The sequence below is a fragment of the Rissa tridactyla genome, chromosome 1 (assembly GCF_028500815.1).
Source record: "Rissa tridactyla isolate bRisTri1 chromosome 1, bRisTri1.patW.cur.20221130, whole genome shotgun sequence".
Classification (NCBI taxonomy): Eukaryota; Metazoa; Chordata; class Aves; order Charadriiformes; family Laridae; genus Rissa; species Rissa tridactyla.
This window is the reverse complement of record NC_071466.1, coordinates 121,609,544-121,731,439: the sequence shown is the minus strand read 5'-3', so window position 1 is coordinate 121,731,439 and position 121,896 is coordinate 121,609,544. Positions and strand designations below refer to the sequence as shown.

Below are 121,896 nucleotides of genomic sequence, written 5' to 3'. Positions count from 1 at the left end.
AAAGAGTCCTTCCCCATCTTCCCTGTAGGCCCTCTTTAGGTACTGGAAGGCCGCTGTAAACTCTCAGCGGAGCCTTCTCTTCTCCAGGCTGAACAACCCCAACTCCCTCAGCCTGCCTTCACAGGAGAGGAGCTCGTTAAGCGTGTTTATTGACAAAGCTTTGCCTTCGCCTTCACAGACAAGCATTCGGCATTTTAATTACTCCGACCAACGCCAGCGTCCAGCCCCTCGCCCTCCTCCCTCCGCCACGGGCAACGGCGCATGCGCGTGCCCCGCCACGGGCCAGCGCCACTTCACGCGCACCCGCGCATGCGCCTGGCCCCGACGCCGCAGGTGGCGCCTGCGCAGTGAGGCGCCTGCCCGCCGTGAGCGGCGGCTATGGCGGCGGTGGCGCGGTCGCTGCGGGGGTTGGTACGAGGCGGTGGTGGCTGCCGTCGTGCCTCGTCCATGGCGATGTTGCTGTCGCCGCTGAGGGCGGTCCCGGGGCTCCCGGGTAAGGGCAGGGCTCCGGGGCACCTCTGCTGGCGCTCCGCCGCCGTTCCTCCTCCTCCGCCGGCCTGGGATCCCGGGGGAGAAGGAGGTGTCAGTCAGTCAGAGGGGAGAGGATGCGTGTTTGTGGCGGGTGTATTGCCGCGTGTGATGGTCGTGGGGAAGGGTGTTTGCTGTCGGGGCGGGCGGCAGGAGGCGGCAGCCGCTCCTCCCCTTCAGCGCCCCGTTTCGGTCGGGAGCGGCCAGGGCCCCCGGGGGAGGTGGGGATGTTAAACTCCGCTCTTCTCCGAGCGGCTGGGTTTCCGACAGGCTTTTTTTTTCTCCTGCCGAGGCTGCGGGGGGTGGTTGGGTGTCCGTGGGCAGGGGAGGGCAGGTGTGCGTGTCTGCAGAGCAGCTGCTTTCCCAGGCGTGGAAATCGGAGCAACTGCGCCTGCTCGCTTGCTTGGATGTGAAACAGGCCTGCGTCTGAGCAGCTGAAAAGCTCCCTTTTGAGCGAGATGATCCTCAGCCCAAACACATAGTGCCCCTTCTTGCTGTTCTAGACTCTGCTTGTCTGGCTTGTTGAGGTTATTCATTGCCTTAAATTTGACAGGCGCCTGCTCTTCTTGATGAGGTATTGAACCTCATCTGAGGTTGCTCGATGTAGAAGTGAGTAACACTTACTTGCCGTTAAGGGTGCGTGTTTTGAATCTGCATAAAACGTGAATGCAGTGGGCTTTTTGTTGATGGTTTTTCTTTCCGCGTGTTTAAAGTGGTAGTGTGGTCAGAGTAGATGGCTATTGAGTGTGCCATTAGGTGCTCTGAGACTGGGCTAAGCAGCAGTTGCTGCTGGCAGAACTGGTGGCCTTCTTACTCCTGTAGCATAGCCAATTGCATGCAATGAGGTATGGAGAACGTTGAGTCCACTATCTACCAGAGCTGCGTTAATTTGCTGCTGCTGTTGGCAGTGGGTAGGTCACAGTGCTGGAGTGTTCCCAGGGTTGTTCAGAGGATTTCTTTGGCTTTGACGTGTAGGTGCTGGTCTCAGTCACAGTTTCTGTTGGTCATAATGCAATTAAAATTGCGCAGTGATTCTGATATGAAGAGAGTTCCATAGCATCAGGCAAGGGTCCTGTGGTCTTCCTGTAGCTAGCTCCTGCTGTCTGTAACTCGCTTTTATAAATACTAAGTACCTCCTTGCACCCTTCAGCAGTGCTTCCCTGCTCTTGCCAAGGCCTTTCACTGAAATTGGGATGAAAAATTACTGTGTAGTGGCTCAGTTATCGATGTTTTTGTGTGTCTAAAGGGAAGTCTGAGAGCATGACTCCAGTGAGCCTTGCTTTTGGATTGGCTAGGGTGGTTGCCTTAGAGTTATTCTGCATTATTCAGGTTGGGATTGCTGCTGGTGCCCTTGAAGGGTCAAAACAGTTTGAGGACACTTCCAGAGTGCTGCAGGATGGAAAAACAGTGACTTCAGAGGTGGTTATCGGGGCTTATGGGGGAGAAAAATACTCCTAATTCTTTTCCTATGAAGTTTAGCACTTCCTGGTGTATCTCCTCTGTTGCTGGCAGGTGAACAAATGACTGGCATACTGATAGACACACACACAACTTTACTGTGGCATTTATTCCCCTTTATGGTAAACAATGCATGAATAGGATAAAGAACTGTCCCATTGTTTCAGGAAAGATTTAATGGTTTTACTTACAGTTCAAATGGTATAATTTCTGTTAGACTGTAGGAAAGTGCTGGATACTAGCTGCATCCTGTGTCTGTTATGCATCCACATTGACCCACACACATGCAAATTTAAAACCAAACAAAACCCAAACCTCTCTGATAGTAAGAAAACATAACTCAAAGCTGCAAAACAGTTAAGTGGTGTGATACTGTCGCAGTCTTTTTTTTGCAGTATTTATCCCGTTATTATACCAATAGGAAGCTCTGATGTATTGTTTGGGGTTGCATAGTTTTTGTACCCTGCTATTGATTTATGGTATTGAAGAACCAGTCGTCTTCTAGTCTAAGAATTAAGAGTATCAAAGTCTTAGAAGTCTCGACCAAGGTTTCAGTTTAACAAATTATCTTGCCGAGTGGGATAGTAGAATGGATTAAGTGTCCATAACACCTCTCTACAAGTCACTGGTCCTCACCCACAGTAGAGGTACAAATAACTGCTAAACATAGATTAAATACTGTAGCAGCTGTTGAGATTCAGTAGTTATTAATTAGATAGCATTTCCTTTGTTAATCATTTTTCCTTGTTTGAAACCAACTCGGGTTTTTTTCATGGTTATTAATGTAAATAACAGAGTCCAACTTAGTGTTCGCTTTCCAAATGTGTCTGGTTTGTTATTTTGAACTAAAACAAAATAATTTTAACTTTATGCTTATAGGAAAACTTCTTTCTCATGTAATACGTTGCAGATCGCTTTGACAGAAGTTCTAAATGATCTTTCATTTTTTAAGTAGTGGCAAAATATTTAGGTTTACAAAGTGTTATTTCATTCTGTTTAAACAGAACAGTCTGAGTACTAGACTAATGTAACCTCTCCAGCAAGAATATACTAAAACATGTAATGAGATATTTGTCCCTCTTTTGGAGGTGCGTAAGAAAACCATACTTTTACAATTCTGTTTCTTCTTATGTGTTTAATGTATTGCTGTGTATTTACAGAAGATGTAGCTTTATTTTGTTTTTTACCTTCTGTGCTTCATATCTCAGGAAAAGACTGATGTTAAGATGGCATAGTGAGCCTTTTCTTCCAGTGTTCCTGGCAATAATCTGTAATTTAAGCAGAAATAGCTGTTGATTATATGGTGAAAAAGGATAGATGTCACTTACTTCATTCGGTTTTAAACAAAGCTAATGTTGTTTTATGTTCGTCATGTTGTTTTATGTTCGTCATGTTGAAAAAGTTAGAAGATTCTTTCCCAATTCCTGCTTTTGAACTTACCCATTTCTACATCTCCATAGGTCTTGTGGATCTGTAGTTTTGATGCAGATGCAATTTTGTCCTCCCGTTTTCATTTTAATCAAAAATTTATCACCTCATGTACTTGTGAACTTACCATTGCACAGAGTACTTTAGTCCCAAAATTATATTTTTTGAAATTCAGTCTGGAAAAAACAAAAATTTAAACTACACAGATGAAAAATCTTACCATTTCATGTGAAATGGGTAGCATATTCAAGATGGTATAAAACATGAGTAGAAATGAAGTATAGGAAATCTTAGCATTTGTCTTCAGTTGACCACTTTGCTAATTGCTGAGTGAACTCCTTACATGGTTGACATTTAATGATTTGAGAATGAATCACAATCAGCTTTCCCTTTCAGGTTGATCAATACTAGTTAGTCATTAAAGAACATAGGAGATTTTTTTTTTTTTTCTCGTGAGCCAAAGTATCTTATTTTCACATAATATACCTATAGTTCCCCAATCCTATTTTTATAAAACATTAGTATTTCTGCCAAGGTTATCATGATGATTGTACTAAATAGCTCTTTTTATTAGTTTGCAGGCTGAAATCGTCAGTCAGCTTTCTTACTCGACCAGATCGACCAAATCTTGCTTATCATAAACTAAAAGGCAGGAATCCAGGGGTTATTTTCCTTCCAGGCTTTAATTCAAATATGAATGGTCGGAAAGCAGCTGCCCTCGAAGATTTCTGCAACTCTCTAGGTCATGCCTTCATCAGGTACATTCCAAGCGTTGTTCTTGAGAAAATGAAACTAATATCATGGGGTAGGCGAAAGGGTAGACTTTGGCATTTGGATTGGAATGCATGCTGTGCTGTACACAAGCTAAGAAGTATCTTCCTTCCATTTCAAATGTAGGAATTCTATCTGTAGCGAGACTGAGGTAAATCAGGAGAATATATCCTGAAAGTAATTCAGAAAATTATCTAACAAATTTCTGTAGTCTAGCTAGTGCCATGCGTTACATGAAGGCTATAGGCACAAAAATGAAAAAGATAGGACCTGGAGTTCTAACTACTTAAGTTACCACTCTAAGCATGCTTCTTAACTGCCAGTTCTTGTTAAGTTACCCAGTGCCTTCTGTGGTTTTAGAAGAATATGCATATGCTTGGTGATACTCTCCTTTGATAGACTAGGTTGAATACCGAGTTTCCTAAGTCTTCGAATTTGGGTATAGCATTTGAAAGAGAGCTTCTACTTTTAAAAAATACTTTTAAAATTGAAGTATTTGGGGGTTTTTGTCTGTAAGGGAAATTCTTTGTCTGGGAGATATCCTGTTAAATTTGGATATTGTTATACCAAATGATAAGAGAATGCTGCATTGCTTAGTTGCATGTATTGTGTTTAAACCTCTTTTCATCTGATTTCTGGTGCTAGTGATATACAGCACCAAGTAAGAAAATATTCAATGTGGTATCTTGTCCCCATTTAATTTGATTAAGCGGTACTGTTTACTTAGTTTCTGTGTTGCTGTAGACAGTACTGTGACTTTCATTTTGATGTTTACTTTTTCAGATTTGATTATACAGGATGTGGAAGTTCAGGTGGTAAATTTGAGGAGTGTACAATTGGGAAGTGGAGAAAAGATGTTCTGTCCATACTGGATGAACTTACAGATGGACCACAGGTTGTATGTTATTTTTAAACATAGAATGCTTTTTATCTTCAAGGTAGAACATTAATCAAAAATATGCCATAATAGCTCTGGTCAACAGTAGCTTCTGTTTAACAACTGACACCTGCTCACTTTCAAGCTGAATCATTTGAGAGGTCATATTTGTAAGACCTCTTTTGCAAGCAGGTACATCACAAAATCATGGAAACAAGGGTGGCAGGACCTCCTGGAGGTCGTTTATTAGAGCCTCCTGCTCAGAGCAGGGCTGTCATCCCAGGGAGTCTGAGAAAGCCTCGTGGTGGAGCTTCCACCTGACGGGGTTCCAGTGCAGCGCAGCCCTCTTCATGAAAAAGTGTTTCACTGTCCCGTGCTGATACATTAATTAAAGGATATGCAGGGATGTTACAAGTTAAAATACTCTATGTGATAAAATAGCTTTAAAAAAAACCCAAACTAGTAGAAGCAGCATTTGACTTCTTCAGTTACTTTAAAAATGACTGTGAGAAACCTGAAATCTTGTGCAATCTGGGAATGCCTAGTTGTGTTTAAAACAGTTTTATATTATGAATTGCTTTTGACCTCTTTCACTGCACTGAGCCTTTACCATGTGCGTTTATTTTAAGAAGGAAACATAAAGTATGTATGTGATACTGAATTGTTTCAACTCTGATTTCGTTTACAGTGTTTCAGTCTCAGACAGCAATAACCAGCCATGCCAAACAAAAAGAATAATAAAATACCAGATCCTGTGGTGCTTACTCAGGCAAAATTTCCACCGGAAGTGACAGCAGTTCTGCCTGGGTAAGGACAGCAGGATTATGCCCAAGGTTTAAGTAGTTAAACAAAATGAAAACTGATATTTTGTAGAAAAATAAAAAAATTGTTAGCAGCTTCCTGTAAAATGATCGTGTATTTTCTCTTTTTTTTCAGATTCTGGTGGGCTCCAGCATGGGTGGATGGCTGATGCTTCATGCTGCAATAGCACGCCCGGATAAAGTAGCTGCTCTAGTTGGAGTAGCTGTAGCAGCAGACCATTTTGTAACAGCTTTTAAGAAGCTTCCCATTGAGGTAAATGTTAATGATTGGCCTTTGTGCAATCTGAAAATCTATCAGGCGTTTAAGAAATTCTGTTGTTCAAGGTGTATTTTTCCTGCAAGTCTTTCAGTAAGTTTTCTCCGTGGTGGAGGTAAGCTGAAAGTTTGCATTGATCTAGAAGTCTGAAAAGTGTTGTGCTTCCAGTATGAAGTTAGTGGGAGCACTACCTAGAATGTGTTATATTACTGTGGCATATAGGACATGAAGTTGGGTCCCTGCTGTTCAGCAGTCCATTAGATTTCAGTGTTGGATATCTTATATTTGCATTCAAATTGGATTCTTGTGCTTTCAGGGATGGAGAAGTAGCTGCTAAAGTAATTGAGAAGAGATTGGATGAGATCAGTCTGACACAGGTTATGTGTGTAGAAAGGGAATTCTTCAGACTAGTGTTTGTAAAGACTAAGATTTAGGTGGTGGGAAGTCTCTTTCTGAGTTGCTTCCTTGATGGTGATAATGTCCAGTCTTCAGGAAAGTAAATCTGATGTTCTCATGTGACAAATAAATATGGCAATAAATAACTTCAGAATAATATTTTCCTGATATTTTTTGGTTTTTTCTAAGACATTTCATAGTGTCAGTATTGCAATTTAAGATTAAGGTAAGATTCTGGAAATACAGTATTTTAGATGCAGCTATTGTGGCAAAGACTGAAAAGAGTGATCATTGGAAAATTCTCTTTTCCTACGATTCTCCTTATTTGAGGGTCAGTGAAGTGATTGAAACCAAAGAAGCTCACTGTTCATGGCTGCTATACCTCTTTTTCTCTCTGATAGATTCTGGCTAAGAAACTTAATTTCATTGGTGAATCCTAACTAGATTAATTTGCATGAGAGACATGCAGAGTAGCTTTTGTGACATGGTAGGGGCTATGTCTTCTCATTCGCTGGAAGGCGAACAAGAATATGCTTTCTCTGCTAAAAAAATGAACAAAGTGAAATTTTATACCTGTGGAAGTTTTACTGCATTTAGAACAGAAATAAGTTCAGGCACTCTAAAGAACATGTAACGTATGTCTTGTCTATTCTTTGCTCTCTTTTTTTATAGGCACAAAAAGAAATAGAAGAAAAAGGTGAATGGAAGTTTCCAACAAAGCATAATGAGGAAGGATATTACTCTGTGACATATGACTTTATCAGAGAAGCAGAAAATCACTGTGTGCTAAATAGTCCTATTCCTATAACGTGTCCCATACGACTTATTCATGGCATGAACGATGATGATGTCTCTTGGCAGATCTCTATGCAAGTTGCTGATCGTGTTTTGAGCAAAGATGTGGATGTTATCCTCCGCAAAACCGGCCAACATCGGATGAGTGAGAAGGAAGATACAAAACTTCTTGTGAATACAGTTGATGATTTAATTGACAAGCTGGCAACAGTAGCATAAGCTGCAGAGTAGCATAAGTGCATGAACTCTACACATGAGTCTTTTCCATGAGTAGCCAAAACCCTGTTCTTAACAAGATGATGCCAGGCCTGTGACTATCACAGTAGGAACCGAGCTTTTCTGCTGTTTCCTTACCTCCGTTTCATAAATACAGGTATTTTATTAATGCTGCATTTGCACAGAGAGTCCAAAATGCGAAGGAGCGCTGCTGTTGTGTTCAGAACCTCTCCTTTACCACTTAAACCTTTTTTCACAAGCTTCCTACACTTTTGTACTGAAATGTTGATTCATTTTTGTTACTATTGGCATGTACAGGAAAACCTTAATTTCCCGTGTCTTTGACACCTTTTTCACTATTGTCCTTTTGCTGTAACATTCTTGTATCTTATATCTGAAGCCATTTGTGCAAGGCAAAATACAGCTTGAGTGGTTACTGAAGTTCTTGTTATTAGAAATAGTGAATAACATGAAGCATAATAAACATATTTTAGATAAATTATTATATTGGTCTCAAGTACTGTTAAAATTGACAAGTGGAAGGCACACCCTGATGGTGTGCCTGGGGTACTACAGAAGTAAGAAGTTAACCTCTAGGAATGCAGAGCCTCAGAGTGCAGATAGAGCTCTTTTATCTATGCTTATGAGGAGGGTTTATGTCCTCTTCTCCAGGCTGTCTTTTCTTTGGGTCTACTATTAAGGGAACAATATATAATCTTGGTGTAAACTGAAACTGGATCAATACAGCGACTCTTTTGTAGTAACTTCTTTAAAGTGGGGAGTACAGCACCATAGGGCATGACTGCCTCTTTTCGGTGACTTGAGAACTGTAGATTACTAGGAACAGTGTCTTCCAGAGTTAGGAAATTGAGGTACATGAGTGCAAGCCTGAGAACTTGTAAATGAAACCTGATAGTTGGATAATTCTTGTAACGTAAATCCATAGAATTTAATAGTAAATTGATTTAATTGCAAATATGACTATTACCTGGTTTTTGTCCAAAAGTACAGTGCCATTCATAAACTTGAGAGATAGGAACTGAGGTGAGAGGCTGGAAATAGTTCAGACTGGCCTTAATATGAAACATCAGTCAAAGGTATGCAGTCATTTCTGGCTTTATTATTTTAAGTAGTAAATGGTATCACTATTGCTGCCTTAAAAGACTAAAGCTCCTGGGGGTAAGACATTTTTAGAGAGTTTGTTGTTTTCAGTGTTAGCATTGTCAGCAGAAGTACATTGTATAGAGCTTTGCTGAGGTGGTAGTTTTTAATTAAAAAAAACAAAACAAAAAAACAACAAAACAAAACAACCCTAGATTTCAGATGAGTTCCTGTGAAGTACAGTTTTATTTAGGCTTCAATACTGCAAAAATAAGAAACTGTGATGTAAAAAATTTGAATTCCCTTATGAGAGTAAAAAAGATGGCTCTAGTTTAGATGTAAACCTTCTAATTCAAGTGTACAAATTCCCTAGCTGAATTCTCAATTACTCTAGCTCAGCATACTTGTTTGAGGAATTATAACATTCCATAAAGTCTTGTTTCCAAGTACTTCTGTTTCTCAAGTAGACTTTTTTCTGTCTGTATGAGTATGCAATTCAATACTTTCTTAAGCTTTAAAACCTCTTGAATGTGCATTTTACTTTTGAGAAAAATTAGTTCACATGATCAGCCATTTCCATTACTGAAGGTTGAGCTGCATTCGTGTTTATGTATTGTTAAACACTTGTCGTCTTTATGTGCATTCATGTGTCTTGCATCTGATAAAACCTGAAAAATAAATTTTGTGAGTTTTAGTCAAATCAAAATTAAGTTACTTCAAAACTTTCTGCTCTTAGTTTACTTATGGCAATTTTTTAATCCACTTCCATCACATTTCTTAGACTGCTTTGTCTGGAAGAAGTTGAAAAAAGCGGACTGTTGTAATTCCAAAGTGATTAATTCTAATTAAGGACCAAAGTCACCAATTGTCATAGGTATACTTTTTCTTTACGCATAGTAAAGTTATTTCAGTAGCTGAAAAATTTTGAGCTATTTTTTTTAATTTAACCTGCAAACATTCAACTTAGCTATAACGCTTAAGACAGGGGAGAAGTCTTTATATGTCTGCATAAACTGTAGCTGTGTATTTCTGTTGAAAGAATTGCATTGTATTCATTCAAAGCTTCACCTTAGCCTTTATTGAATAATTGATATTTTTATGAGTAAGGTCTTTTTGTTATGATGCCTTAGAGCAAGATAACTGAAAACAAATGTGAATGGGGAGCAGCTGTGTGAGTAGTTTTCAGGGGTTTTTTTTCTTGTTTGATGGTGGTTTTTGGTGTTCGGTGTGGATTTCTCCCCCACCCATTATTGTGCTGCAATAACATTAGGTGGGAGAAGGCAGCATGACAGGGTTGACACAGTTGTTGGGGATACAAAACTGCAGCATCAATTGCTCAAACCACAGCATGACTAAAACTTAGTCCTAGGGAGGTTTTTTTGTGTGACACTTGTTTTGTAGTTATATCGGTTTTCCTTCTCTGCTTGCTAAATGGAGATCAGTGGTAGAATTTACATTACAGGTATGCCCAAAATTTGCTACATACAATGTAAATGCAAAGTGAGAGATGATACTTTCTTCATAGAGACAGTATTCCAGATAGGATTTTGAGATGCAATGAATGCTAGTGCCCGTCTCTCTGTGTTCATTTGCCATTTTATTTTGCGTTTTTTGCTTTGAGGTAGACCTTATGTAGACATACTTTTTCCTCTAATTTTGCCACAGTAGTTTCATTGGTATTTCTCCTTGCAAGCATAGTGTTTTCCTTGTGTTCATGCTGGAAATTACCTGCATTTTGATTACTGTCAACTTGGCATGCTCAAATGCATGAGAGAAGGGATAGATGATAAACAGGGAGATTTACATCCTACCCTTGACTAGCTCTTGACATATCAGTAAGTTTTGACAATCTTGAATAATGTAATAGTCACATGTTACGGTGTCATTCTGATTTTATGCAGTACCATGTTTTGTCCCCTGAGTTAATGCCTCTGGTATCTTTTTCATTTTTCCCAGTAGACGCCTAGATAGTGAATTATTTTCAATATTAGTCATGTTTAAAAACAAGCATTTCTTTCCTATGTAGAAATACTGTATTAAACTAGGGTACTATATATTTGGAAAGCTCTGCATGGTGCACATTTTTAAAATCCTTTGTAATGAATTCTTATGTTCTGTTCTTTTTCTTTTTTACGGACTTCTAATTTGCTGCCAGATACAAAGTATGTTTTGTGAATATATAACATACGTTTCTTCAACAATAAGCTTGATTCACACAAAACGATCAGTGTCTTATGCTTTCAAATTTAACAGCTCTGTCTTGTGCTGCCTTGGGGGGGGGTTGGTTTTCTCTGAACACCTTAATCTACACTTAGTTATTTTCAGTAGCACTCTTAGCTTAAGTTGTTAGCATTCTCATTGTCTTTCACTTTTGGCAGGTCTGAAAATGACTTCTAGGCTTATCTGTCACGGAGTGTAGTACAGACGTGTTGAGGCTGTTGCAGTACAAGGAAGCTCTGGACACTAACTGAGCAACTCAGCTGCTTGTGTTGTTGATTTTGATCAAACAATACTAGTTGAATAAGCACCTTGAGGTATTTATCTTCCTAAAGATATGCTTAAACTACATAACATTAACTCCTGCTAAGGAGTTACAGTCATTCAAGTTTCACGAGTAAATAACAAAAAGCTTTTATAGCTAGGCAGGAAGCTTGATTAGCATATAATACCAAAGAAGCATAGTTTTCATTAAAAAGAAATGAAAGCATTACCATCTGAGCTCAACTGTCCCTAGTCCTTGCCAACGTTTTTGTTTCAGATTTGTTGCAAAAATCAAACTACTTGAGACTTAACTTATGAAACAAACAAAAATTCGTTCTGAAAAGGAAGAAAATCGTGAGGCATGCTTTCCTGTGTTTGGGATTAAACTCTGCAATGGACCAGTATGTGTTGAAATAGTCTCTAAAGCTTATTCAATTTGTTTCCTAATAAACAAGTGCTCTTATTCTGTGTATATTGAGATGTACTAATGCAGTTTTATATACATGTATTTTTATCTTGTCAAGTATTCTACTTGTTCTGTCTCTTCAGTTGTTTGGCTTTGTGTTACACACTTTTTTTTCCTTTTTTCTTTTTTTGAGGTAAATGGTATTAAGTGTTTCATGTAGTTTCAATTTAGCTAACTTACTTTTTCTTGCATCAATGCTAAATACAAACAAAGCACTGTTCACAAAAGAACCTAGCTGGATAGGCCTTAGAATAACTGCCTCCTGCTGTTTCATTTTTATGCTAATTTTGATTATGTGCTCTCTTGGACATGCAGTTATTCAATGGGGCTAAGAGATTTATGGTGCCATACTTTTCATATCAAATTAAAACGTGCTTGGAGAGAAATTCTCAGCCAGCTATGTGACTGCAGCTGCTCAAATGTTTTCAATGCTCTAGTTGTACTGCAATACAGAGTTACAACATTTTCTGAACCAGTGCCTTGGTCATTAGGTACATTAGGTCTGTGCTTGTCATTTTACCTTGGTCCATAGCCCCTCCTTTGGGGGGGGGGCGGGAGTGGGTGGGAAAATCGTGTGCTAGGGAATTGTGAGATTTTAGTTTCCTTGATTTTTACGTTACTTGGCTGTGCTGTTATAGAGAGGCCTACCTTACCCTTTCAGATTTTTTTTTTCTTTTAAAGTGCTAAAAAATAATGTTAAAGGCTTCCCTGGAAATACAAGAGGGTTACGTGTTTCACCTGTCTCTTACGATCAGCAGTCTCTGCTTTGGGCTGATGGACAAATTCAGTCAGATGTGTGGGAATGCAGCATTTCACTAAAGCTTGGTGAAAATTCAACCACTGTGTAAGGAATGCATACAGAAATACCAAAAATCAGTGCACGCTCTTGCTCTTCCACCCTTGTTCTCAAGCCCAGCGGGAACAGGAATGGCAGAGGGAGCTCAGCTATTCTGTATAATAGCAGGCAGCTTGCTACATACATGGTTTTACTGTCACTGTGCATGTTGCTTTTCTCCTGGCAGGTGCTTTCTAGGGGAAGAGATTACTGTAACGGTTGGGAAGAAGAGACAGAGATGAAGGGCAAGAAAACTTGCTGCTCACAGATTTACTGCTCATAGGTCAGTTTATATAGCGCAGATTTACTTTGTGACTGTAGGACCTCATCTCTCTCCAATATATATTTGCCTAGAACAGAAGAACTTTAGTTACAGCCTTGGCTATGTTATGCATAAATCTAAATTGCAGGACCTATTGCAGTCTAGTTGCAGGCTTGACCTTGTATTTCTCTTTCAAGTCCTGCATATGTATGTTAAAGGGTCCAATGCTTCCATTCCATTAAAGAGAAACAGGCATCCTCCATATGACACAGTAATTGTAGTTTGTGATTTGCTCACGGGTGAGGAATAGACGGGTTCTCAGCCTGCTACAGTGTCTTGTTTTGTGTTTGGCAAGGAGTTTCAGCTAGCTCTGCATTTGTATTTGGAATGAAAAGCAAATGACAGCTGCTAAAACTTCCAGTCACTTGGTTCTGAAACTAAAATACAAATTTAAAATGTTTTTAGGCTAGCACGTGGAAGGTTGTGTTCTTTTTGAGCCTTCTGACCTGCACCGTGTTGTCTGCTTACTTCCCACGTGGCAACATGAGAAGGTCACTGCTGCCTGTCAGGGTGGAAGCAGGTGCTCCTGACTGTGGCAAAGGTATGCTGAACAGTAGCACGCTTAAAGGTTAGACTGATGTAAATGGCCTTCCCAGAGTTTGGTCCTGGAAAAGCAATCCTTGAAGGACACGGGCTGCCTGGGATCAGGTCTGGACCTTATGAGAATCCTCTCCTTTGCTTCTGTACTGAATGTGGTTGCTGGCAGAAGGTGTGCCAGAGTGTGCTAGTCCTTAGGACAGTAACTCTTGAAAAAGTCCCTGACAGCAAAGCTAAATCCCTAATCATAAGAAGCAGCGTTTATTCAGTTAGGGGATTTAATCTTGTTTGCTTGTAAATCTTGCTGTCTGTTTTGACCTATGTTTCAGTGACATAAAGATGATGCTACTTTTCCGTTCTTCTTGTAAATGTGTATTGCAATGCATCAATTTCAAACCAAGATGGTTCTCAGAAGGTACTGTTTTTGTTGGGAACAAATAAAAAATTGGTATGATGAAATGTGTTGGGTTTATTTTAAGGAGTCTGTCAATCCAGCAGAAGACTAAAAGATCCTGAGAATTAAAATGGACAATTTACCTCCAGGGTCATCTTGAATATTGGGAATGCTGGCCATTATATCCACAGGAGCTGGTTTCCAGTGGTAACTGGTAGCTGTTTCTGTTGACAAGCTGCCTGGACCTTCCAGGTGGTCAATGACTTATGAAAACACTTCTGGCCATGGCAGCCTTAGGAGCTGCCTTGTTCCGCAGATCGGAATGTCAGTGTGTTCTGTTCTGTCCCACAAATGGTCCTTCCTTCCTGAATTACTTTGCTTTTAATCCCAAATTTGAGGTGTTCAAGCTGCACTTGCTTGGGGCTTAACATCTTCAGAGCTGGGAAAGAAACCCTTTTGCAGGTCAAAGAGAAGATGCTTAAGCCAGCACGTTTTGTCTTTGAGGTTGTCTAGATTTTAGGTTTCAAGTTAATGGGGAAGTTAGAATTTCTAAAATGAGTGTTGTCCCCGGGTTCTGATAGCTCTGCCAGTCAGTTAGCACAATTAAAAAGATTGCAATATTCCAATAGCTTCTTCCCCCCCTGCCCCAGCCCAGTCTGACTAGTTCTCTTGTGCAGAACATCTCCAGGTATCTTATGACAAAGCAGGGCTGTGAATAAAAGCAAGGATCTGCAGAGCACTTACTGGCCTTGCAGCTCCCTGAAAAAGGCCCTATACTTGCACTGAGCTTGTATTGAACTTCAGCATCCTCTCTGCAACTCTAGAAAGTGTGACATCATGACACAGGCGTATATGCAGGGAGCATCTTTCAGCAGCCCTTCAGAAGTTTCCCTGTGAAGGGAGGTGCTGTAAATTGTTCTATAGCTTTGGAAAATTTCATTACTTTTTTTTTTTTTTTACCTTTGTTATGAAAGGTCCATTATGGCACAGTGGCAGACCTGGGAAATGAAACCTGGACTTCCCAGGTATTCTAATTGCTGAATAGCTTTATCTGTTGGGAACTGACCCAGCATACCTTGATAGACAGTGCTTTAGGATGGCTGAAATACCAGGCTCTTTCTAAGGAAGGACTTGCCAAACAGCCGATCTAACGAAGGTTAAGGGTTGCTCTGTAGCAGTATAAGTTGTGCTTTTCCCTCTGTGTTCCTGTTGGAAGGCATTGAAAGCTATCGAGTTACCCTGCATCTAAACATGAGTAGTGGGCTAATTAATGTCAGTTTTGTTGTTGTTGGCAGTGTTCCTGCCCATGGCAGGGGGCTTGGAACTAGATGATCTGTAAGGTCTCTTCCAGCTCGAACCGTTCTATGATTCACAGATTTTTAAACTTATAGGATAATATTGTGATTATCTGAAAGCATAAGATGAGCCATAGTGCTTACAGGCATGAAATCCTACTTCAAGTATTCAAGCTTCATCTCTGTTTTTAGTCATAAGTTCCAATGTTGTGTTACCAAGAAAAATAAGAGGACAAAATCAATCAGAAGCAGTAGGTGAAGTGTTCTAATGGTAGTACTTTTGCTGCTGAAAACCTACCCCTTTCTTCCACATCACATTTCTAGCCATCAGGCTTAAATATGCCTGTGTCCAACAGAAGGAACTCGAGTTCCTTCAGTTCTTCATTGCTTTGTAGCCAAAGGTGCTGCCATTTCTTAACTTCTGGTTTTGGTGAGCTAAACGGATAATCCTTCTGAGGTGATTACTGTAAAGGCTCTAATTTTCAGTCCTCTGGTTACTGGAGAGACTACTTTAATTTGCTTACTTCTTTCACCACTCTTTCCTGGAGAGTGATTGTCAGAACTGGGTATGATATTCCCATTGCTGTTGTACCTCCCGCATTTTATTCAGCCAAGCTCTTCGGTTGCAGCGTTTTACTCGGTGTCTGTGCCCACCTGCGTACCTTCTATCACCCTCTACTGTTTTTTTTTAACATCTGCTTTTTCATAGGACAGAGTGCTACGTTCTGAAAAGCACTTTTCCTGACGATGGCTGCAATGAGACATGTTTTTACCTGCTTCCAGGTAGACTGTTTTCAAGGAGTTTTCTTTATCTTTGTTTACTTAATACAGCTTGCATGAGCTCAGATCTTCTTAGGAGTCTGGGCTTTTTTTGGTGACTTCTAATAACATATTAAATAGCTCAGGCCTGGGAACACATTCTGTACAAACTGAATAAAAATCTATAATAATGAACGATTTTTCAGTTACGGTCATGTTATAGGACCTACTAGTTAGCCAGCTTTAATCTCTTTAATGTGTCATGTTGTTCTGGAGTCAGTTTAGTTCCCTAATCAACGTACCGTGCAGGTAGCCAACGCAAATGTATTGCAGAGCTTTTAGTAAATTGCATCAACACTATTGCTTAAAAAAAAATAATTCATTCCATTGTTTTTCCGAGGATTGATGGTACAGAGGCAGGCTTATGATTTGATTAATCGTACTTTGGAAATATATTTGGGGGGGGGGGGGGGGGGGGGGAGGCTGGCATTTTTCCAATCCTCTGCAGCTTTGCTGGTTTTTAAATCCTTATTAAAAATTGATATTGATGGACAAGCTTGCTTTTCAGCTTTCACGGTAAGGAATGGTCCCTCGAGAACAGGTTGCGTAGCCAACATCTGTGAAGGGGGAGACCTCTGCTCTGCAGCTTAGCAGAGTTAAATTACCCATCCCTGCCCCTGAAATGAGGTCAGAGACTGATGCAAAGGTAGGTGGCTTTCATGAAATCTCATTGCTAGCGAGTACCGAAAACCCTGCTGTGACCAGAAACAGCCAAGTGACCTAGGTAGCTCCCTTCTAAACAGAAGAACGCAAACAAATATGAAAGTACAAAAAAAAGCTTCGTATTCTTTGTGGGTCTGGCCAAACGACTGTAAGGCCTGGCCCATAACAGTTGCTTGAATGGAAAGGACGTCAAATTCATGTCCTGCCTTCTGCTGTTGCAGCTGCGGTTTACTCCTCCTCTGATCACCAGGCTTGGTTTACGGTCTTGGTTCCTGCGCATTTGCTATGCCTTCAACAGTGTGTTCGCTGGGACGGAAAGTGCTCAAGTGGTGGCCCTGTCACGTAGCATGCTCTGAGTTATGTAATCACATATTTCATAGGGTTTTAAAACTACCAGTGCAGCGAAGAGAAAGGACTAAATGAAATGCCTGTGGAGGACAACAATGAATTGGGTCATCTATTAAATTTTTCATCTCCTGAGTCTGCTCAAGCCCAGCAGCATCCGAAGCTGTATAAATCTGAGAGTTCATGGTCTTGAAATGAGAAAGTAATGGATGAAGAAGCCATTATGAGGTAGACAGATATACAACGAGCTGTATTCCTTCCCCCCCCCCCTTTTTTTTTCTTTATAAATGCAGCAGGAGGACTTTTGTTGGCAAAGCTGATTGTGTATCCACCTCAGGTTAATCAGCCTCCTTTCATATGAATCATTTGCCAAAAGGGAAGTATTTCGTAGCAGGTTAGGTAATGCAGCATGGATGAAAGATATTTGACAAAGTCTGATGCAACTCAGAGAGGAGCAAAATTATTTAATAAAGGATAAATCTGTACAAATGAGACTGGAAGAAAAGTCTCTGATCTTAAGGCTCCTTCACCTCTCATCTCCCACCACTGCAGTGGTATAATAAAAATTTAAACTACCGTACATGGGCATAGCTCCCTTGCTATCACTGGAAGTATGCTGACTCATACCAGCAGAAAATACGATCCTTGTGTTTTATGCTAGGTTTGCTAGTTTTCAGTGATTTCTCCTTGTTTTTAGTGGTTCACATTGTTTTCTTGGGACACTATTGCCCTATTTGATAGCCTAATATATACTAATGATAGGGTAATAATAATATTCTACCACCTGCCTTACCTTCCTTGACTTTTCATCCTGTTGTCCTCTTGTTGAAACTTTTTATCAACACTTGAACAAGGAAGAAGGGAAATTATTTTTCATACGGTAAGCCTGTTAGCATTGTGATGCAGAAGGGAGAAAAAGGTTTTACTTCTGCTTTGTGATTTAAAATAAACAAGATGTGTAGTAATTTCTGTTACCTTCATTTAACAGAGTGAAGTCTGGTGAAGTCCCTCTGTTTGTATTTCCAACTGTCTGGCACTGGGATGCTTGGTGCAGCTTGGGCTGATGCAGACTAGGTGGAGTAGAACGGAGCCTGTAGGGTGAACAGCGCAGGGCTGAGGAAGCGTGCATGAAAACAGACTGCAGATGGGCGAGATAAACAGGATCCCCAGGCTGTGACTGAGTAGGCAGGCCTCTTTAATGGCTCTTAGCAACGCCCCTGCTTTGACCCTCCTCATATGTGAGGAAAATCAAATCAATACACACTGTTCTTCAAACCACGATGCTGCAGCAGCAGCAGGGCATTGTGGCAGCCTTCGTCTCTTGAATTCATCAACGCTTTTCTATTTGCTGATCTCTGGATATCCATCCCTGCATCTCTGCCGAGGAAGACTCTGACTGCATCTTTAGTCGGATTGCTTGAGCTCCCATGTACAGCCTTCTTCTTGTTAGCAAGTATTAGGTAGGCAATTTTAAAGTGTTTCTGGATTTACAGGCAGCTTTAACATTGATCTGAGAACTCTATTGTATTCTCTGTAAACATAGCAGAAGCCTCTCTTTAAAACCTACTCTGTTTTAAATCTTGCTTTTCTTCTGTTTTTGTGGTTGGGCAGGGGGGACTGCTGTTTTTTTCTTCTTTAAAAAAAAAAAATGCTGTAGCTGATTTGAGCTTTTGGAAAAGGATATTCCCTCGTTGATCCCTCCCCTGTTCTGCAGAACAGCTATAACTGGTGCCATACAGTTACTTTCAGTGTTGATGAACATCTGTTCAACTGTCTAACGTATAGGGCAGGCTGCTCACTCTTTTATTCTTTAATTTTCCGGTGCCTACTTCAAAGCTGCAGATCAGGACTCTACCCACTAAGTAAGTTCTGCTTCGGTTCCAGAGATGGCTAACAGAGGACCAAGCTATGGCTTAAGCCGAGAAGTTCAGGAAAAGATTGAACAGAAATATGACCCGGAATTAGAGTCTAGGCTGGTAAACTGGATTATTGTACAGTGTGGAGAACAGATAGAACACCCTCCGCCTGGAAGGCAACATTTTCAGACCTGGCTGATGGATGGAACGGTGAGTATTTTATCCAATTGCATACTTGCATGTGTTTATATGCACAGTGTCCTTATTTTCTGTCCTCATCTAGCTAAATTGGTCAGAGCTCACGGCCAGTGCAGAAATCTATGCGTTAGTATTTGATTTATTTCCTTTTGACCAGGAATCTTAATCTTGGAAGATAATTATTCTACCAGTGTACTGGGATTAGTACAGTTCTTATGATTCTTATGAATCATGCATGTTATATATGAGCATGACTCATTCCTTCAGCACCTTTTCTCATACATTTAAATGAGATCTGTTCTAAAATCAGATGTATACTTTTGTCTTTAAGGAATAATCGGTGTTGTCGGGGAAAGGTTAAGAGATATAGAAAATTTGAAGGACTGGATTATGTCATAACTGTTTTCTTCTTGGGAATAATTCTGTAGCTAAAACATTGTATTCCATTGGTTTATTGAACAACAGGCAGATGCTGCTGTTTGCAGTGGGCTGTAAGAATACGCTAATTGTTGAATCTCTGCCAAAGTGACTTTAACAATATTTCAATTGACATTGCTTATTTTTTTGGCTCGGGCATGTGGTTTCTTCTCTGTCAGTTGTTATATAACCTTTACCAGTCATTGCTTTGTTGTTTCTAGCAGATTAGGATTTATATGCTCAGGCTATTGCCATCAGTTAATGAAAGCTTTAAAGCATTTCTAATATACTTTGATTATTAAACAAACTCACTTCTTTGTTTTTAATTGAAGGAATTATGTCCCTGACAGAAACTGGCCAGGTCAAAAGCATTTTGCAGCATCATTTCATGTGCAGAAATTGCCTTCCAGTTTGGTGACTGCTTTCTAATTTTGTGTCTGTATTTATCTCTCAGCTGTTATGCAAGTTAATAAACAGTTTACATCCAAAGGGAAATGAGCCCATTGCAAAGATCTCTGAATCGAAAATGGCTTTCAAGCAGATGGAACAAATTTCTCAGTTCTTAAAAGCTGCTGAAATCTACGGAGTAAGGACAACAGATATTTTCCAGACAGTGGATTTATGGGAAGGTAAAAATAATAAACTGGAAGTCAGCTTACAGTCTTCATTTTACTTTGCTTTGATGTGTTGTAATGGTGTGTTTTGTCTAAGGCATATTCTCTAATGTAATTATCTTTTGTTTCTGTTTGCCTTACCTCATTACCATGTTCTTCCGGTGGTGCATTATCTCCTCTGGGGGATTTATACTGCCCTGAGGACAAAACGGAGCCTTTCCAAGCTCATCTGTTATCCAAAAGCCCATCATTCTGATAGAAATCCTCAGACCTCATAAAACAAATGTTCTCTATGCTAATTATTTCCAAGTAAATAGCTTCTAATAGCAAATATGGAGACCCCTTATTTTCAGATGACAAGATTTTTATTGCAGTTTTCAAATTATAAGCAAAGCTTAAATTAGAGCTATAAAAGGCATTCCCAGGAGCATATATGCCTCTGTGAAGCTTATGAGGGCTCATTTATGACTAGCGAGAAGCAAAACTCACTGCTATCACCATGTTAGCTGAGCATCTCTCTCTAAGGATACAGTCTTTTAAGAGAGGTCACTATGGCAACAGCAAAAAAGAAATCAGAGTGCCCCTGTGGTTTTGCAGTAGCGCGGGTGAAGGCTACCTCCATCCCATGCTCGAAGGGGAAACTGCCTGTTCTAGTTCCTGAGGAGCTGAGTCATTTGTGCGTTCATATGGCTGGTTTTGCCCACTTCTGTGGTGGTGCATCTCGTCCTGGCGCTCTAACCAAATACACTCTGTATCCCGCACCTCTCCAGACAAGGTGATGCAAAACGCTTTGTGTGAGGGCTCAAAACACGGACAGCGGTAGGGTAGTGAAAGGGTCAAAAATCTGCCGTGAGAATGAAACCGTGGAAAGAGGAAAACAATCCATTGAGAAAGCTGGTCATATAGTTTGTGTAGGAACACACATGGAGTGAAAAAAGTGGCGTCTGTTTTCACAGGCTGTCAGGATACGTGGAAGAGAGCACTTCCCTGAAGGACAGCTCGAGGAAGGAAAGACTAGGGGACTCTGCAGATGGGTTAGAAGGGAAGGATATACTGACAGCTGGAGTTACTGGGATCTGTAATGTTCTCAGGGTGCCAGATTTGCCTGACAAATCCTACCTTTGGGCACAAGGGCACGCTTGTTTCTTCCAGTTCAGTCTTTAGTGTTTCATCCAAGCTACTGTTAAATGAAGGGATTTTCACTTCCCTGAACACCCTCCCCCCCCCCAGCCTAGCAGGCTACTGAAAGAGAAGCTCCATCTATCTTGTGAGGGATGATAATAGCTCATTTCAGATGCTGTTCTTTGCAGTCTTTTGCATCTCATAATGGCTTCACACCATGCAAATCAAAGTAAGGTCGATGAAAACGACTTGCTTTGGAGACAAGAAGCTCCTAATGATGGTGGCTCTCTTCTCGTTTCTCTTCCTTTCACTCATCACCTTTTCTCAACAGATGTAAGGAAAAAAGCTAGTAACTTCCAGAGAACAGGAAGTCAAAACACAACTCAGAACCTAGGAGGGAGGCATGTGAGACTTTTCTCCACTATTATTTTAGGACTTCACAAAACTCGTCTGTGTCTCCTCACTTTCCCACTCTCTTTTTCATCTCTCCTGCTGCTCATTTCAGTGCTGAAATGAAACAGTGTGTCTCCCCAGCAGTGAGTCACCACAGGCTTTTTGTGTCTACCGTAACTCTGACCTCTAGCATCTGTATTGCTTCAGGGCTACACTGTCTGAACCTGCATGCATTAGCTGGACGGAAAGGACAGTCTCTTTTTCACTATTTCATAGTGACAGCACTCCTACACTTCAGGCCATAACCTCTTTAGAAAGAGAGGAGATGTCAGTGTATGTTTATAGGGAAAGAAAAGTATGTGTGACTGACAAACAGCTTTTCTCTGGCACTAATTGTTTTCTGAAAGCTTTTGCTTTGAAATTCTTAGTAATGATTAATGAAAATGTTTTCGGATGCAATCTGCTGTTGGCTGTTTCAAACTCACTTAGTCCATCTGGTGCATTTTTCTTCACCTCTGCAAATTCTCGGGCCGAGAGAAGTATCACCTCTTTTTCAATCCTTTCTTACTTAATGTACTGTGCTGAGCAGCTTTCCCTAATCCATGCCCAAGATATTATGTTCGTTGTTTTTTACAGATACCTCCCCGGTATATTTCCGGGCAGACAAGAGGCAGCTGTACCTCTGGGTACTTGTTCAGCCTTTACAAAACAGCATTTCAGGAATACTGTGCAGAGCGCTTCTCTGCCTTTGGGTTTGAACCTTCCTCTTTCTGGACCTGGAGGAGACGGCCCTCCGGCCAGGTTTCCCCAGAGAGAGAAAGGCTTACTATGAGAAGTGACTACAGGCCCCTTTCTCCTTGTACAGGCAGTGCCGAGGTCCTCTACAAGGCCATGCTATTCAAAGCACGCTGCAGAGGACACTGAAGATGCAGAAGAAATGCCGTCGGCGTAGGTCCCTGCGGCATGATTCAGGGAGGTTGGGGGTCGGGCAGGCGGCCCACGTGGCTGCCAGTGAGCGAGTGCTGGAGCTGAGGGAAAGCACTGCCTGCGATTTTCTGCAGTGCCAGAGTCAAGCCTGGCTTCAGAGGATGCGGATTATCCCTTCTGTCAGGTAGCTGCAGTGTTAGCTGACTTTCTCAGTGGAAATTTTAAAATTTTCACCATCCTTTTTATGCTGACCACCGAGCCCCTTGTATCCTTTGCTGGAAGAGGGCAAATGTCACAAGACCACATGGATTTGGGGTCTTTCCCTGACACACAGAACCCCTCATACGCACCAAGGAGGCTCTGTAAAGCAGAGCCGTGGCTGTGGCTTTGTTTTGTCACGTGGCACTCGGCTCCCACTCGGTCTGTTGTTCCCCTGCAGCATCTCCCACTCGCCACTGACAAATAAAGCAGCGCTGAGTGCGGAGCGTGGGGGGGCTGCCAGATGGCTCTGCCAGGCTGATCGTCATATTTTGCTACCTGTCTTTTGTTTCTTTTTCTTTTTTTTTTCTTTTTCTGCGCTTGCCGTCATTATGCAGCTCATTCACTTTTAAATCCTTCTTGTCATCCCTCTTCATCCCAGTCAGTCACCGCGCTCCTCGTTGTACGGGAGGCATCCCAAGGACGTTGTATGTGGCATCTGTTACAGCATATGGTACATCTGCTGCTTCGGGGAGCTCTGAGTGTCTCTGCCTCGCGCTCTTCTGTGCGCCTGTGTGAGATGTCGGTTCTTCAGCTGCCCTCTTAAGCGAGGACCCCGTCTGATGCAGTTTGCGTTAACAAACACAGTAAAACAAGGGTTCTGGATGGCTGACAATTTATTTTCTGAGCAAACAGTCCCCTGCAGATAGAGATTGCTGTAAACTTTAGTAGGCTGTATGACAGCCGCAGTTGGAAGCTGCGAGATGTTTTCAGCTTTGGGGTGGCTTCGTCACCTCAGCCAGCGCGTTACGCATTTAGGTTTGCATGAACCGAAGCCCTGAACTGCATCTGCCTTTAATCAGGGTGATGTGCGGCATAAACACAGAATGTGCAACGCTCACTTCCCGCTGCACTCCAGCTGGTTTATAGCGATTTTCATTAATATTGGTCTACTGGAGGTATTTCCGAAGTCTGTTACCGTAATTATGTCTCTAGTATCTCATGGACTTATTTTCCCATGTGAAGAACTCACGGTCAAAATTAGATCTGTTAACTAGATAAATTATTTTAAGAAAGAGGAAGAACCGGAACAGAAAGAAAGGGAGGGGAGTCGCAGAAACACTTATGGAAGGATTTCAGAGCAAAGGAGAGGCAAAAGGCAGATTTTCAACAGCTGACCACCTCACACAATTGGAAATACGTGCTGCAACTCATTTTTGATAGCAAGTTTTTCACAAGTTATCGTGTCTGGATTGGGTAATGAGTTAGAGTCTATCCGACTCTGATGTCTTTATGTTCCCTGCCCTTTTCACTTCAAGTGACAAAGTGCAAGGGAAGAACTGAAAAAAAAAAAAAAAAAAGGAGTAATATTTATTTTTTAAAAATGTCTGGTGTCCTTTTTTTTTCTAATTCACTGGAGGAATCAACAAAAGATGTTGATTAGAAAGGAAAATGTATTTATTGTCTTAATTTTGGAAGGAGAGACAGGAGGAGGGGATACCGTTTTTTAAATGCAAACCCCTATTGAAAATGAGCCTAATATTTCAAAGGTGTAAGGTGCCCTCTTGGAAACCTGGTGAGTTTTCAGCTAGGTGGAAGGTGTGCCTATCATGCAAGTGACAGGCAAGTTCACTCCTCCCAAAACAGATAGAATAAATTATCCACTGAGAAGCTTTTCTCTCTCTGTTTTTTATGGAGAGAACCTAAAAAACTAGTGATGACCAGATACGTAACTTTTGCTCGGCTAAAGATGAGATGAGCCCTGAGTTTCTGAAATGAGGAATGATGTGAGGTAATATGGGGAGGGAGAAAGTGGAAGAATAGTGAACTGGCTGGCAGGAACTGGAGGTATGAAACTGCAGAGCATCAATTTTTGGCAGCCTGAGAAAAGAAACCTGTAGGAAGGATTTGGGAGGTGATCTGATGGTCAAATTGGGAAGGACTAATGCGAGTCGAGTCATCTGCTCAGGAGCTCCTCAGGACTGCCGTGAGCTCTGTTAGCGCAGGGACAGATTGTAAATAAATACCAGGGGTTAAACGGCGGGATCAGTCTTAACCAGTTTACAGGTGAAGAAACTGAGACACAGCACAGTTATTTACCACATTGTTCTCCTTCAGCCACGTTTTACTGAGTATATTACCGTTCTTTGTACACCAAAATGATCTCTTCTTAGGAGAAAATTTTGTCAAAAGGATTGTCTAGAAGGACTTAAATAGTATGGTGGAAGGCATTGAAATAGCCAGAGGCCTGGAAACCTGGAAATGTCTGAATTGTTAAGTTTTGCTTTAACACTGCCCCTTTGATGACTTTTAATAAGCTCTTGCATGTAGTACCTTCATTCAGAACTGTAAAGTAGCATTTATAATGCTGTTAATGCATTTTTTCAGGGGAGCTGAGGGAATTAGTTAATACATTGGATAAAAGTGTTTATCAGTGTGTCAAGCTATTTGTAGTGCAAGGATTTCTTACAGTAATTTCACTCTCTGGCTTTCTAGGGAAGGACATGGCAGCAGTGCAGAGAACCTTAATGGCTCTAGGCAGTTTGGCAGTCACTAAGGACGACGGCTGCTACAAAGGGGATCCTTCCTGGTTTCACAGGTAAAATACAAAGCACAGCTTCCCAGAGCTGTCTTCCCAGGGAAACTGGTAATATGGTGTGTAAGGAAATTTAAGGGGAAAAGGAAAGGAAGGTAAGAATCTTTCCAAAATTTCCTTGTAATGGAGAGATTTTCTCTCTGGAATCTGGAGGAGGGAAGCAAAGACCCAACCAGGCAGCAACATTTTCTAACCTTCACCGGTTTCCAACTTTGTCAGCATCACTGCAAAGTCCACAGCTTACCATAACTTGTCAGCCCAAAGTTAGACCACAGTTGCTGGTGAGGAGCTCTGTGGGAGCTGTGTAGCAGGGCTATGCTGCTGCCTTTTCTTATGTAGCCCCACCTCACCACACCTTACGTGTCCCTTCTGCCCCAGAGCTGGAAAAGCACTGCTGGTACAGGGATTAAGGAGCACATCACCCATGGCTCCAGCTCTGGTTTCCTCCTGGAGGCACGCACACATTTCCAACAAGGCTGGTACAGGCTGTGTTGGCGTGGACGTGTGTGTGCATGTGTGGGGACCCTACTGGAGCGCTGGCTTTTGGTGGTGCACACGGGTAGGAGTGCAGCATCCTGCTCTAGGCGCCTTTGTAGCATATCCCTCTTGCTGCATGAGGGGCCCATTCTGATCACTGAAGAAGACACGTAATTTTCTTGTCCGCTGATGTTATCCCTGATTTTTATTCCTCGGAAGGATACTTAGGACACTCAGGCACCAGTGTTGATGACATTCATCTATTTAGCAGCTTCAGCTAATCCTCTATATCCATTCATGAAGAAAAGGGAAGAAAAATGGGAACAGCCGTGCACATGTGTGTGTCATAAGAGTATCTGGTAGGAAAGGTGCACTTTTACCTTGCATCAGATAATGGACAGAAAGAGTCATGAAGACAAGGCTGTCACAGATGTCAGCAAACCCCCATAAAGTGACCCCTTTACTGAGCAAAAGAGAAGGCAGGAAGCCCATTTCCATTTTTCATCAAACCAAAAATTATTTCATTTCCTAGTCATCTTTTTTCTTGGGGAGTACCACTTATCTGTAAAGAGTTCTCTGCCTTGGCAAAGCTGTTTATTTGCTCTAAAATTCCGCTTGTTTTGGCTAGGGAGGCTGTGAAGAGGGGACAGGAGGAAAAGGAAATCCTCCCACAGTTATCCCTCCTGCCCCACAGGCATATTATTGACACGAGATTCCACCATCCAAGAGTATGTCTTGTGCCGAAATGTCTGAGACATGTTAGCAAAAAGAGTGCTGGCTGCTTGTCTTTGGTCTTCTTGATTTTTCCAATGTTTAGGTGATGCTCAGCAAAAGCAACACAAACTTCACTTGCTTTGCCTTAAACCCTGAGGTGATTTAACTGAGGCTAAGAGAGACTTGAATTTTAGGTGAATGAGTGCAAACTCCTATGCATCCTTTGTATGAAATTAGTTTAAATTAACTTAATACAGTCTACAAAGAGATTTGTATTTATTTAATATAATTGGGTTTCAAATTCAAATCCAGTTACAGGCTTTAATATAAACCAGACATGAAATCACTATGACCCAGACAGGCTTATTTGTTTTTTGTAACTAAAACAAAGTCCTACATGGAAAAATTAATTTTCATCTGGACTCTTAATTGTAGGTGGGAACAGTTTTCATTGGCATAAATGAAGATGTGATCACCTCCCTTCTCCCCTAGCTGTCTGTCCTCCTGCTTGGATAGCCAGTCCATATCTCTTGCAGCCCCTAAAATAGCATATTATAGCCACTGCCTTAAGGAAAACTGATTTTATTTCTCTAAGGAAATAACATATGGCAGATGAGAAGCTGTTTTCTGAGTAGCTTACCCATCCCTTCAGGCAGATCAAGCCCCCTCACTGCCACCCAGTGTTAGTCGTGATTCAGGGCTTTCAGGCTGATTCTTAATCGCCTTAAATTAAATTGAAAGAAGTCTCGATTAAATGGAATGAGAGTATCCATGCAGGGATCTACAGTGATTAAGATGATACCCACACACAAGCTAAGCCGTTTAACTTTCCGTTGCCAGTGTCTCACATACCCAGTCCCACCAAGCCTCCCTTGCGTGCCCGAGCAGGTTCATGGACCCGTGGCTGTTTGTTATCATGCAGTTTGGCAGCCACCAGCGCTGGTGCAAAGTTGGCAGGAGAAGTTAACAGATCTGCCTGGTGGGCTCAGATTGCAGTAAGGGTGATACCAGCTGACGGCAGACAGGCCAAACAGAACTTGAAATAGGGTGAGACACTGACGGTAATAGACTTACCCTCACCAATTTTCCTACAGTCTCAGTTAAGGCCATTTCCACCAACCTAAGAGCAAATCGTAAGTACGTGTTGTTATCTGTAAGACCATCACATACTAAATGCAGTGCTTATGGTGGTAACATAACACTGTATGATCCAAACTATTTATGTAATCAACTTTTATTAGCATATCCAGACTTCCCTTTGGTCTCTCTTTTTATTTCCTGTCTACAGTTCACATTTTTTTCCTGTTCAGAGTTAACTTTTCAACTTGCTGTGGAATTGCTCCACAACACAGCTGAAAATTCTAGGAGGAAGGAGAGAAAAATAATAGAATGTGTTCCTGGGATTTTAATTAAAATAACGGCAGACACAGTGAACCTGAGATTCAATTAAGTAATAGGAGTAGTTCTAAAAACATCCTCTCTTGGAGATCCTGGCAGTAGTTCGGTGCCTGTGTAAGGATTCTGGAAAAAAGATTAAGCAGCAGTGAGAGGGGGTTATTTTCTGAGGCGCCCCAAGTGCTGTGTGCCTCCCTCCAAAACAGCACGCTTTTCTGGCAAGAGCTGTGTGATCTGAGAGCCTTCTATAAGCCCTCTTGTTAGTCTGTACATTGGCACTGGAGACCAACGCTGAAAAATGACAAGTCGGTACTGGTTTTCTCTGGACCTTTCTGGTTTGCTGGGCTTTCATGCAGACGTGGGTTCCTCTGCAATGTCCTGAACACCCTGAGCCTAGCAAAGCCTTCAAGGGCTTTTTTGGACTCGAGCCAGGGCGCTCAGCACAATGCAGGATCAGACCCTCGCAGAGAGGATCATGTTGATGGTTTTCAATCACAGCAGGCACCTAATCTAGCATTCTCATCTAGTGATGGGGTGGGGAGAAAAGGGGAATTGAAACTCGATGCGATATTGCAGAGTAACCTGATCCCAGGACAGACAGACACCACAGGGAGAAGGATTGTACCTGAGTGGGAGTCGAGTCTGGTTGATTGAAAGCCTCCCTCAGTCTGGGGCTCTGCCGATTCTTACGGCTTATTTGGCAGCAACAGACTGGTCCTTCTCCCTTGTTAATGACTTGTTTTCCCCACCTTGTATAAATTAAAGATTAATCTAAGATGAACAGTTTCTCTCAAGGCAGCAGAGCACAAAGTTTTATGCTGCTTCTTAACCGCCACTTTTGCCCTCGGTGCTATTTTCAGGGGAAGGAGTCTCCTTTTAAACTCCAACAAAGGTTCATTGATCCAAAGGACTTTTGAGACCAGGGACAGCGATCAAAAGTGGTCAGTATGTTTTGACAGAAGATAAAGGACAGTCATACAGTTAAGACACAGGTGCAAAGGGCAAAGTCTGTTGCTTAGAGGAGAGAGATCTGTAAATGGCAAGAGAGCAATTGCTCTGTCCTGCAGGCACCCATCATCCACTCTGCGAAAATGAGCAAGTCACTTCTCCCATTGTTTCTCCGGGTACATTCAGCTCTTATTTACTCCACTGAGTTAAATGGTACCGATTTGTACCGTTGCTCTAGATGGGTATCGACTTGTGTTACAGCTCAGGTAAGTGTCTCTGATCAGATCCCATGGACTACAGCTTTTAAGGGCTATAGGGCTTAAGACAGATTAATCCTATCATGAGTGTTATATACAGCACTACATAAGCATTTTACCTGTCGTAGCTGCTAGGGAAGTCCCCTGGGGCTCTGGAATAAGCGCTACAGTGAAAGTCTTAAGTGCTGTAGGCTTGACCGGAGCATTACTTCTAACTGCAGGAAAACCATTAGCCCAGCCAGTACTGCCCAGCCCATGGGATGGGGCAAATGAAATATTGCATTACAGGGGACACATCTGTTAACATGAGCCAGTTTCATGTTGCTTTTCGTGATCCTCTGGGCATATGCAGACTGACAGTATGTGTATATTTGTTGCTTTTTTGTGTGCATCTGGACAGGAAAGCACAGCAAAATCGACGAGGATTTTCAGAAGAGCAACTTCGTCAGGGACAGAACGTAATAGGCCTTCAGATGGGCAGCAACAAAGGAGCATCACAGTCGGGTATGACAGGCTACGGGATGCCAAGGCAGATTATCTAAGAGCATCTCTGTCTGTAGAGAAAACACTCCTTCTGCAGCATGGTCTGTTTAAAAAAAAAAAGAAAAAAAAAAAGCTCATTAGTTCCCTTTCTGCCTGGTTTTTAATAGTTAATGCTCTCTACGGTTTTGGATATTTTTGGTTTGATTTGTTTTATTTGCAGCTGCAAGAGTTCATCTAGGAACTTGGGTTTTTGTGGTGGTGTGTGTCAGTTCACAGCACGTGCGCACTGCTGCCTCCTACTTTTCACTTCTGAACTATGCAACGACAATGATTCTGTATTAATTTATTTGCAAAGTGTTATCTTCCATATTTGTCTCACACTGCACTTGTATTTCAACCAGTAACCTCGTTCTTCAATTCAGTGATGATATTGTTTGACCTAAGAATAAAGGCAAAATAAAGACACCTCTTAGACTGGTTATTTAAAGGAGGTAAAAGCAAATTAAATTAAAACCAACAACCGCTTGGTACAGTTCTGAGGAGCTAAATGTTTTGCATGGTCGATCTGTCTCATCTCTAACCCAGAGTCCTCTCTGAGTGACTCCTTGCTGTAGCGTTTACAGTCTCTCTCACATGTTCCATTTAGTGTTTGTCTAAAGGCCCACCCAATGTATTTTCCTAAAAAGAAGACATATTATCCACTGAGTCTGCTTCGTGTAGTCCCACCCAATTTAGCTCAGATTTCCCTTGACCTAGTGTGCTGAGTCGACTGCAGCTGGCAAACTTGTGGATTGAGATAAAACCAGTTGAATAGGGAAGGCAAAAGCTGTATCTGAAAACAAAGCAAAATAAGGAATTAATTCACTACTTCCCATCGGCAGGCAGACATTTAGCCACTTCCTGGGAAGCAGGGCCTCAGCACGAGCAGTTGTTGCTGATCATGATGCCTTATGTATGGGATATCCCTTTGGTCAGTTGGGGTCACCTGTCCCAACTGTGCCCCCTCCCAGTTTCTTGCCTAGCCCTAGCTGTGGGGGCAGAATGAGAAAGGGAGAAGACCTTGACACTGTGCGGGCACTGTTTAGCAATAGCCACCACACCGGTGTGTTATCAACACTGCCTTGGTCACAGATGCAAAGCACCGCACCCTACGGGCTGCTGGGGAGAAAGCTGAACTCCATCCCAGCCAAACCCAGTACTCTCAGCAGCAGGTGAGTCTTCAGACTCGGGGAATTCTTCACCATGAAAGGACAATCTGTCAGACAGAGGTGAGGACAGGCTATAGCTTGTGGTAGTTGATACTACAGCAGACAAAATGCTGCAAAACAAGGTGTGTTTTAAATGCAAAGGAAGAAATGTAAGAAAGGTGCCAGAATGCTTCTGACTTGGAAAACGCCCACAGGTCAAATTCAAATAATCTGTTCTGCTCACCTGTGATGGGCTGTAAATGCAGCTAGTAGTTCATTTTGGGACAGTTGGCTGGGGAGGCCATAGAAGAACTGCTTGCTGGCATAATCATCTGGACACAGAAGCTTACCAGAGCAGGTTCACCAGCTAGACAGCGTGGGTTGACTCCTGGCTGTGTGGCACATATACACTTGGCGGATACACGCTATTTTCTCTGCAGGGTTTTCTTCCCATTAACTGTCTCCGCAGTCTTCACTCGCAAACCCCAATCACTTCTTCCCGTCAGGCAAGTAGGAAGGGAAACGTGATAACTGAACTCTCTAGGCTTTTTTTTTAAATTCATGACAGACTTCTTAAAAGGCCTGAAAATGTAATATCAGGGCGGGTAACAAAATGAAGGGTAATCTGTTCTGACAGCTGTCTGAATGCCTACATACATAGGTAGGGGTGACTTCTGTCTGAGTCTGAACCTAGCGACACATGGTGGCAGCTAGTTGTCCACTAAGTAGCCCTGGAGCCAGCGATTGATGTGGCTTCAGAAGTTTCTACCATGAGGTAAACTGAAGGGAGGATTCCCCCAGCTCAGGTGAATCTCTGTCCTCCCTGCCAGGAGAAGGATGGGAGTAACACTTCCCCACGTCAGTCAAGCTTTGCTGAAGCACTGTGGAGCACAGCAGGCGAGAAGTGATGTGAAGGTCAGGTTATGTGGTTGGAGCTGAGGGAATCTCCAGCAGCTGCCACTGAAAAGGTCCTGCCCCCACTTGTAACTCCTCTTACATCTGACAGTGCATCTCTGCTCCGCCACTGTTCTCTTGTCAAGCACTTTTTTTTTCATGTTTCCTACCTGTTTAGGGCTATTTTTCTGTTACTTACATGAATTAGCTCAGTACAGGATCAGATGACCACCCCAGATGGTGCATCTCGGGCAGGAGATCACCTTTCAGCTGTGGTGGGGCATTAGCTCAGTGCAAAGCATAACACGTACCTTCTCCCTGGATATTACATTAGGTGTGATGTGAAGAGAATAGCAGTTTTTCTTACTAAAAAAAAATTAATCTAAGATAAAAAGCCAAAATCCCTGAACTTCTCTGGGCTTGAGGAATGACAAACGACTGCCGCCAGAAATTTCACCTTCGTGAATGTGAACAGCAACCATCTTCCCACAACAGAGACTAGAAAGTCACAGCCACAGCAGACAAAACATCTGCATGAGGGGAGCTGGAAGAACTGCCTTGCAGGCAGGAGGGCTGAGAGGTCACAGCCTGAGCCCTCTGCCCCACACGGGGGACACAGCCTGCAGGGCCCAGACCTGAGCTTGGTCACCTGGGTCTACCCGCTCCGTCTGGCTGCAGAATTGCCATTCTGCGTGTCCTTCTCTCGGGAAACACCAGTTTTAAGTGTCATGTGCCAATTGCATTCCTAGGGTATCTTCCTCGCTTTCTGTACCCCTGATCCCACCTGCCCCCCTTCTCTGCCAAATTTTCTCCCTGACCTTGCAGCCAGCAGAGGGGACCTGGGCAAGTTCAGGTCCTAGCCATTGGCGTGGCTGACTCAGAAGAGCAGACAGCCCTGCTGGTCAGAGCCATGGTCCATCCAGCCCAGTGCTCTGCCTCTGGCAGCAGCAAAAGAAGAGGCTTCTCGGAGAGAGCACTTAAGCCCGGCCGCTTTCTGTGGTCCCTGCCCTTCCTTTTCCATCAGCATTGCCATTGTTGCAGTAGGGCACATGCCAGCAGAAGAAAGGCCATCCCCCAGTTAAATGTTCTTTCATCAAAGCTGTGTTCCCTAATTAAACGTGCTTTCATTAGGTTTGGCATTCCAACAGCCTCATTGAAGTTACAGAAAACATTGTGTGCTTGAACAACTGAAAAAAACCCCAACAAACCCAGCGTGATAATTTTAACAAACTCTGTTAGCAACAACAGCTGAGTGCTCCAGGGAAGAAAATCTGTACCTGTGGCTGCAGACACAGGACCTGGTTGGTGTGGGGGCAACAACAACTGAAAAGGTTAATCCCCAGGATCTTACCTTTGGTAACCCCTCCCCAGGCACACAATGCATTCTTTCCTTTCCTTAAACCATCAAATTAGCTGTTAATAGCCGGCAGAAGGTGCTGTGAAGTATTCTGTGGGCTAACCTTAGCCTTCTGTATTCCCCTTTGATGGAGATAGAAATATTAATGTTATTATTAATTAAATATTAACACACTCTGGCCTACTAATGTCCTTCTATTAAAACATCCTTACTACCAAGTTTACAAACTTCTTAAGCTAAGAAGTAAATTAACATAGTACCAGGCTAGTTTAGTAACGAAGTTAGCAGGGAACATCATCACTTTTTCTTTTATTAACAATAAACCATTGTAAGTTTGCTTCTACTACGTCAAAAGCACTTAGGCAGGTCTCCCAGAAGCCTAATTAATTTCTATGACAACCTTCTGCAATTTTACTACTAAAAGCCTTGATATACATTAGAATAGAGAGAGGAGGAGCTTTGAACGCATACTGAAGGGTATGGCATAAGCCTGTGCTTGGGAGGGGGTGGGCGTGTGGTCCCTCTCCTTGCTAAGGGGCTCTCTAGTGCTTAGGGGAGAGCTGGTTCCCTCTGCAGATGGCGAACAACAGCCCCCTTCAGGCTGTGGGCCCAGTTTGACAGGCAGTATGAGCTAAGATAAGACCCCCCCACACGCCGCTTATAATCCTTTTTTGAAGCCTGGCTGTAGCTTGGTCAGCTATCCCCCCCCTTAAAAACCAAATAAAATATTTTTATGAGAAAGTGTTTTAAATATCCTCTCCCTCAACAGCTGTACCAGAGGAAGCCCCATTATAGCAGGCTGGACCGGGAACACCTCAAACATTGCCTCCCTTGTGTTTGCCATACTTGCAAACATTTATAAGGAGAACAAAACGAAAATACACTGAGCAGAAAGTCAATACTAAGTTCAGCCAGTTCAATTGAGCTGGAGCTTGAGGACTATTAGGCTAACATAACAGGACGTGTTTTATACAAAAGTTAATGGAGGTGAACGGCATGAACCGGCTTCGCTCTTCAGTAGATTTGTCTGTAGCACCACTTTGCAGATGCCTCTTCTGACAGCGTCCCCCCGGGCTCCGCAGGGGGGCGAGGAGAAGGGGCTGCTGCGTCAATGGGCACCGGCCGGCCCTTCCCCAAAACCTGCGCGCTGCCCCCATGGGCTGGTCATGCTCCAGCCACAGCGTGCTCAGACCAAGCTGCTGCCTTTGACTAACTGCTTGGGCCAAAGCAGGGCCCCCAGGGAGGAAGGGTGAGGACTTGGGATGTCAGAAGTTCATTGCTATGGCTGTAATCGATTGCGTGTGGCTCCGGCTGCACTGTTTGGATTTGTTTCTCTTTCACGAAAGCAGGGCTGATACTCATTTTATAGTGACAGCTTGAACAGCTCAGGCATTAATAGGATCAGTAATATGGTAATGTCTCCTAACTAGAAATAAGCTTTAAATATGTTGAGAAGGGACGTGCGCACCTTCAGGTGAAACAAATTCAGCCACCTACTCCAAGCCCCTTCTGTGGCTGCCACGGCAGTTCCTGAGCTGGGGAGCAGGGGGGCCACCAAGGCAGCATGTGAGCATGTGTTCACAGACACACCCCCAGCTATTTTGTCTTCCGTAAACTTAAAAAGAAACATAAAAGCTGATTTTGTAACGCACGCGTAAGCTACTAAGGCAAACAATCTGTGACACCGTAAATTTGAGGCGATCCCCAAACAGACAGGCAGAGGGACAGGCATTTTTGTCAGCACGTGTTTCACGCGCGGTGTGCTCATGACTGGAAACACGTGTTTTCCCTCTCTCTGGGAAACCGTCCTGCAGAAAAGGCAAGTGACACGGGCACGAAGACGGCACAAGCGATTGCTAGGAAAACACGAGCAGGCAGCCACCTCTCCCCGCTCTAACGAACAGATTTACCTGTTTAAACTTCACGGAGGTTGTTCTTCCCACCTGAATCTCCCAAATACAAACACCACAGTTCTGTGACTAAGCTCAAGCAATAGAAAACCACGAGGTAAAATGGGAGGCGGGGGTGATAAAAAGAAAAAGGTATTAACTATTACTATAGGGGGAAAATCACAGCCTTGGGCGGAAGGAAATTTTTCTACTCTCATCTTGCAGTGTTCATGTGACAGCACAGTGCACGATGCTGTGACATTCAAATAAAGTTATAATGCCATTTCTCAGATGCAGAAATGCATTTGTCGGTAGTCCTATTGGATTTATAGAGGAAATTAGGGAGGCGACCTTTCTCCCTAATGAAATTTCTGTTAAGTGTCTCGCTTTGGTAGAAATGTTACTCTGCTATTGAGCGGGAGTAAATCCTGTGCTCTCGTGAGCCAGTGCTGTGCAGACCACGTGGCGGGGTTAATGCTTACGTCTAGCTTGAGAAGAAGCGATGTCCAGAAAGGCAGGAGCGGGCTCTGGTCTCTGGTCCAAGGATCTGCATGGCCAGGCTGGCCGGGCCAGGGGGGAGGCAGCGCCGGAGGGAAGGAGCAGGCGCCCCCAGGCACGTGCCCTGTGGGGGCTCGAAGAGACAGACCGATGACTGCTGCGTATTTCCAAACTGGATTTGCAGAAACGATACGCATTGTCATCATGACAGTAAAGATGGGAGGTGGATGAAAGCTTTTGTGTTTGCACAAAAATCAGCTAAACGCTCTGTTTCATTTCTTGTTGAGGCACAGAAAAAAGAGAAGGGCTCAAATGAGCGGAGGTTGTTTTTTAGGAGAAGCTTTTGCATTAGTGTCATCGTGAGTCAACAATTCATACTAAGTTTCTTTGTATTAGCTCCCACACATAATGTCGATGGGAGGGTAGCTCTGCTGCTTCCAGCTCTTTCCAACACGCAACCCAAGAGATGTTGCAATCACCAGCCTCTTAAAGATGCTGGAGTGCCCCCCCCATGGATGCGCCTTTACACCCCCTGAGCTGCTGGGCACCTGACCTGGGTTTGGCCCTTGGTGAAAGGGGGACAAAAACACTTCCCCATCTCATAGGAAAACAGTCACATAAATGCAGGTCTGGCTTTAAAGTGCTTAGGTACCATGGCAACATTGGTTTTCCAAGTGAAGAGAAAAGCTTTTCACACAGGGAGGAAAAATCAATACTTCAGGTAGTGGTTTGGAAGGACTGAGGGGGATATCGGGGGAATCTGTGCCTGTGCCAGGAGCGATCATCACCTCCTGGCATCCTCTGGAGAGATCATTTTCCCTGATCTACCACAACAGCTCGGAGGAATCAAACACCATGCCACAATTCTGATGGTGGAGTTAAATCAAAGCAGCATTTCTTGGATCCCCCCTGCCTTAGAAGGGTATTTGGGAAGATGGGCCACAGCTGGGTCCCCACACAACGAGCAGCTGGAGAAGGTTTTGCTACTGGAAAGCAAAAGTTTGAGCTGTAGCCAGGTGGATTTGGTTGCTAGATTGCATTAAGGGACCGCAGTGGAAGGTTTAGGCCTTGCCTGAGGAAAGATAAGGTGGAGTAAACAAAACCCGGACTCATGTTCATAAGCTGAAGTGTACTTTGCTTCCCTGTTGTGGGAGCTTTCACTCTGAGGCAGCGTCCCTGAAGTGGCTCAGCTTTGGCAGGAGCTGCTGGAACCGTAGCAAAGCAGCTATTAATCCTTCTCGGCTGTTTGTTATTAAGTGCGTTTTATTGCTGGATGTTGATGGAGCCGTTATTAAGCAGGGGCAGGGTGGCCCACAGCTGAAAGCGAGCTGTGTAGGAGTGCGGCTGTGTAGTGGCATTTGTCTCCTGAGCACACGTGGCCCGTGCGGGAGCTGCTGGGGGCAGAGGACAGCTGGCTCCCTTGGGAAAGGCTCGCAGATAAGACGTACGGACTGCCACCGTGAAGGTCAATGTAGTGAGTTTTAAGAAATGGACCAGCAGTTCCTAAGTCCTGGGAATTATTTTTCAGACTCCTGAAAACTGCGTTCAGTTTCGTTCTCTACCATTTGTACTGGAGATCTACTCTTTGGGATTTCTTAGTGTGATTAAAAAGCATTTCTGCTGGGATCTCAAAAAGAGACCTGCTGAAATCACAGCATGTATTTTTTAAGAAATTTGCTTAGCCCCAGAGGTCTTGCTTACAAACACAAGTTATTTTATTTTTCTGATAGGAAACGCTTAATTATGTGAATCCTTCCCCCAGGAGCCTTTCCATAATCCAAGCTAGTTTATGAGGTGCCAAATACAATGGCTGGAACAGAGATGAGGGTTTTTTGTATGTGTTAATAAGTCAAGCTATTGCCATAAACTTTCAAGAGAGAAAAGAGAAGTATTATGTGAATGTGACTGCTGTGGAAGGTTTCTGTGTCTTCTGGATGTGAAACAGCTGTAACCAGTTGAGTCAAAGTAAGTTTAAAAAAAAAAAAGTAGTCATTTGTAGTCATTGGCTATTTTTCTTTTTTCCTATTGCTTCTCTGTCTTTTTCTCTTTCTTTTTATACGTTTGGTGTAGGATGAGGATCAAAAGCAAAATTACTGTTTACAGCCAGATTCAGCAGTCTCTGTATTCTGTAAAATGAATCCATGAATGATTAAACAGTTTTTGCGCTGTTTGCTTTTTAAGTGGGAGTGGTGAAAGAAAAGCAAGCCGTAGTACTGTCAAGTCACTGAAGCAGGCTGCGTGAGCGACCCTCGCTTTGGCAGAATACGTTCTGTATTTTAAATGTCTGTCTCCGTGTAATATGATGAGTCCCTTAAGAACTACCTTCTGCAGTTGCTCTGTGAATTGCACTCCCACTAGACTCGAGTACATCCAGGCAAATTGGATTATTAGCTGGAGATAAATGGGCCCAGGGAGCACTTAACTGAAGGAGCGATGATGCTCATGCCCTTCAACTAAGCATAAATGCTGTCTCCTACAAAAGCAGGAGCTATGGAGGAAGGAGGTTTCAGTTCTGAACATTGTCTTCTTTCTTTAAGAGGCTGCGTACTACCCATAATGGGATGAATCATAAATCTTAGCATTCCTCTAGAATGAATCTTTAGTTTTGAAGACAATGAATTTCAGAAGATGTTATCTTTGTAATAATTTTGAAATAAAAGGAGTGATTTAGCTTTGTGTTTAGGATAATCTTCTTAAAGTGACATTGTTAGATTAATCTGTACTGTAGGTATAACAAGCGTGATTAAGGTTAGCTGAGAACAGTTAGTGCGCTTTCAACTTCAAAACCTTTCCTTGCAGTGATATTTTTAGAGTAATGGAATCGGGAAATGGAGGATGGGAACAGCTGGATTTCCTTGTTCGCTTGCAGTGTCACGGTGGTGAGATGCGAGCCCCAAACAGCGGCAGAGTCCGCAAGGGACTGGACTGCAGTGGTCATGACTGGTGTAAGAGGGGGATGGTGCATGCAGCGCCTCACAACGGGCAGGGAAAACAAAGGTTTGGGTTTGTTGGTTTTTTTTTTTTTTTTGATTCCTGGACTCCTTATTTAAATCTGAAAGGAGGGATGGGGTGAAATACGGTCTAAAAACTAAAAGCAAACGTTGCCTACCTGCTACTGACTTTGTGTTTTATACACGTGGTGGGCCTTTAGGAAAAAATGCAGATTAGAGAGTAAATGAATTGGAAGAATAGCTAGATGAACAGCTTGAAATAACCCATGAAATAAAGGGCAAGATGGACAGAATAAAAGGTGCTTTCAGGAAAAAAAAAAAAAAAAAAAAAAGACTAGAGTGGAAGGGATCCCTAGGAGAGGGGGACCAGCTGCTCTCTTAGAAAAAGGAAGATTCCCCTCATTTGGGAGGAGAAGGAGACGAATGACCTCTACAAATGGAAACATAACCCAGTGAGACTTAATGTCATCAATATTGCTCCTTCTGTCACCACAGGTCACCAAGGGTCTCGAATTTTAGTTGTCCCTTTGGTCAACGTTTGTATATTCTCAGTTAATATTTCTAATTTAAAACCTATATATAGCAAGTGAAGGTGGAAGTTCTGTCATCTTGGCTGGGAAGAAGGGAAGGCGGATCTTTATTCGCATTAGTGGGAAGTTGTTCATAGCGGAGACCGGTAATGTACATTGCTTAAAGAGAAGTGGCATTTGCTTGTTTACTTGGCTGTCTAAAAATAAGACTGAACGCACAGCAAAACGCACACGCTCTCTTCAGGACCTCACCTCTGCGCCGGCAAAGCTGCTGCACTGGGATAAGCTGTTCCTGCGTCCTGATCTGAAGAAATGAAAGACGGTGTTCCTGCTGAAGTCTCTTTACTCTGAGACAGATGAGTGTCTATCCATCAAAAGGAAACTGGCACCTCCAAAAGAAAAGGATTTTACTTTTTTTTTTATTATTATTTATTTTTTTGAACTGTTTTGCTCCTTGGAGCGAGAAAAATTAACTCCAAAAATAGCTCTTTATGGAACATTACTTATGGGCGCTTGTAGCTACACTTTGAGATAAAGGCTGTGGTTATCGCCATTTGCTTGGCGTTTTACAGGATGAATCATGTTTCCTCCCTTGAGATTCATTACAAATGCAAAGCACTTCTGAGACTTATCACAGTGTCTGGGAGTCCTTTAAAATCCTCAGGAGGAGGGCTGCGCAGAAAACGCAATGTATTCTGAAGAACCGTTGAAAAATAACACTTCTGTAACCAATTTAAACAATAGGAATCACGTTCTACGTACAGAGTCTCCCTGCCCACCCCTCCCCTCCTCTCCCTGAAATACAGCGAAATTAGAGTCTAAATCTTCTATTCTTAAAAATGTCACTAGAGAAAAGTTTGAGAAATGATCAGCCTGAGACAAGTCCAGAAATTTGGTCTCTGGAACCGGATCCCAACAATGTGATGGGTTCAGCGTGGGGGTGTAAGGGTAGCAGGGCCCTTACGGCTGCCTCCCGGCAATGCTGCTGCAGGAGAAATATTGACAGCCCTGCACGGCACTCGCAGGATTGAGTTGAGGCTGCACAAAATCCTAAACTAGGTGAGGAGGGGTTCAGGCTGTCCATGTGAAAATGTAGGCAGTTTTGGTCTTTTTTGTATGGTTATGCGGCCACGGCAGTAAAAGCTCTTAGGAGGGTGGCTCTGCCAGCATCTCAGATGATCCTAAATTAGCTCTCCCCTCCTTTTGACTTAGCAAAACACCACAAGGAATCCATCTCGCCTGTTAAAATAATCCCACTACAAGTCTGGACAGGCAAAAGGTAGGAAGATGACTGGCTAACACAGAAGTGGATATAGGGAGTTCCCTGTGTCTGAAGGTCGAGGCACACAGACGTTCAGCTCTGCTCTGTTACACGGAAGAAGCGCAGAGTCTTGGCAGGTTCCGATGTTACTGTACACAAAAGATTTAGTGTGGGGATCTTAGCCTGTGCTTTCCAGACAACAAAGGATACCGATATTTTGCTGTAGTAGGCAAGTGCAGCTTATGTGACCAGCTATCTTTACTAGGCACCGAACTCACAGGCGTGTGATCAGCTTCTGTTTCCCATGATAACTTCCTGATCCTCAAGTTCTGGTCCTTAAACAAATCTCAGCTGGCTTCCCCAGTTTGGCAAACTGCTGGTCAGACTGATTTCCTCAATGGTCTTGATTAACTTCATTTTATCTTTCATGAGGTGATCAGCTCTAACATTGAGAGGCTTGAGCCTGCTGACATAGGACTGTTTATCGGAACAAATATGGGGTGGGGCCTGCTTGTGGAAAAATACAGTATTTAAATCCCAGATGAAGCTTTTGTCCACAGAGCTGGCTCAAGGGGCGTTGCTGTGAGATGTTGTGTGATGGAACCAGCTAACGTGACAGTGCTGGAGGTGGGTTCACAAGCTCTTTGAGTTGAGTCTGTATGGAAACCCAAGGACTGGGAAGGGTGCTTCTTTCTGCTGAACTTCCACGTAGCAGACACAAAAGGTAAAGCCTCTCAGAAACCCCTCAGCTGTAGCTCAAACTACGGTAACACTTTTTTAGTCAGGCCCTTGTGATGACATTGCAAATGGAGCAGACAGGGCTGTAGCTCTCTCCTGTTAATAGCTCTGTAGTTCTTGCAATTCCGTTGTGTGTCAGTGAATGCGTACGGGCACTGCCATATGCAGATCATGACCACATCCAGCTCCTTGAAGTCCTGCTGCTCTAACCAACATGCAAACAGCAATGCCTGTCGTGCAGAACCTAGAAACAGGTGGGAGAAACAAATGCAGCTGATGTGAATCACAGTAACAAGCGTTATATTTAGACTTTCATTTTTGTTTCCACCAGTCCAGATCCTCTTGACTTCTGCCTGTTATTTCACTGCACTCAGCCCAAGGGCAGGAGCAGATATTCAAGCTGGTGATCAGCATCTAATGAAGATTAGTGTTCCTGCAGCTGAGATCGAGCTGTTGCCTGCAAGTACTCAAAGTTGTCAAGGTCAGAGGAGACTGTGATGACCTAGCTAGAACGTCAGGAGCATCTCTGAAAAGACATTTGAACAGGGGACCATGCAATTTGGTGAACGAGGGTCAGTGCAATCCTTGGTTGGTTGTATTCATGGTTAACAGACTTCACTAGTGGTTCATCTTGACTGGTTTGTCTGTGCTTGTGTGTGGTTTTTATTCTGAACACCAGATTTCCTTTGTAAGTTATCTGGTTGCACTGCCCTGCCTCTGCTGGCACTTACAATTTTTTTGTCTTGGTGAGGAGCCTGCCAAGAACAGAGCTATGTAATTCAAACACTAAAAATACTTTTGTTTAAACATTTCCTTGTTGAATTAACTGGACTAACTTCCTGGTGTCCCTCCCTATCAAGTATAGTTTTTTTCAGTCCTTGAATTAACCTCTGTAGGCCTTTTGGGTTCTCTACTTATTAACACTTTTGGTGGGTGAGGGATGACACCAGCAGTGTCAGTTGCTTCTAGGGTGTGGAATCCTGACCTGCCCCATAACCCCTGAACAAAGAAATTGAAGCCCCAAATTCACCAGACTGAGTGAAACACCTTGCTTAACACTCAGAAGTGCAAATAATCTAACTGTTTGATAGTAGGTTAATTCAAGTTCCTTGCTTTAAAAACAAAAATTTTAAAAAAACCCACATTTAATTCCTTAACGGTTTAAAGTTGTATGCGCTTGCTGTAGTCTATTGCTGCCTGGATGGCAACATTACAGGACTCTGAGACCTGATAGAGCAGGGATAAAACAGGCACAGGTGGCCTGAACGCCCCACTGAAATCTTTCAGGTGGAAGTAATGAAGCCAAAAAAACTCCAGTTTTGTTTGTTTTTTCTAGGCTTTTTTTGTTCTGTCCTCCTACTTAGAAGATAATAAGAGAAATAGAAATTAGATGAAAGGTGAAGACTGAAAGGAAGGGGCATGGGTAAGTTTTTGAAAGACGGGAGGGAAGGCAAGGAGTTAAACTTCCAGTGCTGGTTTTCTTCCAGGGTATCAAAGATATTATCTGCTTGATTGCAAGGAAAATGCAACTGTGGAAAGGGCAGGACATTAGCATTTTATAGGGAAATTTATTTGCGGCAAACTGGGGCTAGGCTGGCACGAGGCTTGTGGAGGCCTTGGGCACAGTGACCTGTGGGAGACACTGCAGCCCTGCGTACGTGAGTGAGCGAGCTTCGGTTCACTTGCACTAAACAGTAGTAGTCTCATTTCGGCTGCGCATCTGTTATGGCAGCTGATTGCTATGAAATTGTGGGAAGGGAGATGTTTTCCTGTTTGCCTACCAGGTGGTCCATAGAGTTTGATGATAGAGAATGGGGTGTCCATTAATCATAACAGCTTCTGGGTGGCCTTAGCCTCGTGGACCAATGCTCTTGGACAGCACTGCTTATAAGCTGAAGCCTTAAGGAACTTACAAATTTCATCTTTGTTCACGTTCAACAGGACCAGGTCACCAAGTGACGCGTGATTCGCAGGGAGGAGCACAGACACATTCACCAGTAAGTGCTTTGATTTGGCTTCTCAAAGTCTGTTCAGGCCTGACCTATCCAAGCACACGTGGCTGAGCACTCTGGCAGAGGGGAGTTTGCACATCAGCATGTCTCATCACCTGAAAAGCCACAAACGTCGTTTTTGCTTGGCTGAAGTGCTGCCATGACTTAACTTCTGTAGGGGGTGTTATCGTTGACTTCAGCGCTAGCTCAACTGGGACAACCCCATTATTGTAGAAACTCTATCTTTTTCGTATATTGTTTACTTCATTTGAAATGCAGCGGATTTCCTAGCGTTGTGATTCTCCTAACAAGTTATATTCAATCTAGTAGTATGATTCACGTACGCTGTGTCAATATTACTTGCCTTGCTGCCTGCCATACATAGCTGTCCAATTTCATGTAAGCAAGAAAGAAATTGAGAGTAAAATTAGCTAGTGGCCCCAATAAGAGGCGAGTGGAGTGAGACCATTAGCTGATGGAATAGCAGGGCTTGTCTGTCCTTAAAATGCCACAGACTGATAAATGGATGCTGTGCCCAAAAGACGTGCTCACTTAGCCTTTTTGTTTCAATTTAAATTGACGGGGATACAAATAACTAAGCTGTTCTCAGTCCACGCAGGCGAGGCAAAATAGCTCTATTAGCACTCAGGGAGGCTGCTTTGCAAGGTGGTCAGCCGCTTCGTTTCAGATGATGTGCTCTGTCAGTGGCAGTTATGCGTCACGTCTGGATCTTTGAAGACAGCTCAATTGCCTGTAATTTTCCAAGACGATTTTGTCTGTTGGAAATGATTTTGTTGCATCGGAGGCCCCTAGTGCATAGTGCATAGCATTGTCAGGAATCAGAAATTAAGAGTTTAAGGAGAAGGAAAAAAAAAGAAAAAGCTGCATGTCCAGATGACAAAGATCTTGAAGGCAAGCAGCGTGGTATTCATTCAGTGGGAGAGGAGAAAGAGATTCAAAGTTGATACTGAAACATAAGTTGGCAGTCCATTATTAGTGAGTTAGTATTTAGTAGTCAATTGCTACCCACTTCCATACTTTTATAAAAGCCTCATTTCAACTTGCTCGCAAGTTTGACTTAAAAATAAAATTAAAGAAACAGCTATTCTGTGCTGGTTTCGTCTCCTGTGATGGAAGAGATGTGTTCAAAATGTTAATGACTTGCCTGTGTGCATGCAGATCTCCGCAGGCTGTTAATACCATACCAGTTATTGTTAGTACGTGCTTATCAAAGGTACTTGGCCTTCTCTAGGTTCAAACTAAAGCTGAATTACAAATTCAGCTCTGTTATTAGGAAGGACAGCCAAAACTTTTTCTTCTCCTTTTGGAAGTAATCTTGGCTGTAATTTGAAAAACTATTCAAGGGACAAGATGTGCAATTGTACAGTGTTAGTGTCAGCTCTGATGAAAATTGATTGACTTTAGAGGCCTTATGAATGCCTTCTCAAATGTTATCGTAAGTCATTGTTTAAACCCTCATTTAGCTTTCACAGACATGTTAAGACCTTAGTGCTTTGCCTGAGTTTTGATTAAAGAAAAACTGATACAAGCAATATGCGAGAGAATTCTTATAGATACCAAAACCAGGTTTTAGTAGAATTAACTGTGCGTTGTGTATGTACTCTTCTTCCTCCCACATTTTTGTGCAGCTTGTTAGACATTGCTGCTTGGCAAAGGGAGATCCTGAAATACAAGCAAACTGTCACTTTCGATGTTCAGTTTAGGAAAAAATGACATGCTGAGGTTAGTAGTTCTCTAGAGCACCCTGATATGTTAGTGGGCTTACGTTGGGAAGCTGGTTCTAGGCTCCAATCGGTTAAAGAAGCAAGAAAGATTGCATCCAAACTGACATGAAGGCAGCTTTGGTCAGAGGGGAAAGACTTGTATTATACAGAGATTTTTGTAGATGATAGGTTTATTCAAGTCTAAGATAAATGCTTTTTTTCTATCTCTACTCAGTGGTGAAAATGTGATTCATCTTCTCTGTCTTGAATGCTTCTCCGTCACCATTGAGTCTAGACTGAGCCCAGAAAACAAACCTGGATTTATATACCTAACTTCTAGACAGCCTGAGACAGGTGAGATGAACGCTACCTCTCTCCTACCTTAGCACTAGGTTTGTGCGGTGCAAGACAAGCTTTTTCTCTTAGAGAGCTGAATTGTTCGTTTGTTATCTGTGGCTATCAGCCAAGCTCCCACCCTGCCATTCCATCCCTCCCTCTCCTCCTCCACAGGATGGGGGGAGAAAACAGGAAGGACAAAAAATTAATGGGTTGAGATAAAGACAGAGAGATTACTTGCCAATTACTGTCACAGGCGAAACAGACTCAACTTGGGGAAAATTGACTTAGTTTATTGCCAATTAAAATAAAAATGTGACTACTAACTTGGGTAATGGGAAACAAAAAGGTAAACATTGAAAGAACACTGTTCGTCCCCCCTTTCCCAGGCTCAACTTCATTTCTTCACTCCCGACTCCTCTGCTTGCCCACCCCCCTCCACCGCCCAAACCCCGAGTAGCGCAGTGGGGATGGGGGGTTATGGTCACTATACAATGATTTCTCTCTGCTGCTCCTTCTTTCTTACTTTTCCTGTGCTCCAGCATGGTCTTTCCATGGGCCACAGTCCTTCAGGAATATACATCTGCTCCAGCGTGGTCTCCTCCATGACCTGCAGCCATGGATCTCTACTCTGGCACCTGGACGATCTCCTCCTCCTTCTCCACCACTTTATTTTTTGCTGATTTATTTCATAGAAGTGGCCCATATACACCTTAGATAAGTGAAAGGTGCGTAATGATGTTATTTACCTCATTGAAGGGATGGAAATAACTTCCACCTCAGCTTTTCTGTGTAATCTAGAGAAAATGGCATATAATTTTCTTACTCGGTTTAAAGCACGCATTTAATACTATACCTTGTGATTGACTCTTGTTGCTATTTCAGTAACAAACACCATGGTTATTTTTATCATCTCAGGAGAAAATATGTGAAGTTAAATGGCTGAAGAAAAGTGAAATCTGGAGATGATGACTGTGCTTCCTCAGAGTATAAAGGACTTATTGAATAAACATGCAAAATGCTTTGATACTGACAGAGGGAAAGTATTTTTATGTATAGTGCTCTTTTAATCTCTGGACCAGCTTCTGAGGTACCATTTATATCATAGTAAATCCCCACGCACAGAATAGTAGAAGGCTTTTGGGAGTTACATGAACACATTAAGAGACCACAGCAGTCCCCCCAAAATTAAGTGTAATTAAAAAAAAAAAAAAAAGTGGGAGTTGGAAGCAATTCTATATAGTAATGCAGAATAAATGAATATATTTTCCTATGCTATTAAAGCATTAATAAGGCCCAGAGCTTAACGTATCTCTTCATATGGTTAAAATATATTGCAGTTCTAGAACAAATAATAATGACTGAGAACATAAATATTGTGCTTCAGGGCAGAAGCCAAAGACTAACACGCAGACGAGAAATAGTTTAGATTACAAGTATATTATCTAAGTGTAGGAATTTTTTACCTTGTAGTTTAAGTAAGTCAGTCATCTATTGTTGGTTACAGCAATGGAGTGTAGATCACGCCTGGAGCTTGCCTGTTGTCGGGTCTGGCTACATCTTTTTTATTGTATACCTCTACACTACTATGTTGCTAAGGTTAGTCAAGGTTTTATATCTTCAAAGATAAATGAATAGAATGTGTATTTCTTATAATAAAAAGTTGGCATTTCGCCAGTGCTGAATTTGACCCAAGGAAGGCATTGAGATTGTTAACCACTTAAAAGTAAAGACAGCTCTATAGTTAGCATCCATTGAGGAAAGTGCTGTTTTACATCCTCTATAAATATTTAATTATCAAAGAAAATACGATGGCGCTGTTATGGTACAAGTGACTTCCTGCATCTGATTACAAAAAGGATTCTCAGTGTGTAGCCTGATCTATTTTAACAATACAAAATATGTTGCCTGGAGCCGCTTATTTCTGGGTTACAATAAAATAACCAAATTTGAGTGTTCAAGAGACGTGTTACAAAATTCTAGAAAAGAGTCAAAATGCCCTTCTTGGTTTGCAATTGTTATCTGCTATTTGCCGCACTCTTACTCAAGGTGCTTAAATTTATTTACCTTCTTTTAGTTGCGTGATGTTGCGCTCATATTTACATTGTACTTGCTACTTTTCTTCTTTATGGCAAGTAATTTTGTGAGGTTTCAATGATACATAGATTTTGTCACTGTGATTTTTTTTTTAACAAGTTGGAGTCCATTTCAGCTTAAAAAGACTATCAAAAGTCTGTTTATTCTCTCCGACTTTCATGTCTAAAGTTACTTGATAGTATCCTTATAATATTCACAAAAGTGCAACAGGGCAGATGAGATTACAACTGGAAACTCATCAAAGTAAATTGATGCCTCTCTTGGTCCTGGACACTGCTGTGAGCTGTCTTCAGCTTCAGAAGCAGAAGTGGTGCCTGAGAAAAGGTGCAAGGTTCTTTTTCAGCTGGGACGAGCAATAAAATTAACTCTGCTGGAATGGATGAAAAAAATGATCCCCCAGCAGCTAAACCTGAAGAAGAGCTAAGTGTAAGTAGGTGACTTAAGCATTCTTGATTTCATACCCTTCTTGACGCTATTAGATCTCTCATGATCTAATTCTCAAATATTAAACTTAACATACCAGTTAATTTGTTATAAGTTTCTGGTTTATAACTCAATCTGAAAATGCCAACATATGTTTGTATATACCTTCAGTTTGCTAGTAACATGTATTTTCAGGCAAGTGAAATAATGGGAATGTCAGTGTGACAATAGGAAAAGCTTATATTGGTGTCATGGCAGCACATTTTTCGAAAAAGAAATCAATTTCTAGGCAAGAAAGGCAACATTAAAGTAGGTAACATGTTTTGCTTTTCCCTGAGAAGATACAGAAGGGGATTATTGCATGAGCATTAACTCATGACAAAGAAGCAATTAAATAATTCAGTGTACGGTGATAGTCAAATTGCAGTTTTAGCTGGGAACAAGTTCTAGAGCAGAAGAACTACATTGCAGTAGAGAGGAAAGCTGAATTAAGAATTGTGATCCTTATTGAGAGAAGGGGACAGCTTAACTTTGCCTTTTTTTTTTCCTTACTATAAAGTGTTTATGATAAACTAATATAATCTAGGGAAATATTTAAAATGTAGAACATAGCTTTCAATATTCCTATGAATCCTGTGTAATAGAGAACTTTCCATGCAAGCCTTGATACATGAAGGGCATTTTTAAAAATAAGATTAGAGTTGCGGTAGATGCAAAGGAGGCATTAGCTGCTTCAAGTGCATACTTAAAGTCCAGTGATGTCAATCTTGAGCAGTCTTTAAAGTTCCTTGACAGGAACTTTGTATACAATTTTTAAGAATAAATCTGTATGGTTAAGTCTACAGTTACAAAAATGAATGACATTTGAAAATTTAAATATAAAATATTCTTGGGAAAACCTTGATGAAAGAGCCCCAGATTTCAGATGTCAGACCTGAACATTCATTCAGCCGTCTCAAGCTGTCCTGTTGAACACCTGAGTGTATAAGGGAACTTTACATGACAGAGCAGAGCTTTACACAAACAAATTTATACTTAACAAGGTTTTAAAAAAATACAGAAGATGAGCAAATCGAATCCTTCTTGAGAACATGCAAACCGAGTGCAGTTAATTACCTTAGGTAGCAGATAGAAGTCTGAAATCTTCCAGTTCAGTGTGTTTGCATTTTGTTTAAGGAGTTGTAAAGTGTACTACTGGGTCTTATTACTCTACTTGTTATTACTCGTATTACTTATTACTCATTTTTCTTCTCATCTTTGAATATCTTCAACTCTGAGGTGAAAGATTGCTAGCTAGATTGTATTTGGCTATGAGAACGGCAGGGTGTTTGTGATGATGTTGCTTATGCTGTCTCTGTGAGGGTACACAAAGCGCTCTCATTGAAAGGGCACAATACTGAGTACATAATACTCAGTACATAATACTCTCATACTTTGGGCTTAGCATCAGAGAATCATAGAAAAATTTACCTTTGTGGGGACTTCTTAGGGTGATCTACCAACCGTTTTTAAAAGTCAGGGCTAATATCAAGCTCTCGGCTTTTTGCTCGACACCACATCCTCCAGCCCCTTGCCTCCTGTGGCCTTCCCCTGGAATCACTCCGGTTTATCAACATGTCTGTTCTACTGATGGGCCCAAAACTGGACACAGTACTTCAGATGTGGCTTTACTAGTGTTGGGCAGAAGGAAACAACCCCTTACTGTAGATTATTTCACAGTATTGCTTTTGCAAATGTCTAGTAGTTATGCTTGGCATTCCCTGGGTGTCAAGCTCCACCAGCACGTAGTTTTTGTAGTCACTGTATTAAGCTTAGCATCCCACATTGATAACTTGGGAGTGCAGTTCTTAACTGATACTTCTTGTCATAGTCTTCCGCCTCGTCAAACGAAATAGAGTTAGTAGGAATGAAAAATGTGTCTTGTGCCCACATATTTTATTCGGCAACAGGCCACACTCTTGCAGTGTACCTTCTGAGAGGCTTCAAAGGAATGAAATGATGGCAAATAGCCTGGAAGCTTGTGGCAGTCTTTCTCCTCACTGTCTATACTTTCTAGCTCTGCAGAAACTAAGAAGGGTCTATTGAGCATAGGGAACAGCCAGATATGCCCAAGTCAGGCTCTGTGCTGTTGTATGTGCATCTGTTCTAGAGTGATTGTGAATTCCTCGGTGTTTTTCTGTGTGGGCACAGAAGGGGATAGGTGATGGGACAGGGGTTTGTCCCTCAGCAGAGAGAGGCTATCTGCACCTTGCGCAAATCATAGACCAGTCATCGTCGGTCTTTGTCAGAGATTCTTGATTTACATTACTGAGAGATGGTGTACCTCTGTGCACATCCTAGCCCCCAAGTGACATAAAATCAGTGGTGAGGCAGGGGAGACCTGCTTTGCAAGTGTCCTTAAACCTACAACTTCTTAAGGCAGCCTCTTGAGAGCCTTCCCTCTCACTATTATCACCATGTTTTTGGAATATTTTTCCTGAGTGTTCCTTATTGTTGTGGCAATATTGTGTAACTTATGTTTTAGTTGTGATATAAGGAGGAAATACAAGGCTTGTTATAGTTCTATTTCTGGTGCAGCTGTGTATCACAGCTATGCCTGTGTTCATCATACCCAGTGCACTTGGTCATTAATGCCCTGAGTGGCCCAGGAACTTGCCAGATGTCCTCTGGCATAGATGAGACAATGAATTGACTTGAGAAAAGGTGATTGAACCTCTTGCTGATCTCACAACAAAGTGTTTGACTGTCACGGGAGCACTCCAAGTGGGAATTTTATGAAGTCCCAGAGATTCCCCCAGGCAGCTCTTGCTATGCTTACAGCAACTGACAGACATTATTTGTATGCTTAAATGCATGCCTGGGGGACTGTCTGGTACAAACAGATTTTCCAGAACAGACCAAACTGTACATAGGTAAGATATGTATAGAGAGCAGAAACTATTCCTGCAAGAAACGGTCACGTAGGAGTTTTTTTGTACCTAGATAAGATGGTCAGGCGCTATTTTGAATCTAGGTTTAGAAAATGCGGGACTGAAGTTCAAAATAAACCATAAAGGGGCTGGGTATCCAGGTGACAACCTTGTCCAGGTCCCATCCCAGTAAGACCTGTGCTACGTCCTCCTGTTCACTGGAGGAAACTTTTCAGAGGGAGCTGGACATGCAGGGGGAGGATGTCTGTACCCACTGGTCCTCATCCTAAAAGGAAGTAGAGACTCTTTTTCTGAGGAATGAATGGGTTGAGCCCGCTTGTATTGGGATAGATCTAGTCTGAGAAGAAAATGGGGCTTTTTTTCGAACAGCAGTGACATTCTGACAATGGGTTGGGGGGAAGCAACGATAGCGTGCGTATGACGGCCTCTTGGTTCTTTAGCAGGGAAAGGACAAGCTATAGTATTGAAAAAAGGATTGACTATTTGAATATCATGCTAACTGCTCCCTCCTACTTTGTACAAAAGGCATGATATTGACTGAACATGTGTCTACTTCTGCACCAAACTTGCATAAACATAGCAACTACTCGGGTCATGGGACACCTTGCTAGGTTATGTTACCGAGCTGCTGGTGAAAAGCTGCTTGATGTGCAGCACGTGTCTGCGTATGCATCTCAGGTGCAGATAGTGCAAGGTAATTCAGTGCTGTCTACCCTTTGGACTAAAGAGGGCTAATTTACACTAATGAGGGATGCATAAGGATATTAGCATTCATCCAGATGGTTAATGCTGGGTAGCTGTTGCATGGTGAGCTGTTATCCTAGGGTACATTGGGGTTTTACGTCCTTACACAATAGGGACTGACTTTGTGGTTATATCAGCAAGTGTCTGGAAGAAAAGGACCTTACTTTCTGACTGGAGTTTTAAACAGCTACTAAGTTAATTATAGTTGTGCATATGCAGTAACAGATCAATAAGGGTGTGAATCTGGCTTAGTTGTCAGTCAGTCAATCGCTGTTAGAAATGTTCCACATTTTTTGTTGTCTTTCACCTTATTTTAGGTAGCCAACATCTCAGTCCAAATGGTAACTGCAGAAGATAAATTGGCAAAGAGGATTCTGGCAAGGAAGAAACATGGCAAACCGAAGAAAAAAGATAAGTTGCTGTGGAATTTTCACAACAAAATAATTCTCTTTACCCTCATTCTATTCATATTAGGAGTTGTAACCTGGACGTTACTGTGGCTCTTCATTGGTGAGTTGCTGAACACTCATGCCAATTTCACACATCACTGTCCCCAATAGCACTTTCAGTTGGGTTTAGGATTTCCTGAAGGCTGTTTCTAAAATAAACATGAAACTTATTTAAATGGGGCCTGAAAGACTTTTGGGCTTCTTTGTTAAGACTTCAGAGAGTTGAATTAACAAGCAATTATAAGAGCAGGCATAGCCGCTGGCTTTAGGAAGTGTGACTTTTTATTTTAAGTGTTATGCAAAATATATATTTTTTTTTCACACATGCTAGATAATTGTGCAAACCTGACAGTCCCTATGAACTTGATTCCTCAAATTTTGACTTCCACTGTGTTTCTTGGCCTGCTGAAGGCCAGTTAAGTTCTTTGTTTCTCATGCAGAATAGATTTAAATAAATTAAAGGGAAATAAAATATAGAAGGCAAATATTTATTTTAAGCTCTGTAAAAACACTGGACAGGTCAAGAAATTATCACTTCTGTGGAGTGTTCCCTTCTTTCTTGACATGTCTAAAAGGGCAGTAAAAGCTACGTTCTCCTATTTAAGCCCCTAATGCTAATATTGCCTAAGATTCCTTAGGGATGCTCCAGAATCTGGATGTTGATACTGCCTTTGTTATGCTGGTTCATTTGTATGGTGGTATCTTATCTTGTGTGTAGGGAACAGGTGCTCAATTAACCTTCATATTGTGGTGCTCATCTAGAACAGTCTGGTTGTGAAAATGTAGTGTTCATTTGGTAGTCCTTTCCACTGTAAGGCTGAATAGATTGATTTGGTTTAGAATTTAATCAGAAAAAAAATCTCATTATTATTAAAAAAACCCCTCAATATTGGAGGCTAACTGTCGTCTTTGTTTCTTGCAGTTCAGGCAGAAAACAAAGATGCATTATATTTTGTTGGATTGTTTCGTGTTGCCAACATAGAGTTTCTCCCAGAATATAGGCAGAAGGAGTCGAAAGAATTCCTCTCCGTGGCACAGAATGTGCAGCATGTGGTAAGACGAGTGGGCTGCTTGGCTAGCAAAAAGATGAGAGCTGTGAACAAGAGGTGCAACTTTCAGGTGCCGTTGGGTCTGCTGCCGTGTTCTGCTTCCCCTCCCCCAGAAGACTGTGTACAAAGGGTGGCTATCTGGAGGCAGAAAGGAACTGAGTGCTTTCAGCCTATTAATCACAAACTGAGTTTTGAAAAGGTCTGTTTGACTTTTACATTTACATTTGACATTTTTTTTACATTTAAATTTTACCTATCTCCCCCTACAAACCAGTCTATTCATAGAACTCTACATAAGCCCTACAAAACTTAATCGCCGCTTTTGTGACTTTACGCCGATAAAGTCTTTTGCATTTAAATTGGTATCTGCTGCCAGTCTTCTGCCTTAGAGCATCTATAATTACCTTAGAGCTCTCAAACATATTTACATTTACATTTCCTTCTGATGCCAGGTATTCTAAAGACCATTATTCTTCCCAAACACCTTGCATCAGTCAAAGCAGAAATAGCACTCTGTTGTAGGCAGTTAAGGTTGCTCTAGAGTGGGAAGAGAAGCGTGGGAATCTCGGTTAAGAGCAAATTTGACTTTAAAGACATTTGATGTGGGGAGTAAAAAGACATTAATGCCAGGAAATGCAGCGCTGTCCATGTAAGGATTCAAGCAATAGTAAGAAAACTGCTAAACAAACAACAACAAAAATTACGTCAGATAGAAGCAAGGGGTTTTTTAATAATTGCTAATTTTTTTTCATCTTATAATACAAACTTATGTTCCTGTTTCCCAGCTCTATCTTTCCCCCCCCTTCTAAGAGCTGGATCACAAGAGACTTGAAAGCAGATAGTTTAGTTTTCCTAGTCCTGCACCTTAATGACTGGAGTGCTTTCAGGCAGGGGTGACAGACGACGAGCACAAGAAGTGTCCTTTCCCCACTCTCCATGGAGCAGATCTAACCTGCTGTGAGCCCCGTGCCTTGCTCTTGTGCCGGAGTATCCTGCTGTTGTGACGTGCAGTGGAGAGAGGTGACAGACAGCAAGTTGTGAACTGCCAGTGTCACCACCTCCTACTTGAACGTAACTTCGAAATCATTTTTTTGTCTGTAAACTGTCTGAACTCACTGATGGATTTTACATTACTGAAACTGCAGTTCTTGTTGACATGACTTGACTAAAATTGCTAGTAGGGATGTGGGGGATTTGGGGTTTTGTTTGTTTTCCTCCTTAAAACCCTTTTGTTCATAGCTCCTGGCCCAGAGACGCCCAGAGTGGTAGTGGAGGAACCTCTCAAGATAGGCTTCTTTCTCCTTTCATAGTAACAGTCATATACAAAATCCCTTGTAGCCTAATCTGGAGAAAGATTGAGCTCCACCCATTTTATTTAGGCTCTTAAAATAATTGTTCAAACTTCCTGTGTTAAACACTAAAAGTTAGGGACTAATATTAATGTGATTTTTTACAGCCTTTTCTTCAAAATAATCCATGTTACAGTCCCTTGGCCATTAATTTTAACCATTAAGCAGCGGGATGAGGTCTGAACAGCTTGAGGTACATGCCACCTTGTGGCTTTAGAAGTGTGCCACTTGGAACAAGAGGAATGAAGGTTATCGTCACACTGGTATCATCACACACATACAAAGAACTGCTGGAACTGAGAGCTTGCTTTCCCCAAAGACAGCCCCGCAGCATGAAATCAGCAGATTTTTTCTTTCTCCACATTATTACACTGTGTATTGGAAAGAAGTATGTTAATACTAAGCTGTTAGTGAAGAAAATAGACACAAACTGAATTGAAATGCAATAAAATTCCACATAAACATCAGAAAAAACTGTTTAACCATGAAGGTGATCAAACACTGGAGCAGGTTGTCCAGAGAGGTTGTGCAGTCTCCATTCTTGGAGATATTCAACTGGATGTGGCCATGAGCAACCTGGTGTAGTTGATCCTGCTTTGGGCAGGTGGCTTGGACCAGAGGCTCTCCAGAGGCCCCTTCCAATCTTAGTATTTCTGTGATTCTGTGGGGAAAAAGCTCTGTTATGAGTTAACTACACCTTAGTACCAGCACAGAAAATGTTATGAGTACGTGCTTATTTCCTGAAGACTGGCCCTAAGATTCAGCATCAGGATAGGGAAGCCCTCTGTGTTTGGGGCTTGCTGGGCAAAGAATGCGCACTCTTTCCAAAACTCATTTATTTGGAAAAAGCATTGCTGTATGCATCAGCTGGCTATGGGCAGAAGATTTAATGTTTCCTGGGAATATTAGACTTGTTATGGGTGCATTGCAGAGCTGGTCTGTTCTTGTCTACTGCTCTGCCATGGCTTCACTGCTGTATGTCTGGAAATGTGTGCAGATTGCATATTCTTGGTGGAAAAGAGGATGTTCCTAGGAAAGCCTAGGCATATAACATCTCTAGGTATGGCTGATTTTCAGAAATGCTCATTCTTCATCTTCTCTTTCAGATGAACTTGGTCTACACAACCTCCTCTTTCTCCAAATTTTATAAGCAGTCCACAGTTTCAGAAGTCAGGTAAAACTGTGGTTAATGTAATTGTATTTCTGCTGGGTAGTATATAACGTAATGAGTCCACAAGAGAAACCTCTTGTCAGTGGTTATGATTTAATCTGTTTGCTATGCACTTGTACCGATACAAAAATACATTTATAACGTCTACCAATTCATTTCACAAAAGTAAGGGTGAACTAAAGTCATATAAGCAGTTCCTTGTCTGCCAGGAGTATAATCTAAGGTAAACAGAAATAATGTCCCTTAAGAGGTTCAGTGATGCTTTGGCTGATAGCGACACAGAAGTTTAACCACTCAAACATGCTGTTAGAGCACAACTCTGTATTATTGACCAAGTTTCACATATTTTATTGTTATAAAACTATTTTCTACTGACAGAAGAAGGGGAAAATCCCTATCCTGCAATAAAATACGTTTACTCTACTATTATGTATGCCATTAATGCTAGAGGATTGGTCATTCCAATCCAATGATCTTTAGGAGATAAACCAGCTCTAATTCAAGTAGATATGATGATTTCCATAGATCTCAAAAGTCAGGAGCCCTCAGGAAATCTGCCTAGTGAAGATCACCAACCAAGTGTGAGGAGTGCGTTTTTGGTTTGGTTTTTTTTTTTTTTTACATTTATTTTTTTAGGAGAGAAAATACATTCAGTATGTCAAAGCAGCAAGGCAAGACAGAAATAAGCCATACTCTTCTAAAATTGTACTTCAGAAGCTTGTGTCGAGAGTCTAGTTTTCAGAAAACTTTCAACATGATGGTAAACTGTAGGACCTTTTTATTTCAGTAACAACAACAAGGGAGGCCTCCTCATTCACTTCTGGATCGTATTTGTGGTACCACAGGCGAAAGGCCAAGTGCTGTGTGAGGATTGCGTGGCTGCCATTTTAAAGGATTCCATTCAGACAAGTATCGTTAACCGGACCTCGGTGGGAAGTCTTCAGGGCCTTGCGGTTGACATGGACTCCATTGTACTAAGTGGTTAGTATTAGCACATACCCATGCCCTTGAGGAAATACTTTGTTAAGCAAACATTTTTATCTTGGAGTAGAAAATTCTATAAATAAACCAAAATCTTTATCCAGCTTCTTTAGCTTCTAATACTAAAATTATTGGGGGAGGGGGGTGAAGGGGTGAGGAAAAGGAAAATTAAAATGAGATTTGAGGTCAAATCAAGGTACAAAGTGAACACCGACTGCAAAACTTTCTTTTCTTGGAGTGCTTATGTTCAAATTCAGGAGATGAACCTGACACCTTGTAGCCAGCTCAGACTTGGGTTAGTCTATGACTTTAAAAGTATAAAAAGGTGAAGGGTTAAGATTTCAATCAAACTTTAGCCCTTCCATTGAAAATGAGATTCTTGTCACCCCTTTATTAAAGATTAAGAAATGGATTATAAAGCTGCCTAATCATTAAACAATTCCTGTGCCATTCCTGTCTGGGGAAGAAGTTCGTAATGTAGAATTCGACTATCTGTTTAATCTAAGTAGCTACAAAATATATGATTTTCATGTCTATGAACAAATGTCAGAACAAGCTTCATTCAACAAGTCTGTCCAACTGAAAACTGGAAGAGACTGTGGCCAAGGGTGAGAAAATGACCTCCTGGGTACCTCTGTCTCAGTTCTTCAATTAAATTTGATTGCTTAATTGACATGCAGTCTCTTCTTGCGTTGTGCACTAAGATGTCTGGGGACATGATACCTCCAAAGCTGCTTGCAGAATTTGCAGAAATGAAGTGGCCTCGGGCAGCCTCCCTTGCTGAGATAACTGTTTTGTTCTGTGTGTTTAGTGTTATGATTAAAGTAGTGCAATTAAATTAAACCCTGAATTCTGTATTTTGAGCAAATGAAAAGACTCACACAACTCTCTTTCCACACAGCAGGTCTTCGATCAGATTATTGGTCAACCACGGGAACAGGTAATTCACCATTTTGGCAGCTTCCTGGCAGAGGAGAGGTAGAGAACAAAGCTTTTAGTTCATGTCTTAGACTCAAAGATACTGTTCAGTGTTAATTTAAGAGGGTTAAATTCAGCCTTGGCATTTATGTCCTGAGCTGCTCTAAGAGTGGCCAGGAGTCTTGCATATGACAAATACAGAAACTACCTGTCTTTAGTCTGACTGGTGTATGTACCTGGTGGCATGATAGGAAATAAAATCAGTCAGTCAGTTGTTTGCTATTCACTGTGTTGAAGAGAAGATTAAGGTTTTCCAAACTGGGCAGTACTGAATTTGTTTATTGGCTTTTGAGATAAACAATAGCAATGCTTTTGTTCATCCTTTATAATCCATTACTCCCTTTTCTCCAAGGTTAATGATGAGTTTTTTCTTTTGAATGAATTCCCTAACAGAAATTAGTTTAAGCAGTTCAGTTTTGCCAGGTTTATGGGAGACACTACTTATGTAACTGCTTGGTTTCATGTTGTAAACCTCCCAGCAGGGTTCTCTGGCAGTGTGCAGAGACTTTACAAGCAGTTTGAAAGTACATTATAGCTATGTTCACTAGTCTGTGGAGTCGGTACCTAGAAAAAATGTGCTACTAGGCTAAGCAATGGTATGCTGATCGCCTTTGATGCAGACACCTGATGAGTCTGTTGGGCCAGCAGCTGTCAGTCAGGTAGGGATGCGTTGGCCTCCCTTATTCCTTGACACAGGCTTACTTGCACCCTTTCGGTTTTTTAAGGGCTTTATACCTTTCCATGTCTGTATTTGTCTTTTCTGAGACATTAACTGGTACTATTTCAACAATTACATTTCTATCTGTGACTTCCGCTTCTGTTATCTTGCAAGGTTTTAGCTTGCATACTTTCTCAGAAGTCAACAATGACCTTTGTCAGTGCAGCCAACTCAAGGTCTCCAAGTACTGCTGCCACAGGTGGACTTTGGGTCACAGACCCTGGGCCGTGGTTTGCAACGCTTACATTGATATCGGCCCATAATTTCTCAAAATTCAGGTCAAGTTTGCTGAAGCATTCATTTGCTCAAAAGCTTTCCTGACTTAAAACTGCAAAGCATAGCAATATTGGTCTTTGTCACACCTCCTTATGTCACACCTTCTTACATGCATTTTAATTATATAGAAGAATTTTGTGTATTGGTGCTTACTTGCATAGCAATTGCATCTCCCAGTTCAGTGTTGCAGGGCAGAAGAATAAGTACAGTCAGATCTTGTGTTTCAATTTGTTCCGGAGTGCAGTCCCTAAAAGGGAAGAAAATAAGGAGAAAAGTGCAGCACAAATATTGATGTTAAGGCTTTTTTAGGACTTAGATAGTACCTTTCACACAAAGGGAGAAGGATGACCTTCCATATTGTCGACATCTTTCAGAGACTTACAGTGTAGTCAACCACAGGTGGCAACTGGTATTTATGAGAAGCGCAGTGCTGGCATGCAAGTTGCAGGGGAACAACAACATGGTTTGCCACAGGAGCTGAGGAAAGTCTTATACTGGCGCCATTTCATTTGTTGCGGTACCTTGAGCGTGTCTGCTTAGGACTGTAGACTATGGTGGAGAGGTGAAAGTGTTAATGCAGCAGCATACAAGGAAGGTGCATCGCCTCATTACGTTTTGAGAACAATGGAGTTAACTTTGGCATGAAGCTACACCTAGTTGTTATTTCAGGCACAGCACTGGAGTACAGATTTCTTGAAGAATGTGTTGGAAAAGGGACTTGTAGAGATTCAGCTGATGTGAGTGACTTGCATTGCCATGGTACCTGGCTATGCAGGGTCTGTTTGGGTAAAGACTGTATCCAGCTTTGGTTTCGAGCTGCTGTGCTTGCATTACTTCTAGTTCCAGAGCCAACTCTGGATCCTCTGCACTGCGCTCCACACCAGCAGTGAGCCAGTCACATTATTATTTACTTAGTAGAAATAAGGGTAATCACATAATTCTAAAGATTATGATCAAAGCTGGCTTTGTTAAGGGTGCAGAAATAAGCTCAAATAACTATTATAAAACAAATGCTATTGGGAAGAGATAAGAACAAGAAGGAAGAACAATGGCTCAAGCAAAGCTTTAAATAGTTTTAACTGTAATTCAGTTGAACAGTATGTGACCCCTACGGATTGTTCATGAACATTCATAGCATTAGTTTCAAGATTGTAAATTAGAAGTGGAAGTCAGACAAAGCCTGCCACTTCCTGTCTGGATTAACTGCTAGTTAAAAGGCCAACATTTAATTTGAGTGAACATTCACAATGCTCTAATTGGTGTTCCACAACAGTAACTATTTCAGAGACTTGTCTTTTTAATAGGCAGAAATTAATGCAAATATTTACTTTGGATCTTATTCTCCCTTATTTGCATTTTCCTCCTTCTCACCTTTCAAAAAGCTATGTTAAGAGTTTTAGATATGACCAAACAAAAAAATCCCTAAGTTTTTTGCTGAATGGGAGCTGCGATATTGAATTGAAATAAAGACCTCACTCAATATGTTTGACTTGAAAGCAACAATTTTTTGAGCTTAATTGGAAAATTGGATGTAAGTGGGGTAATTTTCAGGTGATTCTTACCTAAATTATGACACAGCCCTTCTGCCCCTGCCTGTTTGTTTTGTTTTTTTTTAAATGCAAGTGTTTTGTTGTCTAGGCTGTATCATTTATATTTCACGGTACTTACTTCCATTTCTAACAGTGATTTCTAATGCTGCAAATGTTTTCAACGCTTGGCAGGACAGAATCCTGGTCTGAATTAATTTTGACCCTGCTTTGAGCAGGATGTTGAACAAAAAGGGTCCTAGCATCCTTTCCAACCTGAATGAAGTGGTGAATCTGAATTTAGTGGTAGAACTTACAGCTCAATTCACAATAAAACATTGAAAAGCCTGATGTTTGGACAATAATCTAAAAAAATCAGAGTAATAAAAAAAATGTAGTTTGATTTTTATTTGGTTTTTATTTTATTTATTATAAATATCCCAATATGCGTTGATTTCTGCTTTGATGAACATTTCCTACTGAATAATTATTTGATCCTCTGGGAGATCCACAGATCTTTGTTAACTGCAAATACCTGTTGTACAAAATGTTGGTGCTTTTGTGCAAATACTCTACAAGGACTTACTTACAGCACTGTTTGCCAAGATTTATGGTTTTATGAATAGACTTTTCTTTTACCACAAACTTGTAACTAAGATGCAAATGAAGAGTGGCATAGACTATTTTGTTTTCATATTTAGCTATGCTTTCTTATGTTGCTTTAGTTTAAAATTGGTTTTAGGATTATTATTTTTTAAAGTGCATGAGGATATAACCATTTTGTAACGAGTGTCCAGTGTTGAAAATGTGACATTTCCACAGGAACAAATTGTATGTATGATCTGTATGCTGATCACCTACATGAGCACTTTCCTCTGGATATCCATGCTACCTCAGGAGGAACAATCTGCTATTTTAAGCTGACTGCATCAGTGGGCCATCTTATTCGCCTTTCAATAGTATCCCTTCAGATCGAAGCAGATAACTGCATCACTGACTCGCTAACCATTTATGACTCTCTGATGCCAATCAAACATAAGATACTGTACCGGTGAGTATAAATTTTCATTGAGAATTCATTGACAATCATTCGTGGGGTTTTTTTTTTCCCTGTAGATTTGTCAACTGCATTTTTGGTGGGTTTTTTGTTTTGTTAAAAATACTCTGATCTCCATGCGTTATGCACAAACACCTGGCAAAGTGGAGAAGTTTGTTTTTCTAATAAAAGAAACACTTAAATACTCTTTAAATTCTTTTTTATTCTTCAGCTGGAGTGCACCTTCACCTAGCTGCAGAACCTTGAGAAGTTCACACATTACTGGGTGGAATTTTCTGTTTCTTGTCAGGAAACAGATGCTAACTAAAATAATATGTCATCATTTCCTCCCCTAAGAAAACTCTTCTTCCATATGAAGCTTAGTGCTCTTCATACGAAGACTGAAATTCTAAAACTAAATCTTGTGATTCTTTGGATACTTACTGCCCCTGACCACTTCAGCACTTTTTTTAGCTGCTCTGTTTGAGTAGTTCAGAGCGGTATTGAAATCTAGAGTTGAAGCTCCCGTGCACTGAGATATGCAGACTATTATTTAAAAAAAAAAAAAAATTTCTGTTTTTTTTTTTTTGGTGTCTTTAATGATCCAGTAGGCTTCTTTGGGGACTTCTTTGTTTGAAATTCCTAGTAACTAATTCCATAGAGGTCTGTCATACCAAAAGGTGAAGGCAGCACCTCCACCAAGTAGACGAAGAACTCAGTGTTTTGACCCATGAAATCCTTTTCTCTGTCCTGTCAGTGTGTGTATCAGCCTCAAAGAAGAGCACTGGCTTTTCAGTCCTCTTCGGGAGCTGTCTTCTAGTAATCTGAATCACTCACTGGCTTGTCTATAAAACAGCCGTTGGTGTTCACTCACTTGTTAGTATCTGTAGAGGTCTGAGGGTATCTGCTAGGTAATGCATATGGAAAGCAACATATATATATGTTTGGGTTTTTTTTTATGAGACTAGTTGATTGGCTCAGATTCTTAATTTCTGACTTGAAGAATAACTTCTTGCCTTTCCCACTCCCCAAACTCAAGCTAAATCTGTTGGTCTAATAAAATAGTTGGTCTCTTTCTACAGGCCCTTCTTTACTATTGGCTTCCTTCATTTTTCTTGGAGTGAAGGCTGAAAGTCAGTATTATCTCTTATGGCTAACCATTCCATCTTCCTTTTCATGTTTGCAATTTCTTTTTTGCCAGAAGTGGCTTTCCAATGCTGAGTTTCTAACCAGCCTTGAGGTAATTTTGTGTTTAAGAGCATGGAGTTTTTACTAGGTTTGAAGTAGGTAAGCTCTGCCCCAGTGGAAAACTTATGCACAGAATGAGAGCATTGTGTTTGGGTTTTGTTTTGGGTTTTGTTTTTTTGTTTTTCACTGATTGTTTACACACGTACTCTCCTTTCTTCCTCCTCAGAGCTTGTGAACCAGTCAATTCATTGGTGTCACTTGTGTCCACAAATAATCTCATGCTGGTAATGTTTAAGGCAGCACAAATAAAGGAACAGAAGGAATTCCATGGCTATTTTGAGGTCATTACACAAGAAAGTACGTTTGTTTTGTGTTTGGATATGTGTTCATTGTATCGTTTCTCTCTAAAAGCTCAAAGTGGCTGTATGGATAAATGACTCCTGAATTTCAGTTTCTTTTTTTCTACACGCCTGTCTCTCTCCTTCATCTCCTCTGCATTACTGAGTGTCTGCCTTCCTCTTGATTAATTTAATCCGTGTAGATTAGCTGTTCTTAAATGAAATATAAAGGGAGAAGTCTGAAACCAGCACTCACTGTATTCAGTTGGTCAGGACTGCAATGTGCCAGTAGATGGAGTTGTTATTCCAGGTGTAGCCTCGCTCTGGCCTCTCTCCTGGTTTGGGACTCAGTGATGTTAAAGGTGGAAGGAGTTCAGCACTAAAAACTACTTCCAGAAAATAAAACTTCCCTTGCTTTGTCTGCTTTTTCTATCGGTCTCTGCCTCCTCATTAACACAAAGGAGTCAGTTATGTTTGTGTGTCAAGTCTATAATCTGGTTTTTCTTGCTTTAAGCTTTAAGAAGTGGTTAGATAATAATCACGAATAGCAGAAGGAACATCTCGCTCGCAGCACAAGGAGAAATATCTAACACAATCCAGAGCAAGGAAATTCAAGCTTCTCAAAAAAGATGCTGTGTAGTTTCCATGTTGAGCATTAAAATACTATTGTAAAAGCATGTGATAAATTCTCCATCATAAGTAACTTTCAGTTCAGGGCAGTTATTTTTGTATGTTTCGTTAGTTTAAATTCAGGGCTGGGATTTCTTTGTCGGGGTGGGGGTGGACGTCGTTGATTTTAACGAATTCTCTAAATCCATTGAGCAGTCATAAAAGGAAATTTTGACTTCCAGGAGGCTGATTAGATTAGCACATTGTCCATTTCTCTTCTAACTGGCTGCATTTTAAGACTAGAGATCCTCAGGTATTCCACTACTGTGGATGTATTGATGTGCAACACTGTTCACGGAGACTTGTTTGCAGAGCTGCCTTCAGTGAAACAACCAATATAAAACCTCACAATGTTTTATCCTGGTCCTGCAGAGCCCAGAGAGTACTCCTAGATTTTTACATCCCTTGTCTGTCTGCCTGCATCTTTTACAGCTTGAACCCAGATAAATATAATTCCTAAACTGCCCTGTTTTACAGCAGAAGAATTCTGATAAATTTGGATGCTTAGCCCACTGAATCGCTTTGCTGGAAATATATTAAGGTTTAACAACTTTTGCTTCCTTTTTTTCCCTAGGGTGTGGAAAAGCAATAGTGACAAAAGAGAAAATTGGCTATGAAGGGAAAATCACAAGTCCCTATTACCCAAGCTATTATCCTCCAAAATGTCTTTGTGTATGGAACTTCCAGGTAACATGGATTTCTTTCTCTCTTAGGCACTGTTACAGGTTCTGTGTGCCCAAAACGCAGAAGCATAGCAAAAACAATTGTGTAGGGAGTAACCGGCATCCTTAAAGATGTGGCAGTTTATAGAAATGACATACCTGGCTGTGCTCGGGTTTTTTGTGTTAGGTTTTTTCTTTTTTGTTTCTTATTCTTTTTTTCTGTGCACTTATTCTTAATGAAGAGAACATAGCTCCTAAGCTGTCCTATTACAAAGGTAAGGAGCTGAGATAAGTTTTGATGTTTACCCTGCAGAGTTGCTTCACAACAGAGAATGTAAGACTTTACTGGTTTTAATTCCCCTCTTCCCACCTCGAAAAATTTGGAAAAAAGTATGTACAAAACAGTCCTCTAACCTAATTAGTACTGCTGCTTCTCTGATATCTCTTCTCAGTCTGTTTAGTTATGCTTAATAAGTTGAATTTTTGTCTTCTAAGATGTTCTGTCCTATCAGCACAATCCCACAGGCTGTTTTTATTTGGTATCCTTTTTCCGAATCTTTCTCAGGTACTTTCTTGAAAGCAAATGACCAAAAGTTTACCTCTTTTTTAAAACAGTTTTGTCATGCCTTGTCTGATGACATTAGTATTTCCCTATTGATGCTGCTAAAATAAGATCTTTGACTTATGGTTTGCCTTAGTGTTTTCCTCTCTAAAGGATCTGGCAATGGATACAGTACAGTCCACTGGTTACCCATCTTTCTGCTTATGCTACTCATGTCTGGTTAAGTTAGTGGTTGCCCACATTGAATCACACTGATCTGAATGGAGTCCAGCTAGCCATGACCTCAGCTTCTTCCTCTTCTAGATAAGGCGATTGCTTTCTTGTTAAACTTCAGGTCTTCAATTCATCCTGGAGTTCTGAGGGAAAAGTTTCTGGACATTTAACATGGGCAACGCACAAGACTTTTTTCTCAAAACAGTTTAATTTCCCAGTACATCAATGCTGAAACTTCCCTTGTGTCCCAAATCATGTTTTATGTGAGAGAAGGAGAAATATCTCCATTTCTGGATTCTTGTCCTGAACCAGCCCTTTTTTCTAAAGGAACATTGCCTTGTCTTGCAAAAAGGTTCTGTTCCTCTTAATAAAGGAAATTCTAATTAATTTTGAATCCTCACAATACTTCCGGGCTTAAAAATCATTTGTAAAATGCTAAGGAATGCTTGGCTGAACAGGTGCTAGCAGAAGAGTACAATATTGTGGTAGAAATAACTCCTAGCATTGCAGAGGTGACACAGGTATTCAGTACAGTATCTTAGCTAATAACCCACTGGGGCTGTTTGTCCCTACACAAGTAAATTTGGATGTTTGAGTGCTTTGATCTTGATACAAAAGCTGTTTTCTATGTGTGGCCAGCGGCCTTTTGAAGATGAAAGGCTGTTGGCTAGAGGGGGAGAAAGCCTGCAGCTGTGGTGGCACTCTGCCAGCATTTGCTTTCACTCGGGACTGAAGAGCTGGCAGGCGTCTCAAGTGCTGGCTGTTGAGCTGGCGAAGCCAGCACACCTCCCAGAGTGTGGCATTGCCAAGCACCGTAACTGCTGAAATAAGTCTAAAGACTTTCCTGTACTATGTACGCAAAAGGAAAAAGAAGACTGCTGGCACTGTCTTTCTTGCTCACAACAGACTCCGCAGAAGAGCCTCGGTGTAGCTCTGAAGTTTCATAACTATACCATCAGTGAGAAGAATATTAAAGGCTGTGAGAGAGGATGGTGGAAAATTAATGAACACATGTAAGTACTTCTGCATGGGTTATTAAACTAGCATTACCAAAATAAACCTTCCCATCACTACTGCAGCTCAATCGGAGAGCTTCCACAAAGACAGAGGTACTTCACTGGTGTCTCTTACCATTTTTCTTTCACTTTGGCTGATGATGTAACTGAATCTTCGTAAAACACACACGCGTATTACATATAGGTATGTTATATTTTATATATACAAATTCTATTGGAAAATACCAGATGGATGAAAATAAAGTCCCTTGGTACTCTTTGAAGAGAAAGAAATGGAAAGAGTGGATGAAGGTGGATGTCCTGTGAACCCTGAAATAATTCTGGGTTTTCTGGGACTGCTGAACGAAGTCTGTTTAAAAAAAAAAAAAAAAAAAAAAAAAAAAACCAAAAAAAAAACCAAAAAAAACCAAAAAACCCCAACCTTTTAAGTGTAACTTAATTCTATGATTGCTCACGAAGACACCAAACCTAATTAACTTCTCAGTGAAAGCTATTGCAATGAGATTATTGGGAATAGAAGAGTAATTGCTTCTGTATTCCAGTCACTGGCTCTTGAAAGAGAAACCGCACAGAGTGGCTGCCAAGGTACACTGTATTTCTGAAGTGGTTTTTATTAAAATATTGCTGTGTTTTTTTTATTAAAGAACTGCAGCTTTACCATACATATTGGCCACCCATTTTTTCCTCAGTTCTTTCAGTCTTTGGGTGATGAGGCAAGGTTAGATTTAGGATGTCGGAATCTTTTTTTTTTAAACTCTGTTCAAATAGAAACCTTGGTAAAATCAGAATAGAAATTGAATTTCTAAACTCACTACTGAAACTAAGTGAAGTCAGTCAGGCCTTTAATAGCGTAACTGAAAGAATTACAGAGGGGAGAAAAAACTTCTTATATTCTTTGCTACCATGTTGTACTTATATAGAGAAAATTCTCTATAAAAATTTTGTCTGAACCTCCTAAGATTGTTCCTTGATGGGAATTGTTTGCTGGACTAGATGGGCACATGAAAACACCACCCAAAACAGACATTTGGTGTGTTTGTAGGGTTTCTTTGGTGTTCTTCTTATGATGCCATTGGAAAGATTTGAGATATTAGGGATGTCTGAGATATGAATCAAATAAAGGCAAAATCTGGAAAAAAATGATGATGGGTTCATATTGTAAGAATTCTCTATATGAAAGAGCAGCTTTTAAATAAGCATACCAATTACACTTCCACAGAATCAAATGTCAGTGTATGACCCTTAGAAATGCCGTCAAGGTTACTTTTGAAGTACCACACAAGAACACATGCTCCTGATTTCTGTTGCAAGTTGTGGATGATGTATGTAGACCAAGACAAGCTTTCCTTTAAAAGTGTCTTTTTCACTGAATATAAGGCTTTTGAACCTCTGTGATCTCATGTTCTATGTCTACTTTCCATGGGGGAAAAAATACAATTTAAAGCATGAAAAATTTTGATATTTGATTATTCCCTCCCCCCGCCCCCCAAATTTCAATGGTTAATGAAATGGGCGAGGTATACATCCCACCTTTTCAGCTTCCTGCATTTACAGTTTACAGCACGTGTATTTTGCTATCTTAGGTAAAAAGGGTTAAGAAGCTTCAGGAGAATGACCTTGGTAAATAAAGACTGCTATCATGAAGATGGTGTAGATAAGGTTCCTTCATACCTCTAGGGACAATTTTATCTAACCGGAGACACTGAATGCAACCATGCAGTTCTTCCTCATCTTTCTTTCAGTGGACATGCAAATGTTCCTCTGACTAGTCAGATGATTTACAGCTGATGAACTGCTTTTGCTGAAATTCTCATAGGCAGAAATATCAACAAGTCTCTGTGAGCAGACCGTTAGAGGTTTATGTGAACAAAGAGGTTATCAGTGTTTTATTTTTCTTAAATTCATTGGTCCAACATCCCATTGTCTCTGCTACAGGATGCTTGTAGCTACTCATCCCCTGAAAAGTCACCCCACTCCCTGCTTCAACATATGGAACAGGATCCCTTTATTTAGTTTCTCTCTGTAGCAATGGCAGAGAGTTCATAGATGGTGCCTTGCAACCTCCATTCACCTTGGACCTGGAGAAATGTCTAGGCTAGAACTGAAAGGCTCCCAAGGATCTGTATGTAGCTCTGTCTTGCAAATCCAACAAGCTATGGCATTTCTCACTGTGTACAGGAGAGAACTTCCTTGATGTAGCTGTCGCAGCTCTTCCACAGATGGGCAGGAGCTTCCTCTACTTCTGGTGAGATGAGGTTGCTTTACGTGGCTGAGAAGTGGTCAGTGAAGCCTGCATTTTTATTTCTTTTAAATGGTGCTAAGGTTTGTTGGAGGGAAGTTGTCTAAGTCATTGACAGAAGGAGAAATGTAGAAAATGTCTGTGGGCTAATTGAGAGGAATCAGATGGTTAGGTGGCATTTTGCTATGCACTTTGGTAGGACATTTTAGGTTGGGAACATTGACAGAGACACTAAAATGAGTGAGAATAAGACTTCCTGTAGCAGGAAGTCTTCACTCTTAGCCCTTATATATTTTTTTGGTGGTGGTTGTTTTTTTTGTTTGGGGTTTTTTTTTGGGGGGGGGGGGGGGTGTTTCTTTTTTTTTTCCCTGATTAACTTTTCTGTAGTAGAAAGCTGTTAAATTAACTCTCTTCTTTGCAACTGTTTTCAGGATGTAGAAGAGAAGTCTATTTTTTTAATTGTTTTGTTCATTTATTTTTCACATTGCTATGATAAAACCTCCAAAAATTGTTAAAAGTATGTTTCATTTTCATAAGGTGAAACAAAGCACATACGCAAACATATGAATGAGCATGAGCATTCCTCAGTGGTGTGCACAGGACACCAGGCAACATCTATCCACATGGAAATCACTGCCCAATTTCCCTGCATTCATTGACATGAAGAGCAGTCCTGGTGCAATGCCTGGTGTTGTCAAAATAAACAAGAGAAATATTTACCTCTGGATAATAGTTCGTTAGTCCATTTAACAATACAATAATCCATTTTCATGTTCTTCAAGTTCGTTCTAATTGCACTGTCTGACTTCACACTCTTATCAAGTGAGTGTGTGCCAAGTGTGCTAAGAATCAATACAGATGCTTCTGCTTTTCAATCTATTTAGACTGATAACTACTTTTCTTGACAGGGGTCTTAAAGACAGATGTTTTATGTCATAGGTGCTGCATTTTTGGGGCGCTTCAGTGGAACAGAGGAGAGGGTCCTTATTTCTACTTCTAGTACAACCTGTGCTGTCAGTGTTCACTGTTTTACTACCTTTAAAACTGTCTCCAATTTTTAAAGCACCATCCAGCAACCTTTCCCTGTTAAAGAGTTGAGTGAATGTTTTTTTTTTGGGGGGTGGGGTCGTTTGTTTTTTATTTGTTTGTTTGTTTCTTTTTTTTTTTTCCCCAGCTAGAGTAACATCTAGATGCCAGTTACAACATCTTTGGCATCTTTGATGAAAGGGGCAATACAAATGCATTAGCAATGGATGCAATAAATGTTTCCTGGCATCAGGGAGCATTTAGGTTTCTCTCAGTTAAGTGGTATCGAGGCAAAAGTCCAAGGAAGCTCTTTGCCAAAATGGCAGTTTAAAGTAGATGCACACCCAAGGGATTTTTTTTCCATCTGGACTAATTATTTGAAGACATGACTTTAAAAGCTAAAATTCCAGAATGTTGGTGGCAGATGAAGGCTGGGTGACCACTTAGAAATATTTTCAGTTTCCCTAAATCTATTCCACTCTACCCCCAAAGTACTTGGACCAATTTTATCCTAATACCTTGTGCCCTCTTCTTAGGGGCAATCCTCAAAATCTGAGCAGTTAAATTTGCTGACTTTTCCCCTCCCACTAAACTTGCTTAAGTCTTCGCAAAAAATCCAAATCTTTTGAAAACAGATATTGGAAGTGGTGACAAAAGTACCCATGTTTGTCTTGATAAATTTCTTCATTAAATCTCTGTTCCTCTAGACTTTCTGGCAAAACATTCTGCTTGCATGTTTGTAGTCATGAAGGATTACGACCAGCATTTTGGGGAATTTGGGTACTGGTTCAGATTGGTTCTTAATTGAAGTATGGCAGCTGACTGCATTGCTGAATTTCAACGGTGTTGGCATTTAAATAGTATGCAAGGCAATTTTGTTGTGAAGGCTGCTCTAGATGCTCTAGAACTCCACTGAACATTTTTAGGTACTGCGGTTACTATGTTGATCACCAAACGGTCTTCCACGTTGCAAGTTCTGCTGTCAACATCGAGCTTCAGTGCAGTTCGAAGGTATCAGAGAAGCCACTTCTGGTGGAGTATGGCAGCTATAACATCAGCGAGCGTAAGATGGATTTTATCTTTTTCAACCCATCTTTGCATTTCAGATGTGTGAAGCAGCATTTTTCATGTCCAGTAGGACTTAATTATGTTTATGCAGGAAATTCTCTGTTGGGTTTTTGTTTCTTCTATTTTCTTGTCTTACTAAAAGTCAGGTGACTAGTAAACTAAAAGCCTTTTCTCGCTCATCAAGGCTATGCAGCTTATGTTTGCGGGCACGCGCAGCATGCTCTGGTTTCCTGTACGCACACAGACTGCTGTCTTCTGCACAGTCCTTAAAGCTTGCTGCGTGGCTATGGCCATGGTGCCGTCAATTAAAGTCTGCTGTTCCTCTTCATTTTCATCCTCAGGGTTTTGTTTGCAATGCTTCTGGTACTACAAAGCCTTCCAGATAATGAACAGAGAGTACCAAATAACTAACTGCTTATTCCAGTGTTTCCATCAATTTAAATACTTTGTGTGCAAGTAGAAATCTGAGCTGAAAAACATCTCAAAAAGTTGATGTCTACCGATTGTGAGTTTTTTCAAGCCCTGAAACAGACAACTGTTTACTGATACTTTCCCCCCCGTGTTAATCTTATACATTCATGTTGTTAAGGTAGCAGAGAAGCAATGGTTTCTCATCACATTAGAGCAATTTTATTCAATGCATATATATGGAGTATGTAAAAAGATGGCAACTTCATGATTTTATTTTAAAAGGCAAATGTTTATGTAATTCTTAAGTCACCTCAATACAGGTTACTAACTGAAGTTGCAAAGTGCTTGCAAATTTTGGTTATTGGAAGTGAGACTGTCATTTAAAAGAAGATGGTATTCTGTCTTGTGTTGTACCATAAAACACCGGCTAATTTGGCCCAGTCCTAGTGTAGAGCCTGCAGCCCACATTGCAGTAACAGATGAATTGAAACTTTAGAGATGTTTTTTATTCTCTTTTAAATCCCATTTTTCAACATCTGAACTCAGTTTAAGTGCCGGCAATGTATACAGAGTATTAAATTTAGATCAACTTTATCATTGATAAAGTCTAGTGGGAGGCGTCCCTGCCCGTGGCAAGGGGGTTGGAACTAAATGATCTTTAAGGTCCCTTCCAACATAAACCATTCTGTGATTCTATGATCATTCCTTAGAACAGCTTTGTGACTGTAAATTGAAATGAGCTAGCAATATTTGGGAAAAGGAAATTTTTAAGTTGTTTCTTTTTTACCTCCAGCATGTCCGCCTGGACATTTCAAGTGTTCTACTGGCTTATGTATTCAGCAGATGGAGCGCTGTGATGGGATAAACAACTGCTTCGATGAAAGCGATGAACTCTCTTGTGGTTTGTATTCGCTTACTAGAGATCTTGACTGGAAAATTCAATGAATGCACTCTCTAGTCTTAGAAGGCAGCTGAAACAAGGTAATACTTTTCTGGGGGGGGAAGACATTTCCAGCTTCCTTTGCATCTCCAGGTACAGACTATCAGTCAGTCTCCTGAGTGCTTAATTCATAGTTAATTAGCAAGGGACAAAACTAAGAATGAAGAAGGTACGGTACTGGAAAGCACAAGGAAGAAGGTTAGATATGCAAAAATAGCTGTAATAGTCTATATTTCAGATTTTCCTCATGTGATAAATGCTGGTAATTACAAAGTTGTGTTCTTATTTGAGATGAGTTTTATTTTATTCTCATGTCATTTTCACAATGACAAATTGTGGTGCATAGAGCAGATGAGAGTGACAAAAATTGTCTATGGTGAAACAGGGCTTGAGTTTGGGCCGCTCCACTTGGGGCAATGCATGAACTGGGATAGATCACTGAACTCTTGTGCTTTATTTTCTCCATGCATAAAGAGGCATTCGTACTTATCCTTGTACCATGCAATGAAGCTACGAAAGTGGTACCTGGGCATAGTCAGAAGGGTAGTGTTAGCATTACAAGCAGGCTTCTGCAGCTAATTTGGTTTATGTTTTTAAAGTTGTCCCTGAGTGGAACTGTAGCTCCAGCTTCGCCATCCAGGATAACCTGCTTGCCTGCAACGGAGTAAGTGACTGTGAGAATGGGAAAGATGAGCAGAACTGCACCCACAGTAAGGCTACTCTCTTGATTAATTTTTTTTTTTCCTCTCTTCCATCATCTATCCAATTCTGACTTGAATACTGGATGTGTATTCAGAGAGTTAAGAGGCACTATCAAATTTAACTCAGGCTATATAATTCTGTTCAGTTTTTTGATACACTTATAAATAAGCCATTATTGATTTTAAACTGTTTCTTTTTAATGAGCTCATGAACATCTGTTTCAGCAAAATACTGGCAGAAGAATTAAGTACTCTGGGTGCAGGATGGGTATCTAGGGATTTAAAGCTTGAATCCCAGATTTTATCCCTTTAAAGCATAATCTGTGCAAATTATTTCCTGGATCTGTTTTACCATCTGCAACATAACTATAAAAATGATTGTTTCTCTGGAGCGGTTTTCAGGGTTATAAGGTTAACGTGTTTAAAATGCTATGGAAGCTATAAATTTAGCATTAGGCATGTGAAAGTTCTGGGTCAACCATTTCCTTAACTTCAAATAAATGGACACCATGACATATGCAAGGGAGCACAACTGGGAAGTGGTGGAAGTTACTTTTTTAAAGTTAATTTTTTAATGTTTAATGTTTTTTTTAACCTGCTTGACTAGATAGTCTCTGTAAATGGTTACATGATACTTCTGTGTGTTGACAAGAAAAATATTTGGTTTGAGGGGCCTCGTTTATTGCAAGACACATGGAAATAGGAAAATGCCAAGGTTGGGGTTGCAGTTTAACTGAATACAAATAGTAAGACTGCTTCACTATGATCTTTCATTTCATGTTTAATACTGAAATATAAAGGGGGGCTTCTTTCCAGAGTACTGGATGTTTTCTCTTTTGAGCCTAACACTTGCTCTACAGCTAATATTTTGCTGCTATATCCATGTTCATTAGTGTTATGGGAAAGGATGAGAGGAAATTCTTGCTCAGACTCAGACAACGTGATGCAAGCCTTAGTATAGATGCAGTTATACATGAATAGTTTATTCTACTTAGAGATTTGTTTAAACCATCCCAGCCAAAGTGCTCTTATTGCTGTGTTTCCTCCTATCTCTTAATACATGTATGAATCTTTTATCTGTGCAGACGTGTCTTCGCATGTTAAGCAGAGCCAATAGTCTTTTTTTTTTTTTTCTTTTTTCCCCCCTCAACTATTTCAGGTATTCCTTGCACCAAACACACATTTAAGTGCAGGAATAACATTTGCATTAGGAAACAAAATGCAAAGTGTGATGGGACTGTGGACTGTATAGATGGAAGTGATGAAAGCAGCTGCAGTAAGTCCCTCTCAAATGCTCATCTTTTTGAACTTTGAACCTTTTACACAATAAAGCCCTTTATTTCTTCCTGTTTTGGAGTGGGTACAACTCATGCAGCAGGTATTGAGTTTTTATTGCATACTCTCAGTGATAGCAGGGTAATGATCAGCTATCAGTTTACTTCAGGTCTGGTTGCAGAATTTCCTAAGTTCTTGTGGGATAATGAGTTACTGTTATGGGGAGTCTTAGTCAGCTGTACTGCTTATTGTAGCTATATTAAGGAGCAGGGAAGCAGGGTTAATTGCAGACTGAACTTGGCAAGCTGGTAAGGCAGCATTTTTGTTGCCTGCAACAGTGTCAAGTACTTCTGTTGGAGTCAAAACTGTATTTGGACTTCAGGAGTGACATAGCTTTGATGAGATAAAAACCACAAACTTTTCACTTCTCTGTCTCTTCAGGATGGTGAAGATGACAATACTTCATAGTATTAAGGCAGATTCTAGTCTTAAATCTTCCTAAAGTAACCTCTGTACAAGCTTTTCAGTTTGTTTTGCTGTAAAGTGAACAGATGATTGCTCCTGAAATAGCAATAGAAGTGGGGTTAGGATTAGTTGCTTAAAGTGAATATTTTCAGGTATTTTGTCTGGCCTTCAGCTGTTTCTGGCATGCTACCTGTATGTCAAATCTGCCAGCACCTGCCTTGGATCCAGTAGGACATCTTAAAAGACTAGCTGTATGCTTATTTGTGTTTGGAAACGTTAATGCTGCTATTGACTCTTTGGATGAGTTCTGCAAAGTGCCCAGAAGTATTAGCACATGTGTGTGGGAGCGTGGGACTGAAACTCCTGAGCAGATGCCTTAAGTGCACGAGGCCCCACAGAGGGGTCTTTCTCCATTGATCTTCAAATTACAGTGTGCTCTAATTTTTGTGCTGAGACATGACTTCTTCACTTGTGAGTAATACACAACATTTTCAGTCCTTAGTTGTTTCCATGCAAATTAATGATTGGACCACTTCGTTTCTGAAATAATAAATGACCAAATTCCACATATGTGGCTGCTACTAGAAGCATTTTTCTTGTATCGTTCCCATTGTTTTGGCAAGAAATAAGCATCCTGATGATGCTGAACTTCCTTCCTAATAGAATCCTTTCAGTTCAGGGCTGAGAGTATGAAAAAGAGATGAGGGATTGTCTGTTTTTTTTATATTTATTTTGATGCTTATTAAATCAATGGATCCTTTGACATTTCTGACAAAAGAAATATTTGGAGGTCAATTTCTGCATCAGAGCTAGAAAAGAAACTTAAATTTCCCAAGCTGGTGCCATTTTTAATGGAGTCACCTCTGGTTTCAGGAATAGAGTAGCCAAATAGAGAAGTTTTCTGATTGGAGCAGGGCAAGGAAGTAGATTTCAAAACATTCCAAAGTGCAAGATTCTTTCATGCCTTGTGTGGGACGAACTCTCATTAAAGGAAAGCACTGGATATGGAGATTATAATCTGGAATATCCTTTGCAGGTTGTGGCAGCAGCAAGAACAGCAATCTCATCTCTCGGATTGTAGGTGGTATGAACACTGAGGAAGGTGAATGGCCCTGGCAGGTCAGCCTCCATTTTGTGGGAGCTGCTTACTGCGGGGCATCGGTGATATCAAAAGAATGGCTTGTGTCTGCAGCTCACTGCTTTCAAGGGAGCAAGTAAGCAGTCTTCCCCCCGACTCTGTCCCAAACATCACCTGAGTCCCCAAACACCTTTAACTTCCAGAGTTTGAATGACACCGAGGTGGGATGTACCCTCATCTTTCACCTGCCCTCCTGTCAGGGAGTGTTTGGGGTACTTTTTTAAGAGATGGCTTGTTTCTTTGCTCCCAACCAGGCTGGCTGATCCCAGAGCATGGCGTGCTCACCTGGGGATGCAAACACAAGGCCGTGCAAAGTTTGTATCCACAGTGAGACGGATCATCGTCCACGAATACTACAACAGCAGGAACTACGACTACGACATTGCTCTGCTGCAGCTGAGCAAGCCGTGGCCGGACACGATGAGCCATGTCATCCAGCCCATCTGCGTGCCTCCCTTCTCGCACAAAGTCCGCGGTGGCGACAAGTGCTGGATAACAGGTTGGGGCCAAAAGCAGGAGGCAGGTGAGTTTTATAGCTGCAGGTGAGCAAATTTTGTTCCCAGGTGAACAGCAGCCTTCGCAGCTGTGGGTGTGTGCACGGGACACCTCCTTGTGTTGCATGGCTGAGTTGTGCACAGAATCATGCTGGTTTGAGTTTACTGTCCTATGCAAGTAGTTCCTGCTGCACATACCTTCATATGCTCAGGAAAATTGGCTGCTGTTCCTGCGGATCTGAAAGTCCAATGTACTCCTGTTGTTTGGGGAGCTATGCTTACTCTGAAATAACATGGTATTGTGTTTCCCCTCTGTTACTCTTGGAAGCGTGGTAGCACACCTCAATGGACCCTTTGCTGCTTGCTGCAGGAGGATGAAACTGCTAAGTGTCCCTCCTCCCTCCTTCAGCATCTGCAGGCTGAACAGCCTTGTAGCGCAGACCCCAGCTGCGAGCTGCCAGCTCCGTCTTCAGAGTGAGGTTTGACAAAATGGCCACCCCACTGACAAAATGGCCACCCTTGTAATGGCAGGCTGCCCCATTGGTGGGGGTAGGCCTGGCCCTCCCACCACCTAGTCCTGAGCTGCCTCTTCCCTGGTGCGAATGCTGGTAACTTCTGCCCCTCTTTCCTAAAGCCCTTCCAGTGTAACTGTAGGTGCCATGGCTTCCCTCAGCACAAATAGCATAACTGTCACCGCACCAAACCCTGTGTCTGCCGTCACAGGCCTGGCCCGGCCTCACCTGCCCTCTCAGGGCTGCTGGTCTGGCCACCCCTCCGCTCTCGGTGGAAAGTAGGAGAGGCAAATGCGTGGCCTGATGCAGGAGCAGGTATTTAACCTCCAGCATTTTGACTCGATTCTCAGAATTACCGCCTGCCACATTGCATTCAGCTTCTCTATAAACAGCTGTGAGAGAATATGTGGTTGTGAACTGAGTGCAACCACCTTTCCAGGAAAGGACGGTGGTATGGGGTGGTGTGTTGTCCCTCCTTGTCCTACTGGTTAGTCATCTGTGAAATTTAAAAGCTGGCTATTAGAAGAAGAAGAAGGTTTTCTTTTCCTTCTTCCCCTTTTTGCCAAATCAGTCTTTTAGGCATTTTTTTAAGTATACTTTATTACATACCATCTTTATCAAATCCTGAAACAAAGATTCATGATGTAAACCAGTACTTGCATATTTGAATATGTTGGTGAAGTTTCTTTGGCTATATCCAGACTTTGAGACGATTACCTGGTGATATTATTGGGGGTGTTGTGTTGTAAGGAGGGGACAATTCAGTTTAATCCTGTTTTTCTGGAAGTAAGTATCTTACAGAAAAGAGAAAAGTTTTGGTAAAATTTTAAGCCAAAAGACCAAATTTTGAGATATGTCTGAGTTCTTTATGCTGCCAAAAGAGCTATTTGCATTCTGTAACTCTGACTTATAATTTTAATTTGGGATTCAGCACCTTCAGAGACACCACCCTAATTGCAAATCTGTCTTGTGATGATCGGAGTACCTTTGTAAAACCCTGTTTCTTTTAAAAATAAAAAGAGAACAAATTAAGAAATCTTGAGACATTTTGCAAAAGGCATTAGAAAAAGCTTTTTGGCTGACTCTGGTGATTATGCCATTGTATTTGGTGCAGCCAAAGGACCACAATCACATTACGCAAATGCCCGATGCTTAGAAGAGGCTTTCTGTAATGTTGCAGTTGTTTGGAATCTGGAATAACTTGGAGGTCAAAAGTATTTATCTGTGGATATTTTCTGAAGACTTCTTGTTTTGTATTTCAATAGGTGAACGAAATGCTAAGCTCTTTTGAATCACCCTTCTTTCAATTTGTTTTCCAGATGATGAAGGTTCAGTAATTCTTCAGAAAGCAGAGGTAGAAATTATTGACCAAACATTATGTCACTCCACATATGGGATTATCACAGCTAGGATGTTTTGTGCTGGACTAATGTCTGGGAAAAGAGATGGATGCAAAGTATGTATCTTAGCACACTTCACATAGAGTTTATCTTGTCTTTCATTATTGCACGATGAGGTGTAAGAACTGACTGCCAGACCACTTTGTGGTCCATACACTTCAGTTCAGAAAACCAGCAATGTAACAGTTCTCTATCAGCAAATCCATCATCTAAGTGTTTTCAGAGTTTTGATGCTTTGTGTGCATGACTTAGTGTCATTAAGTTTCAGTTGCAGGCCAAGGGCCAGAGAATTTGCAAGTCCCAATAGTGAGCTGAAATCAGGCAATTTTTGGCATAAGAGTGTCCCAGTAGAAAAACAAAAACAAAACCAACACAAAACCCCCCTGAGAAACTAGCTTGTCTCTTTTCCGGATCCCCCCTTTCCAGCCCCTCCAGGGCTATCCGATGAGACGCAGTCTACTAGGCATTAATTTTCAAATGTATAATATTCTGATCTCGCAATGCTGAAAGACAATAAACATGAAGTTCTGAACTTACTTCTAGTGAATAGCAGTAAAACTATATACACACACACACACTATATATATATTTATATAACATATCAAATTTTATGTATGTCATATAACATATACTATATCATATTATCTAGAACTTATATAAACCATATATATTTTTACTAGTCAAGTGGTAGTAAATTTACTGCTAAAATAGTAGTAAAACTTCAATTTTCTTATGATGGAGATCTGGAATCTTCAAGATTATCTAGCTTTCACTGACCTACATAAAAGAGAGAGAGACCACAATGGCTCTCAGGGCAAGCAATGCCTGAGGGCTTTCTGAGGGAGTATAACGCACCAGCTGCTTTTTAGAGATTAGCAAAACCATTGACATTAAGCATAATTTTCACCAACTGAAGAATTTTTTTCTGCAGTTATCTGTCTGGCCACTCAAGATATAGCCAAGGGAAAGAATAATTTACAGGTCTTTTGGCTGCTCTTCTGTAAGGGCAAATGATGCGTGACTCTGTCTGGCAGTTGTTAGAGCTGATCGAAATGTGAGATTTTGGTATTGTGAAAAATGCTGCTGTTATACCTTTCTTTTGTCCTAGAAAATAAAGAAAAAAGTTGAGAATTGGAATCCAAATGCAAAATCTTAATTGTAAAGGATGGAAAAAAAGATTTTCTTTTTTTTAAGTTAAATCTAACAATTTTGTGAGGCAATTCAAGATAATCCTGCTTTGAGCAGCAGATGGCTTTACTAGATCATCACCTGACATCCCTTCCAACCTGCATGTCCTAAGATTCTATAAAGTTAAAGCAAAATATATGTCTAGAAGGAGGGCACTTCTCTTGCAAAACATTGAAATTTTAGCAACTCACCTTTTGCTTTTGGAAATCCTGGGTTTCATCCAAAGTTTTGGTAAAGTTTAATTTGCTAATAGCTGTCTGTTTTAGAGAGATTATGTCTACAGCAGAGGTAATACAATACAGCAAGAAAATACAATTTTCGTCCAAGAGACTTTCCTCAAATGGTGTCACTTTTTTTTTTTTTTCCCCTGAACATCTGCCAATATATTTCTACAAGAATACCATATAAAGGAAGAGTACTATTTGCATTGTCCTGCATTATGGAATTATGCCATGCTGTATAAAACTTTGAAGTCTATAACAGACTTCATTTTAATGTCCTAATTACAAAGACATTGAGTGCCCCTAAACATTACCTGCTGGCTTGTATCTGCTAGAGGACAACACCTAGTTTTTTTTTCCTTCTTAATAAAAAAACTCGAATCAATTGAGGGATCCAATCTGTTTCCATTCACTTTTAATTTGAAAGAAGTTATATCATTATTAAAAACTAATTGTATTTTCTTTTTTAATTTCTTTAAAAATCTTACTATCTTTTTAACTTATGTGTGTAACCTGTAAATCAACATGCATATTAAGTAGCAGATTTGGGGGTTAACTGTAAGTTTGAGGCTAGAAAACCAGCTATGAATTTTAAACCTATATAATATCTTTATTAGTGTCTTTAAAGAGTAAGAGCTAGCATTCTCTTTTATGAAACTTTGGTACAACTGTGCAATCCCATCTACTTCTAGAAAAAAATTGTCTGTCTGATGGTTCGAACTATGTGAATGGGAAAATATAATCACTTAGAATTACTAAGGCAAAATATCTTCTGTGAAATTTTGTCCCAGTTTTAATAATTTGTACTGTAAACACATACAACTCAATATATCCTTTTTAGGGTGATTCTGGTGGACCATTGTCATGTCAAAGCAACAGAGATGGAAAATGGTTTTTGACTGGCATTGTTAGCTGGGGTTATGGATGTGGAAGACCAAATTTCCCTGGCGTCTACACAAGAGTGTCAAATTTTGCACCATGGATTCACAAATACGTGCCTTCAGTCTTGTAACTTGAAAACTGAATTGCTGGGAAAAAAAAATAAATGTCCTGTATATCTTCATTAAAAAAATCATATTTGATAAAACTGTTCAGTGGTGGAATTTCTTTGCACGTCGCCTGGCTTGCACAATATTTGATTCTGGAGTACAAATATGGAAGTAACAAATACCCTTTGTTCAAACCTTGGTGAAAGAGGAAGAGACCGACCTTGTGGTGGTGGTTGTATGCAGACAGCTGGAGACACAAAAGGATGTGCAATAATAAACTTCTGCGACTTTGTGTTTGTTTTCCAGGCACAAATTAAGTGTATGTGCAACCATCTGTCGGGAAGCTGAAGATACAATTGACCACCTAGAGACAGAGCACAAGTCTTACTCAGCCATTTCCTCTGAGGTGTGCATGGCCCAATACAGTAGTAACTATGAAGCAGCAATCAACAGTTAGCACTCTTGCTAATCCTACTTTTCCTACTTCCTCCAGCAAAAAACAGCTGACAGAGAGAGAGGGAGAGGAGGGATTGTGAACTCAGTCTTCTCAAATCTGTAGGGCTCTCCTTTCTGGAGATCAGAAGTTCTGCAGTTAAGCATGGAAGAGAGCATTAGTCTTATTCCTTCTCCAACTTCCATTTTAATTAACTGCATGGGTTGGACATACTAACTCTTTCATTTCTTGCCTTAATTTCCCCATATTTGAGATCATTCACAGTTTATCCACTTGAGAATTTGAATTCTTTTACCTGCAGGCAACCTTAACAAAATCAGTAAATATCGTGATGTGTATTGTTCCAATGATCCTGTCCTTGCACAAATAAAACCAATGCTTCTACCATCTGAGAGGTATTTTAAACTGTGATGGAATTAGGTTCTCTGACTGTATATAGTTTTAAAAAAATCTTGATGTAATTTTTAGAGATGAAGAAAAAGAGGTTTTATTTCCTCTAGGCTTTTTCTGTGGGTTTCTCTTCCATGAAGGAGGGGGATAAAGTATCAGTCAACCAGCAGGTTGTGTGTGTAGCGGAGATAGGCTGTTGAAAAAAAGAGGACTAGAACAAAGCAGCCTGTCTACAGTTGTAGTTTGCGTCCTGAGCTGTGAGGATTGCCTTCCAATTAATCCCTTTTGTAGTCTCCCTGTGATCAGTGTTGGGGGTTTTTTTTGTTCTCTTTCTGTTTTCTGGAGCTGAGGTTTCTTGGGCCTGTTTTGTTTTTCCGTGTTTTGTTCTTTGTGCACATGCATATTCTCTTTCTCTCCCTTCCCATGTATAAAATATGTTATTTCCCCACACACATCCTTGGTTTTCTTATTTTACAAGCAGAACTTGTTGGCTTGATGACTTAAAAGTGCTTTAATTCTGAACAGGAAATGTGAAAGTGAATTGCTTTGCAATTATGTTTATTTTGTGGTACCGGTTTGAGGCTGGAAAATTCAGGTGGTCTGTAGAATTGTGCATTTCTTCTCTCTAACAAATGTTTCTGTGGATTCCAGCAGGTATTCATTAGAAGTTGCTTCATTTGCCTTGCTCTGGGACGTTTTACCTGCAAACTGTTTGCATGTCCTTTGCTTGGTGTCATAAATTATCTCCTATTCATGTATTTCTGAAAGAAGAGGGTAACTGATCTGTTTTCAAATGATGGGATCCATATCCTACTTAGCCAGTTAGGGAAACAAAGAGTTACAGTGACGGTAACTTTTCCTGCCCACCTTCTTTGATTGCAGATCAGCTGGCTCCAGCTTCAAGCAGCATGGCAAAAGCGAAATGAGAGAAGCCTGGTGTGCGTGGCGGGGAGAGCAGTAGGCTATTCTGGGTTGTGTTTTAGAAACGAGGTTCATTTAGGACTTTGTTATTAGGATTGTCAGAAGGCATTTGTCAAGGCATCATGATACGGGCTTTCCCCTCCAGCCGGGTTTCCGTGTACACCATACCAGCTCCATATGACTCTGAGCAGGCTGCAAGGCAGGTAAGAGACACCAGCTAAGCTTCACAGCAGGAACACAGTAAATGATCTCTCTGCCCACCATGCTGTGTATTGACCTCTGTTCTTCCTATGCAAACTGTTCCTAACCAAAGCGATAGCAATCGTTCCCCCCACTTGCATAGCTTGAAGTGCGTCGGAAATATTTGGGTTTCATATGTGACATAGCTGACATCACCTGTCTTTCATAGCATGAAAGATATTATCTCAATTGAAACCTCCTCAAAAATTAACAGGGTAAATATACTAAAATATGGTACAATAGCTCTTCTTGTGCTGTCTTACTAATTGATGCCTTCCCGTGTCTTTCTCTAGGAAAGTCCGCATATTCGCTACTGCCCATCCTACCGAGAAGGCTTGTGTCAGAAGTGCTGTTTCTTCAAATGGATGAGGCTGTGTTTCTGGAGGAGATGGCTTCTAGGAACATTACCTATAGTTTCTTTAATAGTTACAGTAATCGTGCTAGTCCTGCACTATTCATTCTGTAAGTGTAACTCTCCAGCGTGGTCTGGATGGGATGGGGTTTTTTTCCCACTGTGGGAATGATTAACCTGAAAAGTTCTGCACTAAGCAGCTAAGCATGTAATGTGTGTATAAACTACTGACTTTCCCTTCTCCTTAATGTCTTTGCTAAAGAAACAAAGTGCACAATAGTTTGCAGTTGGTAGTTGCACAAGAATAATGAAGGTATGTATTTTATCTCTAAATTTTTTGTCTCTGCTCATGAATGCCATCGTTACTATAATTGTCATCTTTCCCAAGAACCTATAGGAATTAACTGTGTATCTTCTATTCACTTTTTCAAAACAGAATGGCTACCTAACTTAGGTACACTCCTTCCCAGACCTCAACACATAGCCATTAAAACATTATCTCTTCAAGAGTATAATGCTGCAAAAAATTGAAGTTTAACAATTAAGCTTTCTAGTAGCAATGCTTGCCTGAACATGTACTTCATTCCCCTTCTGTCCTCCTAGGCATTATTTTGTCAATGGGATTGACTCAGTGCTCTGACTATTACTGCATGTTTCTCTTAAGAACTAATACCTACAGATACCAAGGACAAATATGTGCCTCTGCAAACCTCTTGTTCTGGAAGCTTTTCTGTAATGTTATTAGGTGTGCTAATTTGTTTAACCCTTTTTTCTCAGCTCCAGCTTTCTCCTTTATTTATATTGGTGGAAGTGTAGAAATTCCTAATTTGACTTACACAAATGACTTAAATGATCCAAAGTCACAGAAGTTCCTCCTGCAAGCAGAAGCAATCCAAAATTATGTAAGTTCCCACATAACTATAGCAATATATATTTATTACACAATGAGACTGGGAATGAGGAGAAAACTCCAGTTAGTCACAATTTTTTTTCTTTCAAAGTAGTAAGTTTAAACCTAGCAAGTGGCTTGGCGGTGTACATCTTTAGGCATGTAGCTAGGTAACCGGGGCTGTGTGTCTCTCAGTAAAGCCAATGTTTTCTAGGTAACAAAACCTGTGGGTTTCAATGTTATGGGTAAATTTTTCTTCTTAAAGGAATTTGGAGCGTGTTTTTTTGTTTTATTTTGTTTTACTTTACTCAAACGCTCTTCCTTGTTACATTTTTCTCATTGATTTTCTTTTAGTTATAGCTCCAATTCAATGCTTAACGTTTTGTTTTGGTTTCCCCTATCCCCCACAACAATGCTTGCTTTCTTGCACTTCTTATTTGAGTTCCTATTTGTGAGATCAATACTGTTTCCTGGGCACATGTGAACAGCAATCTTAAACACAAAGCAGTTCTCTGTTATCCTGTATTTCCCAGAAGAGCTAATCTAGTGTCTCAAAGCTGCTTTGTGCACAGCCAATACAAGTTGCTCATGTCGAGATTGTATGCCAGCAATTTAAAAACTGACACAAAAATATAAATGTATTCATAAAGTTTTCTTTTTTTGTGGCTAATTAAGAGCTATCTTAATGGTCTTGAAATGTGATGTGACTTAAAAGTAATTTCATTTTTTTTGAGTGGAAATGAATGCACATGTATGATCCTTATTTGATATGTTTTGTGGAAATGATGGATAGTGCTTCTAATATGGGAGGGGGAGGAAGAGGAAAGGAAGAAAAAGACAAATACTTTCTAGCATAAGAGAATGACATTAAAGAGATATTGACACTAAAATGTAATGCTTTACATTTTCTTTTGCCATGGTTTAACTGTCAGTTTGCAGAAACATATGAGTCTTCCTCCTTGGGAAAGTATTACTTGAAGTCTGTAGTGGTTGCTTTCAGGTAGGTACCATCCCAGATATTGTTGTGTTTGTCTTTCTTACCTTTTTTCATACATTTTAATTTAGTTGTATGGGAGAATATGCAGATGTCTATAACAGGGAATTAAAAATGCAGAAATGCACTTAGGTATTTGAGCTCAGAGCTAATCTAATCGTGTAATTTCTGTCATGCCCTGTAGAATTGTTGAGAAAAATTAAGTTTGATTAATTGTGGCTTGGTTTACAGATTGCTCTGTAGTCTATTCACCTACTTTTGATTTTTGAAATTGCAGTTCAGCAGGGTTTTTTCTCTGCCACTTGCAGAATCTTAATTTGGTTTGCCAGTTTGAATGGAGTTCCTTTCTAACTTCTCAAGACAAAACTTAAAGGTATAATTTTGGGCAAAGCTCCTGTAAATACATTGAGCAGATGGCTACTACTATCCTGATAGGCTTTCAAAAGTTCTGGATGGTCAGTCCATAGGCCATTTTGAAAGGAAGAGTGTGATTGATTGACTGTCTCTTTAAATCACTTAAGTAATACTTTATGTATGCACACATATGCGATATTTATTTTAACAAGAATTGTGTGAAATGTTGTATCAAGGTATGGGCATAAAATTATATTGTCATATGGTGTGAGACTCAATTAAAAATGTTGAGGAAAATGTGTCTAGAAATGTAATATGGTCTTAAAAGTGTATAATTATGCAGCAGGGATGGAAACATCCAGTTCTGTAAGAATGATTGCAAGGATTTTCTGTGTGGTGAAGTTTTCAGCCTCCGTGTGTTACTGTTTAAGCAGCGTATTTTTGAAGTATTTCTATGGTATAGAAAAAGCAATTGTTAAACAAGAGAGCTTTTTGCCTTGTATTCAGCTTCAACTTTTTGCATAGCAATTCAACTGTCTATGGAACTGTGAAAGCCAAAAATGCAGACCAGTGGAAAGCATGTCCAAAATAATAATTAGATTGCACTTATGAGGCATTTTTTTCCCTCCACAGTGAAGGAGAGTCTGGACTTCGAGCTTACTACTGGAATACATTCTGGGCACCACAAGATATGGTTGCTTCTCTTAAAAAATTAACCCCAGTGGAACAAAAAAAAATCAGTAGTAAACAAGCAGCTCAGCTGTTCAATTCTTCTGGGGAGGAAGATTTTGATCTCATTACAATGGAGCTTTTTGGTAACAATGTACCTGTCATTTAATACTTATTCTGCCTTATTTTCTTTCTCAAGTTTGTTTCTTTGGCTTGTGTAGCTGATAGTTATTAAATTTCAGTTTCAGATTCCACAGAATATGATGTGATGCTAAAATCAGGTAATTATTCTTCAAGCCTAATTAATATCACTATGGGGGAAAAAAAATCCTGTAACATAAAAATGACAGTTTCCCAGTTATTCTTTTATCTGTAGGGCCTATGAACTAAACCAGACTGGGAACCTCTGTGGCCTGTGCTTCAAATAAAGGCTGAGATTAAAATGTCTCACAGCTTTTATTCTGGTGTTCTGACTAGAACGGTTGAAATTCAATAGATCCCACTGAACTGCAATGAGCTGTGGCTCCTTTTCTTGGCATCTTTTAAAAAGCTAATATATAAAATTAGACATCATTAATTTGTCTTGTGACGAGATCATTTTGGTTCTTCATAGTTTGTGATCAGCCAAATACTGTAGACCTTTAATTCTCTTTGCCTCGTTTCTCCCTATCAAGCACACGTCAAGATTGGTGTCATATTCTTAGTGTTCTCATTGCATGGAGAGGGGCGAAGAGAAAATGGCAAAGGAAGCAGTAGGTTTCAAGCAGAGATGGTAGTAGCTGCAGCCAAGTCCCCTCCTGCTTGCTGAGTGTATGATGAGCTGATGGTGGTGAGGTGCTGCGCTTTCTCGGCTAGAGCAAGAGGAGAATATGATGCAGCCTGGCAGGGAAAAGGGAACAAAGTTGTAAAAGTAAGGGAAGAGGAGATCAGAATAGTCAAGAAGTGCGGGTAGGCGATTATTGCCACCTCTTCTGAAATTTTATCCAATAACTTAATTTATCTTTCAACTTAACAGTTTTTCAGCCATTGATCTAGCTTCTTTTGTATTAGCAGTATCCTTTGACCTGTATGCCAAGCCAGGCAACAACAGGACTCTAACTCTGATGAATCCCAAAAAGTCTTTTTATCAATGGAGGCTGCGAGTTCCTTCTAACTATGTGGTGAGACTGGTAGTTATCACTTTGCATGGTGTCACTCCAGAGAGCTGTGCATCACACCACTTATCAGCATATGATTTCCTTCTTCCTCTGCAGAACAAGATCATTACAAGGTATGATAGTACAGAACAAAGATGTTTTATTGAGCTGTACAGAAACTCTCAAGCTGTCACAATATCAAAATGATATCAAAACGGCTTCCAAAATGTAAGATTATAAATACAACTTAATTAAAAATCTTGTGTAAGGCTATAAAAAGTTCTTCCATATTATTCTCCCCCCTCAATGAATTATAAATTCTTGTGGGTTTTGTTCTACATTATGACTAATTTCTACCGGTTTCGATTTCATGCATTTACTGTCACAACTCAAAAAGATACAGACTTTAACTTTTTTAGAGTATTGTATTCTATTACTTTTAGAAAACACATGTTTTATAACAGTCCAGTCACAAAAAAATCCCTGTTCATAACAGGGGTTTGTGTGTATGGAAGGCTCCAGCCCCGGAGTCACTGTGTAGTCCATTTGCATAAATGAGAACAGATGATCTCGTAACCTTCAGTGGCCACACTGCTCCCACTTTCCAGAGCCAAATTTCATGTGTGGACATGTTATCCACCATGAACTTGTTTTATTAACAAAATAAACAAACAAGAATCTGTGGATGGATGGTTTCAACGGGGGAATTATTTTTTTTTTTAAAGAACTTTTAGGAAGAGACTAGCTGAGCATGCAGATTCAGTTGGCAGTGTCTGAAACACATCTATTTAATAGTGATTTTACTACTTGAAATGAGTAGGTGGTCCTCTTCATCTCTGTTAACATACTTCTCTTCCTTATGCAACAAGCCAGAGGAGCTTGCCATTATTGGCAGACTGTCGGAAGGCCAGGAGTGGAGTGAACACAGTGTTTTTGTAAGGAGTTAGACTCAGATTGTAGCATAACATGGAGAATCCCATTCCTGATGCTGGACTACATCTGCTCTGCTGCTGATTATGGGTTATTGCCAGGACTGTTAGTCCATTGTGCATTATTAGCGATGGTTCAGCTTTTTAAGAACCAGAAATGTAGAGTCAGCAACATGCATGAAAGAAACAGGAAGCTAGCAAAACCAACAAACACATGTGTAAGATATAACATGTTCAGAGAACATCAATGCATTAAGTTAAGACCAAGTTCAAGAATGTGCATTGATGTCCGGCTATCAAAGAACTGGAACAGTTTGGTGACTGAAATGATCATAAAAGCCCTATGGTGCCTCTAGAAAGTTGACTTTTTTTGGTTACTTTTATTGCCAGCCTAGCAAATGTGTCTTTTCGCATGTGTCTATCAGTTTTCTACTTAAGCTAAAAGCAGCTAGTCTCATACTTAGGACAGATGCATGATATCCATGACAGCCAGGAATTGTATTATAGCCATTATTCCCTGACGTCCAGGTCTAGGATCACACATGGTGATTAAAATGATTCTCACGAGTTTCTGTAAACCGCAGTAATACAGCTGTTCAGAGACAAATACTAGAGTGAGTGAGCTGAGATTGCGAGGTGTACTGTAAAAGTAGGCATGTCGTGAACAACTCTTCTCATATGTGCTTGCCTTGCCTTTCTGATGATACTGTGACAAAAAGTACAGCTAGAAGATAAGCCAGACTGTTGACAGGGTAGAATATCAAGAAGATTAAGATGCTGAAAGATTTCCACGTGGCAGTGTGAAGGGGACTCAAATTTTTCATTATATAAAGGATTTGACAGATATTATGATAAAGAAGATTTAATAATGTCTACAGAAGAGAAGCAAACCACAGATCCATTGAAATGGGAGCAGGAAATAGCCTGCTAAAAGCAGAAGAGGACTACTTTCAGTTTAAGGTTTAAAAATTTGATTTTAATGCTCTTACTCTGGATCTCAGTGACAAGTCAAAGAACTTGATGCAGGGGTATGATGGAAATACTCTCTTACTGTGAGGTCTGATCTTAATTGTTTTCATTTGCTGTGCATAGAAAAAGAGAAAGGTGTTAGAAATTTTTCACACAAAGTTGTGAATTAATGAAAAGAAATCCAAAATATGCTGCGTATTTCAAAATGGGATAAATATAAGAGCAAATTTACAGATGCAAGAAATAGCGTCTCAAATTACAAGCAATAGTAAGTATTCAAGCTTCAAGATATAAATTAACTCCTCATTATTTAAACAAACGAAAGACAATAATAAGAAACAGTTGCCATGCATGGCACTCCACATCTTGTGTGACAGCTTTTGTGACGTGAAACGAAGCCGAATGTTAATAGATTGGAAAAGCTTTGGGTTTGTTTTCTGTTGTGTTGGTGCTGCACAACACTGCTGCACTGGCACTTGTTGCCTTTTCAGTGCTACCCTCTACTACTCAGTACCACTATCACTACTGAAGTAACATAACCTGGTACTGCCTTCCTGATGCTTCTACAGGTCTGAAAACTCCAGGGCACCTGTTAGGCAAGAATATCTGTGATCTTCACCCTGAGTGACTCAGCCTCAGTGCTAGGAAACTCGAGCATCTTGTGTAGTGTCAGCTGGGTGGAAGAATAAAAGGGAAGTGGTAGCCAGGGGAATATTTCTGAAACACAGATGACCAGATCAGTGTTATTTCTGCCCAGTTTCTCAGCAAAGATGACTGGAATGCAGGAAATGTTTTTTTAATGTAATCTTTGCCGTATTTCAGATGGTGTGGACCTGGGGCCTGGACTCCTGTTGTACGTTTAACTTCGTCAAGTAATGTAATGTTGCTTACCTTCTCGCTGGACCGAAGAGGAGAAAGCAACATATTAAAAGCTCACTTTCAAGCCATTCCTAAAATCAGTAAGTAATTACTAGAAACAGCCATCTGACGTAAGCACACCTATTCCTCTTGTTGCCTCTAAAAAAAGTTGATACTGCCTGAATGTATCTAGGGGGAGGTGATGTTGGCATATGAGTCAGGGAATTGTCATTCTGATCCACTTAAAAGAAAATGGCTGAGAACTGAGCAAAGAATAGAGAAAATCCTTTGGTCTGGGAGATTTTTTGTCTTCCTGATTACTACCCAAGTCATCTTTCCCAGAGATTACTCTTACTACGCAGGTAGCACTGTTATTCATGAGCAATGGTAGCAGAGCAGCCAGCCAGATAGCACTACAGGCACTCTATGTCTAGCCAAAGCTAGATAGCCCCAGTAGCAGAGCAGCACTTTTATCATTTTTGGCAATCTATCCCAGCTCTGGGAATGCATGTTTAATGAAAATGGAAAACAAGAGCAAACACTTAGTTCTAATATGTCTTTGATCCTTTTCTGAAAGCACTGTTCCATGTAGTTAACTGTATAAGAACAGTGTGTTCAAGACCCATGAAGTATATTCCAAACCTATGCAATACTATGAATTTTGCATGAGTTCTGGATGATTAGTGAAATATTTTGAATAATGATAAACCATAGTATTTTACAGGAGATATAGGGGTTTTGCAAGTGAAAGCTTAGCCACAGTTATTTGGTAAGGTCTAAGTGAAAGAATTTTGAAAATTAAGCATAGGACTATTTTTTTAACTTGTGGAATAAATCATAGAGCTTGTGATAAACTTCTCCAAAGCTTGCGCATTTCAGCTTTTGTTTCTGTGGATGCTGCTTAAGCAAATACTCTCATCCCATGAACATTATAAATTAGAATCACTTCATTGTTCTGAAGATGGGCACTCCAAATTACGCCTAGCCCAGGTTTTGCCACAAAATTTTGCTATTTTCAAAATTGTCTTGATTTCTGTTATAATCATATTTGCATTCACTGTGTTACCTAAAGGAATCCAAAAGCACTAAGGACTGGATATCTAGGAGAGTCCTTGGTAGAAAATAAAACCTCATAGATATTGTTCAAATGTGACATGAATTCTCAGACTGAGAACTGGCACACAAACTTCCCGGTTTACATTAAATTAATCAGAGGTTTCACTTCGTTGGGCTGATTGCTTTTTAATTTTTGAAAATGTCTACAGAAAGTTCAGAAGTAAATTGGAAGGGAGAAGTCTGTTTTGTCCGCATTTAATTGCTTCTTCTGCTTAACCATCAAAGAACATTTTAAAAAAAAAAAAATACGGTCAGAGGTGTTTTGTGCCTGTCCTTTAATTGCGATTTGATCCAAAAATAAGAGAAATTCAGAGAGATGGGGAGGTGGAAGTTACATGATTTTCTGTTAATATAGGCAAAACCTGAGTTTAATATGGCCACAACTCATTCTTCTAACTCTGTACGTAGGAAAGAGTCCTTGCAAATGAAGTAGGCTCTGAACTTTAGCCCAGCTGAGATAACTGTGTTCCTTGCTGATATATTTCTCTCCCAGTGTGTGGTGGTCATTATATTTCCTGGAACGGGACACTGAGTTCCCCTTATTACCCAAGTTACTACCCACCAAACATTGACTGCAGCTGGATCATCAGAGTAAGTGTTGGAAACTCTTCTGAGTAGCGATGACTTCGCTTTATGTGATTTAGACATAAAATTGGGAGAAATGGCTTTCAATGTGGGTGAAATTAAGGGAAAACCAGACTGATAGCACTGCACCTAACTTCTTCTCAGGCACCCTTTTCTTTCCTGATCTATGTAAAAGTGTCAGCTGTGGGAAGGAAACATTGCCAGCTTCCAAAAGGTTATTAATCATGACAGAAACAAGGTGGTGGATAAGATGACAAATCCTAACAGACAGAGCAAATTGCTAATAATCAGGGCTTTGCTTCTATGCCAGAAAGAAAAAATGGTTATGTAAATCGTGCCTCATATGATGGATTTCCCTGTATTTCCCTGAATTCTGCAAACAGGACCTTCTCTGGCTCAGAAATTCAGCTCTGGAATTCCAGCAAGCCCTTTGGCAGGACTTAGAATCTGCTCATGATTCCCACCAACTTCCTGGTGTGTTTAGCTGTTGCTCCATTAAGCATTTCACTACTTTTTTGGCTTTCCCTGGAAAAGGAGGTTCTTCATGTCTTTTAGTTCGTAACAGTCACTACCTTTCACCTGCTCAGTGAAAATTATTAGCAGCTTGTAGCATAAAACTCTAATCTATGTGCAAGAAAGGGAAGAAAAAGGCTTTCTAAAACAGATGCATAACTAATGCAGTTGAGTGCCTACTGGCTACCACAGATGTCTTAAACTAACATAACCTACTGGAACGTGTGGCAGTACAAATATAGCATGAACCTCGGATACATTGCTTTGTGCTGGCTGCAGGAAGGCTTACACTACTTTATCTGGCACAGTATGGCCAAAGTTGGGCCTAAAAACTTTTCTATACATGTTTAAAATAGCGTTTTCTTTGGTTCTTCAAAGGTGCTGTTTTGCATGATAAAAAGTACAGTATTTTGCAGTATACTATCTGATAATAAGTATAACAAGATTTACCATCTTAAAAGCACAGGCCCTTTCATTTTGTGGATGTATCTGTCAGGATATTTATCCTTTTATTTTTAGGCACCATTGCCTGGCTACAAGCTCTCATTAAAAATCCTCGTAATACAAATTCAAGAGAAGTCTCCAGGGTCCAGTAAATGTGATAAAGACTGGTTAGAAATCGATGGGGTTAGGTGAGTAAATACACTATTTTCTGACATTAATTTGCACTTTGATGTTCTGCGTAACATACTGTGCTTAAGAAAAAAGCATCTTGCCACTTCCAGTGCAGAAAGATACTTTTCAACAAGAATTGGCATGCTTCCACTGAATTTCGACAGACTGGTGTTCTTAATACTGCCCTAATACCGAACACTTGTCATTACGTTAATTTCAGCATCCTGCTTTTTCTACAGAGTTAGGCTTTTACTTACTCTGTTATTCCCCTTAAGAGCAATGATATAGAAAACTGCAGGATTTTATGCAGTTGCAGTTGAACTGTAAATTCCTAGCAATCACTTTGACATGGGTGAAGAGCTTATGTCATCTGAAGTTTCATTTTCTATATCACTTACTCTTCAGTGATTGTAATTGTTTTCCGTAAATAACACAAATTGCAATAGGTGTGCTTAAAAACCCAAAACATTATTCAAAGTGATCTGTCTCTTGGAAGGAGTGGATTTAAACTGGCAGCAGCTGTTGGGTTTGCCTGTGTGATCCCGTTACTGGATTTGTAGCCTTTTGAGTTTGCAAACCTAAATGGGAAATCTGAAATCAAGCATGCTTAGAAGTGGTTTGTATTATAAGGTATAATTCTGACATTGATTATCTTGCTGTATTTTGTTTCAAAGTCTGCTAGTCCCAGAAAAGTTGTGGAGTGGAACGCATTAGTAAATAGTGTTTCTAATACTTCTGTTGGGCTGTTTTAACACTAAAAAAATATATGATCTTTATTGTGTTGTTTTAAAGCTTTTTGGCATTGGTACCCTTCAGTAAAAGGAGAGGTAGCTGGATGGAAGTGGTCAGTTTGGTTAGAAATTAATTATTCTCACTTTTGCCTTGCTAGATACTGTAAAGCTCTTTCAGAAAACAACAGAAACAGAGAATATGGCTATTCTGTCACAATCAACTTCCATTCCGATGAACTGGTCACCCACAGAGGGTTTTATATTGAATACAAAGCCTTCAGTCACACAGACCGTAAGTGAATAAGCACATACTTTAATTTTTAAGGAGAAACCTTTGAGAAACCATGCTTGACAGACCAGCAACATACAAGTTGAACTTCCTTTTTCTTAACCTAATTGCAAGAGATGAATGTTTAATGTATTATGTATTTAATTGAACATATAGATGTATAAAAGTAGATAAAAGATGCTTTTAGAAGCTAGCACTTATTTTCTTAATAACACTTCTGTAAAATGGGAAGTAGAAGTAAAATTTCCCAATTTCTGTAGATCTAATTATTTGGCACTTTGCTAACATCTTAAAATACCCAAGCAGTAACATGAAAATAATATAACAGAGAGCCTGTAAGCATGACTATTCTGCCAACAGGAGTTGTCTCGACCGAGCGTGGTTCTGTAAGACTTAGAGTATTTATGTATTAAGATCTCTGCTATAGATTCTTGCTTTGTGCCTTTCATTAGAAATAAGTGTTGGATTTTGTGGTCAGTCATTCTATAGAACTCAGGGATTTATTTTTCCACCGATGTGTGTCTCTTTCTACTGGAAAAAGTTACAAACTATAATGTGTGCTACAGTTACTCAAAAATGGTTCAGAGACAAGTCAAAGCCTCAGAATACTTTTTTTCTACAGAGAAAATCCCCAGTCTTTATTGCGTGTACAAGTCTTTACTTTCTGTGTGCTCTGCTCAGTTTCTAGCCAGCAGGTGGCTCAAAGTCATTCAATCAATCCTTAGTCACAATCTTAAGGATCTGTATTAAGACTCACCAGGAGGGGTAGCTTAGGTGTGATGTGTCAGTATCAAGTTGATAAAGTAAAGACATTTGTGGAGGGCTATCTGAGGGAGCAGAATGTATTGAGAGCACTGGTTTTCCACGACAGCCTTGCCTGTAGCAATAGTGAGAGGGGGTGAGGGGTGGGGAATATTCATTATGTCCCACATCTTTAGTACCTGCAGCCACCCGCCTCAGATTAGCTTCTTCCCATTGCTGGGAGCCTACCAAAGCAAGGTTATTGAAAGTCTCAGACACTGCTCTGAGTTGACCTGGAAAGCCAATGCCGGCCATCAGCTGAACAACTTCAGGGAATGGTGAAGTGAACACAGAGAGACTCCCGATTTGAGCTAGTGCTAGATGCATAGTGTATGCTTTCCTCCCACCAGCATCATATGCAAGGCAGTGAAGAGGACTAAATAACTCCAGATTGGAATTGATAAAATAATGTTGGGCAAATGTGTTTGGTCCTTCAGTCTGATTTAGCTGTTAGTTTGCCTGTGGTGCTAGAGGGGGAAAAAAGTGTTTGCCTGTGGTGCTGGAGGGGGAAAAAAGTTTAAGTTGACTCAACCTGGGGAGAAAGGGGAGATTTTCATATCATCCTTTTTTTTCATATAATCTTTTTTTTTTTCCTTTTTTTTTTTTTTGCTGGCACATCTGAAAAAGTGGAAGAGAACACATATTTTTGACATAGTGCAAAGAAAACCCTTAGCATCAATACTAGTTGTTAGTTTAAGTGAAAGAACTCCTTGGTGAAAGGCTGTTCATAATGAAATTGCTAGATAAAGCACTTATTCATATCAGACGTGAAGTTGGAGTGGCGTAGCACAGAGATGAATTTCTACAACATTTTAATGTCAGGGAATTTGTATTTCTAGTACTAAGGAGAATGCTCCTGTGTAAAAAATGCATTGCCTTAACAAAGAGGTGTTTGCTATCAGTAGTAATTATGCATCTGCGCTGAATCACTTTCAACCCTCAGATTGAGGCAGTGAATATGAATTTAATTTTCAAAGTCCATTTAGGTGAACACTGATTGCTTGACAAAAATATTTGGCAGATTATGCCAAGTAAGATAGCATTTCCTTTTTTAACATTCAATTTAGTTTATAAATGGCACTAGCTTTCATTTTTAATAGCCATTTTAATATTTCTTCATGGTACAGTCCTGTGTTAATGCTAGACTGTAACAGCATTTCTAGTGCCATTCATTTCTTATTTTTCTAGCTTGTCCTTAGATGTACAGAAGGAACATGCGTTCCTTCAAGCAATCAGCCTGAAGGCTGGAAAGGCTGCTCAGATGGTAGCGATGAAATTAGATTGTGGTAGGGGAATTATTTCTTGTTTCTGTTCTACTGTAAACAATTTTCTCCAGGTATTTTAGAGACTAGCTGAAATGATTTTTAAAATATTGGTGGCTGTCTAAGATCACATGAAGGATGTGAGTGAAGATCTAAAAGTCTGGAGAAGAGGCTGTGTAATGCACCTTTTTAAAGAGCGGGAGAACAGAAAAAAAAAAACAAGAAGGGAATTTTGCACCAATGTTTACAAGTTAAGCTTCAAAAAAAAAAATTAAACAATAAATAGTCAAAGTAAACTATTTGTAAACAGTGAAAAAGATATTAAAAACCAGCATGGAGTTGTTTATTTTGTTTTAGTTCTCTCCTGTGAGAGAATAAATAGAGGAGAAGTTGTACTTTGACACTTTCTTGTGTGACAAACATAGCAGTAAGTAAAGGAAACACAGCAAGAAAAAAATACAGAAAACTGTTCCCAGAGAATGGCTGCCAATGTCTCATTACCAAAACGGAAGGATATTTTTGTTGTCATTCTGCCAGTATCTGTTATGGGACATCTCATTATTTTTGTAAGTAAGTGATCTAAATGATGGATTAGAGGAGATGCTTATGAAATAGGAAAAGTGCCACACAATAGAGAGAGGAATGTATTAAAGAGGGATGTACTTATAAATGATCCTGACAAGCTGGAGAACGAAATGGAGAAACGTATATTCCATTCAATAAAGACAATATCTGAACTTAGGTAATCAAATACACATGTGGATTGCCTAAGTTGCTTTTCTACTGAAAAATGTCTGGGGGGGTGATAGTGACTCAAAAGCTGACTTGAGAGTCACAAAGTCATACAATTTTCTCTGTGTGTTTAGTGTTTGTCAGTTGTTTTGTTGTTTGTTTGTTTGTTTTTTTAAAGTGTCAGGCTAGGATGTAAAACAGGAGTTTGAAAAGGTCTTCCCAGTCACCAGTGGGAAGGCTTCAGCTAGAGTATTGTATCCAGATTGGGCACTGCACATCAAAGATAGGAACAATGAAGAGATGCCAGAAACAGTGATCAGAAGGTAATCCAAGGGCAGAGAGCACAGCACAAGTTAAGACAATGCAACAAGGAGGCTGGCTGTCACTGGAGGCTACCAAAACCAAGCTAGATGAATGTCTGGCAGAGAGATGGCACAGTAACATCAAGGTGATCTCTGGTAGGGAGTGTAGCACATGGCGGCTAGCCATCTATTTGGATTATAAAGCATTTACAGATCTTCCTTCTTCAGGTTGTAATCCAGAACGGTTGAACTGTGTCGATGGGAACTGTAAGCATCAGTATAAGAATTGTAAAGATGATGACAGCTGTGGGGAGGACAGTGATGAAAACAACTGCTGTAAGTATATATTTTTAGCCATTTCCCAAAAGATGGTGGAAGGCAGAAGCAGGAATATGCTTATTTTAATGGATAAATGTAGTATTTCTATATATTTTTTCATAGTACAAAGCACAAGTTTCATAACAGTGAAAACAAAACATGCAGAGTCTAACTAGTTCTTCTAAGAGTCTAGACAAGACATTAACGAAGGATAACCCAAGATAACAGTGATTTTAGTTAGATGACCTAACCACAACTTGCTGGTGATCCTGTTAGAACAGCACTTTTTCCCCAACTGATGCCACATCAGTACCAAATAATGTAAGGGAGAGAGACATAATAGCTTTGGGACTTTTGCCCTTTGCCACCTGCACGGTCTCTTTACTGTAGATCCACCATGGTTATGGACATTGCTGGTGCTACTAATGTCTCCCTAGTGACTTGCTGCATTTTGCCTTTATAATTTTTACCTTGCTTTGACTTTTAGGTCCTTGAGGTAGCGAGGAGTATGTCCTTGTTTGTTGACATAAAATCCCTACCACTGTTTAGAGGTCGCTGTAAACAACTGTTAATAAGAATGATACTAATGGAAGCCTATTGCTGAGCTGTGTGGATTCTGTCAGGATTCTGACACAGTAAACTGTGATAGTCCTTAGCCAAATATTTACTGGAAGGAGGTATAAAGCTCTTCCACAATTTTCTCAACTTTCATTTAAAAACAAAAAGGTTGACTTCTAGATGATATCTGCTGTGAAGATTTATAATTTGTGATGTCAGTAGTGCTGGTGAAAGTAAAACAACAGATCTGACAAGCCTAGCTTGCTCAGTTTAGAGTTAAGTAAAATGCGAGTGAGGACAGTTGGGGGCTCTTCTGTCTTTTTCCTCATGGACAGTGGAGATCATTACAGTGTGATCATTAATCGGAGTGGAACGTTGCCCCTCTGCATAGAGGGACCAGTTAACACCATTACAGACTATGACTCCAAGCAGACTGGAATGTGTAGCTTTGAACAACTTTTACCACTGATTAGGTTGAACATGCAAGTTGGTTTAATAATTTGACCCCAAATATGTGACATTATCGTCTCTCTCTTATTTCAGCCCACAAAAGTTGCTCCCCTTTTGCATACAAATGTCTCAATGGAAAATGCTTGCTGAAACCAAATCCTGAGTGTGATGGGAAAAGAGACTGTGCAGATGGATCTGATGAAATGAACTGTGGTGTGGTAACATTTATTTAAAAATTAGTTAATGACTTTATGTTAATGACTAATAACTGAGTCAGGAGTTTGTGCTATGGTCAAGCATTATTGTATTAAGAATTGATCACATCAGCTGTGAATTTTAAAAAAAAGAAATCTTGTGGTAATATTTGTATGAAAATGTCTGTCTTGAATTTCATACTGCTTCATTTTAAATCCACTGATCCATTCTGTCTACGATGACTTATTTCAAGCAATGCACAATTCCAGGATAAGCTGGTAGGTCTTAGTGCTTGTTTGAGCTGAACGAAGTGCAGTCAAGGAGCTGTGTATATAAGGCGGGAAAAGATATGAGATTTTATTCAAGTGAACTTTTGGAAACAACCCAGCTTAGAATTGTGATTAAATGTCTTTTTTGAGTTACTAACCTCTTTAGAAAGCTATAAGGGAGGATGGACAATGATTGGTTTATTCCTGATCTACCCATTGTGTGAAAATGGGCAAGTATCCTTACCTTTTTACCAATTGCACAGTAAGAAAATACTTTTTTTCCAACTGCTTTGAGGCATATGGCTAAAAGTTTATGTATTAAGCATAGCAAAGTGGAATGACCTTGTGGTTTTTGTTACTATTTTATTCAATTATTTCTATTAGCTTGTGGAAGATACCAGCTTAAGAAAACCAGAATTGTTGGAGGTGAAGATGCAAGATCTGGAAAGTGGCCTTGGCAAGCAAGTTTACAGATGGGAGTGCTTGGCCATGTATGTGGCGCAACTGTTATTTCCAATCGGTGGCTCATATCTGCTGCCCATTGCTTCCTGGATTCTGATTCTGTGAGGTATGAAGAAGTTATACTGTCATAGAATATTTGCAGTTTAATAACCTTACAGTGTTGCTTTCAAAAGTCTGCAGTAGCTAGTCCTTGTCTAGACAAGTAACTCTGTGACATAAACCCTCAATATTGTTTTCTGATGGCTTCAAAAGTCATAAGTATCTGAAGTAATTATTTCATCTCCATTGCCAGTGAATCCTGCATGATAAAACACACTGTTTTGTTAGATTTAGTGTAAACACTGCTTTTTTTTAAGAAGGCATGGATTTGCTGAGTAGAAGATATGCCCCTTTCTCCCAATAAAAGGGCTATTTATTGATAAGTGGAATGTAAAACTCACCAGTGTTCAGTTTAGGTAGTGTAAATTGAAAAGATATACCTCCTGCATGTGGCAAAGAGCAAACAGTTTAATAATACATTTTTCTGACTTCAAAAGCATGGTACATTGCAAGGAATTGGTCTTACAGCTTCAGGAAATTATTATTGTTAAAAATGGTAAGTAAACCCATTATTTAATATTTTAGGAGGCACAGACCATGACTATAGTGCGTCTCTCATCCTAAGTGATATTCTACTCCATTCACTTTGGGTTTGATGAATTTCATCAAATACTGACAAATAGATAAAATAGAGTGAACTGTCACTGCATTACTTTCCAATGGGACGTTCTAAAAACATTCTCTTTACAGATACTCCGTTCCTTCGGGATGGAGAGCATATATGGGCTTACATACTATTAATGAAAAGAGCAATCGTGTAGCTATGAGATCAATCAAAAGGATTATTGTCCACCCACAGTATGACCAATCAGTCTCAGACTATGACATTGCCCTGTTGGAAATGGAGACGCCTGTATTCTTCAGTGAGCTGGTACAGCCCATTTGTTTACCCAGCACCTCTAGAGTATTTGTTTATGGAACTGTCTGCTATGTAACTGGCTGGGGAGCCATAAAAGAAAATAGTATGTTCATTTCCTGGATATGCTTCTTGCAAGTTTGGCTTAATCTTAAACTTTAACAATAAAATATTTATAGTCGTAAGAGAAAATGCTTTGCTTTATTTAGTAGGTCTATAAAAACTAGAAAATGTCTCCTTAGCTACAGTCTGTGAATTCTGAATATTTGCTAGGATGGCAGGTGATAAGTGCCAATACACATACTTAGGAGTCACAGACCATTGAAAAACAAATTATCACAGATTTACAAAAATGTGCCCCTTTTCATGTTCATGGCTCATTTTATCTGGTGAAAGGTCATAAGCAATCTTACAGGTAGCAAAAACAGCAATTATTGCAGAGAAAGAAAGTGTCTCTACCACTGTGTTTGACAATATGAAGCCATGAACAGCAATAATTGCAAAAATATTGTGGAGGTTTTTTCGGTTTGTCTGTCTTAACCAGAGGCAATTTAATGTGTGCCCCATGAAGAGTTCTGCTTGCACGGCTTGGAGTAGCAGGCTGCAGTGGGGAGGTGGGAAGAAAGCAGAGTTGGAGAGGGGTCGCGGGGGGAGCCCAAGGGATCTTGGCCCTGTCTCAGCACTAAAGAGGAGCCAGCTTTGAAACTCGGGCTTTGTCTGCTCCTCAGCATTTGCAGCGGTCCCCACAATTGCCCTGAGACATAATCCCTCATGTTTGATCAAAAGCCATATGCTATGATAATTCTGTCTTTCTTAATATGCTTTTTAAAAAAAAAGGTTTAAATCTAGATTATAACGTAATAGCCTAATGAATGTAATGGCTTTACAATTGATACCTTCTTACAAAGTCTTACTTTGTAACAAAATTATGTAGGTAATATTTAACAATCAATATAATGGCATGTGAAAAAAAACAAATGTATTTTTTTATCTTACCTGTTTCACTCCCAACACACCCTCAGAGTCAAATGAGCAAACCAAATCCCAGTAGTACTTCCTCTTATCATCCAGGTACTGAAAAGGTTATGTTCACTGTTGGGTCAAAACATGACTGAGGATATTTAGTTCATAATGACACATTATGCCAATGCTGTGGTACTACAGTACAGAATTAAACTCTTAACAGCATCGCTTGTGACTTACAGGCTTGATTTTTTTCATTTCCAACCCCCATCCCCACCCCCTCTCCTCCCCCTCCCCCCGCTTCATTCCTCATCTCCTTCCCTAGAAGTGAGAGGATGGACGAGAGTGTAGAAATTTCATTTAATAGGATTTGGACAACATTTGGAGCACAAACATAGTGTAAATAACAACAAAAAGCTTTGGGCATAATTTGAAATGGCATTCAAAGTTAGTCCCAGTGTGTGGAGCCTGTATTATACTGATAATTTACATTGCTTTTTTATTACTTTCTGGCAGAACAAGCTCAAAAGGATAAAGACTAAGGAAATGGAAAGGTGGTGCATAGGGACCTGTATGTCTAGAGAGTAGCGTAGACAACAGCTTTCGAAGTTGGCAGCAGGCAGCAATTGAGGGGAGGGGAATTACGCTCCTGCCATCAAATGGGTAGATTTTGAGTTCAGAGCAAATCTCTTTTGTTTTGACAAGTGGTATTTCTATACCACCATAAACTCTGCAATACCATTTGTATTTTTTTCTAGGTCATCTTGCCAAAACACTGCAGGAAGCTCAAGTGAGAATAATTAACCAAAGTGTTTGCAACAAGCTGTATGATGATCTTATCACATCGCGTATGCTGTGTGCTGGGAATCTTAATGGTGGCGTTGATTCGTGCCAGGTAATCTGGAACTTGTAGAGAAAATACAAAGGAATATTTGTTTATATTGGAAAATTGTTCCAATTTGTTGGGGTTTTTTCCTCAGTAATAGAGTGAAATGACTTGAGCAAATGGTTAATTTAACATGGTAATTAAAGGCTCTCCAGAATAAGGAAGGAAATTTGGCATAGATAATCTCTGAATCTCTTGAGAAATGTTATTTTGCAAAGACAAGGGATAAACTGCGTCAAAAAGAATTATTTTTCATCTTCAACAGTTAAGTTTCCTATAAAAGAACAGAGATGTAAGGATAAAGGGAATAAAGTAAGGGCCACCTGTGATTTTTGCTATTCTAATTGATTTTTTTTTTCCTTTTTTGATGTCTGAGTGTGAGATTAATGAAATACTCTAAGAGTATGATGAGTAATGTATTGTTACTGTTACAAAGAAATACAAAAGGCAAAGGTAAGCTAGGTTTGATAAATGCAGTCGCAATTCATTTCAATTAGTTTCAATAGTTTCAAATGTTCATTCATGTGTATAGTTACAAGTTGTGATTACATCATGGTATGACAAATTATATGACCTAGTTTATTTGCACGCACAATCAGAAACTGCTCTTTGGACGTACTTCAGCTGTCTTGACTCTGCCTTTTTTCTCCTCAGTTATTAGACTGGTTGTGTACTTTATCAGTATTTAAACTTATTATGACGAATATCCACTTTCAAAATTACAGATATGGTTATTATACCAGTTACTGTGTAAAGGGAGAGAAATGTGTTACTGATTTTAGACTGTGGTAATTTGATAGAATTTTTGTGTAATATTTTACTATTTTAATGTAATAGGATAATTTTTTGCAAGATTATAGCTTGTAATGGGTCAAACTTCTTTATACAGGATAGACTGTTTGCAGGATCTTCCTGCAGTCTCTAAACTCTAATTCAATTAATTATTATTTTTGTTAACTTTACGTGCGGTTTGTGTATGACCTTAGACCTTGGAACTGTTTTGCAAAACATGTTGTTTTAGAGGCTTGATGTTCCTCAAAAAAATGTGATGCTTAAGAAATGCCCTTGAACTTGATGGACATTTTAACTGATTCAGCTGTATACCATACTGGCCAATCCAGTTTCCAACATGGTGTGCTGTGTTTGAGTCCTACTGTGCTGGCCCTCTGGGCCTTTAAGTTCTTTATCCGTTCTTTGCTTTTTTTCTGTCTTTTCTGTCTCTAATATATTTCCTCTGCAGTGCTAGAAAGGAATGTTGTTGGCAGTTCAGAAAACTGCCACAGCACCTGAAACCATTTTACTACAGTTCCAGCCTCCTTCATTTGTTTTCATTTCTTCATGGACACGTAAGCTGTGCCTGTACTGCACAGGTTACATGAAGCTTCCAAACACTTTTCATCTTTAGATGATGTGATATACTTAAGTGAGAAATAAAGTGTTTACTCTTTCAGACTTTATTTTCTTATCACACTAGGATGTCCTTTGGTCTTGGTTCCTCTTTTTAGGATCCTTCCTCTCTCCACTGGCATACAGCCCCTTTGGTCTTTCAGAACTGGCTTCGGTCTTTCAGAATAGACCAGACTATATAGCCTCCTTTCTCAAGTCCCTGAGATCAGCCTCTTGGATTATCAAAATTGTCAGTACGACAGCAGCACGAGAGAGAGGAAGAACTGTTCTGGCTTCTTATCACTAGATAATTTTGTTTGGTTGGATGATGGAAGCTTTCTATTGTTACTCTTTTCTCAGTACATGGCTTTCTTCTGACCTCTTCCGTGTTTTAGCTCCAACTGGGGGCAGCAAACAAAGTTCAGGGTCAATTTGGAGGCTGCTCACTGCCTTCTATGCGGAAGGAACAGCTGCGAAGATGAGCTGAATTCATAACTGCTCGGAGTTCTGTGAACTGGTCTGTTCACAGAAGGCGTACAAGATTAAAACAATGAAGGACACAAAGCATTTGTGAGCCCAAATGCATTTTAATCCTGTGAACTGAACTAAGTGGGAGATTTTACTTTTCAAAGTTGGTGTACAGATCTGCATGTTCCCTTTGAGAAGCCAGTTCTTATTTACATATTCCTTAGCCTTTGTTCCTTCCTCTCCCTCTGTGAATGCAGACACAGTCTTGATGATGAAACTGCTGATGACACTTAATGATGACTGCTTTGTTTTTTGGTTTTGCATTTGTTTTTTCTTTTTTTGGTTGGGGTGTGTGGTATCATTCTGTTCCTATTTAGTACACAGTATAAGAGTTCTGCCTTCCACCTGTGAAAAATTTATGGTCAAATGGTAGCAGAATTCCCACTTTCCATCCCTGTCTTCTCCTCTCCCTATTCAGCCTGTGATTGGTTGCTTTATGAATCCTGTAATGGGACATTAGCAATGAGTAATTTTTTTAAACTTCTTCTTGCCATTGCTTTATATTGATTAGTGTGCTACTTCCGTAAGTTAAAATAAATTGAATAAATTTGACATCTAGCTGGGCACATTCTATTCAGAATTAAGATTCTAATATTAAATTGTAATTTGAGAAAGAGAGGGGCAGGTATTTACTGTCCTTAAATAACCTAACTTTTGTTACAGTGCTCTCTGTGTGTATGTGTGTGCGTGTGCGTGCACTAATGGCTGAACTCCCTTCATTTCAGGGAGATTCTGGAGGTCCCCTGGCCTGCACAGGAAAGGGAAATAGGTGGTACATTGCTGGCATTGTGAGCTGGGGTGAAGGATGTGCTCGGCGCAATCGTCCTGGTGTATACACTAAGGTGACAGCACTTTATGACTGGATTCGTCAGAATATAAACTGATGTGCCAAGCAGAAAATGCAGATCATCTCCCTTATGAGAGCTGCTTCCTACCGTGGTCGGTCATGTCCATCCCTGATGATATAACATGAAAATGCCATTGACTGTTTCTTTGTGAAAGAATGCACTTTCTTAATGAAGAAACTATAATTTGCTGCTCACCTAGCAGTAACTGTTCAGATCCAGAGATACTTCAGATTCCTTATGGATTCATCTTCATTATCCCCAGTAGAAGGAACAGTACTGCCTTAAAAACAAAATAAAATGGATTAGAACTTGCAATAAAAATGGACCCAAATCTCTCTTTTGCAAATCTTCTCTCCTCCTTCCATCTCCCTCGCTATCTATATATATGTTTCCACATACGCATATCTGGATGTTCATGGCCACATCCTGTATATACTCAACTCATGTCTATTACCTTAGTGATGTTACAGGATTCTAAACATAATTATTTTATGTTTCTTGAAAATACAAATACTGTAATCAGTATAGTCTACAAAGTTGAGATTAATTCATTCTCTAGTTAAGCTGCCACTACACGACTGTTCCTTTCTGGGCTAGCTTTTGGGCTGTATCCTGTGTTTTCCTAAAAACATCAGATATATAGCTCACAAATGTTAGGATGCAAGAAATTTGCATTGAAGAACTGGAAGAGTATCATTTAGATTCTTTGAGATGATGTTTAAATAAGAGGAAAGAAACACTCAGTTTTAATTACTTAAACAAAAAGAAACTTTCATATTTTCTTATATTATTTTTATAATTTCAGTTGTAAGGTCTGATGTTTGCAATGTGTTACAAGCGTATTTCCCCAGCTCTGGCTGTGGGATGCTTTGTGAATTTTAGTGTGCTTCTGCTGGGTTCACGCTGCTTTTCCTGTTGTCCTTGGTCTGCAGCAAGTAGAGTTTCAGGGTCAGGATTTTTGGTTTCTATCTCACCTTGGGCTATGGCCACATGACATTGAAAGGGACATAAAAAGAAAAGGGATTTATGTGGTAGGATGCATCCTTGTACTCAAAGAAAGTAGAAGAGGAAATGACAGCCACATTCATTTAACCCTAGCAGTAAATTTAGCTTTGGTAATTATAATCTCCTGATGAGCTGATCAGTCCAAATCTAGCTGATTTAAGGTTTCCAAAGCAGTTTATGGGACTTAAGAATGCTGGTATTCAGTTTCATAAAATACTTTTTTGGATGGTCTTTCTAGATGGTTTTTAAATTGTGCTCAGTGTTTGGAAGTGTGTAGCTTTCACCTTTAATGTATTAAAAAAAATAAAAAATGAAGCTGGCAGTTTGAATACCAGTCATTGCTGTCCACACAGCACACTTGTATTCTACTATACATAAATATGTGGTCCATTTTAGTTTTGGAAACACCTTTGCAGCATGTGGGGAAAACAGAGGAATTTTCACGCAGTGAGATTCCTGCATCTAACACTGATAGGGGTTTTCCTTCCTTTCTTTCTTGTGCTAGTGCTGGACTTTCCACCTCCTCAACGCCTGTGTAAAACTTACTATATAAGCTATATTTGAAACCTATATTTTAGGGGGTTTATTATCTTTAAAGGCTAGTCTTTCATTCACATCTTCCTTTTTAATAAACACGTGCTAAAAATGCAAGTGGCTATGCTTTATTCATTTGATTGTGCCTCTGAAACTCTAGCGCCCAGGTGCAATCAGAACTACATTTATACCTTGGAGTTTCCTCTTTTTGTAAGGCTGAGCCTAACTTTCCCATTTTACTAAAGCATATATTTAAGGGCATACGTTTCTTTTCCCTATATTGAAACCAGAGACGTCTTCACTACGGAAGAAAGCAGTTTTCCCACTGTTCTGTTTTAGATAAAAGCCTGGGCCAGAAAATTCAGATCTGTTCTTGACTTCCCATTTTCCTTAAGAGTTTCTCACACCACGCGTCAGAAGGGTTGGTTACTTCACACGCAAGACAGGCACCAAGTGTGGAAGTCGGATCAACCAGACTAAAGAAACTCAAGCATTTGTAAGGAGCTCTTTCCTCAGGTGTAAATGAAAGGACTTTGTCCCTTTCCAGGGCGAGATCCATAATCATTAACTCATTTGACTTAGAAAATCTGTTTTATTTTCAGACAATTCAGTAGGAAGGTAAGGTCTCTTGCTGTGAGTGAAAATGAAATAAATGAAGCTCATCTCCAGCAGGAGCACTGAGACCATCAGGAAAAGGGTTTTTCTAGTGAAGATGTCCTAGGTGAAATCTTGTGGATCCAGACACAAGTTTTGTTCTTGATGACCGCTCAGCTTCATCCTCCGGAGTTTTAAGGATTCTCCAGAACCAAAAGGTGGGTTATGCAATTTGTGTGTCTTTTTATTAGTTGAATGAAACCAAGCCGTGTGCTCGGCTTGATAGACCACTTTTGCCTGGAGGGCTGTGACATGACATCAGGAATCTGAATCCCCAGGAGTGCTCCAGGCATCCATACCCAGATGAATTTCACAATGAGAAAAGCTGGGGAGAGGAAAACCATCCTCAGCATTTGGCAGGAAAAAGGAGCAGTGCTGTGAGTGGATGCTCAGCCAGCAAGGGAGGGAGTTGGAGAAAGAGGCTTTGCTTTCCTCTTAACCCACCGTCCTCTCTGTGTTGGGACAAGGGAATGAGCAAGAGTGCAGTTGCTGGCTGCCTGCCCAATCCTTTTGATCCAGAGGGGAGAGAGGTGCTCTGCGGGGAAGAAAGGCAAACACAATGATGGAGTCAGAGCAGGAGAAATGAGAGGAGGTAGGATGAAAGGACACTGGAAGGGTGGGGGCAGGGATCAGCCCCTGGAGGCAATAAGTTGGCATGAGTGACTCTAAGAAGCACGGGAGAGTTCATGCGGGAAGCTAGTGCCGACCAGATCCCAACTCACACCATGATTTGCTTCATAAAAGCATGCCCTGCAGAGAAAAGGCTGAAATTGAATGCCATCTTCCTCTTCAGATTTGTCCTTTTGTGTTTTTTTACACGGAAGCAGCTTCTCAGGTTTAGGTCGGATAGTATGTGAATAGACATAAATGGTTCTTTAACACCAGACGTGATTTTAGGGTGCGTAACACCTAGAGAGAAGACAATTCATGGTACCAAGGTCAGTAGCGTTCATTTATTGACTACAGAGGGAGATTAAAATTAGAAGTGTTGATGGATGTTGTACGTTCCCTTCACAGCCTAACTGAACACCAACCTCTGTGTCCCTTCACTCAGTTTGTGCTGTTCAGAACCACACGCGTTTGTTTCGCTGCGCGGATAACAGCAATAGTATTTTACTGTTCCATCTGACAGCAGCAGCGACAGCAATCCGGCTGCTTTCAGAATTGCCTCAGCAAATGACAACGTCGCTGAAGGTTTAGTCACCTGCTTGTCAAGGGCTGGTACAGTAAAGGTAGACAAACTGGAAAACCTAGTATTGCACAGCTGAGGGCTGCAGTTCTCATAACTAGGCAAATCGATACTTCCTCCGCCTCCCGTTTCCCTCTAGCCAGTGCAGATGACGACATTATTCATCCTTCCAAGGAATTCCCCTTCTTTATCAGCGTTTTGAGGTCACTCCTGTGAAAACTATCCCAACTCTCCCTGTTACCGTCTCCAGCCTTGTACCAGAACTACTACTGGCCATAACTGCAGCCGAAACCAGAAGGAAATGAGTTGCCTCCGTGCTTGCTTCAGAGTCAGAGGTCCTCGCGCAGAGACAGCAGCTATGAAAAGGCAAAGCTCTGGTCAGGAGCACGAGATCATTGAATTACAAGAAGATAACGTGGAGGAAAGTGAGGCTGATCATGGCAAGCCTCTAGATGCTCAGACGAGAAAGGTAGGAATTTCACATGCTCATTTGATACTTGCTGTCGGTGAAAACACCACACAGCAAGTGAAACGACACTTTGCAGGAACATCTTGTAGAGGTGGTTTAATTTGTTGTTTGAGGGAGAGGGAAAGGTTAGTCACTTGAAAGAAAGGGCTGAAAACCTGTTAAACATTTATTTTCCTCTTCTCAAGAAGTGTTCTAATATTGGAGAGGGATTTTAAGCTTTCTTTTTCATTTTTTGTGCTTGGCTGTCTGTGAAGTTTAACTTGGAAAACGAAGTTGTAATTGGTGCTCTGAGTTTTGCTTTCTCTTTTTGTGTGCTCTCAGTGGGATTAGGCTCAAAAACAGAAAGGAGAAAAGTTGAAACCCGTAATAAAAGCAGGCTTTCTTTCAGAACAAATTAATCAGAAAACAGCACTGCCAAAACAAGAATAGAATGTCCTGCAGCCGACCTTGCTGGATTCTCTCTTGTTTTGAGTAATTTGCAGTTGCTAACAATTATGAATTTGTACAAATAGAGTGCCCCAAAGCCTCAGTTAAGACCAGCGTGTGAGTCCTGAGGGAGTTCGCTCCCAACGTTTAGCTTGAAGCTGTGGAAGGGACTAACGCTGGCAGCGGAGCTGCATATACTCACAGGTCGCTTTTTGTACAGTGATCTTTCATTACTTACTCAAGAGTGGAGGGAACATCAGTGGTGGAGCGAAGATGTGTCCCCCTTTTCTGTAGGGATGGCTGAGCCCTCCCGAGAGCTGGGCTGTATTCGTCACGCCACCCCTCCCTTCCCGCTCCTGGCTGAGCAGCACTGAACTGCTTCCTTGTGTGAGCCCCTCAGCTCTGTCGGCTGATTCATTCCACCGGCTAGGCAAAAAACCCCACCGTTTGCTCTGCTATATCTGATTACTTCTCTTCTGGTCTGGTAAGCTGAAACAGCTTGCTGCAGGGTCAGACAAATTCTAGGGAGGCGCAAAGAGGAACAGGAGAGGGTGGAGGAGAGGCAGGGGTGAGCCAGATCCGCTCAGCTGTCTTGAGAAACTTTATCCTTAAGTTTCAGTTTAGACTTCCCCTTCCCAGAACTGAGTTTTCATTTGGGCTGCGTTTCTGCTGATTCTGGCAACTGGCTTCCTATCCTATAGGGACCGCTGGAAAATCATCAGGCTCTGCTTCCCGGTCAGGTGGCAGGTTAATCGGAAGAGCTGCCCTGCCCACTGGGGAGAGATTTTCTCTGCTGCTGCTCCCTTCCAGGAGTCTTGTGATGATGTATATGGGCAATGTCCAGAGGGTGTTGGCCCAGCTGGTAGGCGATAGTTGTAGAGCTGAATGCTTGCTTGAGATCGAGCGGGTTTGCTATGCGTGATTAAGAATTACCCTTTTGTGATGGTCTAAATATGTGGCTCTATCGAAACTTGGGCTTGGTAACTGTCTGTCTCAACTGATATTACTATGCCTGATTTCATAGTTGTACTACAGGCAGTAGTTAACTGGCTTTTTTTTTCTCTTCTCACAAAACGATATGCTAGTGTCAAGTATTAAATTGAAGCTTCATTCTCATAATACATTTGAAAAATCGAATAAAAAATATATATGTGAACACGATCACACCTGAAAGCACGTTGTAAGTGAAACCGTATTCAGCTTTTGCCCTTCGTTCTCCACCAAAGTGAAGTTCTACATGCAGGGGTGTCTGCAGAGAGCGCTGTTATCTGCCCCCGCTCCTGGAGAAATGACTCTTGTAAGGTCTTTCTGCGGGTATCTGTTTTCTCTCCCTGTTCGTCTGCCACCCCCAAAGAGGCTTTAAGCCAGCTGGTGGATGTCAGCTGAATTCAGTGAAAGGCTTTCTATTATGCTGGTTTCTTAGAAAGTTCAAAAGGTAAAGGAAGGTAACCTGGGTTAATGCCTCCAGCTAGCAGCTGGTTTCTGCCAGCCTGCACGTGTGTGGCCCAGACAATCTACAGCATGTGCTTTGCCTTGCCTGCTACTGATGTCAAAAAGGACGTGGAGTTTACCACTGGATTTATGGCGGATGAGGAGGAGGAGAAGGAATTAAAAAGGCAGGATGGTCTGCTTATGAATTCATGCCCTTCCTTCAGTCTCCGACCTGTGGAATAAAACAATTTGAGTTTTTCATTTGTTTTGTGTGTCACCTAAGCTTTATTTATTTTATTTTATTTTTTACTACTACTAGGGTAACTAATTAAAAGACTAATTTCTGCCATGGTCTTAAATCTTATTAACAATTAAGTGAAAGGCCACTATTGTCCTTTCTTTCCTGTATGAACATACATGTATGCACAATTGTTTTGAAGAGAGTTTCCTTGTGATCTCCTAGAACAGATGAGATTTTTAATGAACTTTCTGTTAAATGTACTCAATAGGCTTCAAGTTTCTATTCTTCTGAAGAAAAAGGGAGCTGGCTGTAAAAGTCTCAATTTTTTTAGCGTGTTCTGTAATGCAATAAAATCTTATGAATAGCAATCCACTTGTTTTGGGTGCTGGCATCTATGCAGACTGATATCATCAATATTGCAGAGGTGAATGATTCTGGAAATTCTTCCACAGGCAGCTTTTTGGTTGGTGGGGGTGGCAAACAGGTAAAGGACAGCTTGCAGAACATACAAATCAAATCGATGTAGTTAAGAAAAAAAAATTGGAAGCCATGAAAGCACCTTTTTAGCACCTCAGCTTAACAGGCAATTCAGGAATTGGAAATTCTGCACAAATGGGGAACGATATGTCTGTCTTTCAAGTAAAAGCCTGCCTGTGAATGTCCTTTGCCTTCTACAGGTTTATGTTCCCACGGGCCGCAGTACTTAAGGGTGGGAACCTCTGGTGTAGGGCATTGCTTACCAATGAGACTCTCCCATCTATGTGGGGGTTTTGTTTCTAAATGTTACAGTAGAGACCGGCTTAAATATTTTTTCCCACCTTATTTCATTAATCAACATGACTCTTCCTTTTGTAACTAGGAGAGAGATCCTTGGAAATCATGCGGGAATGTAGTTTTCTGGAAGTGTAAACTATGGATGATTATAACTACAATTTTTCTAGTATTCTTCCTGGTCATTCTCATCAGCCTAATTCTTTATTCTAGTAAGTATCTCACTCTTGGTTTGTCCTCTAATAAAAATGTACAATATGTACAATCTAATATAACATAAATAGAACAGTAGCACCCTTGAAATTCCTTCTGTAAACTGCCGAAGGGACTGGGATGCTGACTGCAGAGGGTGGTGTGTTGAGTAGTAGATGTGAACGCTTTTAGCTTAGCAGGCAACAAGCAACTTGTATCCTGATCAGAGGGCAGTTCCAGTTTGTAGCTAAGTGAGAAAACGTTACGAGAACAGTCGGGGATGAGGATGGAAATGATGCTTGTAACATCGCAACGAGCGCAATGGATCACTTGCGTCCCCTCCAGTGGTGTCGGTGCCTGTCAGGCTCCCAAAGCAGCTGACTTTCCCTACTGGGGGTGGGTGATTGACCTCAATGTGCTGTCACTTTTCTTCAGGTGACTTGCACTTTCTTTCTGTTACTCCCAGACGGTCATTACCTAGGAAATCTGTGAGAAAGCCACCCTGAAGAAAGCTAAGCGAGTTTTTTTCAATACTTCTGCTAACTGGGAATTTTTCCTTCCTTTTCTGTCTCCTTTTGAATATTAGATGTTTACACAGATGAGGATGACTATTGGGATCCCGAGGCGCTACTAAATAGTAGAAATTATCGCAATTTTTCAGGAACGTTGAAGTTAATGTGTGGTCTCCCACACCTCTTCTCTGAAAACATTACTAAGAGGGTATGTGTTGATGTGATTCTTGGCAAAGCTGATTCTTCTTGTAACATAGATTCACTGCTTTCTCTTTTTAGAAGTTTGTTTCTCTGTGTAGCAATTGCAAGTAAAAAAAAAACAAAACAAAACAATAATCTGAGAGCTGTACTTTTTCTGGTATAATTTTAAGTCCTGATCTAGAGAAAGGAATTGCTTTTAAGCACACAAGCAGTTTACATTGATTTTTAAAAATAAATAAATAAATAAAAGGAGAGGGGAAAAAAAAAGCCATATTTTTTTTCCCCTAAACTTCAGTAATGGTTGGGGCATATTCTTTATCTTTTTTATAGAATCACTGAATAATTTAGGTTAGAAGGGGCCTGTGAAGTCATCTAAGCCCAATGCCAGCTAAAAATCCTGTGTGTTGCATTCTCCTGTAAGTATGTAAGACACAATGACAGTCTGGCTTTTATAGCTGTCATTTGCCTTGAGCCATTACAGCTCTGAGTTACGGCTGCAATAAGCTCGGCAGGCATGGCAGTGCTGATTTTGACTTATTGTGGTAAGCGACGGTCAATAGAGAGACCCTTCCCTCTATCGAGTAAGAGTAGAAGGGGGGGTTGATACTAATAAAAACCCAAGCCAAACAACATAAATTGCACATGGCAACATGAGCGCATATTTTCAGTTCACCCCCGAATGCCTCCATTGTGTTAAGGTAATATAGTAATCACTCAAACTCCCAGATCAACTTGTCTGTCAAGCTTAAAAGGATTGCATACCTTTTCTGGGGCGGATGTTTGATGATATTTGACCTTCAGCACCTGCATTTATGCCCCTTAAAACACCTCGTAAGAATGATTTGCTGTACTTTTTTTATGGGGAAAAGAGAGAGGGAATGGAATAAATATTTTTTTCTTTTCTTTTTTTTTTTCTCTCCAAGTTAACAGATGTCTACAGTTCATCTCCAGCTCTAGGGCGCTACTTTAGGTCGGCTCAGGTTGTTTATTTCAGGTAAGCAATTTCTGTCACCAAAATTATCCAAAATTTCCAAGCTTTTGATAAGACATACATGTGCCTGTGTAAATATATGCAACATTTAAATCTGTGAAAAGGAGGATGTTTGAGGGAAAGTTACAAAAATAGGTAATGAAAACTGTTTGAAGGATCCTCTGGTGTAAATGGCAAGTGCTGCTAATAATATATAATGACAGTAACATTTTCCTGCTGTTAAGTGTCACCTCTGCTGTCTTTGGTTCCAAATGCAGCCCTTAATAAACATATTCAAAGACGTTTATTAAAAGGAAAAAGAGCTGCTGGAACCACTTGAGATTGACATGGCTTAAATAGCCTTAAATAAATAAAATATGGTTGATAGGGAGGGGAAAATTGTTTTGTTCCCAAAAGAGCTAAAGCAACAGGGACATACAAGTCATGACAGCCAAAACAGTAATATTGCATCGCTGGTATGCTTAGATCATTTTTCCACCACACTTTATTTTGTACGACAGGAGCAAATCTTAAAGTAGCAGCACGTTAGAGAGACTGGTGGAGTAGGAGTCGGAGGCAGAGCAGGTGGTAGAGTGGATGCTGGGTTAGCCTGGGTGGGAGATGCTTACACATGAAGGAGAAGCTCAGCCACCAAAGGCTGATGGGGACAGAGGAGTAGCAATGGTGGGAAGAAGAGGGAAAACATCCAGGCCTGCCTTGCAGAGGCAACAGAAAGCTTCAAGCTGGAACAGAGGGAGGATCTTACTCTTGGCAGAAACTGGCGCTGGAGGAAGGGTAAGGAGTTCACTGTGGTTGAGACTGTAGAGTTTTAACCTATGGAGATACCACAGACTTACAACAGGAGGGAGACTGAGCAACAGAGAGAAAACTGGGACTGGAAAGATCACCTGCAATATGGTCCTGCCATGGAGAGACAGCAGAGAGGCAAGGGAAGGTGGTCAGAGGTCTTCCACAAAGACTTCTGAAAAAGCACTGTTACAAAAGGGATTAGAAAGAGAGGAATAAATCATGGGAAGTAGATTTTCAAAAGCCCAAGGCCCTTGAGAGAGCAAGGACAGAGGAAGACCTGCCTGGGCTGGGGCAAGGGGCAGTCATGAGAGCACTTTGGGGAATGTGCTCCCCTGTACTGCCAGCCTTGGGCATGCTGTCTGTGTTCAACGAGTGAGCCTTATGTGTAAAAGTTATAATTTACACACCGAATACAAAGCTGTAGTTCTGCATACTTACTGACTGGCTGATCTGTCTCTTTTTCTCTCTCCCTCCCTTTTTCTCTCTTTCTCATTTTCTTTTCCCCCATCCAATGTCTTTTTTGATGTCTTAAATCCTGGGTGTACAAAATGTAACTGTCAAGTTGTAGGTAGGGAACTTGGTAGACCACAAACAGTGAAATCTCCAGAGATGGACTCCAGTGCATTAGTTTGCATAATCCACTCCAGAGCTGGGGTAAGAGCACGGATCGGTTGTGCCAGGTACCACTAGCAGGAGAGCAAATCTTTCTGCAGGTTCTCAGCTAACCTATGCATGAGATATTGCGGCACCTCTGCTCTTATCGTTATGTACTTGTTAGGCACAAGTGCTGAAAACCTCACCCCGTTACGACATGTGTCCACTTGCCCTTTGTGCATTTGAAAACGTGTCTCAGTTTGCCTTCAGGTATGTGCCCCATTTCTGTTAATGTCAAGAGCTGCTCTGAGAAGTGGGGGTGAAAGAGGAAACTGGAATTTTTGATGGCAGTTTTCCTTTATAATGCTTTTCTTAGAACAAGTTTAAAAAAAAAAAAATCCACACCAACATTGGTATGAAAAGTCAGCCTTCTCAAGAAAGAAAAGATCCAGTCATGACTGGAAGGCATTCATACTTGACTTTTTTTTTGTTTTTCAGTAATGAAAGCTCCACTGTATTTTATCAGCTAGAGTTTTCTGTACCACCGTCAACAGAGGGGTTTATGGAAAACACAATGAACCCAGATTTTATAAGGAACGTTCTACGTCAAAATATTTATGATGAAGATGATTCTTTTAATACTGGGGTGTCTGAATGTAACAGGTTAAAGCTTGACCCAACTTCTCTCACATTAACATGTAAGTGCTGTACATTAGAGGGACTGTTTCTTTACAAAGAGCTGAAGTATTTGCTTGAAAGAAGGGAAATCTTTCTGGAAAGATGTTGAGTTTTTTTAGGAAATACATTTTGAACAATAATATTAAGAAAATTGTAAAATATTCAGTTTTCAAGAAAGTCTTTCTATGCTTAGCTTATTACCTAGGATTCAGTATTTAGTCCTCTGATTAGAAACAGAGTAAGGATGAGACTGCTTAGCTACAGACTCCAACCAAACTTTTCAGCTCTCCACTTGCATATTATACATACAAAGAAAATCTCCTCATATGTGTGTGCACCATAATGGGGAGCCAAATAATTAAAATTATTTTTCCTCATGATATATTTGTATTTGAATGCTTATTAGAAAAGTTAAAATCCAAGTGACACCAGATAAGTAATTTGGGGGTCAACTTCTGATTATTTTTTTTCATAGTCAAGGATAAAAAAGCCTCCTGATTTTTGCCTTGTCAGAGTTTTTTGGGAAAATTTATTATGCACAGAGATATCTTTTAAAGGAATGAAATGTTCTTTCTTCTACGTTTTCTAGGAAGTGATTCCAATGACTACCCGTGACTAGGTAGAGATTCCAGTGATTTGTCTTGACAAATCCATAGATCTGTCTTGACTGAAATGTCAGTATAAAAGCCCTATGAGCTTTGAAGTTTTACTGGAAAAAATGCATGGAGCTGCTTCCTCCCACCTCCCACTTACGTGCTTTCAGAACAATCCTAGGTTAACACGTCAACATACAGTGTATATAAGTAAGATTTGTGCTTACCTCAAACTGATTTTTCTTCATACTTTTGATACTCAAGAGAGCAACAGCTCATGAGTTCTAATACTCAGTATCATTTTGCTCCTTATATATTGACAGGATTCATAGAAAACACATTGCAAAAGGGACGTGAAAGAATACGCTGAAATATCTAACTAAAGTTTCATTTCAATGTTAATAATGTACTGTTTTAACTTTCAGAGTAACGATGGAAAGACTCCTCATCTTCCTCACCGTCTAGGAGAGATGGGCTTCTTCTCTCTATTAGTAATCCCAGGGCCGGGAGCTGTTCATTCGGTAGAAACAATTCTAAAGACTTTGTCCTGTAAATACTGTCTGTGATGCAATATTGTAAATGGGAAATGGTATATTTATAACAGTGTTGTACTCATAAACATTGCTACCTCCTTCTTTATCGTTGTCCTGATATATCAATAACCCATTTCGCCCTTGTGAAAATTGTGTATCTTGCCTGACGCATGCTCTGTTGACTTTGAAATCTCTGTTTTATCTTGCCTTATGATTAAAATTGGTTTCCCTGCATGAGCTTTAGAAGGATTCTTGCACATGGCTCCTTTCTTCTGCTCTTGGATTATCCAAAATTATCTGCACGGATTTATCCTTAATGCTCCCTTCCATCCATGCCCAGGTCTGTTACTTTCCCCCTGCCAACTTCACGTGCCTTGTTTCCCTGTTATACTTTCCTCTCAAAACAGCCTGAAAACTTAAATATACTTCCGGTTTTCTTTAATTACAGGCAAGACCTTTGCTTCTTAAATGAGCTTTAACTCTCATCATTCCTTTGTTAATCCTACAGTCTTCCTGAACAAGGTGGTATATTTTTCTCTTCTGTAATGTGAAATAGAAATGGAGAAGGAAGAAACATATCTCGTTCATTACTGCACCTGAATGCAACAGGAATCTTGAAAAGGCCACGTTAGCTGTGTGCTTTAATATTTAGCTACTGGTACTTGTAAAAAGACAGTTATTTGACCCTCATTTGTAAATTCAATGAGAAACTAGTCTATACCCTAATTATGCTCCCTGCCCTTGCAGTGGGGATAAAAATGGACAGATGCAAGATATTTGCCTTAATAAGGCAGCAAGTAGTTGTTCTTGTTGACAAGAGATCAGATGAGATGGACCAATGCCAAGAAGAAGGTGCTGAAGCAGGTCACGTAAGCCAATGCGGCATGAAAGTTGTAGCCAGTAATTAACTGTAACACAAAAATTAAAAAATAAGCATTAACTTTACACAGAATGTGATGGATTCACTACCATGTTAGTGAAGTATAGCTTCTTGTTATTTGTTTATAGCCAGTATAACTGTTAGTACTGTTGGATAGACAAATTTATTTTATGAAACCTTTTGTATTGTGAGAAATATCTTATGGGAAATTGTTTCTCTTTTTCTAATGTTACTAGTTTATTTAAGGAGTAATATGATAATTTCAACATGCATTAAATTATTTATTTTTACTCTAAAAGTGTTTGTTTTCATTCTTCAGCAGCTCCAGTCCTTCAGATGTTTGAGTTGCAAAATAACCATCGGAATTATAAGTGCTTACAGCTGTCTGAAACATCTGTCTGACACAGCTGTACACGCAAACCCATATTTGTTGATGCTTGAGTTTTAACTGAGCTTGGGAAACAGCCTGGACCAAATCAGTTCACATGGCTCTCATATTTGTGGCTAATTCTGACTCCATCTTGATTTGTAATATGTAGCGTTGGCTGTAAGAACCATAATTTCTCTTGATGCAATATTCTGTGCAAGATATAACTAGAAGAGATATTCCTTCTGATTCTTACATTGGGGAAGGATAAAATTCATGGTCTGTATGGTTTGTCCCAAAAGCAGCAGGCTATGAAAATACCAGCAGCAAAGAAATAGTTTGCCTTGGAGATGCTGCTTGATCTTATTGCTTTAAGATGACTGAATCTGCCCTTGAACTCTTCTTTATCTTGATTCTGTTTCTAAGAATTGAAAAATAATCTAATGATTATGCTTCTTTATGGTGATACCTCTGTGTGCCTTAGGAGCTGACAGAAAAAAAGAAGGTGCCAAGCATTCAGTTTTTTCCAGCCGTCCTCCTCTGCCCCGTACATTTCCCCCATCAATTCACAAGAAAGAAAAAGTGGACTTGTAGCAAGATGTCGTGATATTCAACAGGAAATGTCTGACTTTATAGTTTACATCTAGTCATGCTTTGAACTCTAATTGAAGGAAAAGTAAAAAAAAAAAAAACCAAACACACACAAAAAGTGGTATCTGGTTTTATCTCTTTAAGGTAAATTGATCATGTAAAAGAAAATAACCAGATGAATTAGTTACGATCTCATCCCTTAGGGACAACATAGTGTGAAAACACATTATTTCATCAAGTTAGATATTTTGTGAATGCTTAATGTTAATTTTAATAGAAGGAGTGTGGGTAATACATAGATGACTGAGGCAACCGAGCCACAGTTAAAAAGGAACAGAAAAGATAGTTCTGGTAATTCGGCTTGTGGCTTGTACAACCAGCCCTTTAGAATCCCATGGCAGGCAGTCGTCTGTGTAGCCACAGCAGCCAGTACAAATTTTGGGCAGATTCAGCTGTCCGGCACCGCAGCGGTAGCTGTGGAGTGCTGCCAGCGCTGTCCTAGCGGTGTGTCTGTCCACTCCTGCGTGCAGCCGTTCACCCGTGGGACCACCCCCGGCACCGAAACTGCAGGTGGGATGCACAAAGGCACCGCACTGTAAAGCCAGGGCTGCAGCCAGCGATCACGTACAAAGGAACATTTAAAAAATCAGGAAAACTCTTCAACTTGTTCTTCCAAATTGTTTTATTACAAAAATGGAGGGAGCAAAAAAAAAAAAAAAACCACACCAACAGGCTTAAGCAAGAGCACGGGCACGTAATTGCTTTGTGAGCTCTGGTGAACAGTTGAATAACTGGTTTCAGTCCTGCGCGCGTGTCCACAAATGCTGCTTGCGGAGGGGTGCCTGTCTACGGGGGGGTTATGTTCTGGCATTGCAGAGAGCCAAATTCTGAGACGCCAGCGGGAGTGAGCTGGAAATGCTGCGTCACGAAGGCAATGCCTGGGAATCATCTACTGAGAGGTATGCAGTTACTGCCCGTGCAGCATCGGGTTCTTCAGAGTTTTCATAGTCTTCTAAGCGGTAGCGGTTTGAAGTGGCTGGAACTTTCATTTTGCATGCAGCTTGTTGCTTTTTTAAACGTACTATTACGTTAAAAGGGCATGGGGGGCAATTTGAGAAATGGGTTATTGATCCAAATTGTACATTGTATCATGGTATATATAACGGTCTATATCAAGTAGGCCAGAGAAAGTTTGGAAAAGAGTAAGCACACCTAGTACAGGGTCTATGCCTTTCATTTTAAATGCAAGCCCCCACCCAAAAGAAAACAAACAAACAAACCCCACAACAAGGGATATTATTATTGCATTTTTGTGGGGTTCAATCAGTAGTTCTATGAGACTCCTTTTCAAAAAAAGTACTGTAAAGGTCCAGAAAAATATGCAGCCTCGGTTACTTCTAGTAACGAAGCACCTAATTTTCTATGGAGAAACATTGTGTTACAATGGCAATTGTTAGTGGTGCCTCTTGCTTTAATTGTCAAGTCCCGTAGCCTGTCCATGCCTCTTTCTCTGATCACCTCTTCATGGGCAGATTTGTCTCGTTGGAAATGACCAGCAGATGTGTCCTAATGAGTAAGCTTGGTAATGAGAGAGAGATGTTTGTTTGAAGACAAGACAGCAGAGGCAGGGTGGTTAGCAAGGCTGCATGCTGCTGGCTGAAATATGCAAGTAAAAGAGTGCCTTGGGAGCAGAAAGCGTCCCTTTCTAAGTTATCAAGACATAATCATATTCACTGTGCTCTTCAGTCCTGACGGCATTTTCTTTCCTCTTGGGCACATTGACAACTGCGTATTCTGTCTGATTATCGGTGTTAATCACAGAGGCTTCATGTTTTACATTGTGGCTGACAGTTGAGTACCACAGTTCGTTGGAATTCATGGAGTCTTTTTTGGCAAAATGTTCCTGGGCGGGGGGGAGAGAGAGAGAGAGATTGAAGAGAGAAGCTTCACCATGATTATACCCTGAAGTAGTATACACAACGTGAACAAGTCTGGTGTAGACTGTGTGCTCGCTCCCGCAGTGGTGTAGACCAATGTACGTAGTACCGAAAATGTTTTTTAAATCTGCAGTCATTTCTCTACTGTACAGGCCGTGGCTGGAAACCAGGAGCACCCAACAACGTGTGCACACCTGGTGTGGATGGAGGGTGAAGGTCTGACTCTTGTTCTGAGGTTGGTACTGCTTTGTGCTAGGTTACCTGACAAAAAAAAGCTCATCACCACACACACACGAGTAGCACAAGGGCAGGCAGGGAGCCTGAATCATCCCCTGCCCCAGCTCCCCCCAGGACTGTCCTAGGAGAGTTATAATCCCGGTGAGCCCAGGGTGACATCCACCCCAGGAGTGAGTGGGAGCACATGGGGATGGAGGGGGAGTTACCAAAGGTATGGGACATATTATCGATGCATGTGAGGCGAGAGCACAAGACTTAATATGGGATATTTAGGGGAGGATCTAAAGGGAAAGCTGAGGGTGATTTGCAGAGTGAAAAGCCTAGGAAAACAGGGGGATAAAGGGAGGGCCAGGAGAGTCACAGACAGCTGCCAGAGAAGACTGTAGGGTGTGGGAGTCAACTGAGACCCCAAGTGTGTGTGTGCAGGAGACGCGCTGTCCTGGAAGGGGCCGTGGCCTCACGAGAAATGCAGCGAGGGAGATGCTCTCCCCCTCTTTGGAAGCCCTTGTCTAATGCTCTCCTTGAAAACAGAGGGAGGAGAAGGAAGAACCATTAATGAAGGAGGAGGTAAGATTGTGTGGGTAAATGCCTTCCCAACTCTGTTTAGACTTGTCCCTCCTTTTGCCTCTTGAAGGTATTTGCTAATGGGTTGTGGGTGGTTGTGTATCTAAATAGCTAGCAGGATGAGTCATTAAATCAAAAGGGACGATGTGAACAGATTAAGTACTTGAAGACAGAAGTTAAGAATTTGTTTGCCCTGATGCTCTTGATTTGAGCCCAACGAGTAATAAAGCCGGTGACTAGTTACGGGCTTTATAGCAGCATCCTCTATTGTCTGCAGTAGTAGCAGTATTTTAAGCGGGTGTTGCTGAGTTCATGCTCACGTTTGTAGCTACCTTTCATACTCCGTAAGTGAAACAGAGGTCTCTGTTCCATGCGTTAATAAAACCTAAGGGTTCACTTCTATTTTTCAAACCTATACGTGAGAAATAATTGTTAGAACAAAATTAATCTAGAATCTGTCTTGGACTTTTCCAGCTTATATAAATTATTTTGTCTATTTGGATTTTGCTTGTTGTGAAAGATCCATTGACCTTGAGGACATTTCACTGAAAATAATTACTGGGCTTTGAGTTGAGGCTTTGTAAAATTTTGAGATTTAGAAATTCCAGAAGTTTTAACGAGTAGAGAAATCAGAGTGGACTTGCTTAAGAAAAGGAATTCCCTACCTAGCTGCAGAGGCGTGTCTCTCTCCTTCCCTAACCACTATTGCAAAGAATTGGGAGGGCAGCAGCATTTCTCCTAATGTGCGGGCAAAATGAGACCAAGTAGGCTCTTTATTTTCATGAGTGACTGGCCCCAAATCCACTGAGTGAGGGCTGGACTGCCTCTTGTTCCTTCCAACATATAGGTCTACCCAAGTCTTACTCATAGCCATGTTTTCCAGAACTCTTCCAGTCTACAGGTTTTGAAAGGCTGTTACCATCGACCTTCTCTTATCAGTGGGGAGGCTGAAGTTCAGAGGTGGTGTGTTTTGTCCCACACGCTGATGGTGCAGGAGGAGTAAGCATGAAGACTCTTGAGATTTTGTTTGAGTCTTTCATTATTCACAGGCCAAGTTTGGTACTCAGAAGGGATGGCTCTCCTACCGCACAAACAACTCTCCCAAGCCTGTCTTCAAACCACACTCTGGGGCTTTTACTTGGGACACCAAAAACTTCCAAAACCAGACAGCTTCTTGGCAGGTTCCCCCTTACAGTTCCACCCCCTCCTCTTCTCTTCCCCCACAGTCCACCCCACACTCACATGTACAAACGATGAGCTCATTTAATCACACCCTTTTCTGTCATGTTGCCCACTCCCTTCAAAATTTTCTGCTAAACACCCACATATCCGCTGGGCACAAACTTTTGTTTTCGTGATGTCATCTTTATTTAAAAAAAAAAAAACCACCACCGAACAGGTTGGGAAGCTAAATGGCAGCACTTTGTTCTGTGGTACATAGGGCATCTTGTTGTCGTTCGTCATTGGTGGCTCGAGAGGCAACTTCACTTAACCCTCTGCTAAAATGAACAATTTACAAAGCAGAGGTAGCAAACTGCAGGTACTCAGCTGCTGCCTCTCGGAGCCCGGTGCGTGAACACAGGCAAACAAGTACACAAGACTGTGAAGTGCCGCAGTTGGGAAGCGGCTGCTCCTCCATCCCTGCCTCCAGATGGGTGAGTCCAGGCAGAGGAGCAGGGCACACGCCAGGTTATATAGTTACCTCTTAAGTTACCTTGGGGTGCATTGCCGGAGCTCCTGAATCTAAGCCCAAAGCAGGGAAGTAAGATAGACTGGGCAATGTGTTTATCATGCCAGTCTTTCCCGAGTGTCCTCTCTTGCGGTGCAACTGTTTGGTCCTTTCTGGTTTATAAGAAAGTAAATGTTCAACCTAACAGTGCAGGCGATTGGGGTTTTTTTCTTCCTTCTAGAGGCAGTGGGTTGTTGGAAAGGGAAACCTTACTGTGTTTCAACAGAGACTTAGCCATTCATTGAGACACCCGCTATTTTTTTCACAATGGAAAGATTAACCAAAAATTTTAAGCCTCCAAGTATTAAATCTCCCTTTGTTTTTCAACTGAGAACTTCTTTTATTACTAACTCTGGTTGGCAATAGTCCATTTAAATGCATTTTTATTAGAAGATGTCATGCTGAAACTGAAACTTTTTGTGGAAATGTGCCAGTTTTGATGAAACTTTAGGCAAGAGAGGTTATGTCAGCTACCAGAAAGCTGAGGAGAGAGAAGTACCCCCGCAGCCATAACTTGCCCGGTGGCTGGGGACACTCATCTAGGACATGATCACGAGGTTCAGCCTCCTGCACTGTTTGATTCGGGGCAGTGACGCACTCAGCCTCTGAAACTATGGGTGGGTGTTGGGGTCTGTTTGGCCACCGGCTGCCCAAGAGTGGGGCTGCGTATCA

At 40.7% G+C, this 121,896-nt stretch overlaps 5 protein-coding genes across 8 annotated transcripts; all 5 read left to right on the top strand.

Moving 5' to 3' along the window:
- Nucleotides 1-336: 336 nt before the first annotated feature.
- ABHD10 (abhydrolase domain containing 10, depalmitoylase) lies at nt 337-8,522 on the top strand. Of its 2 annotated transcripts, none has more exons than XM_054215399.1 (5): nt 337-493; nt 3,989-4,172; nt 4,969-5,080; nt 5,999-6,136; nt 7,208-8,522. In XM_054215399.1, exons 1-5 carry the CDS (start codon nt 379-381, stop codon nt 7,547-7,549), a joined length of 891 nt encoding a protein of 296 aa, XP_054071374.1. In that variant the 5' UTR covers nt 337-378; the 3' UTR covers nt 7,550-8,522. The 2 variants fall into 2 exon arrangements, with proteins under 2 accessions (XP_054071374.1, XP_054071384.1); XM_054215409.1 differs by lacking the exon at nt 337-493 and adding an exon at nt 1,959-2,633.
- Nucleotides 7,631-29,846, top strand: TAGLN3 (transgelin 3). Of its 3 annotated transcripts, none has more exons than XM_054215441.1 (6): nt 15,721-15,760; nt 16,305-16,442; nt 18,689-18,870; nt 19,730-19,904; nt 25,026-25,128; nt 29,317-29,846. In XM_054215441.1, exons 3-6 carry the CDS (start codon nt 18,691-18,693, stop codon nt 29,456-29,458), a joined length of 600 nt encoding a protein of 199 aa, XP_054071416.1. In that variant the 5' UTR covers nt 15,721-15,760; nt 16,305-16,442; nt 18,689-18,690; the 3' UTR covers nt 29,459-29,846. The 3 variants fall into 3 exon arrangements, with proteins under 3 accessions (XP_054071396.1, XP_054071416.1, XP_054071407.1); XM_054215432.1 differs by having other exon boundaries at nt 18,641-18,870; XM_054215421.1 differs by lacking the exons at nt 15,721-15,760; nt 16,305-16,442 and adding an exon at nt 7,631-7,703.
- A 17,366-nt stretch (nt 29,847-47,212) lies between these two features.
- On the top strand, nt 47,213-79,254 carry TMPRSS7 (transmembrane serine protease 7). Its single transcript, XM_054211398.1, has 18 exons — nt 47,213-47,278; nt 51,267-51,459; nt 52,321-52,451; nt 54,903-54,970; nt 55,755-55,948; nt 56,850-56,888; nt 60,269-60,497; nt 61,897-62,027; nt 63,252-63,364; nt 65,021-65,127; nt 69,322-69,458; nt 70,668-70,775; nt 71,414-71,524; nt 72,675-72,791; nt 74,292-74,469; nt 74,648-74,916; nt 76,719-76,855; nt 79,050-79,254. Exons 1-18 carry the CDS (start codon nt 47,228-47,230, stop codon nt 79,218-79,220), a joined length of 2,484 nt encoding a protein of 827 aa, XP_054067373.1. The 5' UTR covers nt 47,213-47,227; the 3' UTR covers nt 79,221-79,254.
- A 1,830-nt stretch (nt 79,255-81,084) lies between these two features.
- On the top strand, nt 81,085-103,152 carry LOC128913571 (transmembrane protease serine 7-like). Its single transcript, XM_054211386.1, has 17 exons — nt 81,085-81,165; nt 81,496-81,664; nt 82,332-82,456; nt 83,376-83,443; nt 84,425-84,606; nt 84,703-84,741; nt 85,511-85,730; nt 88,317-88,453; nt 89,962-90,059; nt 91,086-91,198; nt 92,071-92,204; nt 95,527-95,634; nt 96,718-96,837; nt 97,473-97,656; nt 98,340-98,611; nt 100,227-100,363; nt 102,994-103,152. Exons 1-17 carry the CDS (start codon nt 81,085-81,087, stop codon nt 103,150-103,152), a joined length of 2,346 nt encoding a protein of 781 aa, XP_054067361.1.
- Nucleotides 103,153-105,184: 2,032 nt separating this feature from the next.
- C1H3orf52 (chromosome 1 C3orf52 homolog) lies at nt 105,185-116,743 on the top strand. Its single transcript, XM_054188300.1, has 7 exons — nt 105,185-105,467; nt 106,749-106,967; nt 109,925-110,048; nt 110,615-110,748; nt 111,665-111,735; nt 113,614-113,813; nt 114,812-116,743. Coding segments are annotated over exons 2-7 (699 nt in total). The 5' UTR covers nt 105,185-105,467; nt 106,749-106,799; the 3' UTR covers nt 114,814-116,743.
- The last annotated feature ends 5,153 nt before the right edge of the window (nt 116,744-121,896 follow it).

Coding starts and splice junctions, on each gene's coding strand:
- ABHD10 (XM_054215399.1), top strand. CDS start 379: ATGGCGGCGGTGGCGCGGTCGCTGCGGGGGTTGGTACGAGGCGGTGGT. Junction 494..3,988: donor GGCGGTCCCGGGGCTCCCGG/GTAAGGGCAGGG, acceptor TCTTTTTATTAG/TTTGCAGGCTGAAATCGTCA. Junction 5,081..5,998: donor AACTTACAGATGGACCACAG/GTTGTATGTTAT, acceptor CTTTTTTTTCAG/ATTCTGGTGGGCTCCAGCAT.
- TAGLN3 (XM_054215421.1), top strand. CDS start 18,691: ATGGCTAACAGAGGACCAAGCTATGGCTTAAGCCGAGAAGTTCAGGAA. Junction 18,871..19,729: donor CCTGGCTGATGGATGGAACG/GTGAGTATTTTA, acceptor TTTATCTCTCAG/CTGTTATGCAAGTTAATAAA. Junction 25,129..29,316: donor GATCCTTCCTGGTTTCACAG/GTAAAATACAAA, acceptor GCATCTGGACAG/GAAAGCACAGCAAAATCGAC.
- TMPRSS7 (XM_054211398.1), top strand. CDS start 47,228: ATGGATGAAAAAAATGATCCCCCAGCAGCTAAACCTGAAGAAGAGCTA. Junction 63,365..65,020: donor TTTGTGTATGGAACTTCCAG/GTAACATGGATT, acceptor TGCTCACAACAG/ACTCCGCAGAAGAGCCTCGG. Junction 76,856..79,049: donor GGAAAAGAGATGGATGCAAA/GTATGTATCTTA, acceptor TATCCTTTTTAG/GGTGATTCTGGTGGACCATT.
- LOC128913571 (XM_054211386.1), top strand. CDS start 81,085: ATGATACGGGCTTTCCCCTCCAGCCGGGTTTCCGTGTACACCATACCA. Junction 96,838..97,472: donor ATCTGATGAAATGAACTGTG/GTGTGGTAACAT, acceptor TATTTCTATTAG/CTTGTGGAAGATACCAGCTT. Junction 98,612..100,226: donor GGGAGCCATAAAAGAAAATA/GTATGTTCATTT, acceptor ATTTTTTTCTAG/GTCATCTTGCCAAAACACTG.
- C1H3orf52 (XM_054188300.1), top strand. CDS start 106,800: ATGAGTTGCCTCCGTGCTTGCTTCAGAGTCAGAGGTCCTCGCGCAGAG. Junction 106,968..109,924: donor TAGATGCTCAGACGAGAAAG/GTAGGAATTTCA, acceptor TTTTGTAACTAG/GAGAGAGATCCTTGGAAATC. Junction 110,049..110,614: donor CAGCCTAATTCTTTATTCTA/GTAAGTATCTCA, acceptor TTTGAATATTAG/ATGTTTACACAGATGAGGAT.